Source organism: Brachypodium distachyon, chromosome 1, assembly GCF_000005505.3.
Source record: "Brachypodium distachyon strain Bd21 chromosome 1, Brachypodium_distachyon_v3.0, whole genome shotgun sequence".
Taxonomy (NCBI): domain Eukaryota; kingdom Viridiplantae; phylum Streptophyta; class Magnoliopsida; order Poales; family Poaceae; genus Brachypodium; species Brachypodium distachyon.
Window position 1 is genome coordinate 21,377,663 of NC_016131.3, and position 127,198 is coordinate 21,504,860.

Genomic DNA, 127,198 nt, shown 5'->3' on the forward strand with positions numbered 1-127,198 from the left:
CATTAGTTGGGATCTCAAGTCAAATGACTCATACCTGCCATCATTTATTTCAATGGTTTGAATTTTGAAGGTGACGGCTATAGCCACAAATTTAGATTTTTACAGTAGCAAACATGTTTAACATTGTGCCGCAAATTTACGAGGCTCAGCCCTGCCCTCCATTTCCCCACGAAAAGCCATGGATGGCACGAAATCAAGATGGGAAAGCTTCTCCCTTGCAGTAGCCATGATTAATGCATATTAGAAATTTTCAATATGTACATTCCGTAAGTTTGCTATCTGTAAACACTTCACAATCCAGATGGAGGTTGCATAGCCTGGTACACTTTTTACTATCAAGCATGCGATCCCCACGCATAAGTCCATAATATGTAGATTATATGTTATAAATTTTATGGACGAACTTTGACTAACTATTATATCAATAATATGTAGATTATATGTTATAAATTTTACCGTTGGAAACGTTTGTGAAATACGAATCCAATTATATAATTTTGTAGCACATAACTCTTAAATCATTAGTTTAATTGTTGGTTAAAGTATAACCTCAAAATGTGTGCGTGTATTCTTTGTGAAAGGAAAATATTATATGATAGTATTGGCGCAACACGGCATATATTTACCATACCATGAAATTTCAATTGTCATCTACACATAGACTTACGGAAAGAAAGTTTCGGCAGTGGATAGTAGACTGAAGAGAGAAATGGTGCAAAATTTACTCACTCCGTTCCTAAATACTTGTCGTGATTTCAGTGTAAATTTGTACTAAAACCACGACAAGTATTTAGAAACGGAGGGAGTACCTTTTTTGTCTCTTTGCATGCATTTCATTTTGAGCCTCCATTTATATGAACTTTTTTTTTCCAGTGATCTCGTAACAACCGAGTAGTGCCAGGACACGTTTTTATAGCATTGCAGCAACCTATATCGAAAAGAGAGTGGTCTATCCTACATACGTCACCTATCCGATATATGCAGAAGACGCCAACAGACTCCAAAAATCTTCACGCCAAATCGCGTCACACGAGACTCTTTGATGCTTTGTCACGTCGTCCCCCCCGCGCGCATCAGTAACAACTGCTCCACCCTGATTATTATTTGAAGATCACACCACGGACAGACAGGACGCAGACTCGATCGAAGAACTCGAACAATAATTCCTCCGTAATTTACTGATAAAGCCACTGTCGTGCTCCGGAGTCCGAGCAATACAATAGTAATTTTACTGATAGTATAAAGCCAGTACTGTCTCGCCTTGTCAGTAACGATGATTTCCTCTTCTATGTTTGTTTTTGTTTTCTCAATTAGACCGTTTGCGCTTTGAATAAATTAAGTTGGGTTCGTTGTGGGGTGTGGGGAGAAGGGAAATCATGACCACGACGACATGCAGTCTCGTGTGGCCCGGTAATAATCAGAGCGCGCCGCGAGTAAACGCAACGTGCGGCATGTGCGCGCTCAACCAGGGTCCAAGCTACGGACGGGCCCTTGTCGACACACCCGACCGTCCTGACACCGCCACCTAAGCAAACCTTTTGTTTTTACAGGTCACTTTGCCTTTTTCTCCTGCTCGAAACAGCCACCACACACTTGGATATGCATTCTAGCTACTCCTTCTTTGGGATTGGATCGATGGCGCACGATTGCTGTGCCGACCATGGATTGTGACCCAGTATACGTGGAGCCATGAATATGAAAATTAAAATTACATGAGAAATGTAATTTTGAATTCCTTTTGTTCTGCGTGACCAAATGAAATCTTGCTTGTACCCTTTTTTCATATAAAAAATACTTCCTCCAACTTATATTACTTGTCTCAAATTTGCCCAAATATGATTGTATATATGTTGAAAAACGTCTACATACATGTAATATTTCAACAAGTAACTCCGGCGAGAGGCAGTAGTTGTTCTCACACTTGAGAACTTTTGATTTCTTTGCCCAAAAAAATCAGAGAAAAAGCCTAGATGTTTATCATGTCTCCCTCGTCGAATCATACCGTTCCCATATCTCTCGTGATTTGAATCTTTTGTAGTTAGATAAATAGTGTTTTCTTTAGATTTGTAGAATATTATCCTATCCAAATTTAGAAACACTAGAAATCTCGAATGATCTTTCGGTAGACATGGATTGCAGGAGATAATGGTACCACAAAACATCTCATTTTTTGTATTTTTTGATGGTCCTCGTACTATTGTTTTGGGATGGAAGGAGACCTGAGAGTATTGGATCTACACACTATTCACTGTGACTAAAAACACAGTAGTGCCAAAGTGCCAAACACAACCTAAGAATTCTTTTTACCGTATCATGTAAACCGCAGCATCCTTACTGAACCCCCTCGGTCAATTAATTAACATGGTAGTTAACTAATTTATCAAGGGCGGCTTACAGTCAACATCAAAGGTGCCCCCCGTTTAGTTGATTTTCTTCTTAAACTCGTAGACCTGCAACCTCCAAAAACGCGTAGATCGAACAAAACTTGGTCGGAGTAAAAGTTAATTAGTATCAGTCTCGTGAGGAGAAAAAATAAGGCATGGACGCAGACTGTCTATGCACTTGGAATAAACCATGCATCTTGTCCAAGACTATTTTGTTATTGCACGTTTTCATTGTTTCTAAGAAAAAAGAAAACTTATCTAAGGTTCCATCTCCGATAGATCATCGACCTTCTTCTTGTCCACCGGTTCTGTCAACACAGCGTAAAAAGGCCTCATCTACTTGTGAGAGTTGAAACTTTTTCGTCCATAGGTTTGATAGGTCTTTGTTTGTTAAAGATTGGTGGCACCGGCGGCATGGAATAAGGTCAATCCGCCTCGGCCTCGTTCCAGTGAGGCTTCATACCGTCGGGAGATGTGTGGAAAATGGTGTGGTTCTCACTGAGGTGGCACTCGGCAAATGACGACATTTCGTTGCTCAGATGGTCTTCTGGACTCCAATTCCCCTTGAGTTCATCTGTCAGGATGGAACCGACTGAGAGTCAGCGTAGATTCCTATCGTCCCCTCGGGGTTAGGGTTTCTTGTCGTGCGTGATCTGATGTCATGTTCTTTAGATTGATTCGAGGATTCAAAGCGACGATTGCGCCAATGCACACAACTAATGAGTACGGAACAAGGAGCTTATTACATAAAAAGAAACAAACACCTATAAGCATACTCATTCTCGAGACTCGAACGCCACCCACTATGGGCAAAAATATATATGCTTACTCGCTCCAACTTGTTGCGGGTCATCAAAACCAGTTGATGACTCATTGGCTTGAGAATAATAGACCAAATACGAAGTCAATGAGTGCAAGAATATAAACTTGAATATAAGATGTTCTAACTTTCTGGCAGGTTAATTTTTTAAAGACTTGACAAAGATTATAGAAAATATATTAATGTTTGAATAAGTATATAATGAAAATATATACATGAAGCATTCAATAAAACTAATTCTGAGTTGTAGATGTTGATTGATTGTTCTATTAACTTGGTTAAACTTCGATGAATTTAACTCAAAACACAATACTAGCTAACAATATTTTTTCCTAGAGTCGACTCAAGTCGAAACTTCGTTTCTTGCGATATTGTACTTTGTCGGCCCTACGCGCACTATTGCTCTGTCCAGGCGCCAGGTCCTCCGGCCTTCGCTGCTCAAATCAATATCACCATTGGCCGACTCCGCGCTAGGTTCATCACCAGATGGTTCCAGCCCTCGTCGCGCTTGCTCGGTTCAGATTATATGGCTTTGGGTCACTGACAGGCGAAGTCTCCCGTGGTGTACAACATGTACCATTGGCCGAGAAAGTATCGGATGAAAACCAACTTACAGTGAAAACATGCAAACCGGGATCTCAGCCGTTGGATCAAAGATGTGTGGCCCAAAATGAGCATTTGCAACTTTCCATTTAGACCCTTAGGTTTGTTTCTTCGAATCAACCCGCACTCACCCTCCTATCAGGATATGACCTTGTTTTTCCACACCCTTGAGTTTTGTTAAAATCCACATGCGGTCCAGATATCCTATGGAGGATGGTGTAGCGCGGGTTGATTCGAAACAAAGTTAAGGGCCTAATTGGAAAGTTGCAAATGCTCATTTTAGACCACACATCTTTGATCCAAAGGTTGAGATTCCGGTTTACATGTTTTCACTGTAAGTTGGTTTTCATGTGATACTTTCTCGTTTCTCCCATTCGTCATAAATTCATAATCCTTGCGGCGGCTGCATTAGGCGGCGAAACCTTCCCTGATTCCTCCGCCACCTCCATCGCCCTCGTCCCATGAGCAGCAGCAGTGTCCACCAGTGGCGGGTCTACGTAGTCTCGGAAATGAAAAAGTTTCAGGTGCCTATATGTAAAACAGCTCGTAAGCATTTTTTAAGTCCAAATCAAACAACCCAATTTTAAAGTGTACCAACTCTCCGTTTCTTCCCCTTTTCCTTTCCTCCGTACTAACTTTTTTTTGTTTTTTTTTTCTAATTGAGAAATCAATTCGTGCCTGTGTGTATTAGTCGCTCTCACGATTGGGGGCACGCTAATCGCGGTGGCCACCACCTCCAATCCACTCCCGCGGTCGCCGCGCCGAGCTGTTCTTGCTCTGTCCCCCTGCTGCTCCAAGATTTGTTCTTTAGACGCCGTGGGTTCTCGTGCAGCTCCTGTGCGCTGGGACGGCGGCAAGCTCGGGGCTGGGGTTCAGAGCTCAGGATCTCCCTCGGTACGTGTCTCCGCCCTGGTTCTTGCTCATGCTTCCATCCTTTTGTGGATTGGTTGATCCTGCGCTTATGAAAGATTAGGAACTATCCCGAGTTTGGGGATTCTCTTTTTGCTTGGAGATTAAGACTTTGATCTGATGGTAATAATCGTGCTTTATCTTTGGATCTGACAGTGGTGCAACTACTTGTTGTAAGCTGTGGGAGTTATTCCTCTCAAGCGCTCTACTTCTGCATTCCTGATTTTATCAATCTGTTTGCGTGTATGTTCGTTCGTGAATCGTGCTTATGTTCTTGGAATCAGTAATTTCTGGTACTGATGTTTTTACAGAATTATTTCAGGTGGAGTTTAGTGTTTACTACTGTTCTGATCTATGGATTCCTTGTCTAAATCGGTGGGAACGATCTTGTGTCCTGTAGTTTTCTCTTCTTTTTCCCTGGGTGCGCCGCGTTGGCCACGTTGCTTTCGGATGGCCCTTTCTTTTGTCTTCTTTTACCGAATTTGCTTGTATCCTTATCTCCTCGGATTATTGCTTCCGGAGTCACCAAAGGGACCGGCCATCTACCTTGTCTTCCAGTTATTGCTTTTCTTGGACTTGGTTGGGAGTACAGAGAGGTCAACTTTGTGTCAAAGGCAATTGCTGCTGCTGCTGCTGCTTCTTTTTTCCTTTCAGCTATGTTTGAGTCGTTGGGTTGCTTCTAGATCCAGTTTTGGCTTTTCAGTTTGATTTACTTACTTGAATAAATTGTGAGTTTTTAGATTCATGGGTGGATTCGTATTTAATCCAGTATAAATGTTTCTTGATTGTTTTGCTTGATTTTTGACAGAGGTTGTCTTCTTGGGTTTTGCTTGCAGGTTCAGGTTTTGGTTGGTTTCATCTGGTCGGCTACTGGATTGCAAAATAGAACTGGAAGGAAGAATTTGAGTACAAATGGGGCAGTGTTGCAGCAGAGCTACGTCCCCTGATTCTGGTCGAGGAGTCAATGGTTATGGCTATTCCCACCAGCCAAAACAAGCGCAAACACCTCCTAGTTACAACCATGCTCATCCACCACCACAAGCCGAGGTAAGGTACACACCGCCAGCGATGAACCCTCCGGTAGTCCCACCTGTGGTTGCCCCCTCAAAGCCCACACCAGACACGATTCTTGGGAAGCAGTACGAGGATGTGAGATCCGTCTACTCCCTTGGTAAGGAACTTGGCCGTGGACAGTTTGGGGTGACTTACCTTTGCACTGAGATTGCCACTGGCAGGCAGTATGCTTGCAAGTCCATATCCAAGCGCAAGCTCGTGAGTAAGGCCGACAAGGAGGATATTCGCAGGGAGATCCAGATCATGCAGCACCTATCTGGACAACCGAACATAGTCGAGTTCTGCGGAGCATATGAGGACAAGAGCAGTGTGCATGTTGTCATGGAGCTCTGTGCAGGTGGGGAGCTGTTTGATCGGATTATTGCTAAGGGGCACTACTCAGAACGAGCAGCTGCTACAATCTGCAGAGGGGTTGTGAATGTTGTCAATGTTTGCCATTTCATGGGAGTGATGCACCGTGATCTGAAGCCAGAGAACTTCTTGCTTGCGACCAAGGATGAGAATGCAGTGCTCAAGGCCACTGATTTTGGCCTCTCAGTCTTCATTGAAGAAGGTAAACAAATAATATGTAAGCTGCATATATGCTTGCAGATAGAATTTTTCTGTTGAACACTCTAATAGTAACTGGACATATAACTGTGAAGTCCATAGGGCATAGACTGGTTGTAACTTGTATTGCTGCTGGATGCCTGGACTACCTATATAGGGTTGGAATTTCCTGGGTGGTCTAATTTTGGCCTTTTGGGTTTGCAAAGTTTCGACGGGAATGAGATTGTAACCACCGTCCATTGTGGTAGACTTGTGTACCTCATGGAATTCTCAGGAAGTCCTCCATAGTTTCTGAGATTAAGACTGATATACTATTGATTTGTTATTGACCTTGTAGTGTAATTCTGCAAATAGAATGTTCAGTTAAAGTAAATTTCCTCACTTCTATAGTAGTGCTTCTACGCTCTCCCAAAACTAAGGTGTACAAATTTGAAGTGGTATAGTTAGTATTGGAGTAGCAGGTACTTCTCAGTTCAAAATCAGACCCTCAACATGCTTTAAACTTCAGGGTTTCACTCTTTGGAGTGTGAAGCACTTCCTAAGACTAATCACCGGTCATGAGATAGTAGTGTGGTTAGTGACTCATCATGTCGTCTCCTATACTGAGTAAAACATGCTTCCTTGGTCTCTTTTATGACTTCATATCTCGTCGATTTATCATGTGATTCTGAGAACATAACCACAAGCCTTCTTTCATTTGGTAAGTCGTTTTTTTATATTCTTTAATCAATCAAAGAGAACTCAATGTGGCAAACTATTTAATCTTCATGGTCATATTTAAACACCTTAGTTTTCCAACATTTCTGCGGTTACTGTATACTGTTTGAACTACAGTTATCGTATCCAAAATGGACTTTTCTTCATGTGTACTAAGTGCCTTTCAAATACATCAGGAAAAATGTATAGAGACATCGTTGGAAGTGCTTATTATGTTGCTCCTGAAGTCCTTAAACGAAATTATGGTAAAGAGATAGATGTTTGGAGTGCAGGTGTTATTCTGTACATTCTTCTCAGTGGTGTTCCTCCATTCTGGGCTGGTAAGTTTGCCTCTAAAATTCCCATGTACTTCCACCTTTTATGCTCAGGTATACAATTGTGCAGCAACATGTTATTCATCTTCTGTTTTGATTTGCAGAAACTGAGAAGGGAATATTTGATGCTATTCTTCAAGGGGACATTGATTTCGAAAGTCAGCCATGGCCATCAATTTCTGAGAGCGCTAAAGACCTTGTTAGAAAGATGTTGGCACAGGATCCAAAGAAAAGAATTAATTCAGCACAAGTTCTTCGTAAGCTTGATGACAGTACATTAACCTTCAGATTTTTAGTTCATTTCGCCAAAATGTAATGATTTGTGTATGCTTGATCAGAACATCCATGGCTCAGAGAAGGAGAAGCATCAGATAAACCTATCGACAGTGCTGTTCTTTCTAGGATGAAACAATTCAGAGCTATGAATAAGCTGAAAAAGATGGCTCTGAAGGTTATTATCTTCATACTCATAATTGGATGCCTTTTTTTCTTTCTTGAGTGCTTATAAGCAAATGTATATGCAGGTTATAGCTTCAAACCTTAACGAGGAAGAGATCAAGGGCTTGAAACAAATGTTCAGTAACATGGACACAGACAACAGTGGGACAATCACATACGAAGAACTCAAAGCAGGATTGGCCAAACTTGGATCAAAGCTATCAGAAGCTGAAGTAAAGCAGTTGATGGATGCCGTATGCACTGCTCCTGAACTACTGTCACAGTATGTTACATAACCATAATTTTCTTGACTTTGAATGTTCGCCTTCTTATCCATTTCAGGCTGATGTGGACGGCAGTGGATCAATTGACTATGTTGAGTTCATCACAGCCACAATGCATAGACACAAGCTCGAAAGAGATGAGCATTTGTTCAAAGCATTCCAGTATTTTGACAAAGACAGTAGTGGGTGAGTATTCTGAACAGTCATTTCATGAATATATTGATGCCACAAGTTATAGTATCATGTTATTCATCAAACCTTATGAGGAAGACATGATTATCACAGGCTCGCATTTTATTAATGCTTGCTTGTACTCCTACTGTAACTTGAACGAAATGGCAGTTGCACAATGCACCTTCCCATGAAACCCCATGGTAGATCTGACAGAGGATTGCGTTGATTTTTTTTTTCAGCTTCATTACAAGAGATGAACTGGAAACTGCTTTGATTGAGCATGAAATGGGAGACACGGATACCATAAAGGACATCATATCAGAAGTTGACACGGATAACGTAAGCACCCATGCATTATCAGTTTTTCTCTGGCTACAGCACATGTTTCTTGACGGTGTTCTTTTGGCGATTTACAGGATGGGAGGATTAACTATGACGAATTCTGCGCAATGATGAGAGGAGGAATACAGCAGCAGCCAGTAAGGCTCAAGTAGTCAGTCTGGTTCTTTGTAGAAACGATGTACCATTAGCAAACTGCTGTTGGTTCTTTTTTCCGTGGTACGTAGTTGGACGGATAACAAGTTTACTCTCCAAGTCTGCTTTTGTATTGCTGAGATGATGAATTGATGACTGTGTATATCTCATGGCTTTTGCTGGTGTATGATGTTCCCCTAGTGTTTTACTTCCTGTAAGTTTGTTTATGCAAAGTACATCTAATAAGAAGCATTTTTGCACCTGAATTTAGCCATGTTAGGTGTATGCCTGAATGAAAATTTGTTAGTTTTATTAAGGCGTGTAACAAACGTAATTACTCTCTCCGTCCCATAATATGAAGCACGCACGCATCCCTAAATTATCAATTTAGTTAACTAAATATAAATTAAATAATTATATAATTATATCATTAGAAAGTTCTTTTGATAACGGATCTAAGATCTAATGATGTACTTGTTTTGAAAAAATATATATATTTAATTAATTAAATTGATGATTTAGGAATAAGGGACTCATGTTATGGGCGCAAGTTGGGCACTTGTGATGCATTTTTTTGGCCTTCTAAAAAATAACTCGTATTATTGTAATCACATTATGGGAGCATGTATTACAATGTTCTACTTGATGGTCACTCCGACTGTTGGAATGAAAGATTTGCATATCTACGATGTGACCTGAAGCTTTACAAGGGTCGGCACATCGCCAAGAATGCCGTGTGGCGTGTGTGGAAAAGGAAGCGGGATGGATCCACTCTGAGCTTGCACGAGCTTCAGATTGTGCAGTGCAGGTGCAGCAGCCCCAAACCACGCAAACAGGACTTGTCGTGCAGCTCGCAGACCTGCGCTGGACCGCAGCGGCACTGACAACCTAGGATTATTTTCAGGAAAAAATACGTTCATCATATTAAAGGTTTATCTTTTAAACATTTTCGTACATACATTAACAAACAAAATATGGAGATTCCCCTCATGTCCAAAACATCATGTATTTACTAACAAAAGGACTAACGGAATATTGTGCATCTTATAAGGAAAGATATAAGAAAATCCAGTCAATGGTAACTGTGCTCTGGCTGCCGGAATGTGAATCGTCACAAATATCTCATCGGTACTAAGAGTAAAGCACCATTTCTTTCGAAGATTACAACATATGGTTTTATTCTCTGACGAACAGGAGTGAAGAAACTCAGTCTAAAACACGATGGAACAGATCCGTCATACAACATATCTTTTCTACCTTGAGAACAGTGTAATACATGATCCGTCCTTACAAGCTGCACAAAACATTTTCAGCTGTTTTTTTCTTTATCAGTTTGCTTGGCATCTGACATCAACTACAACATGTTGAATATGCGGCCCATACCATTTGACGCGTTCCACATGCTCCAGAGAGACTTTCCAAGATAGTCCTGAGGCACAAATGACATGTAAGGGTGAAAATTTAGTATTTGGAGAACTATAACAAATGCTTGGTACAGGTCAGAAGTAACACGATTTTACCATGAGTTGTGGCAGTATTACTGATGGACTCAACAACACTGTCCAACCAGCTCGCTTCATCTGAGTCGTTGACATTCCCATGTATATGCAGCATGCCTCCTTCAACCCTAGTAGAGGATGTAGCAACAAAACAGATTCAGTAAATTGACAAACCTGTGATTGTCTACCTACAAAACATGCTTATGTGGAAGATGTCAGGATGTAATTAACAGGGCATCCACACTCCCCAATATCTCACTATACCCAAAGTAGTACTGTCTCCTGCCAAAACAACACCAGCTCAGCCTTTTTTAGCTAAGAGAAGCTCAGCGTATGTTCTTTTACTTGCCACACGGAAATAACGGCGAAACTGGTAGCATATATGCTTTTTTCCCTTCTCTTTTGCTGCGGGGTCAGATAAGCACCTCTAAGCTGAGTTTTCTATAAGCAGGGTTAGCAAAAATATTTTACTTTTGTGCCCCGTCACCAGCAAGGTTCTTGTAACCTGAGCATCAAGTAGTGTACAGAATTCTACAAGGATTATGGCAAGAACACTTTTGAATAGCTTTTTATGGCTCTGAAATGTTAATCTCAGTTGGTCCCTCTGGAATACAGCAAACCAAATAGCGGCATAGAAAAGGCTAGGCAAACCTCAGTAGGCTTCAACATTTGAAACTTGTTCTGTCAAAACGCAAGAAGCTCTGAAGCTATGGAATGGTGCTATGGCAGTGGCAAGGAGGGATTACCTTAAAGCCTTAACAGCAGTGGCCCAGCTACATTCACTGGAGGGTATCAGCCCAAGACAAACACGATCAGCAACCCCCTAATTCAAGTCAAGGGAGCAAAACGGTAAGAAGCCATCCTAGTATATATAGTTAGCTCAAGTGCTCAACAGGTGAAATATGCTCCCTGCCATACTTTTGGTGCTATCACACGGTTATCTCCTTCAAGTATAACACACCTATCTGCTACACGGTTGTCCCTGACATTCCGGTGAAGAGCCTCCAGAGCATGTGGATTCCATTCACATGCATAAACCAACTTGGCATTAGCCCTGTTAAAAGAAATAACAATTTTTTAGAAGGCATAAGAAAATCACATGGCATTAAGGATTTGACCAAGGGCTGTCACAGAAAATATACTTCACAAGAAATGGGAGCACAAAGTATCCAATTCCAGAAAACAAGTCCACAACCACTTCATCACTACAATCAAGCTGCCCCATGCGAAGCTTCTCGGAGCGATTACCAGAAGAAAACATGCATTTTGTTGCATCAAGTGAATACGAGATGCCATTTTCAAAGTGGGTTACCCAGCCATTATCACCCACGAGAAGTTCTAATGTGCTATCTCGTGTGCCATTTGGCATGATTTTCCCCTGCAAAAAAGTGAGACTAAATCAATTGCATCTTCAATACAAGGAACTGCTTTCAATCAGGTAAAATAACCACAAGTCCACAAGGATGTCATATATAAGCAGCATCTTACATCATACACATAATTCAGTGTGATATTATCTACAATATGGCATCTAGTTTCAGATTCCAACCATTTCCCTGCCACTTAGCATTAAGCGATCAGAAGTAACTTACTTGGCGTGCAAGACGTTGTGCCCCAAGCAACTTGGCAACTAGTTGCCAAAGTTCTTCTTTAATTGATTCCCATTGTGGGTCCTTAAAACAAGTCTTCGGAAGCACAGTGATATCACCCAGGGTTTCCCACCTAGATATCAAAATTAAAATTTAGACATCAAAGACATGTTTTTTATTTTTAAAAGTAGGTTTCCATACTGCTCACACTATTAGTTTCTAAAAATAATATGATACTCCCTCCATTTCACAAAGGTTGGGGTATTTTGTTTCGTTAAGACAAGGCTTTGACCAAGAATTACACTATTAATATGTAACATATATAATACAAAATCATGATTATTAGAAAGAACTTTTAAAGACGAATCTATTGATATAAATTTCATGTATGTAAAAACACATATTGATAGACTTATCATTGGTCAAAGCCTTGTCTTAACGAAACAAAATACGCCAACCTTTGTGAAATGGAGGGAGTATATGATAATAGTATCATTAACAGGTTATTGAGAACAGACCTAGTTGGCAGCTGCTGTAACAACTGAGAGGGCATTCCTTCTCTTTCCAGTAGAGAAGATACAAGTTCTCTCATGATGGTTTGAGGTGACTTAAAAGCTTTTCGGCCGAGTGCTAGTTCATCTTTCAAAAGGGAACCATGGCATGATGACAATATTTCCAAAGCTTTATGAAGAGAAGTGCTAGCATTTAAAACCTTCTTTTCAGGACATTCTGATACTCCTTCAGAGATACACGAGTCATCATCTAGCATCTTGGAATGATGATCAATGATTAGGGTGTGAAAGATTCTACTAACAGGAAAAAGAACATGGACATTATCCTGGCTGACTCGAACTTTTCTAGCAAGGTCCAACCAACCAAACTTTTTCAGAATGTCCTTTGCTAATTTGGCATACTTCTTTTCCATTTGGAGAACTAGAGGGTCTGAATCAGAAAAATCACTAGCGGCAGTATCAACCAGTGACTTCACATCATGACTAACAAAGGTGCCATTTTGCTCATGTTCTTGTAAATTTGTGGTAGATATTTGATCAAAACTTTCTATAACCATGTCATTTTTCTTGTAAACAAGTTCAAATACTGAATCCAGTAAATGAAGATCAATTTTTACTGGTTGACTAAATTTTGTTCCAAATGCATAGCAAGATGCACCACCACCAACGACAACAAGATCATCATCAGTGACAACAGCTGAGCTACGGACACAGAGGCATTGGCCTAGAGATGGAATAGAAACATGGAACCAAACTCTATGCTCTAAGCTTAGCAGAGCAACTTCTTGGTTGTTTTCTCTAATAGGGCAACCACCAAGTATCCCAAGATAGTGTTTGTAGATGAACATGCAATGTGAAAATCTAGGAGATGGTGTTCTTCCACTAGTGCTTTCTTTGTTCCACCTAAGCGTTGTTATATCAAAACTATAGAAGTCGTTTAGTGCCCGCTGACCATCATGACCCCCAAACATGTACAACTTTGAACCATAAGACACCAGAGAATGTGAATGCCGAGCACACGGCCATTCACTAGCTGCAGCAATCACATTCCACTGCATGTTTTCGGTGTCCAGTATATTCATACAAGAATACATGCCTTCATTACTGAGTCCACCAAACACATATATTTTCAAAGCTGCTGCAGCAGCAGCATGTCGGTGTCTGCATACGAAACAAATACTTCCATGAGTAATACCCTAATTTTTAGGTAACTATCGCTAGTATTTAAGTAATGATTAGGCAAGCCACATATAAACGGAAAAGAAACAGGATGATGATCATCCAGAATTGTACCTTGGACGGAAAATATTTCCAGTGCACTCTACTCTTGACCATCTATTCTCAGTGCTTTGGAAAACCCAGACATCTTCAAGAATTTCTGAAGGACCAGCCCTACCTCCAATAGCATAAATGTGATTGTCTATTACAGCAACTGTATGACCCATCCGTGGTGAAGGTGACTCTTTAACATTTATTTCCGTCAACAAGCCAGATTTCTGATCAAGCAGAAGGGAGTAATTTCTTCTTGCATGCCTCCCAGGTCCTCCAAAACCACCAAAAGTTACGACCCGCTGCTCTCCTCCAACATTTACAGCACAGGCAGATTGGCCCCACAAGAAGAGCTTCTCAATCGGTTCACCACTAATCTTCAAATCAGTAATAGAAAGATGGCAACATTTATTTCGTGATAACGCTGACAATTTCCCCTCATGCATTAATCTACAGTACACAACAGAAGGAACAAAAATGAGTGATATAGTGCCTGACCATGAGTCAGAAGTGTAGAAGACATATATCAGAATAACAACTACTCCCTCCTTCCATGTATGTCAGGCCTAATTTAGGATTCTCTGGTACAAGGCAAAGAAGACACATTTTGAAGAAGTTATTGATTTACGTTTTTGGCAATAGATTTGGAACCCAAGAGACTTGCAATTAATGCACATTTGGACTGCTAGGCATGCCTTTGTCACACTGATGCAGATTTGAAATCCAATAGACTTGCAGTTAAGCGATGCACGATATAAGAGAAAAAAACTGAAAAGTGGCCTTATAATTATGTAAAACCAAGATTTAGAATAAGGCCTTACATATGGAAGGAGGGTGTACATAGTATAAAGAAATAAATTGATGTACATTGGTCGATTTAGTACTTCTGGAATAGAGTACTTGTAATGCGGTGCAGGAAAACAATCATGGTTTAGTAACAATCTCTGACAAGTAAAATAACTGACTCGCTAATGAGCAAAAAACAATGGCAAAACCTTGGTACCTAGCAATGATTTTTTCTAAGCCAATAGTTACCAAAATAATATGTTTTAGCGTACGTCTATGAACCGACAGGCCCAGCATACACAACCAGCATCTACTTCTGGTAATAATCTTTTAAATAACAGAATGGTGTCAGGTCTCCATTGCATGATCAAACATGTCAAACAATATACAGCCACTATGGAAATAGTATAAAAATACCAACAAGATGGAGAAAAGGAGACATAAGAACATGCCGTTCAGCATTACCAAAACCATACTTGGCACCGTTGTCGCGTGGAGGGTCTCGATTTTCAAAATATGATCCTTCTATTGACTTCTCACAAATTTCGCCATCACCTTTCTCGCCAGCTTCACAACTGTAGTCGTTGCTTCTCTTTTCTGCAACTAACACTTCATTATGTGTCTGCACAGTCCTATTGTGTGACAACTTAACTTTGGAGCCCAAGCAACAACTATCTGTTTTGTTACAACCATCTAGCAACCCAGATATTCCTGGCAGACCCTGTCAGTTTGATAGGAATAATAAGATGTCAAAAAGAACAACCCCAGCTATGTAATAGCATGGGAAATTCTAACAATTACTCCTCCAAAAGTGAAAATGTATCTTTGGATAAAATACAGACAGCAGAACAACCAAAAAGCACAATTAGCTGTGCTGAACATTCATTCTAATTGCAAACACTTCAACTGCCATTAGCTCAATTAGTATGGTGCTGCTTTAAAACAGCTTTAGGCTGGCTGGGGAAATTAACTTCTTTGAGGAACGACTATACAGTCAAGATCTTTGTGTGCCTTTCGTTCTGCTAGTTTTGGGGTCTTTTGTAGCTGACAAGGAAAAAGATGACATTAGAGGGCCGTGTCGATTGCTACGCAGGAAGGGAAGATGGCGTCAGAACTCAGATGTGGAAAAAATCAAGCTCAAAAGCTGAGGAGCAATGCAGCCATTCGAAGGGCTGAATCACAACTTGCTGGAGTTTAGAATGGCGTAGAAATGGAGCATTCTCCCTGATTATGATATTTTCACTCCGTGCCCAGATTCTGTCAAGTACCAGCTTCTTTGTTTCCAGTCCTGGCTTAAGGCTTAGTTTGGCATTGCTGAACTGTGCTGTGCTGAACTTATTAATTACTACCTCTGTTTCATAATTCTTGTCTCAAATTTGCCCAAAAATGGATGTATCTATTCCTAAAAAGCGTCTAGATACATGTAATATTTCGACAAGAATTATGGAACGGAGGGAGTATTTTATAATCTGCTGATGAAAAATACACACGAAAGCAGGAAAAAGTAGGTTAGACAAACACGAAAATAGCCAAAAGCCGGTTGGATAAGCTGGATTATCATAAGGTGATAAGGTGAGGTTGTGGCACCATGCAAGTAAGAAATGCTCACGTGTAAACAATGCAAGCTAATTGAGTGCATCAACCTGGCCTAGGCTCTATTTGTTTGGGCTGTGGCTATGGGATGGTGGGAAAGCTGATGTGCTGAGCAAGCGGCTGCGATTAAGGTTGGTCGGTTGGCAACATTGCAGTGGAGTGACTATGAACCGACGGAATGTCTGAAGTGGCCCCAAGGTCGGGACCACTTTAATTTGAATGAACTGTTCCGGAGTCAGGGACGGCGGCTAGCAGCTCTTGAAGCACGGAGATTGGGGATGCCCTGGTCGCCGGCTTCGATTCAGGGATGGGATGGCCAAGTGATGGCATTGGCGACAACGAGGATGCCTGGTCAGGGTTGGTGAGGAAGGCGGTAGCACAACCTGGCGTGGTGGTAGCGCCCACAACTCTTGCTCAAGAGGGATTGGGAATCAGGTGGCCATTATAGGAGGTAACAAGAGGTAGGACAAGGGTACAGAGCTAATGGCATTTCTTCCGTAATTTCCATGACGTATCAGAGGTAGGATGCGCACTTTATCAGCTGTGGAAGCACCCCCTAGAGGTGCTTTGGTCAATAGAGAAGCTGCTTCGAACTGTGGTGTGGCGGCAAGCACTTTTACCTTGTTTGTTTCGGCTTCAGCTTTTTCTCATAAGAAGCTGTTGTAAAGGCCCAACCAAGCAGAGCTTTAGTAGTTGGTTAAATCATTCGTGCGACATGGTTAGCAGGGACTTTATAGCTGCATGCATGCATATAAGCGTGTTACTAGGGCAAGTTTTGAAGAGTAGATTGCATCAGTGTTGGCTTAGTGGAGCTATTTTTAGGAGGTGGCATAATTTTAGAATCATGATTGAGCCTGTTTCCCATAGTGTTCGAGAAACGGTTGTTGCCCGTAGTGATATGTTTAAATATGCGTGTACTCATTTTGTTTTGATGCACGAGATAACATACTAGGCAAGAAACCGCTACAGCTAGAAACTAGAAAGTGCCATCTGAGCACCAAACCTCCTGTGCAACTCTGCAAGTGACTAAGTGTGCTCTTTCTAGTGTGTCTTTGTGTTCTTGTTCTCAAGTTGAGTACATCACAGCTAATTAATTCAGCTTCCTTGAACATAAAAATAACATAAACTATCTGGAAAAAGAAAACTGAAAACCATTTAAGCTTCTTCCGCATTAATTGATATGCAGGAAATACATGTTCAGACTCCGTGTAATATGATGTGCATATTATGCACGATCAAACAAAAGAAGGAGCTACAATGCCAGAGAAGGCACAGGAAAGTGAGAATATCTGCTAGAATGCAAAATCAACCATACCTTTGACTGCAGAACATCTAGAAATCCATCCATTCGCTTCTTGTTTGACTCCATTTTACAGTTGGCAATTCTAACAAGGTACCGGATGTACTCGGGAGAAACTACAAGTCCATCAATCAAGCCAATAGGGACCTCCATGCGAATTGAGGATCTTATTGCTACCATAGCACGTCTTTGCAAGCTTGTGATACCTAAAAATGGCAAAAAAAAAGTGCAAGAGAATAGAACAGAATAAGTCGAGCACACCTCTTGAATCTTGAACTATACGTAATGTCCAAACAGGCTCACCTGATTCCCGGAATCCCGCGCCGACTGCCACGGCGACGAGCGCCGCGGCCGCCGCAGCATCCCTGCACTCCACCGCCACAATCATCGGCTCGAACCTGAGCACCAGCTCCTCCCCTCCACCCCTCTCCCCGACAGCCTTCCCACCGAAGAGCAACTCCACAACGGCATCCGGGTCGGCGGGGTCATGCGAGATGTACACCCACCCGCCGCCACGGGCCTTCTTCTTGGGCTTGGGTTCACCAGGGTGAGGCTGCGGCGAGGGCTGTGCGAGGACTGAGATGCGGCCGGAGCAGGAGGAGGTGGTGAAGAGATCCGCATGGGAGTTGATGGCGTCGAGAAGTGGGGCGATGGGGGCGTCTACCCCGCCTTTAGGGGACTTGTCCGGCGCCGGCGAGGAGAGCGCGGCCAGCGCCGCCGCTTTCCGGCGAGAGAAGTCCATGCGAATTAGGATGGTGTTGTTCGTGGAGGTTTTAGGGTTTGGGTCGGGCTTTTGCGAGGTTTAGGCCTTTAGGTTGCCGCGGAAGATGTTTTGTTCGGGAGGATTACTAGGTGAAGGGTAGGATGGTTGGTGAAGTATGGTTGAAAACCGTGCAAACTCTATAAATATCGTGTTTAGAAGTTTCAAAAAAATACCATATGGACTGTGATGTTCTACAAACTTGCAAAATTTCAAGTTCAAAATCAAAATTATTTGGGAAAAATTAAAAAGAGAAATTTATAATGAATAGTGTCAAACACTGAAAAACCACTATTCATGCAGAATTTGTCTTTTTCGCTGCTACCAAACGAAATTGAGTTTGGACTTGAAATTTTACAACTAAAACATCACTTTTCTAACATATGTGATTTTTTTGAGAAGGAAAAAACTTAAAAAAAACCATCATGGCGAAGTATCCGATGAAAACAACCTCTACAGTGCAAACTGTGAAAAATCCATCGAAAAAAGTTCCAAAAATTCTCAAAAAAATCACATATGTTAGAAAAGTGATGTTTTATATAGGTGTACAATTTCAAGCCCAAACTCAATTTCATTTGGTAGCAGCGAAAAAGACAAATTCTGCATGAATACTGGTTTTTCAGTGTTTGACACTGTTCATTGTAAATTTCTCTTTTTAATTTTTCCCAAATGCTTTTGATTTTGAACTTGAAATTTTGCAAGTTTGTAGAACATCACAGTCCCAACATATGGTATTTTTTTAGAATTTTTTTAAAACTTCTAAACGTGGTATTTATGGAGTTTGCACCGAATGAGGGTTTTCACCGGATACTTCGCCTTCTTCTTTTTGCTCTCCGGTCGACTAATCTTTTTCTTTCTTCTGTCTCCTTCCTCTCTCGTAAGGTATTTGATGTCTTAAGTACTATTTGACTATCCCTCTGGTGATATTGTGCGAAATTGTGTCTACTACGACGCTGTGAAATTTTGTCTCGATCCAACGGCGAAATCTCCGGCCAACTCGAAAACACCAAGTGTCGTTCGAATTCCTCGCGGCCGTGCGTCATAGCACAAATGTATGATTTGTTCGCATGTTTCCCCTTGATTCAAGCATTATTTCGATGATCCCATCGGTGGGATTGTGCAGAGTTTCGTCTACTACCACAATGTGAAATTTCATCGCGATCTAATGGTGGAATCTCCAGAAAACTTCAAAACACAGAGTGTTGTTTGGATTTCTCGCGACTCTGCGAGACAACACAAACGTCCTACTTGTTCACATGTTTTCCGCTGCCTCAAGAAAGGTTTCGTCGATCCCTCCAGTGATATTGTGCGGAATTTCGTCTACCACTATCATGTGAAATTTAGTCGCAATCCAACGGTGGAATCTTCGGAAAACTTCAAAACACCAAATGTTGTTTAGATTTCTCGCAGCCGTGTGGGACAGCACGAACATCGGACTTGTTCGCATGTTTCCCGCTGGCTCAAGAAACATTTCGTCGATCCCTTCGGTGTGATCGTGCGGAAATGTGTCTACTACAAGGTCGTGAATTTTTTTGCGATCCAATGGTGCAATCTCCGGCAAAATCAAAAACACCGAGTGTTGTTCGGAGCCAGGTGGAAAGAAGAGAAAAAAATATTATTTAATGTCCATCATGGCCTTTTTTTGGAAGAGGTACGAAATGATCTGGACCGTCCTTGTGTTTTTGTTAGAGGAGAGAGGTGTGTATTGAATCGCAGGTCTTACTTGGATTAGAAATTGGGCTGAATAATTCAATTGTCTTCTTGCCCCAGAAAAAATAAATCAATCGGCCTCTGAATAATGCAGACCTTTTTTTATGGACTGCATAATATGGACCTTGTTGCCCAGAGACAGAGAAAGAGGGAAGAACCCAGTCGCCGGAGAAAAAACACTTTTCTCAAGTTGAGAGGAACCACGGATCAACGTCATATGACACACACAATGAAGATCACTGCTAAAAAATGTACATTATAATAGATTGAAACAACAAATATACTCCCTTCATCCCATATTAAGTGCCGTAATATTACATGTATCTATAAGTATTTTAGTATATAGATACGTCCATATTTAGACAAATTTGAGTCACTTAATATGGGACGGAGGTAGTATTAGAATATATTGTAATGTACATTTTTGTAGTCACTAGTAGTGTTTTATTCTATGTTTGCAGTCATTAAGTGGCTTCTGCTAAAAAAATAGAAATGATGCTTCCTCTGTGCAAAAGGGCAGAAGTGATGGTTCAAAGTAGCCTTTAGCAGAAGCCACTTAATGACTACAAACATAGGCAGGCAGGCACATACATGTTGCATCCACTGAGTAGCTTCGTATTTTCTTTTCCCCTTGTTACTTTCTCTATGGTACATGACAGAGAACTTCTGTACAATGTTACCCAATCAAAAAATTTCTTACAGTATAATTGTCTCCTGCATATATCAATACTATCCTGATGCTAGCAGCTAACCCAACTTGCTCAGCACTTTATGCATCTCAAAGAACCTTGAGTAATCTCCCAAGTTCTATTATTTCACCAATGTGGCAAAGATGGAGACTGGATCCAGTGGCCAATTACGCAGAGCTGGGGTCCTGTCATCTTCAATGTTGATTAAGGGATGCAGTATTGCAGTGTTAAAACAAAGCATCACATCTAGTTTTCGAAGTAATGGGAAGGACAAAGACCACAAATCTTGATGTTAACCTCCAGGAGGGTTATCCATGAAGTCATCCTTCCTTTCCAACTTCATGGGTGCACCCAACAGATGCTTATTGTCTTAGCTTCTCCATCTCTTCCCGGTGATTTGGTCCATCTTTCTATGCAGCATCAGCAGCAGTTGCTTACCAATTGGATTAAGCCCTGCACACTCCCCTAAAGATGATTTATTCACTCGTTGGTGGCCTGACCATAGATCATTGTCCTGCTGCTAGGAAAAAGGACAATTTATGAAGGGAAAAACTGTCTCTCCTGCAAGGCAGACAGCTTACATGTAAGTAAACTTCATACATGTGTGACTAAACGACACATTTTTGTAATGTACCTTCCTATACTGAAAGCATAAATTAAGGACAAGCAATGTAACCCATATTTTAGCAGTAAATAACTACATAACACAAAGAAGCGTGAATATAGGGTGAGTTATTGACATGAGCACCATTTTTTTTTTGATAAATATCAAAGAACCATAACAACTGGGGTTTTAGGTTTTCGTGGACATGCACTAACACCACGGTGTGCAGCCCACATATACCTTTACATCTTACAAGGGATAAGAAAATGGATGTAGATAAAGGACATCATCATCATTCAACAGAAAATAAAGGAAATTGTTGAGCTATTGATCATCGTCAATAATCTCATGCTTGGAAGAAGTGATTAGTTACCTCAATTGTTAGTTCAGTGCCCTGAATCCGTGTTCGTCTCACATACTGTCAATTCTGGACAAACTAGGATGTCATTCCTATCACCTGGCAAGATATTGCGACTAATGTATATGCTCCTTTGCAAAGTCTTAGTTTGCATCAGATTTAGATTTCACAAGAATGGTTTCAACCAGTTCATCACAAAGTGCAATGGTTGACTCCAAATTATCCTCGTTAAAATCGAGATCTATATAAAAATTATATACATCTGGTTCAGCTGTCAAACCCTCCTTTCTCATCTCATCAAATAACCCTCTTGCCTCAACAAACTTCTTTTTTTTGTTCAGCAATCTTATAAGAGCACTATACGAGCTTGCAGTAAGTCTAAATCCCTTCTGTGTCATTTCGTTATGGAAATACAGTGCCTCTTTCATATTTCTTGCCTTGCAGTGCCCCTTGATCAATATATTGTATGTGTTCTCATTCGGTGCCACCTCCTGAGCATGCATACCCTTGTAAATCTCAGTGGTAGATTTCATGTTCTTGTCAATGCAGTACTGCTTCATAAGAGAATTATAAGTTACAACATTTGGCCGGATGTTCTTCTCCAGCATCCACTCTAGCAACCTTTTTCCTCCTTCTACCCTACCCGACATGCAAAAACCATTCATTAGAACATTGTAAGTCGCAATACTAGGCTTAATTCCTTTATCTAACATCTCCTGTAACAGACTGTGAGCCCTGTCAAACTCTCCTGACTTGCAGAGCGCATCTATAAGAGTTGTGTATGTGTAAACATCCGGTTTAAGGCCTGCTGCTTCCATTTCTGTCATGATCCTCATGGCCTGCTCCATATTGCCAAACTTGCAAAGGCCATTGATCAGGGAGTTGTATGTATAAACATTCAGCTCTAACCCCTTGTTGCACATCTCGTGCAATAGCTCATTAGCGGCCTGCACATCCCCCAGCTTGCAGAGTCCATCCGACAGAGCCGTGTATGTCACCACATTCGGTGTCACTCGTCTCTGCACCATTTCATTGTGAACCCGAAAGGCCTCCACCATGTTCCCTCTCTTACAGTATCCGTCAATGAGCACTGTATATGTGACCACATCAACATCCAACCGCTTGTCCACCATCTCCCCAAGTACTCTTTCTGCCTCTTTCAACTCCCCGGCCTGACAAAGCCCATTGATCAAGGCAGTATACGTCACCCCGTCAGCTGCCAATCCTCTCTTCTGCATCTCTTCGAACCACCTTCTCGCAGCTGCCAAATCACCCTTGCTACAAAATCCACTCATTATAGTTGTGAACACCACTGCGTCCAATGCCACCCCATGCATCACCATATCCTCTACCACCCTCAAAGCATCTGAAACCTGTCCTTCATCGCACAACAGTGCGATGACACTTGTATATGCTATCGTGTTTGATTCCAACCCCTTTACTGCCATTTCATCCAACAGCTTCACTGCATTCTCCATATCACCATGAACGCAGTAGCCATGGATCATAGTGCCATACGTGACAACATCCGGTGGCAACGACATTTCATCAAACAGTTGACGTGCATCCTTGAGCCGGCCTGCACTGCACAACACGTTGAGGAGTATATTGTGGGAGGAGGTGTTCTTGTCAGGGAGTTCTTGGAAGAACTCGATCGCTTCCTCAAGGGGAAGGCGGGAGAGCACAGCGTTACATGATTCCGGAGATGGGGATAGACCGTACTGGCGGATCCGCCGGAGTAGGGGGGCAGAGGGGAGACACAGGATAAGGAGGTCGAAGGAGACGGGGTCAGAGGAGAAGGCCTTGTACGTGAAGATGAATTGCTCGACGAAATGCCGGTGAGGGGAAGGGAAGCGAAGGGCGCGTACGAGGATAGCCCGCGCGGTGCTGCGGTCACGGACGGCGAGATGGGCAGCAATGGCGAAGCATTGGATGAGGTGGGGATGGGGGTGCGGTCTGGAGGGGAAGAGCAGGAGGAGCGGGACGAGGAGGCTGGTGAGGTTGGGGTGGGAGGCGAGCAGCGGGAGAGCGAGGAGGAGGTGGAGCGGACGGAGGAGGGCGGTGAAGGGGAGAGGAGGGAGGGAGCGTGGATTGGGTGAGGCGAGAAGCGCCGCGGCGAGGCGGCGCGCGAGGGCATCGTCGGACGGCGAGTCGGGTCGGGGCGGGAAGTAGTCCGGGAACGGTCGGGGCGCAGCGGTGGTAGCGAGGGCGCCGTATGAAACCTGCGGTGTGCGGCGGCGGCTGCGCCGGTGTGGAGGGGAGGTGGGGGTGGTGGCGCTATAAGGGCGGGAGGGGCCTACGTGCCGGCTGAGAGCTCGCGAGTGGGAGACCCGAGGTGAGCGCTGCGCTGCTACGGCGGCGGCACGGCGGAGGAGCATCCGGCGCGGGCGGATACGGGGGTAGCGGCGCCGCCCAGTAGGCGGCGGCGGGCAGGTAGGAGGAAGGCAGAGGAGGCAAGAGCTCTGCGCCTGTGCGGGTATGCCACTGCGAGCTAGACGAAGCTGCTATGAGCGACACGCCAGAAAAGCTGATCAGTCGTTGGATCGGAATCCTGTGGCTCCCGTTGGACTTGGATGTCAATTCATTTATCGCTCCGTTCTTTTTTTTTTAGGAAACGGTAGATCAATTATCTACTGCAAATATATTAGAATAGGATCGTAAATGTACAAACTGATAATGAAAAATTATCAAGGCCATCTATCTAAAGTTAGAAATCCAGTCAGCAGGAGTATTTCTTTCTTTTAGCGTTTCGTTCTCAAATGTGTTTTACTGTTACAATTTTTTAGCTGTACTGTTACATCTTCGATGAAAAGATAGTACACCCCTAATGATGGATATAACCAATTAATGATCTAACCATGCATTATTACCCCTCTACCTCATGATCTGATGGTAGTTTCATAGCTATAAAATCCTCTGATTCCCCACCGGTGCCATGTGTTGCTTCTGAGAGCAGACATAAACAATGAGATGAAATATTTGGTTGAATTGGAGAAGATGCCAACAGCGATGAGAGGAGTCGTGAATAGGGTGGTAGAATCGATGCAATAAGCGACTAGATAGGAAACAAGGGAATAGAAAAGACTTGTATTTTTTAAGAAAAGTGGATACATATTATGCTGGACAAAGAATTCCATTTTCACCATTCGACTAGATTAGAGACACCAGAGAAACATGACGAAATTCACCAACAACTAGTAAACTATTGTTAATGTATACGTCCATAAAATAGACCAGCCTATAAATCTCAAAATTTAAATTTTAACAATTATTTTGAACTAGCAAGTCAACTAATCTGAGATAAGCATGATCCCGCTTGTATCAAGTAATGAACCACACGATTGCTGCCAAGGGCCGACCTCTGCTTGGTGAACCTCTCTTCTATCCTATTTTCAGCTTTTCATTGCTTGTTTAATTCTTTTCTATATTATCTTTAGTTCTTCTCGGCTCACGAGCAAAAAGTGGCAAAATACGGCTAACATATAATTTTCTGTGTGTTGTTCTTTAGTTTTGAGTAAAGCCTATTTTCAATCCAGGAGCTTATACACAAATTTGAAATAAATCTCAACGTCTTAATCCCTGAAATCGGCACACTGTCCTAGTTATTAATCCCGTAGACCTCGGCCTTCAGGGTCCAAACCCCATTTGAGGGGACGGGATCGTTGACGTGGCACAAAAACCTCGAGATTTACTACCGAGTCCACGAAAAAGAAGCCTAGATGGAGGCGTTGCAAGAGGAGAAGCGCTGAATTAGGAGGCGAGATGTGCCCAACAGAAAGATGAAGAAGAAAAGTGCTTGCGTCATTGATCAATTCAATCAAGATATTAGTCATTCGAAGAGAGTGATTTCTTCTGATTTATTTCACGAGGGCTTGTATCAAAATCCACATGTTTAAAACTCTAAACTAAGCATGCAATTTAGTACGTTAAGACCAAACTTGGGATTGCTGATGCGGTAGATTTGTGTGATCCGAGCTGAAATTTTAAAGAGCGAATTTTTTTACGTTCGCTAATAAAAACCTAGCTAGCTATTAAAATGTTTGTTCAATTACATAATTAACATTCTAGTCGGATAGTTGGATCCATGTATTATTCTAGTTGATACTCGGATCCATGTATTACTCCCACAACTATTGGTATACGAACATTAGAACAAAAGACTGGATCGATCAAACAGCCTAAGCATTCTTCATTATTTGGTTTTGCGCCATGTTGAAGTGTACAAACGGATTGCCTAGCCCTTTCCATCAGATTGGTCTTTGAGTTGCGTTAACTAGCACATGAAGCTTGACATGATATCAGAGCTGAAGCCTGAAGGTCTCAAGTTCAAGTCAGCAAATTTATCTTAAAAATTCTTATTACCCCCTCCGTTCACGTATTAGCCTCTTGAGCGTACATCTGAGTTTACATATGTTGACTTGTCTTTCCCGTCACACGTGAGGGGTATAAGTGGATTGCCTAACCTTTTTCATTAGATCAGTCCTTTATTTGCGTTGGCTAGCGCACGAAGCTTGACACGGCACATCAACGATCATGTCCTCCCAAACGAGATTTGAATCCTGAAGATCGAGCTCAGACATGACTAAGTAAGACAAGGTGCTGTCTTGACTTTGTTTATAAGCTCAGGGTTTAAAATGAACTTTACTCTAACATGGCTAACTAGAACAAAGTGCTGATTTCAGAAACAAAGAAATAATATTCATTCTTGACTTTGTCTATAAGTTTATGGTTTAAAATGAACTTTACTCTTTAGTTTATAGGCTGTTAATGTTTTTTCCCCTGAACCTGCCATAGATGAAGGTCATATAGCTACTGCATTAATGGATTTCGTGTATTGGTGTGCATGTGCAAGTGCAACATGCACGGTACGGATAGAGGATGGACAAAGAATAAAATACACCACTAGTTCATGAACTCGGCAAAAATGAACACCTTAATCCATGAACTCGAAAAACGCACATTTAAACCACTAAACTGGGATTAATGTGTCACTTTAGTCTAGAAACAGTTCGGCAGAGCTTACACACGCCACGTCGGCTTTGGCCAAGTACGCGGTTTCTAAATCCCTCTTTCGCATGGTGTTTTTTTTTTGCAAAATCACCAGTCTGGCCACGGCGTTGCTGGTGCTGGAGCGGATGATCGACAGGGCGCGACAGCTCGACGAGGCCATGGCTTCGCTCGATTAGGGAGAGGCACGGCGGAGAGCTAGGCAAGGCGGTCGGGGGAGAGGCACGATTGCAAGGTAAATGATTGCTCGATTGGTGATTTTGGCCGCCTATTTGGAAATTTTAAGATGGATTTTAACCGGATGGGTGATTTTGCAAAAACCACCATGCGAAGAGAGGGATTAGAAGCTGCGGTCCTGGTCTTAGCCGACGTGGTGGCCACGTGGCAGATTTTAGCCTTGTCGAACCGTTTTTGGACTAAAGTGACGCAATAATCCTAATTTATGAATTCATGCATGCGTTTTGCGAGTTCATGAACTAAAATGTTCATTTTTGCCGAGTTCATGAACTAGTATTTTGCTCATGGACAAAATAACCACATGTACATTTTTTTTATAAAAAAGACGTGTATGGTTCCTAAATTTGATGCATACTCCTGCTCTTTTTCGTCAGCAAAAACTATTTGAGAAACTTTTCCCCCCTAGGAACCAATCCGTCAAAAAGCACATTTTTGTGGATCTTCAGAGTAAATATTCCTCTTCAGTCTTCACTCCCTCGGATCAGAACGGTCCAAATCGAGCAAGGTCTTGTCATCTTCTCCTGCATCGCCTACCTCAACCTGACGCCTACCCGTCCGTCCCTACTCTGCGACATGCCCAACGTCAACCTCAAGTCGCGCGCCGCTTTGGCGGCGGCCGCCGCGTGCCTCGCGGTCCTCGCGGCAGCGGCGCTGCTCCACCGCAGGCGCAGCCGATGTCACGCGCCCGCCACGTCTCGCCGCGTCGAGGGGCGGCGGCCCCGACACGCGCGCCGCGCCTGCGAGGAGGAGGAGAAGCCGCAGGCCCGGTTCAAGCGCGTGTTTGCGGATAACTCCTACTCTCCCTTCAAGCACCTGCGGCGTCAGGGCGCCGACCCTGTTGCTGACGGCCAACGCGGCGATGCCCAGCCGCAGCCGCTAGGTGCGCTGTCGCTCCTGATCCCGCTCCTTTTTTGGTCTTGCCATTGCGCTTGTTTGCTCGTCGATTGTGTAGAGCACCTGGTGTGTACAATTGCTTCGTTATGAATGTTCTGCGGGGAATTTCATCGAACATCTCTTTCCAATGTCGCACTGAACTTTCTGTTACTACTGCAATTTGGGGAAGTATGCGCTTCTAGTTATGGCTTGCAGAAGTGCAAACTTTAGGAGTGTTCTTACTGACTACGGAGTAGCAGTGAGTACGTTTGAACTCTGTTGGGGGGGTTGGGGGGGGGGGGGGGGTTCGAACTGCTTGTTCCGTTATCTTGATAATGGAACCGATTGTAAGGTCGTATGGAAAAAAAGAATAAGTGCAAACTTTGGGTGTCAGGTTGGGTAGTCTAATTCCTTCGCACTGGAACCCCGTCCAGCTGCTGTATAAATGCAGCACAATGCTGGTCTACCTCATGCTTCCATTTTACCAGAAGTAGTTCTTAGTTAGTGAAGGTAGTGACCTCGTACCGTAGTATGGTATCAGACCACTGGGAATTATATTTTGCACTGCATATATTAGATTGCACAGCCTTAATCATTAGCCATAACATCGGAAACCATTTGAAACAGCTGATGACTCGCAAGTTTAGGAAATCCTTGCTAAGCAATTTACTTGATTTTTTTTGCTTTCTTATTTCCTCTTGAAGCTTAAGCTGTCATTCTGTTATTAACATGGAGATGGTGCAACTGCCAAGTTAAATGTCTGATTGCATAATCTTTTTAATAAGTGTTGAATGTTCACTTTAAGCTAATTGGTTGCACCTTTGGCCATAACATGAAATGATCTAACAATTTTAATAGTTCCTGAACATGCTTTTTTCCATTGTTACAGAATCATCACAAAAGATGCACCCATTTGGGGAGGAAATTACTTCCTTACTGGACAATCCAACCGGGTTTTCGACTTTTTGCAACTTCACACTAAGCAGCCAATGCCCAGAAATGAGCACCTCATACAATTGGGTCAACACAGTTGCTCAATTGGAGCATCTAGCTAAATTGTTGAGTGATGAAGAAGTTTTTGCTGTTGATACAGAGCAACATAGCCTTCGGTCCTTCCTAGGATATACTGCACTTGTGCAGGTAATTGTCAATAGATGCACTCTTGATGCTCTGCTGCTGTTTATCAAGGTTGTAACATATAAATTTCCTCTTGTAGATATCTACCCAGAAGGAAGATTATTTGATAGACACAATTGCGCTACATGATGCAATGGGCATTCTAAGACCAGTTTTTTCCAGTCCGTCCATCTGTAAGGTAGTGTATCTTTATATCTGATGATGTCTAGAAAACTATTTATTTTCGTTTCCAGCATTACAGTTGCTGAAAAGCGGTATTTAACTATCTAACTTGACATGCATTTCGGTAACAAACTGGACCTAGGAAGCTCTAGAACAGTGCAAGTCAGTGACTACACACCACTCGCCTACTGCGTGGCAGTTTTAGAACAGTGTATTTAGGACAGATATTACAGGGATAGACGGTGCATCCTAACAGAAACAAGGTATCCCATCCCGCATCACATTCTATGAGCCACTCTTAGCACTAAACTTGACTACACGCCACCTGCCTACTGTGTGGCAGTTTTAGAACACTGTATTTACAGCAGGTATTACAGGGATAGACTGTGCATCCCAACAGAAATAAGGTATCCCATCCTGCATCAAATTCTATGAGGCACTCTTAGCACTAAGCCTAGAATAAAATATAAAATATATCCACAGAATTTCTGCTTGATTCTTCTGATTATGAACCTGGCTATTTCCATAAAGAAGGCCACATCAATTCCTACGTATGATAGTTTACCGTACCTCACGATTCACATTGTCTAAGGGTTGAAGTTTGTCTTCTCTAGAGTCAATATGCAGGATAGTCCAAGGGCCTAAGCTCAAGTTTTAATCTGCTGTAGTTTATGCCCCCAGAAACAGAGCTACTTAGATAATTGTGTCTACCTGTATCAAGAAGCATTAGCACAAGGGCAGAGCAATCTGTAATAGAAAGATGCCATCAGATGGAATACCTTGAAGGGAAATAAGTTACACTGTCAGACTTAAAAGTTTCAGTCAGCACTAATGAAACATGGACGTGCACACTTGTAATTAGACTTTCATTTCAGTTGACACTTGTAAAAGATGAAGCATTGATGTGTATGCTTGTGCACAGATGGATGTCACAGGTCTAACAGTTTCACTCTACCCTCTCGAATGTCACAGGTCTAACAGTTTCAGTCTACCCTCTATGCTTGCCTCAACAGAAGATCCACACCGCTATTGTTTTTAAAAAGGCATAATCATTTATCTTCTTCCTTTGTTCTTCAGATCTTCCACGGAGCTGACAATGATGTTCTTTGGCTTCAGAGAGATTTTCATATTTATGTCGTGAATATTTTTGATACTGCCAAAGTAAGTGCCTATACAATGTATACTGGGAAGATTTATTATGATTCTGCAAACTTTTGCTTGCGCAGCCAAATAGCGTGCCTTGACATTTTTATACAAATGCTTTATTAGTTTGACCATACCAAACTTCTTAGGTATCACATTACATGTAAATATGTTGTACTTGCTCTAATGAAAAGAAAGAAAATCAATGGCAGCAAATGCTTGATCTAAACCATACCTATTCATTCTGTCTGCCACTAAGCATCATCGTCCGATATTGCGATCTTGGGTGGTTTCAGATATTTAACATATGAGCACTGACTGTACTTAATTGCTTCTGTTTCAATTATGAATTTGTGTTTTCAGTTTCAGTCGCAATATTAACTGACATGTTTGAATGCAACCTCACTTGCTTCCTTGTTATGCTATGTGTGTATGCAGATTCTTAACTGCTGCTTCAAATTAATTTAATTACTTAATTACTTAATTGCAACCTCACTTGCTTCCTTGTTATGCCTTTGTGTGTATGCAGATTCTTAATTGCCTCTTAAAATTTATTTAATTTCAGGCATGTGAGGTTCTATCAAAACCACAGAAATCATTAGCATATTTGCTCGAAATATATTGTGGAGTGACCACTGACAAGACAATGCAGGCAAGTAATCCTTCAAGTTTGGCTTAAACAGCTAGCTCGCTAAAGCTAGTCAAGTCTTCAGTGACAATTAACTTATGCATTGATTTGTTTACTAGCTGGTTAGCTCTCATGTGCATCCTCAACTTCTGCATGATTATCTCCTTTCAGTACTTGAAAAAATTAATGTAGTCTCGATGGTGCTTTCTATATTTTGAGCCAAACCGGAAGCTTGGTATTTTCTTGCGATGTAACGCTGTAAAAGAAAAGATCTACAAAAGTTGCAACTTAGGTTTCCTTAGCAATTCTTTTAGACTATTGAGGGTTTATCATAAGTGTCCAACAGCAAGCTATATGCTTCGCTGTAGTTTAAGCTCATAAGCATTTGAGTGTACTAATTAAATATTGAATTCTGCTTTATCCATAATTTTTCATGATACTGAATCTAGTGTAGCTGTATGTTCCAGTTCATCTATGTAATCATGTCCTCATGATATGTAGTCAGCTCTAACATCATCTCCTGATCAGTGATCACTGATCTTGACACCCTTCACAACCTGGCCCTCAGATGGATGTAATATCCTTAGTTCTTTTTTGTCATTACTTGCATCGATGAATGCATGCTTACCTATTCCTGTCTACCTTATTCAGTTAGAAGAAACCACAGTTTAATCAACCTCAGCCGAGCTTTCTTTAAAGCCAATATTTCAGAAGCTATTAATTAATTTGATTATGCATTCAATTTTGGTCTCGAGTATGTGATAGACAAAAGAAAATGATAAGCAAGTGCTTTCTGCGTAATAAAAAAAAAATTCAAGCATACATTAAAGCTCGCTGAAAACAAGTTACACACACCAGTTTCAAATATCATAATTGCTGCAATTTCTTTTCATTTTATTCTGATTTGATATTTCAGCGTGAAGATTGGAGAGTGCGCCCTCTGACACCGGAAATGGTTGAGTATGCTCGTTCTGATGCCCACTATCTGTTGAAAATTGCAAATTGTTTGGCATCAGAGCTCCATGCAAAAGCCTGTGGTATGATTCTAACTTCTAAGTGCTATGTAATCATCTCTCTTCCCATAATTTCTACTGCCCTTTTCTAGATTAACAGTTCTTGTATTGTTCAGCACACTCCAGCATCATTCAATATTGAATACAGCTGATATTTTATATCCCTGGACTATAGTAGTCATGATCCTTCTTATTGAACTATTTTCACATGAGCTAATTTGCATCAATATTGTTGGAGCTCACTCTTCAGTTGGATTAAGCCTTTTTCTTATTTTGTGCCAATGGAAGTTACTTCATGTAGCTCTGGTATGCTTATGGCTGATGCCTGATTGCGAGGTTCTGAAATTGGATTTCATCCCCGGAGGACGTGTGTAGTTTTAATTTCAAAAGGCTTCTACTGCTTGAGCTGTTCCTGGAGAACTATCTTGGAATAATCAAATAAAGTTACTTACCATCCGTTGTGTTCTCTAACTACAAAGATTTTCAAAATGGTGTTCTCTCAATGTTAACAGTACACATTCGAATGTGGCATTTCTATTCCAATATGTATATCTGTGAATTTCGTCATTATCTTTTAAAATGTATATCCTTATTTTAACTTTTCCCTGAGAGCACTTATGAATTATCCCATATATGCCAATAGGTACAACTCTATCTAGATGTGCAAAAAGTGGAGGCATATTTATATTTATTCTTTGTCAAGTATCTAAAGATTCTTTGGTGACATCAACAGGAACTTTGGCCTTGTAAGCAAAATTAAGTCTTTAATACATGCGTACACATTCTTGACCTGCAGTTAAGAACTGGAACTAACATTAACGGGATGAAGAAAATGCAATTCTGTGATCTTAAATATGTATTCGACTCATTCCTTATCTCTAATCTCTTGTTAAGAAATGGAACTAACATTAAGGGATCAGGAAAAAGGATATATGTTGTGAATGAATGGAATTAAGGGTCAACAGTATTATATTTCTCAACTGCCAAAGTGATGTTTTACGGTTTTACCTCACATCTTGTTGGCCTTTTAAACCAAATCACATAATATTATATTAGTATCCCCTGCTGCACATGTTAGTTTTTTATCATTTGTAATATCTATTGTGCTTCAGATTCGCCAGATGGTAAAACCAATTTTTTCCTGGAGGCTAGCCGTCGGTCAAACATGGTGTGCATGCAACTATATGCGAAGGAAATTGAATGTCCTCCAGGAGCTTCCTCTGCAGCATCTATTCTCTCACGTAATTTACAAACTCATGGACTTGACTCCAAGAAATCTAGTGAAGTGAAGGTGCTTGTTTTTTTATGCATCTGGATCAGCCTGCTTGCCAGTGATTTCAATAAGTTCTGAAGAAATTAATTTTATGCAGGATCTTGTTCGGAAATTTTGCGCATGGAGAGATTTAATGGTCAGCCAACATACCCTTATTTCCCTTGATTGTTTTTCACATTTCTGTTGGAGTATCCTCATTCGTTGTTGATCCTGTTAGCTGCAAGCGAGTGTTGGAGCTGTCGTAGGTTTTGGGACAAGGGCATACTGCCTTTGCTTTGCGTGTTGTCTTGGAGGCAACTTACCCAAGGCAATGGAAGCGTCTCAGTTTTTGCCCTTCTTTCGTACAAATGATTTCTTGAAGGACATACACTCTTTTCGTATAGAGGTAGTAGCATAAGAAAAACTTGAACCAAATCTTAAGGATGTGGAAACTGACTAACTAACTAACTAACTAACTAACTAACTTGGAAACAAACCATTGGCACTCTAGGAGAAAATAACCATGCTTGCGGCTTCCATAGCTGTGGCCCCACATGGCATCAGCCATATTAGAACACGTACATAGGTTATATGTGAAACACATTTCTGCATAATCACTGTTTCTTGAGTTTGTTTCGCACTCTTCCAAGGTATATTATCTTAATAGCACAGCATATATGCATTCTTGTATTTTGTGCCTTCTGGTCTGTTCTTTTTGATTTGTTCAAATGTCTTGGGGACCTCATTCCAGGCTCGCATGCATGATGAAAGCTTACGATATATCCTGTCAGATCAAGCTATAGCCTCCCTTGCTGTTAGTGTTCCCAAAGGTCCAATGGAGATGTGTACTGTCATAGCAGAGACCGAGCTGAGTTCTTCAACTACACATTCTTCCTTGTCATCACCATCCCCTATTGTTGTCGCTCACATTGAAGAACTTTGCTATCTCATTGAGGACACCACTGTCAGCATGGATGACTTATTTACAAGTTTGCTTGGGAAGTATAAAGAACCAAGTGGACTATGTCGACTATCAGTTTATAATTATAACCTTGTATCACAGCTAAGTTTGAAGCAAACAAATATGTTTGTCTTTGCTTCAAGCGGAGAAAAGTTGTTGACAGCACCACCTAATAAAAAGGCTTCCCGGGAATCATTCATAAAAAAGTTTTCATGTAAGTCCCCAGTTTATCACAATTGCAGGATCTATGCTAGTGATGGAAGACTACTTTGCTACTGTGACCGCAAAAAATTGGAATGGTCAGTCTCTTAGATGCTATACGTGCTTATAAATATGTAACCAACATCATAGTTTTTTTTTGTCCAACTGACTGATTCTTATTTCCCAGGTATATTCAACGGGATTTGGCAAAGTTGGTAGAAGATAATCCCCCAGGAATCATGCTTCTCTTCGAACCTAAGGGTCGTCCAGAGGATGAAGATAATGAATTTTATATCCAGAGCAAGAAAAATATTTGTGTTGGATGTGGAGAAAAGAGCCACTATATCAGATATAGAATAATACCATCTTGCTACAGGATGCATTTTCCGGAGCACCTAAAGAGCCACCGTTCACATGATATTGTGCTTCTATGTGTGGATTGCCATGAAATCGCTCATTCAGCAGCTGAGAAGTACAAGAGGCGACTAGCAGAAGAACTTGGGATACCCCTTTTCGTGCAGAGGATAGTGAACTCGGGTGATAGAAGTTTAATAACAGATGCATCAGTATCTGATGAAAAATCAAATGGATCGGGTGTGTCTCCTTTGCTGCTCAGGACTGCTGCAATGGCCCTTCTACGGCATGGAACCAATATGCCTTCGAAGAGATGTGAAGAGCTAATGCAGGTGCCAACATCCTTCTAGTATTCTTGGCTTCATCTATAGGCACCATCTGCAGTTTCCTGACATTGTCTTATGAAACACACCTTTTAATGCTATTCCCTCCGTCCCATATTAAGTGTCCCAACTTTGTCTAGATATGCATGTACGTACACACTAAAACGCGTCTAGACATATACACAAAGTTGCGACACTTAATATGGGACGGAGGGAGTAGTTGCCAATATTTTGTCCTGATGAAATAAATATTTGTCCTTAGCTTTAGATCTGTTTTACCAATACATTCATTTCGCTGCAGATTGTAAAGTCGTACTACGGTGGTAGGGATGTGACTCCTGAAGACTTGGAGATGGCATTACTTGTTGGTATGAGCCCCCATGAACGAAGGAGGCTTGAAAAGAAAAAGGGGTATCCTCATTCTTTTAGAGCTCAGACTCAAAACATTATTAGAAAGAGTAGCAACGGGACCATCTTAGAAGACAATGGACATGATTCAGAAAATAGCCATGCGCTTCCTCAGCAACTTCCAGAAGATGGAAATGAGAATAACGGAAATAATGGTGAACAAGATGCTGACGAGACTGAGTGTAATAGTCAGGCAGAAGATTTAACTGTTAGCCAAGGAAGCACAAGTATACTGGATGATTCCACTTCTGGGCCCAATACGGAGACAGTTAGAACAGATGCCGTGCAGCACTCAAGCAGCGCATTCGGTCGTGTGACTGTCCATCTCGATGAGGATCCAACCAGCAGTGACAATTCCAGCCAAGCTATTTCCAGGAATGCTGACAAGAAGATATCGCTGTTGGGACATGGGCATCACGGTAAACAAGTTGTGGAGCTTTTGCTGGCCAACGGTGGGGAGGAGGCTGTTCACCAGTTTTGCCAAAGGTGGAGGCATGTTTTTGTAGAAGCTGTTCACCCCCGTTATTTACCTTCTGGTTGGAATATAAATCACAGGTATATATCCTTTTGTTTTGCGTAATACCTGAAATTTCGTCTGCCTGGAATGACCCTAGATACCTGGTTAGCTGCATCATGACCTTGAAAGATGTCTCTCTGTGAATTGTGATTATCTTTTCCTCCAAATTTATCTTTCGAAAACTCAGATATTTACCGAGCATCTTCTATGCAGTGGACGAAGGGATTTCGGTGACTTCAGTGTCTACAAACCATCCAACCAAGAGCCTCAGCCTGCTGGCCTATAGGGGCAGCGGATCAGTACCTTCTTTTACAGAGTTGCTTCCATTTCATCAAGCCTGATATTTACCCGTTTCTTTCGGTATGTGACGCCTGGCTTGTTTCGAACACTGGAAGTTTACAAAAGATTTTTGTATCAGTTTGACAAGAAACATTTATATTCACTTTAGACGAAGTACCTGATATGTACTGTAGTATATTCCTTTTATTCTCTGTGTTGTTTTAAGAGTTTTGTTCGACAAGGCTAAAAAAAGAAGAGAAATGGAAACAGGCGAGGCAGGCAGGCAGGGCGCTCCACATGATCCTTGGCAATCTCGGTCAGTAGCCTCCACCACTCAGCCCGGCTTGAAAACCCCACCAGCTCACTTCTCCACCCAAACCCAATCCAAAATCTTTCCCTCCCTCCCGTCCGTTCCCCTCCGCCTCCGCCTCTGCCTCTGCGGCCGCCGGTGACGCGCCAGGCGCCAGCCAGCCATGTCGTGCTCCCACCTCTCCACCGCGTGGTCCTCCTCCGCGCTCGCCAGCTCCTCCACCCGCCGCCGCGGCGCAAGCAGCAGCAGCAGCAGCAGCCTCGTGGTGCGGTGCTCCCTCCGCGACCTCCGCAACCGCATCGAGTCCGTCCGCAACACGCAGAAGATCACGGAGGCGATGAAGCTGGTGGCCGCCGCCAAGGTCCGTCGCGCGCAGGAGGCCGTGGTCTCCTCCCGCCCCTTCTCCGAGGCCCTCGTGGAGGTGCTCTACAACATGAACCAGGAGATCCAGACGGAGGACATCGACCTACCCCTCACCCGCCAGCGCTCCGTCAAGCGCGTCGCCCTCGTCGTCCTCACCGGCGAGCGCGGCCTCTGCGGCGCCTTCAACAACAACGTGCTCAAGAAGGCCGAGTCCCGCATGGAGGAGCTCAGGCAGCTGGGCGTGGAGTACACCGTCATCAGCGTCGGCAAGAAGGGGAACGCCTACTTCCAGCGCCGCCCCTACATCCCCTCCGAGCGCTTCCTCGAGCTCGCCGGCATCCCCACAGTCAAGGACTCGCAGGCCATCTGCGACCTCGTCTACTCCCTCTTCGTCGCCGAGGAGGTCGACAAGGTGGAACTGCTCTACTCCAAGTTCGTCTCCCTCGTCCGCTCCGACCCCATCATCCAGACGCTGCTGCCCATGTCCCCCAAGGGCGAGATCTGCGACGTCAACGGCATCTGCGTCGACGCCACTGAGGACGAGCTCTTCAAGCTCACTACCAAGGAAGGCAAGCTCACCGTCGAGCGCGAGAAGATCAAGATCGAGACGCAGCCTTTCTCCCCCGTCGTCCAGTTCGAGCAGGACCCCGTCCAGATCCTCGACGCGCTCCTCCCGCTCTATCTCAACAGCCAGATCCTGCGTGCCCTCCAGGAGTCGCTTGCCAGCGAGCTCGCCGCCAGGATGAGCGCCATGAGCAGCGCCACGGACAACGCCATCGATCTCCGGAAAAATCTCTCCATTATCTACAACCGTCGGCGCCAGGCCAAGATCACTGGAGAGATCCTGGAGATCGTCGCCGGCGCGGACGCCCTCTCCGGCTGATTCCTCCTCCTAGCCTGAGCTGAGCCGCCGCTGTTATATATAATTCTTCTTTCACTCTTTTTCTCCTCTCTTCTCCTTCTGTTCTGTTGTTGGGTCTATCTGTAATCATTTGTCATAGCACAAAAAAGGATGTGTCTGATCTGTTCGATCGCCCGATACACAAGATTTGAGTTCAGAGGTGCCAAATGTATAATCCAGAGTATTTATCTATCTTCACTGTTAATCAGATGATCCTCGCCTGGTATTTATCTATCTTCAAACAAATCTACACTGAATTCTCAAGGGATCATACACAAGCCGCAGAGATCTACTTTGATAATTTTGTGTTCTGTCCCTGTAAACAGTCAACTAATTTACATAAATCTCTCCGGGGACCTGTTCGGTTCCAGGAGTCTGCGAGGTTTGGAGATTTGGCCACTCCTCGAAAGCACCAACATTATAATTTCTTCCAGCCATGTCGTCTTTGATTTTTGAGGAGTCTGGCAGTCAGCCGATCAGCTTATACGTCTTCTTGCTTATAGTTAGTTCAGTGCCATTTGCCAGTTTTTCTTTAGCTGAACAGGGGCCAAAACCCCTGGTTACATTAAACTGAAAGTTCGACACACAAAACGAAAGTATACTTTGGGAAATCCATTCAGCACCTCAGCTGGAAATCTAGGGCTCATTTTGTTTGAAGGATAAAAGATTAATACAGGATTTCAACTCTTGGGATCTTTCCTACGTGTAGGATTTGTTTTATAGGGATAGAGATGCTAGAATCTTAAGGATTGTGTCCAAATTGACCTAATTCTTAAGGATTCTAAACACCTTATTTAAAAATCCTAAGACTTGGAGTGTGCATGGCATTCCACTTCTCTACTTTTCCTATTCCTATTATTTCAAAATCATGTGAACCGAATAAGCCCTAAGTAATGAGCATTGGATACTGTGGTCATCAACAAAGCAAGATAACTGCACTACTGCAGGAAGAGTATATGTATTGCAGACCCTAGAGAATCTTGAAATCAACGTTGAACAAATAATATCTTCAAGAAAACTTTGCACATTATTCAATTTGCATGGTAGTCATAGCAACCCATTTCACTTATAGTGAAAATAGAGCAAAAAAGTGCCTTGCTTCCATCAGGTATTTTAGATTCTGGAAATAATTGTGGAGAGAATTCCATATTTGCTACTCAAAATTTGCCCATATGTCCAAGACTCGGAATTTTCTTGTTCCAAAATTACCACTGAAATTTTGTATGTGGCACAAATATGCCACTACCGTGAGTTGACCGCTAGTTTACCGTTAAATAAGAGATGAAAAGACAATTTTGGCTTTTCCAAAAAAAGACAATTTTGTCCCTAAGTAGTATGTTGATTTCCTTTAAAACAAAGTACTCAGTTTAGAGAACTTATATTTTCATATTTTGCCCCTAGGTGGTATTTCAATTTTTCATGCCAAAATCATCATTACTCATTTTTTACTGAAACTTACTTCGAAATAGTGTGTTACTGACATATTAAAAATCTGAAAATATAAGTTCTCTAATATGAGTACTTTGTTGTAAAGAAAATCAACATATTACCTAGGGATGAAATTGTCTTTTCATCTCTTATTGAACGGTCAACTAGTGGTAGTGGCATATTTGTACGCCATGCAAACTTTCAGTGGCAAATTTGAAACAAGAAAATTATGAGTGGCATTTGGGCATATGGGCAAAATTTGAGTAGCAAATATGGAATTATCTCATAATTGTGCTGCATACCAATTCCTATCTAAGTATTGAGAAATTAACAGACATTCCTATGAAATTACTTTTTTAGTCATTCTTTTTATATTGTGTGTAGTCCAGTAAATGGAGCAAACTCTTAGTATTATTGACTTTATTGCCATATTTGAAACAATAATGAACATGTACGTGGCTAGCATATATACTTTGTATCAAGCAGCACAAGTGACAAAAAAGAGAGGAAAAGATGTGGCATACATAGCAGTGATTACAAATGATTGAACACTTGTAACTGTGACAATGCATGAAAGATATTAACAGGGGGTGTACATGCAAGGAAGATATATAGTGTAAGTCAGTAGGTGCCAATATCTTATCGATGCATTAAGGTGAACATAGTCAACAGAACCAGCAAGAAAATATCCACAATTAAACGAGCATTGACAGTTTGAGAATGTGTGGTTAAGTTAAAGCAAACTTGAACCTAGAATCGCACCCAATCTGGCAATGTTGTTTATAGCACGCTGCTCCTTCCTCGGAAATTATAGCGCGCTCCTTTAGATGAGGTAACTACCAAAGCTACCTGGTCAACTTGAATCAATTATCCAATCAGAACACTATATTGTGGGCCTGTGTTCCAACATTAGGAGTAGTGTCAGTGTCCCCTCCAACAAGATAGATTGGCCTATTTAGTGCTCTTGACCTCTCTGATATCATTGTCCCATCTACATACTCGACAAATCCTGCATTCATCAGTGAAGTTGTAGAAATTTTATCAGTCAGAATTTCATAATATGTGGGATATAGGCAAACTGGAATTCCAACACTATTAAGCATCAAGTGCATAAACATTTTGCATGAGTACAGGGAAATGAGGAATGACTTCGGTTTATTCAATCATGAAATTCCACATGAAAAAGACGTACTTTAAAGGTCGAATGGTCTTTTGATAGGTATACGCAAATGCCACATCTCAAACGTCCTGCACAATACTAATAATCTTTAGTTGCAGTGGTGAAGAAATGAAGCAATCTCAGATTCCCTCTAATCACTCTTACTTTGCTAATATCCCATAGTAAGTGGTGGGTCAGCCCTAAACCAACGACTTCAATTCCTGCAAGACGAAAATAATAATGATGGTTACTCCAGTTTTTTTTGAAATGGCAGGAAACAAACTGATTCAAGCTATGAGAGAAATGTTCTAAAGTTAGTCATTCAGTCACAATGGAGTTAGGGTAGAAGCCAAAAACGGAGATCTGGCAACAATTTCATAGGAGGATTTTATTTATATTACAAGTATAAAACTGGCAAAAGAGAACGCTCCAGTTCACTGATTCTACAACTAAAACCCGGCTATTCACGTGTGTTAGCTTGTGTGCGAGATTTTCAGAGTGTTTTTTGTTTTTGTTGCTTATGTTTTTGGCACGATCTGAAAGCTCCCTCTGATCCTAAATTGTTGTCGAAGTATTACATGTATCTAGACGTTTTTTAAGAATAGATACATTCATATTTAGCCAAATTTGAGTCAAGAATTTAGAATCAAGAAGTACCAAGCTGTCAAGAACATCGGCTGCATGACCGGTAACTCGCCTACATAGTTCTGATATCATTTCTCTTATTTTAGTGATCTTGTTCCGAAGTCACACAGTAAGCTTACGTTTTATTTTTATGTTGAGAAGGTATGATTACTTGCTGATATATAACATATGGCTAAGAGCTGTAGGACTAAATCTGATCTCCTGACATCTTCCAGTAAGAAGTGTTATAGCTTATGAACATTGCCCATGATTTAACATTATACTCCCTCCGTCCAACAAAAGATGTCTCAAGTTTGTCAAAATTTGGATGTATTTAGACATAACTTAGTTTATAGATGCATTCAAATTTAGTTAAAATTGAGACATTTTTTGTTGGACGGAGGGAGTATTAAAAGGGTCACAATCAACATTAGTCATGGTTCTAAAAGAAACATAATGTGCTATAATGCAAACACGGCTGAGAGACATGGACTCTTATCGCAAATAACAGAACACGCATCACTGATTAATTGCACAGTGAAGCGAACCATAAATAGCAGCGCACTGATATATGGAGACAATACATCTAAAATATTTGAAATAAATTGGCCGCTGCGTGTTTTTTTTTTGAGAGAGAGCTAAATTGGCCGCTGCGTTGTTACCACGCATGAAGCAGAATAAGAAAGTAATCATTCTTGTTTAAGACGGTGCAAATAGCTGGGAGACCTTTTGATTTGCTGGCATTTTTTATATAACTGGGAACTTTTTGATCAAATCCCAATCCTTTAAAGGCAACTCTCCCCAGCCTTTCCAGCGAAACAAGCATTTGCTTGACATGCCAGCTTCCCCTCCCCAATCGCAAACACAAAACAAAGCGAAAGCAGAGCCCACTCACGCACACACGCGGAGAAGACGAGAAGAATGATGGCCATTTTCCTCCTGCTCCTGATGTGCTTCCTGGCCCCCGGGGCACTCTCCGTGCCGCCGCGCCCGCCGGTGCGGTGCGGCGGAAAGGGAGAGTCCGGCTGCGTTCTGTCGAACGCCTACGGCGCGTGGTCGAGCGACCGCGCCGACTGCCCCGTGTCGTCCGTGGCGTACCCGGCATCGGAGCGCGACGTGGTCGCGGCCGTGGCGCGCGCCAGCGCCGGTGGCATGCGCGTCAAGGCCGTCAGCGGCTTCGCGCACACCATCCCGAAGCTCGCGTGCCCTTCCGCCGGGCCCGGCGGGAACGGGAACGGCACCCTGCTGATAAGCACGGCGGGGTACGCGGGCGTGGAGGTGAACGCGGCGGCGCGGACGGCGACCGCGGACGCCGGCGCGCCGCTGCGGGCGGTGATCGACGCGGCGGAGGCGCGGGGGCTGAGCCTGCCGGCGTCGCCCTACTGGGAAGGGGTGAGCGTCGGCGGCGCGGTGAGCACGGGGTCCCACGGCAGCTCCTGGTGGGGCCGGGGTGGCGCCCTGCACGACCACGTGGTGGCGCTCAGCCTCGTCGTGCCCGCCGGTGCGGCCGACGGATGGGCCAAGGTCGTGGCGCTCCGCAGAGGCGACGCGCTCTTCCCCGCCGCGCTCGTCTCCCTCGGCCTGCTCGGGGTCATCTCCAAGGTTAGTAGCAGTTCTTTGCGAGCACTTTTACTACGACGTAGATGCTTGGGTTGGAACTTCAGAAGCAGGTTCAGTTTCTTGGGGTGTTCTTCACCGCTTCAGATTTGAAAGAAAGAATCGGTAGTACGAATCATTCTGATTTGAAAAAAAAAATCGGCAGTATTACTGACTGCTGAGAGGAAAGTTAGGGAGAAGAGAGAAACAAATCCTACGATATCCTGTGTTTCGAATTCCTACATTCCAAATAGGGCCGAACTATTTTCGGAGAAGCAGCTGTCGAGCGTGCATCACAGTTCACGCATGCATGGACTTATGATAGCCCTAAAATGTTTCCCATATTAGCGTGTCGACTGAATTGTCTCTCCTAAGATTCTAAAGTAAGTAGGAGTACGTAGTACTGCTTTCATTCAACGGATAATTTACTCTGGCATTCTATTCTGTCGTACCGACAGCGAGACCAAGTAATCTATTCGGTCGTACCGACAACAAGACCAATGAATCATCCTTTAGCCGAAAATACTGGTTTTGAAATGTAGTTCGAGTTTTTTCATATGGGTTGTGCTTTTCATATGACCATATATGTTGGTTCGAGTTCCGATGTCCATAGCTTTAAGCCTCTAAATGTTGAATACAATAAAAGGGGCAAGAAATAAAATCATATAGGAGTATATGACAGTTATGGGGTGACCGGGAAAGACAAGCGAATCCATGAAAACCTTCCCTCTCGAGCCACGTGGACTAGCTATGGCAAGTATCGTTCTTCTGAATTTAAAGGGTAAGAGATACGCGATTATGTTCCGACAATATATAAATGCATATCTCGCTGAGCTGACCACCAAGGTGAGCTTAGTTATTACAAGCTTCGCTCTTTATCAAGGGACAGTTTTAAAAGAGCACGAACACTTCAGGTTGTCACTTATTTTATTCGGTTTTGCTATTGAGAAGTCGTATGTTTTTAGTTACGAATCAATCGACGTTTTTTGCCATCGGATTTTAATCTAACGATAGCATGTGGGAGATGAGAGAGTGGAGATGACTCTTGCGACTAAGAAATTAGCTACACCCTATTTTATTATTGATACAAAAGATGTAAGTATAAACTCAAATAAGTTGTCATTTTACTCACAAAAATATAAGTGCCCACTTTAATTAATTTAAGAGAAATCTTCTATTCCTACAGAAATCGAAATGTTTTCATGAATTTACTGCATAATTTCTGTGAAAAATTCTGAGGCCCAAAAACAGAGGTGCATGGTCAGTGATTAGCAATTGAGCATGCTCCTCTAAAAAAAACAATTGAGCATGCCAACTACTCCCTCCTGTCCTAAATTTTTATTGCGGTTTTAATTTAAATTGGACTAGACACGACAAGAATTTAGGATCGAAAGGAGTACTAGCGCTGTATTCTTTTTTTTCTTTGCGGAATTTCACCGTCTTTATTGGTCACATAATGTCTGAAACATCACCAGATCCAGATCCTTCTCTATGTAGGATATTGTTATATACTCACTACAGTATAACTGTCGGCACCAAACTATTGAATGACAACAACACTCTTGTAATATGTCTGATAAGTGTTACGCCTACCTGATCCGAGTCCTAAAAATTGGCATGTGCGACGATGGCACGGCATGCTGCCAATCATCCATGCTCAGCTCTCATCCAAATATACTGCGCCAGGGACACAAATGTGACAAATACTCCCTCCCGCTCTCATCCAAATATACTGCGCCAGGGACACAAATGTGACAAATACTCCCTCCGTCCCATATTAAGTGAGTCTAAATAACGACGTATCAATATACTAAAATATGTCTAGATACATGTAATATTTCGGCACTTAATATGAGACGGAGGAAGTAGATGTGTCTGCAACGCAAACTTAAGTTGCAAGTTTACATGTAATTGTCGTTTCATGTCCAGTTCCCAAACTGACGGAAGAACACTGCAGGTGACACTGGCGCTAGAGCCGCGGTTCAAGAGAAGCATAACATACGACTACAGAGACGACTCCACCTTCCAGGACGACTTCGCGGACCACGCCGCGCGGCACGAGTTCGCCGACATCGCCTGGTACCCGTCCCAGCACCAGGCCGTGTACAGAGTCGACGGCCGCGCGCCGCCGAACGCCAGCGGCGACGGCGTGAACGACTTCATCGGCTTCCAGTCCACGCTCATCGCGGTCTCCGCAGGGATCAGAGCACTCGAGACCGCGCTGGAGCGGTCCAAGAGCGTGAAGGGGAAGTGCGCGATGGCCGCGGCAGAGATCGCCGCGAAGAAGCTCGTGGGCAACGGGCTGAGAAGCAGCAACGGCGCGCTCTTCACGGGCTACCCCGTGGTCGGGTTCCAGGGGAAGATGCAGACTTCGGGCTCCTGCGCGCACTCGCCGGCATCCAACCCGCTCGCGGCCTGCGCGTGGGATCCCAGGTTCAAGGGCCTCTTCTTCTACGAGAGCACGGCCATCTTCTCCCCGGAAGGGTTCAAGGCGTTCATCCTCGACGTCAAGCGGCTGCGGGACATGAACCCGGAGAACTTCTGCGGCGTGGACGTCTACAACGGGATGCTCATCCGGTTCGTGAAGAAGTCGGAGGCGTGGCTCGGGCAGCCGGAGGACTCAGTCGTGGTGGACTTCAACTACTACCGCGCGGCGGACCCGGCGGCGGCGCGGCTCAGCCAGGACGTGTGGGAGGAGGTGGAGCAGCTGGCGTTTGTGAAGCACGGGGCAAGGCCGCACTGGGCCAAGAACCGGATGGCGGCCTTCCTTGGCGTGCGGGCCAAGTACCCCGGATGGGCCAGGTTTTTCGAGGCCAAGCGGGAGCTGGACCCAAGGGGGCTTTTCGATAGCCCGTGGTCCGACGAGGTTATTGGCAAGAAGGAGCTCGGGAAGGGCGATGGGTGCGCCATGGACGGGCAATGCGTCTGCTCCGAGGACATGCATTGCAGCCCGGGACAAGGGTACTACTGCAGAACGGGGCTTGTGTATGCAGAGGCCAGGGTGTGTAGATACTCCGCTTCGCAGCTTGCATAAAACACTTCCTGTGCTGAATCGCTGATTCTTTGGTTCGAGAGTTCTGTGCAGATGATCTTACGAGGATCACAGTAGTACTGAGCAGACAGGTCCTTGTAGCCTAGTTTGTAAATTCTTCTTTAAAGCTGCATTTATTTATTTTGACATGAATAAAAATACAGATAAGAACAGGCAACAGAAATAAGTACTGTATATATTTTCTAGCCTATCATGTGATGCACTCATAGAAATAAACAAAGTGAATCTATTATATACTAAAAGCAATATGAGGTGTACCGAGTGGAGACTCCACGTTGATCCACATCATCAGAATTATTTTGATCATTAGATTTAAGATCTGAGGGTCGTGAAAAACGTTTGCCTTTCTTCTCACAGGCACGTACAAATTCAGATCTATTAGGTATGTCACGTTGGCCGCTAAAAAATAGGAAACCGAAGCCCACTCCAAACGCGTTCAAATTTAGATCTATAGGTAGTTCACGTTGGTTGCTAAAATGTAGGAAACCGAAGCCCACTCCAAACGTTGTTACGATGCATTAGGCTTTGGGCTTTTCTTATAAAAAAAGACATGTCACGTTTCACAGCACGGTTTTGCTAAAAGAACTTATCCATACCTACCACGTTGCCGGCGATGTTAACTATTTGCTGCTCTACATGAATCACTCTCCAGTCACCCATATCCAATACCTACAAAACCAAAACTATAGTACAAAAATAAATGAAATTGACTCTACTTAAGAAAACATGTTACTCCTACTAGAGGCAATATAAAGGGTACCAAGGGGAGGCTCCACGCATATCATCCACATCATTTGAAATATTTAGACCGTTAGATCTTATATCTCATGGTTAAGATTTATTAAGGTGGGTATATCTGATGGGATAAGGACAAAACATCAAAGTGGTTTGAGGCTCATATAAGCCAGTATGCTAACTAAGCCAAATATTTATTTCTATGTTGTCGAACACAACATCGAACTGCGTTAGATGATAATAAAATTTTCATTGTTTTTTCACGAGTCGCAAGAATAAGCTAAAGCCTTATTACCTGCAAAAGGAAAGGTTGGTGCCGATCGGTACTGTAAAATCCCGCATATCTGCATCGACATCATGGATTTGCGGTTCGGATACACAAAGCCTATACTAAAAGAAACATGAGGGGTACCAAGGGAAGGCTCCACGTTAATCCACATCATCTCAATTAATTTGACCATTCGATCTTATATATAATGGTTCAGATTTAATGAGAGGGTATGTTTGATGGGCTATTACTAAACATTAACGTGGTTTCAGGGCCAATTAGGCCCACAGTGACATTAGAGATAATTAGAGGTATATTTGTTGAGCTATAATAAACATTAAAATATTTTCAGGCCCTAGTAGGCCCAATTTATTGTAATTAGTGGTAATTAAGTTAAATTTGTTTTTTTGTTGCCAAACATAACATAGTCTCTTACACGACAACATTTCAACTTTACTTTCATTATTTTCCTTCATAGGTCATGAAAAAAATACATAATAATCTAAGTGTTTGTTTTTATGGTGCCAAATGTAACATAATCTGTTATCAACTTTATTTTTCGTTGTTTTTCTTCACGGGTCATGAAAATATTAGATAATAAACTAAAAGGAATATGAGGTGTAAGGAGGGGAGCCTCCACCTTGATTAAGAAAAAGAATCCCCCAAAAATAGATTAAGAAAAAAAATGAGGGAAACCAAGGAGAGACGCCACGTTGATCCACATCACTTCTGATCGTTGAATCTGAGAGTTCCTAACAAACCATATCTTAATATTCCTATCTTATCTCTTGGCTAACTAAATAGGATATCGTCACTTATTTGGATACCTAGGGCTGCCCCCTGTAGGGATATACGCCCATCACAAAAGGCTCAAATTTTCACAACATTATCAGCACTAGCACTTTACATCTTACAAAATCATACATCCCCAACTTAACATAGTCACTACTATAGTTCTACAGGATTGGCTGTCAAAACAAACATAAACCAGCAACATCTCACTGAAAATTTCATATGCCACTTTGACTATTACAGAAACATTGACATTGCTCCGAGTGATCTGATTGCTAAGAATAACATACTAATCTCTTTGCATCACATCAGTCAGCTAAAGTCAAGAAGGATACATGCGATCAAATGCTTATACAATAAACAATCCAGACGAAATAAAAGGCAGCCAGGCAGCACCAGAATATTGAAGCATCCATGATTCATCCATATACATATTTCTTTTTCCATTATTCAATTTCTTGATGGGATTTTGACTACACTAAAGTTTCTTTTTTTAAGTGAACTATTAGCTCGATTTTTATTTATCATCGAATATATGTGTGAAATTTTGGCATGCGATTGATTGAATTTCTCACCTCTAGAGGTGCAGCCGGTGCTCATGTTATTTGCCAAGAGAAAATACAATCAACATCTTAGAAAATTGTTGTTCAAGAGGAATTGAGCAAATCTTTGAGAAATATTACAAATTGGGTGCTTTTTAAACAGGCGTGCTCCCGTAAAAAATGGTGGAAATTGTTCTTCATTTGCTGTGCTAAGACTTTGCAATTTGCTAGGAGTCGTAGGGAGTACAGTGATACGGTGTACTAGTACTTGAAATTACAATAATAAGGAATGTGCAGTTGGTAACTCAGTCACTTCTAAATGAATTGAACTGACTAATTTTGAATCAGTAACTTCCAAATCACACCAACTTGCCCTCCTGTGACAGTTCCTTTTTTCCATCGGGTCAGCCATGGCAACTTGCAGTTAATAGCATTTCGCGTGCAGTTTTTTTTCGTTCAAAAAGAGGAACCAAGAGAAACTCGTATGAGGAGGAACTGCACCATGAACTCACACCAGAGGAGCACCGAGCAGCCTGACGACGATTCTTTCTCCTCTGCAATGTGCGATCTCAAGTCGTCCGTTACCAAGAACTGGAGATTTCTGATCCCTTCTTGCTTCAGTGGAGCGTCACCGTCAGCACTGCCGCTCTCGTCGCCGCCGCCGACCACCGTGCACCAAGTCTGGCCTGGGAGAAATGTAAGTATCGATGGTCCTTTTGTGACTGAATAAATGCCCCTTTTTTTACCAAGATTCAGTTGTGCATTTGGATTTCCTTGTTTTGACATGGAATGCAGGTTTTTTTCTTGGATGGCCGTGTGATCTGTGGACCTGACCCGCGAGGCCTCATCTTGTCGGCCATTTCAGTCCTTCTTGCAGAGTGGATCTTCTTGGCCTACGTCGTCGACCCGTCGTCGAAGCATCCAATCCTGATCGCTGTTTTCTCCATGGCACTAGCTGCAACCGTTAGCTGTTCTATCTTTCATGCACGGCATTTTCTACTTTGGTTCCGATTATTTTCAGGAAATAAGATCTACAATGGCATGTCTGGTCATAGGTGCTTGTCACTCTGCTCCTGACTGCAACAAGAGATCCTGGGATCATACCAAGAAACCAAACCTCAGCGTCACAAGAACCCGGCACGAGCAACCTCAGAAGAACCAGGAGCCAGCGCATCGTCGTTGACGGCGTCGAAATGAAGCAAAAGTACTGCAGGGTCTGCAAGATGTTCCGTGCTCCGAGGAGCTCGCACTGCGCCGTCTGCGATAACTGCGTCGACAAGTTCGATCACCACTGCCCCTGGATAGGCCAGTGCATAGGACTGGTAGGCATGATGAACATCATTTCAGTAGAAGTTCAGACTTCAGCGTTCTGAGAGACAAAAAACAGGAAGAAATTACCTGATATGTGTTGCTTTTTGCAGAGAAACTACAGGTTCTACCTGCTGTTGATAGCCCTGGCGCTGGCATTCTACACGTACACGCTTGCGTTCTCGGTGAGGAGAATCAGAGTGAAGCTGGACGCTCCTGCCGGTGCAGGTTTTTTCGTTTTGCTGAGAAGCTCACCGGAGATGCTTGCTCTTGCGGCGTTCAGCTCCATGGCTGTCTGCCTCCTTGCCTGCCTCTTAGCCTTTCATGCCTTCCTTGTGGCGATGAATCAGGTACACCATACAAGTGAAATTTCGTGTGGTTTTGAACGACCAAACTAAAGGAAAACGAATTGGCGTTCCACAAGAATTTTTACTTCCTTGGATTTTTGTTGGTGCAGACGAGCCATGAGAGGCACAAAGAGCGGTACCGAAGCTCCTCCAATCCTTATGACAGGGGTGCCGTTGGGAACATTAAGGAGTGCCTCTTTCAGAAATTGCCTCCTCCGAGAGTCAATTTCAGAGCCGTTGCCGAGTCTGGAACCAATTAGGCCTGTTTCTGTAAAAGTAGTGTTTTATTTTTAAAAATGGTACTCCCTCCGATCCATATTACTTGTCGAAATATTACATATATCTAGACGCTTTTTAAACATAGATACATTCATATTTAGCCAAATTTGAGACAAGTAATATAAATCGGAGGGAGTACTAACAAATTTACCAGTATACAAGGTGGGAGACAACACAATTTGTGTGAATAAAAATTTGTGGTTGAAGAAGTGTGATTTTCTGTGATCACGATGAGATCATTAGTATTTTTTTTTTCAGTGTCCAAAGACGTGTTTGGCATGGACAACCGTCTTTGTAACATTTTTACTTTACCTTTCCCTTTGACATCACCAATATGTTTGATCATTAGCTTTGGGTTGGTAAATCGCTTATCCTTACTGCGACTTGTGCAATTTCTTGGTCTATTTGAAACTGCAGAAATGATGTGGGTTTTACAATAGGAATAGTTTCTAAATTTCTATAGGTTTTGGGCATCTCATTGGCTCCATACCTGGTCCCACTGCTTCGAACAAAGACGAAGGGTATATGGATTTTGGGTGCAACCATTGTAGACTGTAGTATGGGAATTTTTGAACCAACTAATCTTCGAGACTTGTACGTTGAGCTTTCTTAATACGGGTTTGCTATTTAGAGGTCATTGTTATGCCGTTGAATCTTAACCGAATGACAACATGTTAGAGAGGAGTGGGTAGATTGAGATACATGACACTTAAATCTTAATTCAACGGTCCTTGTGCATCAACTGAGATTTAAGCCTTTTGCATAAAAATCTGACGATTGAGATATAGTCACACCTTTTTTAATAATATAACAGTTGTATGCAGAAGCCGATGGTTGCCCTTCTTTCTGAAGCAAAGAATTGATGATTGCAATAATAAACTGTAAAACTAATACATGATGCAAATTATTGACTGTGGAGTATTTTACAAGTTATATGAAAATAATACAACTTGATGCAAACAACATGGGCAGAACTAAAAAAGTGATAGGTTATTTTTCTTCTTCTTTCTTGCTTTCATTTTTTCGGACAAATTATTTCTCGCTTTTATTTTTCTTTCTTTCTTTCTTTCTTTTCCTTTCGGTTTTGTTTGAACTTGCACTCTGTGCGTCTTCTTTTTAATAAAAATAACATATCGCCCTTTGTGTTCAAGAAAAATAATAATGGTACAGAATGTCTATTGAAACTACTGTTTCAAAGATCTAAAATACACATAAAACAACACGATGATGAAGTTTTACCAAAATTCAAATTTAGTTTTTTAGTCTGGTCCAAACTTTAAAGATGAAAACAAAAAATATTCAGGTAGCCACCAAAAGTACAGGAATTAGGTCGAAATTTAATCCCCGGTAACGACACATCGAAAAGGCTCACGATCAAAGTCAAATTCTCCGTGCCCGCAACGAAAAAAAGTCAGATTCTCCGTACGTACCCGGTGTCAAAATTCCTGTAGAGACGACGTGCTCTGCTCAGACTATATCTCACATGCCGGTAATTTCGATACACCATGTTTTAAACCATGCCACCACACATGCCGTGTCAACGCTTTTCGTTACACGCACGCACGTATGCCAATCAATCCATTCCGATCCCCATCGTTATCGTGCATAGACGCCACGTGGGCCAGTCCACCGGTGGAACTCGCTGTATTGTGCCTCGACAAGCACAGTTCCTCAAATTTGTCTAAATATGAATGTATTTATATCCAAAGTGTGTAGATATGTAATACTCCTTCCGTTTCTAAATACTTGTCGTGTTTTTAGTACAATTTGCACTAAAACCATGACAAGTATTTAGAAACAGAGAAATATATTTATACCCAAAAAATGTGTAGACATGTAATACTCCCTTGGTTCCTATAAATACTTGCCGTGGTTCAGGGAGTAGTTGAGTGTCTCGACTTACCAACCACATTTGGGTGCACATATATGGCGCAGGAGAGATCGCTTGCTCCTCCATCGTATCCACCCCCTCTTCGGCGTGTATTTTATCCAGACATAGTACAACACTTTGCACTTTTTATGTTTTTAATAACATGGCCGTGACGCTGTCCCTCTCCCTCGTCGTCGGCGGGCTTATGAGCACCCTCGTTGCCGCCGTCTTCGGGGCAGCCGGGACAGTGCTCGGCGCCGTGGTCGGCCTCCTTTCAGGCTTCTTCTTCGACGAGGAGGACGGCCTGATGCAGGGGACGCTGCTGGGAGCGCTCGCCGGGGGTCTCGTCTCCGTGGAGCTCGCCGGTTCCCTCGTGAGGATATGGTGCGGCAGCGGCCATGGCTGCTCCGTGGACACGCGAGTTAAACGCAGCGTAAGCGCCGTTCTGGGAGTGATGGCTCTCGCCGATTCGCGCTCTGGCCGAGGAGACCGCGGCGGCGGCGACCGATTCCAGCTCGAGGAGAGCTCTCGGGCTGTTGTCGCGAGGAGGGTTGCCGTTGAGAGTTACATCATGGTGACGAAGCTGACCAAGGAAATCTGCCCCATATGCCTCCATGTCAGCACACCAGATCAGCTGCCTCTCCTCTACCTGCTTCTTCTTCTTCTTCTTCCATCCAAGGTGGAGTAGTAAATATATACAGTGCGATTAATGAACTGACTGGGAGCTGCATGTTCTTCTTGTACCAGGAGTTCCGAGCCGGGGAGAGCGCCAGGAGGCTCCCTGCTTGCTCCCACCTTTTCCATTCACAATGCATCGATAGATGGCTCCCGTGGAAGCCCCAGTGCCCGATGTGCCGGCGTGACGTCTACTAGCGAGCTACCTCTGCACATCGGAAGCGTTGGGAAATCAGAGTCAGAGGACCGGGCTTCTCGTTCGAATTCTTTGTTTTTTTCGAGGACAATTCTCATTTGAATTGTGGACATACTTCTGGTTACATTTCAGTTACAATGATCGAAGCAATTATTATACGAAAACTATGATTGAAGTTTGGACGTACATAAGTGTTTGGTTTGAATCCAAGTTTGTTCTACAATAATTTGACATGTCAAAAAATTGGCCATGATTTTGTCTGCCTATGAATTAGCCAACTAAGGGCGTGTTCGGAAGTCTCCCGCTCCAGCAAAACTCCTCAGATCCGGCTTCCGATTGTTGCTCCAGCGCCTGGGGTGGAGCAGAGAACGTTCGGCTGGCTCCTCAGTTCGTACCGGGCTTCTGCTCGCTGGAATCAACATGGGCCGGCTCAGGAGAGAATTGGCCCAGCCTGCTCGCTGCAATGGGCGCTGGAGCTCCTGCTGCACCCGGACGAGGAGAGAATTGAGAGCCCAGGCTGCTCGTTGGAAGGATCTCTAGCTGGAATAGCCAGGTTCCAGCTCACTGAAGGCAAAAATAGGTTCGATACACAGGTGTTTCTCGGTGGAATTGAAAGAAAATAATTCTGTAGGTGCATATAGAAGGTATTTACCAGAATTTAAACACATATATAGAAATCAACATATATTATGACGTCTCAAATGTTCCAAACGACAAAAGCATCACAGTTCGCAAGTTCCAAACGACAAAAGCATCACAGTTTGCATGTTCCAAACGACAAAATCATCAGTCACGGACAAATTCCAAACGACAAAAGCATCAGTCACGGACAAGTTCAAAAATTAATATATGTGTATGTATATATATATATATATGTATATATGTGTGTGTATATGTACATATATCTATCAATATACATACATACATACATACATACATATATATACATACATATATATATATATGTATACATACATACATATATATGTGTATATATATATATATATATCTTTTGACTTCCCGAGTGCAGAATATTATTCTGCACCCGGCCTGACCCCCGCCCGCGCCAGACCGAGCCCTCCAACTAATTTCTCTGCATGCAACATAAGAAAGTTACAACCGATTCAAGCGGGATAGAGTAATTATTTCTCTGCATGCACCGGACCAGCCGCTTGATGCATGCAACGCACTATCTTGATGCATGCAACGTAATATTACGTTCTAGCGACTTGATAAATGACCACCGACGTACAAACCGGATTCAACGTAAACTTATGTCGCCCGTCATCAGCTCGTGCGGCAGGCATGCAGGCCAGTATTGACGTAAAATTATGGCTCCCATCAAATTCTGCTCATCTAGCAACGTAGGAAAGTTACCAGAGGGGAACATGAGGACCGTGAGAGCTCGTGCTTGTTTAGTATCCTCCGTGCCAAAGCTTTTAGCCAATCATCGAAGCCAACAATACTAAATATTATACTGCACCAGCTATACATTAATTTCTGAACACACTACCATCACAACGTAGTTTTAAGTCTTTATCTGAAAAATCTTCAAGATAACACATCGCTGAATCAAGGGGTATCAAGAAACTTCTAAGGAACTTCCTCATAGAGGCATAACAATACACTAATTCCCAAAATCTGATTAACGACATGTTTCCTGGAGGGCCCCTTCAGCATCCTTCGAAAACGCTACAGAGTTGACAGATGTCTCAGATGTCCTATCTTCTTGTTTGAAGTCACTCCCCCGGCTTCCTTGTTTTCTGCAAATAAGATGGTAAAATTCATAGAGAGACCTAGCCTGTTGCGCAGCCTTTGAGTGAACTTTCACATGGAGCCACTTTGAGTGATAGGATTGCACATATTATGTCTTAGAAATTTTAGAAATTGTAAGTATAGGCCAGGGCTAATGATGCAAAACATGCTACTCAAAACAACTTTGAAATTATGGAAATACCTGAAGTTCTAGGAGTTGTAAGTCCTACATGATCTGGTCGAGTGGAGGCATGGAGCAATGTACACCATTTCATTTCAGTCATAAATAAACAACTTAAAAAGATCTCTATCTATAATAAATTACTATACTACATAAGTTTGCAAAAAAACCATTGCAGTGACTTACTATTTAAAAATACATGGTGGTAGCATTAAAGATATAGAGATATTAACCATGGGGCTTACAACTCGTGCAAGCTTGGTCATATCAAAAATGGGAAAAGTATGCACAAAGCATAAAGAGACTTGTTTTCTAATAAATATATGTGATCAAAGAATTAAGATTGCAAAGTAGACTGAAACTGAACTGCTAGAAACAAAGCAGATTGGTAGACTGCTATAAACAGAGAATTAGGATCATGAGTGGGAGACATACTTCAATGTAATAGTAGACCATAAACCTTTTTCTTGTTTTTGTTCAGTTGTAATTGAAATTGAAAACCTGCACTGAACTGAAGACAAAAACCTGTACTGAATTAAATAAACAGCATGCGGACACATGAACTTAACTGAAACACAATTGCACTGTACTCTAGTGCTGAACTGAACACACATCATGCAAGCACATAGGAACTGAAACTGAAACCCTGTACTGAACAGAAAATTTCTGAGTTTCGAGTTGCAAAAGATCAGCATTTCTCACAGAAGAAAGTAACAAAAAGTTGTATGAATGATGCAATTCTCATTGCCGCTGCAAGTCCCCTCACGTTGGAATTCTGCTAAAAAAATGCCACATAAGAATTAACAACTCCTTCGAACATCAAAGCATTACTGAAGCAACAGTAATCGATCAGGAATGGAGAGCTGAAGCTCTCCACATTCATACACATTGGTGCCATCCCGTAAATTTCTATCTGAAATCAGGTAAAGAGAATCTACTCTCAACACAATGAATTAGTTACGATGCACTAAGCACAACAGTGAGGCAAAAAAAAAATCATATGAATCAGGTTTCAACTCTGCAGCCACAAGATCGTTTAAACTGAACCCATGATACAAAGCAGGGGGTGAATTATCATATAGGGATTAACTCTGTGACCATCTGAATCATTAGGCATTCAAAGCTCACTTTTTATATTACATCGACTTAATAGCTATGTAACGCTTGTTTCATCACATAATGTATATGAGATAGGTCAATGAAGGATACCTTTTATTTTTCAGCTGGCTGCCAAATGAATGACAATCAACTACATCATTTCCTAACCTCTCTCTGACAGGCCTCTTTCTACTTGATCCTACACTTCATCATTATTACCAATATCAGAAATATCTTTCCTGTTGGAAACCTACAATCAACAAAAACAAGGGAGCAAAAATAAATAATTAATGAAGCATTCTGAAGACTCAAAAGGAAGAATAAAAATGCAAGCTATACAAGGCAATTGCATCCATCCACCTCGGTGAGAAGGGTGAGACAGACGTTGATGGAAAATTAGTCGATGCGCCACACTATCACACCCATCCAGCTCGGCAAGAAGGTCCAGCAATCGGTGGCTGGCACCAGTTTTGGTCGGGGTCAGCCTGGAAGACCTCACCCACCATTCAGCTCCTTGACAGAGTGCCCATGCATCAGTTCGGAGCTTTGATAAAGGCCACGCCGGCGTGGCCCAGGTTGACCTCGGTGAGCATGGTCTTGCCTGTGCCGACCAGGCCATGCTTCGGAGAACATCTATAGTTGTTAGTGGCATGCAGCCTCAAGTACCTCAATTATGCTCACGACACCTGCCTAAGCCGGCCTAGTGAGCAATATGCATCAATCCTGAAATCATTACAGTGAACATGAATTAATTGGGGGAAACAGAGACCCTAAACAATAGGATACAATTGACTATTCTTAATGCAAAAAAACCCTGATTCAACCTAGAATTCGAATTCATAACAGACCAAAGAAGTAAATATCGTGAGCAAAATTTGACGGCGAAAAACACTTCATAAGCACTAAGACAAACTTCCGTCGGGCACAAGTTTAATGCATCTACCATCCAAAAGTTCCTGAAAGATGAACTCCCGGCAGAACAACAATTCAAAGGATATGATCAGGCCAAATCTGCAGTATAATCTTTTCGTAAGCTCAAGCAAATGGCATCGAATTAAACACACTCTCTTCACATCAAACTGCAGTCACTTGTCCAATTTGCAAATACAACTTGTGTCTTCCATTTCATCGAACAATTAATGTGCAGCTCTACCGGTTGAGCTAAGTACAATAACGCCAAAGAGAAAGCAGAACAAGATATTAAAATCCTAGTGATGGGTTGACAAAGAATCCATTTACCTTTGGTAATTGCTAATGACTTCATGGCTGCTGGATGCCGTCGCAACATGCTTCTGTCCCGCCGGCCGCCGCGCCCAAGCCATGGCTTCGCGCCGGACTGCCGCATCGACGCTCCATTCTGACCCCGTTTGAGTCTCAGGCACCGCCCGACCGCCGTGGCCGACCGCGTCCGAGGCACCGACCGCCGCTCTGACGCCGGCTGTCGCGTCCCAGGCTCCGGCCCCCATCGATCCACGTTGTCCCTCTTCTCCCCCTATTTTCTGTTGCGCCTGGATCTGAATGCGGTGGAACAGAGGAACGAGAAAGGTGGAGGATTCACGGGCCATCAATGCACTCATGAAACTTCACGAGGAGGCAGGAACATGAGACCCTCGTCGCCGGCGAGAAGGCGGGATTGGGAAGCGGCGAGGTCCCGCTCGAGCTTGTCGAGCTGCTCCTCGCTCAGGCCCCAGTCGTCGTCGAAGCCGCCGCCCAAACCACCACCGCCGCCGGTGCAGCCTAGGCTCGAGCCGGCCAAACGCGTAGCCAGCCAGCCAGCTGCCTCGCCCCACGTCTGCTCTCGCGCGCCGCCGCTGAGTGCTCCTTCCCCAGCCGTCACCGCCGCCACCGCATAGGCATGCCACAATCCCAGCTGCAGCCTGCAGCCGCTCGCCAATCGCTGCCGGCCGCTATCCCAGTGCAGCCGCTCGCCAGCGACACCCCGACTTCACCGAACGAAGAAACCCCAAATGGCAGGCACGGTTTTTTGTTTTGACGGCAACCGCACGCACGATTCTGATTTGAGGAAGGTGGTCTCAGCTGGAGGGAGAAACCTTCTTCGTAACAAAGAAAAAAGGAAATTACGTCGACAGGGGAAGACCTGAGGGAAAGTTAGGTCGACCACGACGCGTTCGGGTCCGGCTGGGTCGACCGACGTATCTAATAGCATGCCCGAAGGATCACCGAACTACAGCAATGGCAGTAGCAAGCTCCCTAATCGCATCCATGTCATCACCGTTTGCCTCCAGAGCTGATGAATCGGAAGCACCTGGAGGAACAGCATACCTCTTATACCGTTTCAGAATTTCTGGCATATAATTTGGATCCTTGTCGCAGCGCTCAAAATGGATATCTTCTTTGTCATGGGCACGAACATAATTGTGCAATGTCATAGTCGCAGCAACAATCATCTTTTAGGTATCAACGGAGTACTTCGGCATCTTGAGAAGAATCTGCCATTTGTTCTTCAATACTCCAAAGGCTCTCTCAATGCAATTGCGCTTGGACGAGTGGATTTTATTGAACTTCTCCTTAGGAGTATTCGGCGCTAAACCTCTATGGAAGTTAGGAACATGGTACCTTTCTCCTTTGTATGGTGCAAGACAGCCCAATCTGTTTGGATAGCCAGCATCCACAAGGTAGTACTTGCCTAAAAAAACCCAAAAAGAATATTTCATTTTAGTTAGAAGATAAAATTACATTGCATTAACAACAAGTAGAAATGCTAACCCTTTGGAGGATGGGGAAATGTGGCCCTGTCCTTGTCGATTGCATGATAGAGCACACTTGTGTCGTGCATAGCACTGGGTTGTCCAATTGAAGCATAAGTGAAATGCATATCGAAGTCACATATTGCCATCACATTCCGAGGAACTGCTCCTGTTCTTCCTATGTACCTCATACACTTGCTGGTCCATAGGAATCATTGCCCTAATATGAGTCCCATCTATTGCAGTATTGCACCAATACAATTTTTAAGATGTGGGTACGCCCTTCTATCATTTCTAATCCTAAGATGCACATTGCGAAAATTTGGATCCTTTGGCTTTATGTGGTGTACTGACATGCTGACCACACAGTGTAATACCTCATGAAATTTGCGGTGGATAGTATCTGGTGAATGTTTGAAACGGTTTTGTGTCCTCCTATTTGATTCACATCCACCCAAGGTCCACAAGAACATAGCAAGAGACTCGTAGTTGCTAACAAAGGAGGAATGTGTGAGGCCATACCGTTCAACCAACAAGTCATGAAGATTAAAGAATACCCTTGCACTCATTCTCAGCATTGTATAGGTCTCTCCTAGTGTGTCAATAGTCTCTTGCAGCCATCAAAACCCACTCAAAATAGATGTCCTAGGTTCAGCCTTCAGCAACCAGCTTGCACAATATTTTCCAACTATGCTTGCTGCATTAGCTGACATGATAGACATTTGCCTCACATGTTGGAAAACAACCTGTTTCTTCATTCATAAGCATTAGCATCTTCACTGGCACTGTCAGATGACATCTGCACACACAAAATGAACAAGTCACATGTAGTTAGCATCATACAAGGTGAGTAATCTCCATATAGTTGTTGTACGTACCATAGATAAATATACTTATAAATAGTTAGCATCATACCAGGTGAGTAATCTCCAGATAGTTGCTGTACATACCATAAATAAATATACTTATAAATAGTTATCATAATACAAGGTGAGTAATCTCCAGATAGTTGTTGTACATACCATAGATAAATATACTTATAAATAGTTAGTATCATACCAGGTGAGTAATCTCCAGATAGTTGCTGTACATACCATAGATAAATATACTTATAAATAGTTATCATAATACAAGGTGAGTAATCTCCAGATAGTTGTTGTACATACCATAGATAAATATAATTATAAATAGTTAGCATCATCAGCTGTGAACAATCTCCAAGTAGACATTACAATCCATAGATAGAGATAAATATTATCCAAGTAGCCATTACAAGCCAGATTCCAAACAATGGTTCAACAAAGTGAACAAATAGCCTCGATAGCATGCTACATAAACAACCATTACACATAAATAAAATCGAACCATCTACTTCGGATACTTGTGGTCATACTTCCTGCGGAGCCAAGGTAAACGAGACCCAACACTCATGTGCATAAAAATCTCCCTTAGGTCTCTCTTAGCGAACAACTCGGTGGCAATATAGTGCTCATCACTACCTTCATTAGCGCCACATTCTATGACTGCATCCATGACAGTCTTCACAGAGCTAGCGTCATCGGCCCGTATGAAAGACTCAAAAGAGGATTGCAATTGCACAACAACGTCACCAATCCTTGTAATCTGCTCCTGCATCACCATTAATTGCAGTCTTGGGTTTCTTGCTCCCTTCATGAACAAATTTTCCAAGCCTCTTGACTGAGGTACTAGCTCCTGCATTACCTGGACTTCGTTGCATTTCGGTATCTTCATTATCAAGATCATGGATGTCATCAACATTCAAAGCATTTGCTAATGCTTCACTGGAAGGGGGTGGTACGCCCGACGTAGGATTCCAATGATCTGTACCATCACTAGTGATGTCTTCAAACATAATCTTCAAGTTCTCCTGCTTCTTGAACTTGCCACAACCAAGAATGTCCTGGTATACATTACAAATAGCACCCGTCAATAATCAACAAGTATATTGTTATAATTTGCTAGACAAATGCATGACAACTCACCTTTTTAGCCTTCTTCCACCACTCAGCATCTTGTCTCACAGTGTTCTTCTCTATGTCCCATCCCCATCCAGTCTGTATTTTTAGTCTCTTGAATATGCTGTAGTCACCTTTCAGTTTGTCCCATCTGTTTTTCAGTTGGGACTGCTTGTACTTCTTACCGGTTAGCATTTGAATTTACGAGCAACCTCCTCATATGTAGTGGGGGTCAAGTGAGTGTTTGGCCTATTTCCCAACCGCACTTGCTCGACAAACAACTCGGTGATAATCCTACTGTTATCCTCAGTTCATTCGACGGCCATTCTGAACAGAACTCTATAAAATCGGTGTCACTTTTATCTACCATATTTTCAACCAAAATTAAAATGCAATTTGACAGAGCAATTGTAGAACTGTTCTAAGCAAATACACACTGCAATTTCAGGTTACCAAATACAAACTGCAATTTTGAGATAGCCACACACAACAGCAACTAGACATTGCAAATAGGGTTCACGGATAGCAAATACACAGAGCAAAATCGGTTTTTCCAGACCTCACCTTGAGCTGCTACTGAAGCAAGACGACGTGCAGGGGCGGACGAGGGATGAGCTGCTACTGCAGTTTGCGACGGAGTGGTTCACGGAGGACTGGAGAGGGCCGGGTCGACGCAGCTTGCGGCGAAGCGGCTCCGGTCGTTGTCGGGGAGGGTTGAGGCAGGGGCGGAGGAGAACGGGGAGGAGTAGGAGGTCCGGCTCACCAGGAACTGGATTTGGCCTCCTCAATGTGGGGGTCCTCGTGCGGAGGAGAACGGGGAGGGGGAGGGGGAGGAGGAGGAGGAGGAGGAGGAGGAGGGGCGGTGGCGGGGAGGCTACCGGAGGCGTCCCATCCGGCGGCTAGGGCTCCCGCACTCCAGCATCGGGGACGAGTTGGGGGTTGGGTGCTGGGAAGAGAAAGGTATCGGGAAAGAGGAGGACGGGGAGAGAAAATAAAGGCACACGAACCGTTTTTGACTTGGCGGTGGCTCCGCATTTTTCAGTTCAGGTGCTCCGCGTTTTGTGAAGGGAATTGGGCTAGCTTTTTGGTTCAAGTTCCTTGGATTTTTTGTGTTCAGTCAACCCTCAGCCTTTCTTTATTATTTGTACCTTAAAATGGTTGCTTTTTTCAATGCATTACTGAATGCTGGTTTGATTATTCACTTTTGACAATCGCTAAAATGTATCAGTACAAATATTGTGTCTACATGAACAAATGTTGGGTCATGTAGACTTGTTGTTCTTTATTTTTATTATGATAGACATATAGAAAAATGAAATAAATAAGTTAAAAAAGGCGACAAAGAACGAAGATGCGCAACAAGTGGAGGTCAGAAGAGTGGCAAACGGCAGCGCGACCAACACAAAAGTGAAACGATGATGAGAGCGCCTCACTCAGCAATCGTTGGTATTAGGAGATGTGATGCACGCAATCACCTTTCAAGATGGTCATAACGACCATCGTGCTTCTGATCCGTGGCAGCGCAGTGCAGCTCACTGGCTAATGTCGACGGACCTTACCACCGGCAACGATGTTGACCAGACTACGACGGTTGCGGTTAAAGTTGAGGTCAATCAATTCAGGTGTTTATTATCCAAGTGAACATGTGGATTCAAATTTTATACTACAAGACACAGGCAAAGCTATGGCTATGCATTGAGTAACCAATTGTTATCTGACCTGCTTTAAACAGATGTGAAAGCAACATCCCTGACCATCGTGTGCGTGGGTCGTGGCAGCTCACGGGCATTTCCGCTAGTAAATGAAAAATGATGTTCTTCGTGCAAAAAACATATACAAGCAAGAGCTGGACCAAATGATAGAGGCATTGCTCATGAACTGAATAAAAAAGAACACATGAGGGACCATCAATAACTTGTACTTTTATATAGTTTTGTTTTCTTCAATTTCTGCATAAAAGTCCCCGCAAAAAAAATCTGCATAAAAGGTGCTCATTGTGTGGGAAACATGAAAGGTAAATCAGGAACTTGTAGAGAGCACAAGCTCATGTACGCCAGGTGATCCCATGAATGATACACATGACTCCAGGATTAGGACCTGAAGTAAATCATATAGACTCTACATCAAAGTGATACCATGCATCTTATTCTCAATTATTAGGACCGAAAGTGGATCACAGCAGGCGAAGCCATCCTCAACTCATTGGTAATCTCCAGCCTCAACAAATCCTTCTCCTCGCCAGTCCTCGGATATCTAGAAGGACAAACATTGATCTTGGGATCCAACACCCTGCAGCACGCACTCACCTTCCTGTCATGCAGGGATATCTCCCCCATGTTCACTGCAACTTCCATGGCGCGCCTAACGTATCGCACAAGGTATTCATCAGGTTGGAAGCCATGCATAGATGGTAAGCTTAGCCAGATTCTTGTGCCTGAAGTCACAAGAAGAAGGTTGCCACTCCACGTTTGCTTTCTCACAGTAACCATTTTTGTTTCGAAAATCCTCATCTGTCTCCATTTCGCACCAACGATACCACACCGTGATGCATAGCTCCCTTAGAGAGAGTGTAGCTTCAAGAATGAACATGGTCCAAGCGATATCACATCCTTCAGGAAGATTATCCAGATTCACAATATGTAGTTTGCCAAGCACAGGCCTAACCAGTTTGGGGCATTCTGGTAAAACCCAAATATGGCACAGAAGAAGCTAATTAATAACTGAGTGCAAGCTGCAAATAAATTTCCTCCTCAAGAGCTAGAAAAGACTCACTTAGGTTTTTTTATTTTTAAGTTGAATACTCACTTAAGTTTGTAGTAGTAGGAATGAGACATGATGATTAGAGTAAGTACCTTTTCAATTTTAAAATTCAGATGCATGCCTTTTATCACTACTACAAAACAGTGCATATGTGACGAGTCATCATTGACGGGCCTTTCGCACCTGTCACTGATGACAATCATCAGTAACGAGCCTATCATGCCCGTCACTGATGACCCCTCGTCAATGACGGGCGCACAACACCCGTCACTAATAATTCATCATCAGTGGCGGGCGTACTACGCCCATTACTGATGAACTCTCATTAGTGACGGGTACGGAAAGCCCGCCACTAATGGCCAAATATGAAAAATCACAAAAATCACAAAAACACACATCAGTGGCGGGTTTTACATCTATGCCCGTCACTGATGACCCCTGAAGACCTTTGAAGATTGAAAAAATCATAACTAATTCATAAAGTTAGTAACGACGGCCCCTACCGTTACTGATATTGTTTTTCGACCGTTACTGATAAGCCTTTCTGTAGTAGTGTATCGAGGGGACATTAGCAAGGAACTGACTTAACTGGATATTCTTAGTCGAACTAATACCACTACCACATAAGCGAATATCCCTGTCAGCCGAGAAGCGACAGGAAAATGCGTTTTCCTGACAGGAATATATCTCCTGTGTGTGAGCCGACAGGAATAGCCGACAGAGATAGCTCGACAGGGATATTCCAATATGCCTGTGTGCTAACCGACAAGAGATATATTCCTGTCGGCTACTCCCGTCAGTCACCGACAGGAATATAATCCGTCGTCAGGTCAAGGCTCGTCAGGCGAAGCAATTTTCCTGTCGGCTCACTGCTGTCGGGCAACGCACAGGAATATAAATTTATAGCCAAATCACAATTTGGCCTGTGCGGTGACCCCGACAGGAAAATGTGACAATAACAGACAGGAATAAACCTTCTATGGCATCAAGCACGACAGGAAAAGAGTGCAAAAACCGACAGAAAATAGTGCAGCCAGAGCCTCTTTAAGTCCAGAATACAGCCCACATGCAAATTCAGCCCAGATTTTCTTCAAAACATAATAACTGTGGCTACACATGGTTAATATTTTTCATTTCATCGAAGCAGCAGAATACACAAGCTCATGGCTAATATTTTTCGTGACATCCAAGCAGAACAGTACATAGGCCCTTCAGTACAGGAAATCAAAGGATCACAACCTAGATGTATTTAGAACTTAAAAGCAGAAAACTAATAAATCAACTGGAAGCTACAACTAGGCCATACTAAGTAGTCTTCATAACTTGCATGGGCTAGAAACCTTATCAGCGTTGTGGTAGTGATTCAGAAAAACAAACACTTGAGTTGCAACAAATCCCTGCCTTAGTCCCTATAAGTGGAGAATAAATGATGCAATAGAAACCAAGTTATACAAGACATTATTGTATAGAAGCTTGTTACCAAACAGATCTTACCGGATTACACTTCCTTTGCTGCCGAAATACATGAACATGTCCACTGCATTATTCATGGCTTTACTGCAAAAAACATGATCACATCAATTTGGCAAAATTAAAACAAGTTGTAGTTAATAGTGATTTTAGTCCCACAGCTCCAATAAAAACATAAGATTCAAAACAAAAAATGAATATACAAAAAAATAACGACACTAGACCCTAGCATGAACCTATTTGAAGCAAATTTTGGTGCTCACCTTTTCTTTGAAACTTTAGCTTCTCTCATAGCAGAAACACTTTGACTAGCAATCTGCAAAACATCATATATTTGCTAACAAACGACCTTATAAATGAAAGACAAAAACATGCATGCTGTTACTCAACAAAAAAAACATCAAAGAAATTTTCATTAATTTGTAAACAACAAATAGCAGGGGATAGTACATCTAACCTCATAAAGATGTTCACGGATAAAAGCAGCTATGGCAGGCTGCACATAAACCAGCATGCTTTCGTCAGTGCAAAATAAAGTAGCAAACTATATACGCCATGTATTTAGACCATAAGTACAGCGGAAAGAAATAACAGAAATGCTAATTAGAGGGCTCTCCTTTCAGCAGCGAGTACTCAGTATCACCAAAGTTCATTCATGTCTAGGCCCCGGCTATAACTAGGGCGGTACGTGCCTTAAATTCACTACGAGTCACTCACTGTGGGCTGACTAGACAGGGAACCACCCGTCTATCGGAGCATTTAATGCTTGCTTGTGTCATACTCCACGCCCTGACCAGCCCTGCACAAAAGGAGCCTGTCGGGCGGCCATGTGGTACCAATACTCTGCTTGCATTGAACGCCGGCCCTGTTGTAAGCGCCTGCGCCAAGGAACACCCTCCCCGGCAAGTGACCTTCCCGAGGGGCGCCCTGACGGGAACCTTCACGCTGCCATTCGGAGCAACCCCCGCAGCCCGGCTAGTCCTGCCGGGCTGGTGGCTTCCCGAGGTGCCATCCTTGCGGGGAGCAAGCGAGACGACCCACGCGTTGCGCAATGGTGGTACCCCGGGTGCCACTGGTGTGACAGTAGCCCCCGGGCGTGGGCCGGCAACGCCTGTCCCCGGGCGAAGTCATCCTTGGTCGGTTGCCGGGCTACGCCCTTAACCGACGCGTGGGTCCCGAGTCATTTTGGGTTCCCGTTCATGTGCTGCTCCAGGGGCTTCACCGTTACAGGCAGAGTGGTGGGGGCGAGATTTCCGCCCTAACCTCCCCTTAACTGCGGGTGGTTAAGGTCACGTCCCGCACTCCCCTTCTTTAAGCATAGTTATCCCCAGCACACCCGTAGGGTGCGGATGCGACCGTTGCTCAACGCTGGGGTGTTATAAAACCCCACCGCTATGCTGAGGGGCAATCACTTAGCCCCCAGTCCTTCTTCCTCATCCCGATTCCTCCTCGCGCTCCTGAATCCTGCTAATCGCCGCCCACATTCCTCATGGCGCCTATGGCCCCCAAGAGAGGGAAGGGTTCCAAAAGCTCTGCGGTCGACAAGGGCGAGAAAGCCCCCAAGAAGCCCTTGTCAGAGAAGGACCAGAAGAACCGGGAGATGAGAGCCACACGGGCCTTCTTTAAGCCCGGCTATAACGGTGAGGGGGTCGACAATATCCGGCACGCCGTCACCTCCTCGTTCAACGAGTACGGCGAGATGCTCATCTTCCTCGCCGGCGGCGACCACCAGGACAACGACTTCCGGGTGTTCGGCCGCTTCATCCTTGCTGGGTTCGTACCTCCGTACTCCCTCTTCATCCAGGCTCTCATGGCGGCGTACCAGCTGAAGGTTGCGCAGCTCCACCCCACTTCCCTCTTCCTTCTCGCCGTCTTCCAATTTCTCTGTGAGGGGTTTGTCGGGGTGATGCCATCAGTGGCGTTGTTCCGTCATTACTTCTACCTGCGCGTTGAGCAGTCGGGAGCGATGTCGTTGGGGGTCTCGTTCCGCGCCCGCGACAAGATGAAGTCGGAGTTCATTGTGCGGAGCGAGAAGAAGATCGAGAAGGAGTGGCGCGGGAGCTAGTGTTGGGTTCACGTGAATGAGCCCGACGAGTTCATTCATGCGCCCACTGAGCTGTCGGCGAGTAACGGCAACTGGCGGGACCACTACAGCCGAGACGCGGAACTCCTTCCCATCATCCAGGAGATCAAGGACCTACGGCTAGCGGGGCTCACCAATCTGGATGTGGTGCGCACCTACATTAGCCGGCGCATCGCGCCACTGCAGCTGCGGTCTCGTCCCGCGTGGATGTACACGGGGCTTGGCGACACCACTCGCCTGCAAAGCGTGGGTGTGACACCAGAGGTGATCCAGGAGTGGGTGAAGGGAATCACCGGCGAGGACGTTCCATTCACGGAGCTGCCCCCGGGGGCTCCATCCCTTCACGCTGGCGTCGCGGGCCTTCACGACATCATCGGCAGCTACCCACCCTGCAACGAGTGGGGGTTGATGTCCGATCCCCCGGTCCCAGCCCGAAGCCTCCGCCACCCGCAGCCCGCGGGAAGCAAGTGGCCGAGGAAAGCGAGGGGGGATCGGATTCCAGCTGGCCCGGTGACGAGTCCTCCGGCGACGAGGATGGCTGCGTCGCTGGAGCCTGGACGGTCCTCCCCGAGGCGGAGGGTGAGGACAAGGACGACGTGCCGCTGGTGCGGCGACCAAGAGCGCCAGCGCCAGCGGCCGCCTCTGCAACGACCGCAGGCTCCTCGGTGGCTTCTGGAGCAACTGGGGCGGCGGCAACTCCACGAGGGTCCGCGGTCCCGCCCAAGCGGGGAATCTTCACCGGCTACTCTCTAAAGCTCAACCCCCCAAGGTAAGCTGACGTCTTTCCTCCCCCTTTATTTACAAGTTTGTGCTTGTCTTGATTCCTTCGCTTCTTCATTGACGCTTTGCAGGGACAGCGCTCCGGCCGGAGCCGGCAAGAGGGGGAGAACCGACGCCGCGCTCGCCGCGCCTAGCAAGAAGCCGCGCACCCGGGCCAGTGTTAGTGCTAGCCAGGCCAACACGCGGGCCAGCGGCGCCGCCACTACGCCTGCCGCCGACCCGGTCCCAGATACGACGGTGGTGGCACCCACCGCCGCGACCGGAGTGGGGCTCGACGGCGCGTCCCCAGCCCCGCAGGCCGGAGGCGCGGACCCCGCAGCCGGTCAGCAGGAGGCGACTCCTGCCGGGGGCGTGGCCCCCCCACCAGACCCGCAACCCGCTGGCGCGGGTGTGGAGGAAGACGTGGCTGGGGAGCAGCAGGCGGCTCCCCTGCAAGGGGACGATGCTCCCCCTGTCAGACCATGGCAGCGGGGGTATCGTCCTCGTCCGCCGCTACTTCCAGCCCGGACGTCGGCATCCTTGCCGGGGCGACTTGGGACCCAATCACCTGGGACCCAAGTATCTACGATCAGGGGCACCAGTTCCTCGACGCCATCAAGGAGCAGCAACTGGCGTTCGTCACCTCGTTCAACAAGGTGAGGGAGCACCACGAGCTCGCGAAGGGTCAGCTGGGCGAAGTGCGGCGGGATGTGGAGAGGGAGCGGCAGGAGCTCTCCCGGCTGAGGTAGGAGACCCGCCTGGCTCGGCAGGCCTGGGACGAGGCCGCAACGCCGGTCGTCCCCGACGCAGAGCTCCACCGGCAGCTGGAGGCCCAACGCGCCGAGCACCAGCAAGTACTGGACTCGCTGGCCGCAGCGCGGGAGAAGGACAACAAGGAGCACGAGGAGGTGCTTGCAACAGCCCAAGCTCGCCTCAACGAGAAGAGCGAGCTGGTCAACAACTACTCCTCCCAGCTCCAGGCGTTGCGCACGAAGCTGGAGGAGCAGGCCAAGGCCACGGAGGACGTGGTAGCAGCGTTGGCACGGCGAGAGAAGGAGCTCAATTCCGCCAAGGAAAGGAGCACCCATCTCGAGTCCGAATTGGCCACCGCCCAGGGCGAACTCAACAAGATGGGCGAGGACAATGTGGGCAAGGCCAAGGAGATCGTGCGGGGCACGGAACTCCTCCGCAAGGCCAAGCATGCGGTGGTGCTGGCGCGTGGCAACCACGACAAGTTGGCGGAGCAGCGGCGGAGGGAGACCGAGAAGCTGCACGAGATCGCCCAGGCCGTACGCGAGCTGCTGCCGAGGTTCGAGCTGCAGGCCACGAAGGTGGATGGCACGGACGTTAGCACCCTGATCCTAATCTTCTTCGACGTGGTGGGGAAGCTCGGGGCGCTGGATGTGTGGATCTCCAAGTTCTGTGACGGGGAGATAGCGTCGTGCGCCAGGGAGATCGCCGAGACGATCCTCCCCCGGGTGCACTACCACCACCCCGACTTCCCCTTCGAGACGCTGTTGGACGCGTGGTCGGACAGTGAGGACGGCCCCTCCCACACCAGGGCAGTAGGCAGGTTCGTCGACGAAGTGGTGGAGCGGATGCAGAGGAAGCCGGAGCCGGAGCCCCCTGCGGAAGACCCCGGCAACCAGCCGTCATAGTCCCCTGCAAGCTTTTGTTTTTCCTTTTGTTTCTTGCAAGTGGCGCTTGGCGCCGTTGAACAATTATGGTTTTATTAGTCCATGTAATCATTTGCTACTTTTAGAAAGCTTGCTTTCTGGTTCTATTTGGCACTTGCTCCTGGAATTAACTCGTGGGGTGGATCTTCCTATCCTCGTGTGTTGCGCTTTGTGTTGCCGGGGACTTGCACACGCTACCCACTTAACCAGACCAGGGACCCGGGACGGACCAGACCAGAGATCCCCGTCTACCAGAGCATACATCTTGGCTTGCCAGGCTACGCGTTCCGCGGCAACGTCGTCTTCAGGGAGGGCTCCCTCCTTGAGGTAGCGGGCGATGTCCACTGCCCAAGGAGGGGTTTCCCTACTCATGCATGCCGCCACATCGGCAGCATGGACCTCCGCTGTTGCGGGCTTTCCTTCGGGTGCCGGGGGCGCTTTCCCGGCAGCCGGCTTGGGAGTGACTAAAGGCGCAATCTGCCTGTGCTAGAACACTCCCGCCTGGGCTTTCCGGCGCTCCACTGCCCACTTGGATAGTTCATCAGCCGAATCGCAAACCCTTGAACTTGCGCTTGATGTGCTCGAATCGCAAACCCTTGAACTTGCGTTCCAGCTTGCGGACTTCATCCATGTACGCTGCCATCTGCGGGCAGTCGTAGTCCTTGTTAACCTGGTTGATCACGAGTTGGAAATCCCCGCGAACAATCAGGGGCTTAATTTCGAGGGCAATGGCCGCCCGCAACCCGGCAAGCAACCCCTCGTACTCAGCCGTGTTGTTGGTGGAGTTGGAGAAGTCGAGTTGGATGGCGAATTTCAACTGGTCGCCCGTAGGTGACTCGATGACGACTCCGGCGCCAGCCCCCTGCGGGCTGAACGCGCCGTCGAAGTACATGATCCAGTGGCCTTCGTCCAATTTGCCGGGCAGGCTAGTCTCCGGCTCCTCTTCTTCTATGCCTGTTGAGGTCCATTCTGCAACGAAATCAGCCAGAGCGGCACTCTTGATACTCTTGGTGTTCGTGAAGTGTAGATCAAACTCCGACAACTCTATCCTCCACTCAGCCAATCTCCCGGTGGCTTCACGGTTGGTGACGGCCCGCTCGAGGTAGAATCCTGACACCACCGTGATGCGGTGCGCCTGGAAGTAATGGCGCAGCTTGCGTGAGTCTAGCAGAATCCCCAGCAAGAGCTTCTGCACTTGCGGGTACCGTACGCGGGCGTCGCGCAGCACCGTGCTAACGAAGTACACAGGGTGCTGCACGAGTCGCTTGCGTGGCGTCGACGCCGCCGGCTCGATGGCGGTTCCCGGGTCCGAGGCGGTTGCCGGGGCTGACTCAGCCCCTGGGAGATCTTCTTCTCTCTCGGTAACAAGCACCGAGCTGACCACTTGGTCAGTCGCCGCTAGGTAGAGCAGCAGCGGCTCGCCCGGCTTGGGGGCGACGAGGATTGGCGGCGACTTCAGGTACCGCTTCAGGTCCTGGAACGCCGCCTCAGCCTCGGGGGTCCAATCAATCGGGCCCTTCTTCTTCATTACCCTGAAGAAAGGTAAGGCGCGTTCGCCCAGCCTTGAAATGAAGAGCCCCAGCGCGGCTACACAACCGTTGAGGCGTTGGACGTCCTTCTTCCTGCGGGGAGCCTCCATCTTCTCGATAGTTTCTATCTTCTTTGGGTTGGCCTGAATCCCCCTGTCTGAAACTAACAAGCCTAGAAGCTGCCTCGAGTCTACACCAAAAATGCATTTCTCAGGGTTCAACTTGAGTTTGATCCTGCGGAGGTTATCAAACGTCTCCCGCAGGTCATCAATAAGCGAGTCCCCGCGCTTTGACTTGATGATGATATCATCCATGTAGGCCTCAACGTTTCGGCCTAGCTGGGTCCCAAACACTCGCGCAATGCATGTTGGAATGTTGAGCCCGCGTTCTTCAACCCGAAAGGCATGCACGTGTAGCAGTAGCAGCCAACCGGGGTGATGAACGTCGTTTTCTCCTCGTCCTCGACTGCCATCTTGATTTGATGGTAGCCGGAAAAAGAATCCAAAAAACACAACAAATCACAATCGGCAGTGGAATCTACTATTTGATCAATGCGGGGTACAGGAAAAGGGTCTTTGGGACATGCACGATTAAGATCAGTAAAGTGTACACACATGCGTAATTTATTTTCCCCCTTGGGTACTACAACTGGATTCGCTAACCAAGTGGGGTACAGTACTTCCCTGATAGCCCCCACAGCCTTCAGCTTGTCCACTTCTTACTTGATGAAATCCTTGCGCTCCTGTGCTTGCCGGCGGATCTTCTGCTTGACAGGGCAGGCATCTGGACACACCACAAGTCGATGCTCGATCACCTCTCTAGAGACTCCAGGAAGATCCGATGGTTCCCAAGCGAACACGTCAGCATTCTCCCGAAGGAAAGTGATGAGGGTGTCCTCCTATTTGGCATCGAGGTTCGCACCGATGGTGACAGTGCGCTCCTCGTTGCCGGCCTGGAGGGGCAGCTTCTTCACCTTGGCAGCCTCCTCCTTGAGCTTCTGGCCCTTGCCGGGGCGTGAGCTAGAGCTTGTGCTTCCCTCGGCAAGCTGCTGCGGGGTAACACGAGCCTTCTTCAATGCGGGGCAGTCACCAGGCAGCGAGCCTTCGTTTCCGGCGACGCCTTCGTCACCGGAATCGGCTACGGCGGCGGCCTTGACGACCTCGCCAACACACCAAGCCGCGTCCTTAAGATCGCACTTGATGGAGAGGACTCCGTACGTGGACGGCATCTTCATCATGCCATAGGCGCAATGGGTTGCCGCCATGAACTTGATCAGCGCTGGTCGACCAAGGATCCCGTTGTACGGCAACGGGGTGTGAGCCACATCGAACACAAGGTGCTTAGTCCTGAACGCTTCCCGGGACCCGAAGGTAACCAGCTGCGTGATGTGCCCCAGGGGGCGCACGATCCCGGGGTTTACTCCCCGGAACGGGTTGGTGGGCTTCATCTGCTCCAGTAGCAGCTGAAGCTTCTCCACCAACCTGGCGGACAAGAGGTTTAACCCCGCTCCGTTGTCCACCAGCATCTTGGTCACCGTCATGTTGTTCGATGATCGGTGAGACCATGATGGGAAGAACCCCTGACCCCAGCTGCCGGGTTGGGTGATCGTCAGAGTTGAAAGTGATCGGCACGTGCGACCACTTCAACGGCTGCTGTGCCTCCATGTCCGGCAACAGTGCACACACCTCCCGGGTGAGGCGCTTCTCCGCGCTATGGGATCAGAGAGCATAAGCTCCCCATGGATGCAGGCGACGCCGCCGGGCTCCTGGAAGCCAGGCTCGTCGCCCTCACTGTAGTCGGACCCGCGCTGCTCCTCAGCACGAGCCTTGTCTCGTCCCCGGGGAGGCTGCTCCTTGCCGGCGCGGGCTTGGGCTCGACCCCCCTGAGCTTCTTCTCTGCCGGCATCCCCGCCGGCAGGCTTCGCTCCAGCTCTGGGGTCATTCGGGCAGTCGCGGGAGAGATGCTCGATGTCCCCGCAGTTGAAGCAGGCGCCGGCTGCTCGACGCTCCTCGTGGCGCTGCTTGCCCCTCTGTTTGATGCCCTGCAGGATGCGGCAATCCTGCGCGTCATGGGTGGCGTTGGCGTGGATGGGGCAGCGGGGCGCGTCGCCCGGCTTGCCACCAGACCCGCCGGCGGACGAGGCCTTTTTCGCAGGCCTCGAGGTAGCCCCCGGTTCGGTGGCAAGGACTTGCTTCCCGCTGCGCTTTCGGGAGCTCTTCTTCTGCGAGCCCTTAGCGGGACTCGCGGCAGCCTTAGCTGCAAGTTCGGGCGCCAAACGCCCTTCCTCGGCCATGGCACACTTGTGCGCCAAGGCGTAGAGCTCTTGCGTCGTCCGGATCCGGTGCGTGCTCAGCTTCTCACGCATTTTGGAGTCGCGGACGTTGATGGCGATGGTGTTGATGATGGCGGCAGCCTCCGCCTCTGGAATGGAGTAGGAGAGACTGGAGAAGCGGTTGACGAAGCTCCGCAACGTCTCCCCTGGCTTCTGCACCATGGTGTGTAGCTCCGCCATGGTTCCCGGACGCTTTTAGCCGCCCTGGAACGCGCTCACAAACTACTCGCATAGGTCAGCCCAGGAGGCTATGGACCCGGCGGGCAGGTTGGGCACCTAGGTCCTCGCTGATCCTTTGAGGACCATCAGGAACCAGTTGGCCCTGACCTTGTCATCGGCGTCGATGGCATGCATCCCCAACGTGTAGGTCAAAAGGAAATCCTTGGGGTTCACGGTCCCGTCGTACGTTCCAAGCGCCGGTGCTCGGAACTTGCGGGGCCATGTCACCCGGCGCAGCTCGCAGGTGAACGCGGTGCAGCCGTCCTCGGCACCCATGGGAGCATCCTCCTGCTCCTCTAGGCGTTGGCGTTTTGCCTCACGCCGGCGCCGGGGCTCCAGGCGCTGGCGGAGGTCTTCTTGCGCGTTCAGGACGCCCCGCGCATCACCCTGCGTAACGGTCGGTGATGAATCCGAGGATCCCACGGGATTCTCGCCTCCTTGCCCTCCCTGCGGGGGAGGGTTTTCTCCTTGCCCCGAGATGTAGGGCGAGTCTCCGCGTCCCGGGTTCTGCCCTCGGCCTGAACCAGCAGGGGCGCCCTCGCCTTGCGGCTTCTGGGCGGCGAGCGCAAGGAGCACGTCCAGCTCCGCACTACACGCCTCATGCGCCGGCGTGCCTTGTGGTGGCTCGTAGCGCATCATGACACACGCGGCTATGATAGCCTCCGCCGGGGTTTGGGCGGGAGGTTGCCGATTCTCCGACCGGCTGCCCTCCGCCCTGTCCCCCGGTGCCCCCGGGTGAGTAGGGCGAGATCCCGTCGGCGTCGCACGCGACACGGTGTGCTCGTGGCGCAGCTGCCGTCGGGTGAGTGGAGCGGGGGCCCGTTGTGGCCGCTCACGCGACTGGCTCCGGCGCTGGGAGCTGCTGGCCCCCACAGCCGGTTGTCCGCCGATGGCCGAGGAGGCGAAGGTGGCAGCTGCGACTACTGCTGCACCCGGGAGGGCTCAGGGTTCTCCTGGCCCTGCAACGTGGGCTGCACGTCGTGTGATCGCGTGTGCGCCGCTTGGGCACCACGCGGGTCGATCCGAGAGTCGCTAGCCCGCTTGGGAGGCATAGCGATGGGTTCTGTCGTCGGAGGAGAAGAAGCTGATGTAGCTGCAGACGTCGGCGTCGGCGGTCATCGGCGAGCTCTCCGGACGCGCCCCCTACCTGGCGCACCAGATGTCGTAGCCCGGAGCTTAGACACCGGGGATGTGAGGCACCCTTTTTTGGTTCGGCAGTGGGCGTTGGGGATCGCCGGCGAGGCCAATGACGAGCGTACAATGCACAAGCCTGTTTACCCAGGTTCGGGCCACCCGGAGGTGTAAAACTTTACGTCCTGCTTCTGAGTTTGTATTAGCCAATGAACAGGTGTTTACAGGTTGCCGGGGGAGCCCCCGGGCATTCTCTTCCCTTTTCTGCTAAGTGGCTACTTGCTACTTCTGGGCTAAAGACTTTCACCCAAACTCCACTGGAGTGTAACCTAGAAAGAACCCCAACCCCCGACCGATGGCACTGGTCCTCCTGTTATACTCAAGGGGATACCACAGGTGCCTCGGTGCATGAGGGACAAGTGTCGAGCAAAGACCCTAGCCAGCTTGCCCTTGCTGCCCTGGCATGCATGCATGGTGCAAAGTGCTGTAGCTAGGGCGGTACGTGCCTTAGATTCACTGCGAGCCACTCACTGTGGGCTGACTAGACAGGGAACCACCCTTCTGTCGGAGCATTTAATGCTTGCTTGTGCCATACTCCATGCCCTGACTAGCCCTGCACAAAAAGAGCCTCCCAGGCGGCCACGTGGTGCCAATACTCTGCTTGCATTGGGCACCGGCCCTGTTGTAAGCGCCTGCGCCAGGGAACACCCTCCCCGGCAAGTGACCTACCCGGGGGGCGCCCTGACGGGAACCTTCGCGCTGCCATCCGGGGCAACCCCCGCAGCCCGGCTAGTCCTGCCGGACTGATGGCTTCCCGGGCATCTCCCACCGCGCTGCCCGGGGTGCCGTCCTTACGGGGAGCAAGCGAGATGACCCACGCGTTGCGCAATGGTGGTACCCCGGGTGCCACTGGTGCGACAATTCAAGTTTCAATAAAGTTTAACTGAAAAAAAAATAAGGTGCTTGTGTTACATTTCTTCCAATTAAACATCAATTTGCATTTAAAATTTAAGTCTTTATAACATTATATGCAAGAAGAAGAGATGTATGTACTTCAAAATCTGCACAATAAGCCAAAGGGAAGTCAGGCGCTTGCCTCAGATACAGTCAATATTTCACAAGAAAACTTTGAAACAATGATCACAAGTCCACAACAGTGGTATCAAGGATCCATCCATACATTGCTCAGATACACGGTTACATGGCTTATATCCCATATAGACTTATACGACCATTATTACTACCAGAAGAAACAATATACGGCAAGGATAAGAGCAACATCAGTTATGTTGCAACATGCTGTACATCAGAATGCTATTCAATAGACTTACATATACAGTATACTATGTGAATGTACCTTCACTACTACAGAAAACCCCATCCGTGATCCCCCTCCAGTGGTGGTTAAAACGGACCAAAAAACACACCACCACTGGAGGCCTCTCGAGGCATCCAGGAGCTCCACCAGTGGCCGTGATTATCACCGCCACTGGTGCCCCACCACCAGTGGCGGTGAATATTTTCCCGAAACAAGTCACCGCCACTGGTGCTCCATCACCAGTGGCGGTGTTTGTCACCGCCACTGGAAATGGCCATGGAAACCCTAACAACCAGTGACGGCTGTAAAAAAGAACAACCACTGCTAGACCACCCGATACATGATGATACTACTCAGTCTCAGTGACCGTCCCTGAACCCCTTAAGCACCGCCCAATCATTCGTTTAGTACTCAACCGGAATGGGGAACGCACTGAGCACTGAGTAGTAACCACCGGTAAGTGGGGTGGCGGAATCCTTTTTATACTGGTCGAAACTCATGTAAACTAGCGAGGTGGGACTAAAGCGGAGAAACTGGTGGGAGAGCACCAGTGGCGGGCCTCCTTTAACCCGCTACTATTGACCCTTCAGTGGCGGTTCATTTTTTCGCCGGCCACTGGAAATCACCAGTGGCGGTTTAGCCATACACCCGCCACTAGTGCCCTTCCTATATATAACTAATGTGCGAGGCCGCAGCTGGTCGAGCTCGCGCGTCTGTTTGGACCAGCTGCGGCTCTCTCCTCACTCGCGCCGGCGAAGCCTTGCCAAAATTGATGGCGGCGGCCGGCAGGTAGCTCTCCCCCCCTTCTCCTCCCTCTTCCTCTCCCTTCTTCCTCCTCCTATTCTTCTCCAATTTGGCAAAATCGCCACCAATGGCGCCGTGGCCGCCGGCGGGAAATTCGGCCCCGATTTCTCTGTAGCGGCTCCCCCGGTCTGCCCCCGCTCTATCCATGGCTCCCCCGCAGCATAGCTTTGCCCTCCCCCCTGGATTGCCCTCTCTATGGCTTTAATTTGCTTCCATGAGCGCTCTCTCTCTAGCTCTCTCTCTCTCTGCAGCTCTCTCTCTCTCTAGCTCTCTCTCTGGAGTCCATGGCCGCTGCTGCTTATGGGGGAGCTTAGCCCCTGGGGGTTAGCCCTAGGGTTAAGGTTAACCTCGGGACCGGTGTACGTGCATGTTCAAGCATATTAAATGTGTGTTGACACCAGCCTTCGTGCCGTGTATTTCTTATGTGATGTGATACCGGCCGTCATGCCGATGTGGGTGGGGGTAATTTGTTTTTGATGCAGGCATCGAATTTCGAAGTGCAAAATGCTATTTTTTTTAGCAAAGGTCATGCCGAAATTTTCCATTTTTGTCGATCAAGCTGATTCGTTTTTTTTTTTTTAATTGTGTTGTAGCTTGATGGGCCGTGCTTGGATGTATGAGGACAGGTTACGTGTTGAGTGGATAGAGCGGCTGAAGGCTTTTGTTGATGCCGGCATGGAAGATATGCATAGGAAAGGGGGTGATAAGATGTGTTGTCCCTGTGTGAGATGTCGGAACAGCAAGCTGTACGAACTAGAGGATGTCGAGATGCACTTGCTCATGCGGGGATTTGTGTCTGGTTATTCAAGGTGGACTTCTCACGGGGAGGATGGTATTAAAGTCGATGACGGCATTGAGATGGAAAACATGGAGTCTGATGACCAGCCTGGTGAAGAAGCATACCGTGGCGAGGATCCAGTACAGGATGTTTCAACAGGTAGGATGGTTGAAATGCTGGACGATCAGCATCTGCAGAATCAGTTGGATGACCCAAGGATGAGAAGGTGTCCCGTAAGTTCGAGAAGCTGAGGGAGAATGCCGAGACACCGTTATATGAAAATGCCGGCGTGGATAACAATGTGCTAGAAGTAACGCTCAAGATTTTGCGTATAAAGGCAAAATACAACATCGTGGACTCGGGATTCACGGAGATTCTGAGTTACCTACGTACGGTACTTCCTCCGGGCAACAAGTTGCCTAAGAGCATGTACGAGGCGAAGAAAGTTACATGCCTCTTCGGGTTAGAGGTCATCAGATACCATGCTTGTCTGCTGGACTGCATCATATATAAGGGCGACTTGTTGTGTGATCCAGGGGTTTCAAAATTCATATCCCGGGGTTCATATCCGCTGGACTTCTTTGGAGTGACAAGCCAAGAACATGCTTGTATTCATATCCCGGGTTTTCAAAATTCAGTCTGATATAACTATCCTCTTGTCTTATAGAATCTGCAGAACCCCTTGTGTGATCCAGCAATCTCAGCCTAGGAAAGAAAATACAGTTCAAGCACAAATGTATTCAATTTCGATCTAGCGTCAATGGCGGCATACCTGGCCGTCGGGGGTGCTGCATGCAGCGGTGACCATGTCGTTGAGGTCCCTCCAGTCGACGACTTGCCGGTCGGCGATGCTCCAGATCTGGACCTTGCAGTCCAGCGAGCCGCGGATGAAGTATCCGTCGTCCGCTGGGTTGAACTGGATGTTGGTTACGTAGTCCGCTGTGGACAAACACCTTCAGGCATGCCTAGCTCTCTAATCCCACAGCCTCATCGTCTTGCAAATCGAAGCCGGCCGCCGCCATGCCGACACAAGTCCGCTGTCGCCAAGCCCACACGCTGCCACCGCAGATCTGAGGCTGGGAGGAGGGTGGCTCGAGGAAGGGAGGTCGACGGCGCAGTGACCTATAGGGGGCACGGGCGGCTGGTGGCGAGATCGCGCAGAGAGAGAGCGGGAGAGGGGAGGCAGCCCGACGAGGGAGGAAAGGAGAGGCGGGGGTGGCGCGATGCGGAGGAGAGTGGAGGCGGGGGCGGCGGGATGGCGGAGGAGAGGGGAGGTGGGGGTGGGGGCGGCGCGAGAGCGAAGGAGTCTGCAGGGTAGCTAGGGTTGTACGTCTTTTAACGGGCCCGGGCCTATGTTGAGAGGCCGGTTAGGTAAATTATTCCTGTGCGTCTTTTGGTGTGTATACCAAGCGGAAAATGTATTAAAATGCAAAATGACACATTAAACTTTTTTCTATAGAACTATTAAAAAATTATCTTATTTATGTGATTAAATCAAAGCAATGCTTGCTCGTAGATTGACCCTTAATTTTTGGAATAATATTTTTTGTACTTGTTTCATATACTACCTCAATTAAATAGTTTCAAAACATCAAAAACACAATATTTTGTCCAACTAGTAGTATCAAATAAAAATTATATTTTGTACATTCCCAACCTTTTACATGATTCGTATGTTACACTACATGGCCAAATAATATTATATCCAACAAACGAAAATGTGCTGAGAGTAATTGAATAGAAGATGTTACACCTAAGTTTGATTTACTTGAACCATTCAAGGCAAGGTATGGTCATATCGCACATGTAATGTTGATAATTTGATTTCAAGCTTGTTAGTGCGTAACATGAGTACTTGCTTAGCCTCACCTAATTTTGAGCTCATTTGGTAAGTCAAAAACTCAAAATGTTCAAAAACATTTCCATTTCTTATTCCTGTCGGTGGATAACCCACAGGAAAATACATATTCCCGTCGGTCAAATAAAAATCCCGAGAGGAATAGACTTTTTTCCTGTCAGCCCAATGAAAAACACGACAGGAGTAGCTTATTTTCCTGTCGGTGTAGATTCGCCCGACAGGAATATTTGCTTATTCATGTGTGTGGGCTTCTAAACCGTCAGGAATATACATTTTCATGTGTGCTTCTATTTGGCCGACAGGAATATTTTTTTTTCTCCTGTGTGGTTCTAGCCGGCCGACAGGAATATACCTCTATTCTTGTCGGCCGGCTGCGGACCCGACAGGAATAGAAGTCCCCCAACAGGGATATATCGGTTTGTGGTAGTGTACCCATTTCTTCAAGACTTATCTTTGAAAGTTGTGGGACATAACCAAAAGTCAGGTGATCATGGTAAGACCAACCAACAAATATCACACTTTGGAGTTTTGGTAAACATTTGAGATGGACTGCCCCAAATTTCCCGTGCTGGAAGAGGAGCTCAACAAGTTGAGAATGTTCTACTTGCAGCACCGAACGGACCCCTGCGTCACAGAAGGAGAGACGCAGAGATTTCAACCGCTTGCAAGTGCTGAGGATGTTGGGGATGTACAGCTCACCAAACCTCATATTGCGCAGTCGCAGACGCGTGAGGCTAGCAAATGCAGGTGGAGAATCACCAAGACAAGTATTAAACAGCTTCGCATAACATAGGAGATCTTCATGTGTACATTTTGAAGAAGACTTCTCTGTGATGAGAACAAACTCAGCATCGTCAACCTTCTGGATTGCCATGGTGCGAGCCAAAGCTTTGCTGATGGAGAAACATTCAGCAGGCCTCACGTAGAATCTGACGCTCAGCTTGTGGATGGGGATTTCTGAATTCCTTGCGCTAAGGATCTTCTCTGGGACGCCAGCTACAGCATTGTTGTACCAAACAACAGGACGAAAAGTTTGGCCATGGGAGTAATGGAAGCAAATATCTATGTCAAGCCGCGAGAGCATGGTCGGGAGCTGCAGCATTCGCTTTGAGAGGATGCAGGTTCTTAGGGCATCTATAGTGTCCACCCTTTCCAGGATGTTGAGTAGAATGTCATCAGGCAGCTCGCTAAGTCTATCTCCCCTAACTCCTCTAGAAGTGGCTTTCTGCACCCCATTTTTTTAGGGGCAAAGATTAATAGGCTAAAAGCCTATTGCCATGAAATATATTAATAATAAAAAAGAGTAATATGTACAAAATAAATGAAGAAAAATCATCTAAAGGAAGCTATCCAGGCTTCGAAGCCTCCGAGCCTTTTTCTTTTAGCTCTATGCCAGACAAGTATAAGCTCTCCAGCAAAAAAAATTCTACAGCGATATAAGCTAGGCTGAATTTGTTGGAGTTATAGTCATTTCGATTCTTCCGGATACTCCATGCAGCAAGGATCTGAATTTCCATATGGAAAGACACTTTAAGAATGTCTTTGAGGTGAGAGACATTATCATGTATGTCATCTTTACTATGAACCGTGGATTCAAATATTTCCAGCAAGCAGCAGCAAATGGACATTTGAAGAAGAGGTGGTCTCTCGTCTCAATCTCTCTGTTTCCACACATGACGCAGGTGTAAGAGGAAGATGAAATTGCCTTCTTTGAAGCATAGCTCTGGTGTTGAGTCTATCAATCAATAGCAGCCAAAAGAAAATTTTGTGTTTGAGCTGGCAGCATGATGCCTATATCTAGTGGAAGCTGGCAGAGATTTTAGTGTGTTCAATTTGAGCCTCGTAGGCCTTGGCCGGAATGAAAGAATTCTTGCTCCAGATGTATGCCCATTTATCATTATTAGCAGAAAATTGGCCAGTTCTGTATAGTGGCATTTAGCTGAATAAATTGCTCATGTGCAGTACTCCCTCCTTCTCATTTTACATGTCGTTTTAGGTTTATTATTTTTCCCAGTTTAAGTGTCGTGTTAGCAGTAATCAGAGTGTTGGCCAAAAAACTGTTCGGCTTTCCAAAGAAAAAACACCGCATGCAGCATTGGGTGGGGAGGGAGCAAGAAGATTGAATGGGAATTGTTGCATGCACGAGAGTTGATTGGTTCGATTTATAGTGAGTTAATCATGGCATGCATGGCTTAGTGTGCATCCAGCGTGCACACGTGCAGTTACTGCATGCATTCAATCGATTTACTGCTAAGGTGCATATTTTCCAAAGCATTAAACAGCACCTTGGTATTTGAGATTTAGCTAAAACGACAAATAAAATGGGAAGGAGGGAGCAGTAGACAGTGGCAGATGGAATTGGCAGGTGATATCTTCAGTTCTGGTCATTTCATAAGCAGTGGAGTTGGGATTTGTAGCAAATGAAAAGAGGTGAGGCCACTGCTGGTGTAAGCAGATATTGTTCCAATTGTCCTTCCAGGAGAGAACTGATTTGCCACTTTTTGTGGTGGCAGGCCATCTTGGTAATAAAGATCCCATATTAGGCAAACCCATGGTGTATCATGTTTATTGAAGAATTTATGTAAGTTTTTCATCAGAAAGGCATTCTTCTGGAAATTTAAGTTGAGAATGCCAAGGCCTCCTTCAGATTTTGGGCGACAGACAATTTTCCAAGCTGCAAGTGGTGGATTTTTCTTAGTTAGATCTTGACCTCTCCAAAGGCAGTGTCTTCTAAGTTTGTGAATCTGCTCGATGACACCTTTTGGGACAAGGAAGGTACTCATGTAGTAAGATGGAAGCACAGAGAGTACTGAGTTAACCAACTGGAGTTTACCACCATATGTAAGCATGCTAGAGAAGCATGTGAGTCGGGATTCAATTCGCTTGATAAGAGACATATAGTCCTGGATAGTGGGTCTACTGATACCAAGTGGGAGGCCCAAATACTTGAAGGGAAGAGTGTCAATCCTACATCCAAAGATCTCTAATAAAAGCTGGGAGAAGGTAGGGTCCATAGGGATCAAGTTTGATTTGTGGAAATTGATGAGCATATTCTTGAGCAGCATAATTTGGTGAATGTCTGATCTCATGAAGATGAGTGTGTCATCAGCGTGTCGCATTTATTTACCGCGAGAAAATAAGCACGGTACCATGGGCACAGCGGCAAGAACAAAAGAGCACGAGCAACAAAAACACTTACATTGCGACTTCTGCGGCTCCCCTCTTGTTCTTCTATCTCCGAGCATCCCCAATTGACTGATCGATGAGCTCAAAACTTCCTCCTCCACAGGCGGCTGCCCTTCTTGTGTAATTTATGGAGGAGGGCGGCGCGCTAAACAAAGCAGACAATTAGTCCGATCTCTGATTTCAATCCTGATTACAAAAATCCCAGGACACGACTGAATAAAAGGGATCCTTCCCGATTCCAGCTTGGGATCTGAACCCAAACCGAAATCAATCTCCTTTCTAACAAGATTACACAAGCAATTCCACTGCTCTCGTGAGCCCTATTATGTGCGAAACGCAATAGGACAAGCCTCAGGACGGAGGTGCTGCTGACAGCAAGCACGCGTGGAGGGGAGTATTGCGGCGCCTGCCGCAAGGGAACGGAGTTAGGGAGGGGAGTGGTTGTCGCCGGCGGCCATAGAAGTAGTGCTCGGCTGAAGCGACCTCTCCCGTACAGGATTTGATCTCTGTACTTTTAGTGCTAGTTCCTGAATCGACTCACTAACACACGCAGTTCAAAATGTAATATAGAGAAACAAAGTTCAAGTAATTTTATTACAACATCATCATCTAGAACTTTATAGTACTTACAACTTTGCATCACCTCTCGGGTTAGCATTTTTAAAAAAATAACATAGTTTATTCAACAGCGGAAAAGCGAGGAAAAACATTCAGCCAATTCGACGCCACAGAGAGCGCATGTTGGAATGCAGGCTCGTGACCCAACAACGTAACCTTACTTGTCGTCGGAATTCCCTGCAACAGTTTAAAGGTTGCATCCGCTAGGGTCAATACATTGAATGTATTGGCAAGTTCACCGGGGATTATAACAGATCATAACAAATATATGCAATTATTGGCTATGTGGAGATCAGGCATTTTGGCATAAAAGCAATGAACATAACATTTTTATCCTACTACAATTGAATTTTACAGTATAATAAATCTATTAGACATCGGGTAGACACACCGATGCTCCTATTTAAATCTAAGGACATTGAGTAGACACATCAATGCTCCTAATCCAAGTTTAAACCATTCGTTTTATTTAGAAATTTGAATGAGCGAGACCTTACTTAGTTTCCATATCCAACTGCTGATAATTCGTCCATAACCGGGACACGGCTAAGTACTTAGTTTTAACACTCTCAAGAGGTTGTACACATTCCCCACAAGAAACCGACGGGTTAATCCCTTGCTGTCCTCAGGGTAGAGTAGCAACGGCGTCGATTACGAGATTTTCAGAAGTAATTCCCTAGACCACGAGAGAATCACGCTCCACCTACACTGCTACATCATGACAATTCTTTGGGTTTAGGTTCATACAACATACTCTATTCTCGTCAGAGCCCATATAGCATTTGGTTGTACTGGAAGCATTTAAATAGGAATCCAATTCAGCCTCTGGTTACCCCGGGTGGCATTCCACATTTGCAACACGGGCGCTCCCCGAATCCACGGGAGAGACGACCATGGACGCTCCGGAGAGACGACTCAGCGGGCCCCATAGATATGGACCTGACGTCGCGTACATCCAAAGTACTCAAAGCCGCCCACCCGGGATGGTTCATTAGGGGTTGATTTTAACCATACTTCCAAAAATAACAATTTTAGTCTAACATTACCTCCAGAACGAAAGTGGTTCCCTCCCTCGTATAATTACATAGCACGGCTAAGCGTAAAGTAATACGATGGCTATTGGTGGGGATTTGACAGCGGGGAAAAATCTACTCTACTAGGACAGCATAGCTAGCATAAATATAATAAAGTAATCCTAATGCAGTTTTACAAACAAATCTAATGCATATAGGAATAAAATAAGTGCGATGATAGGTGATTCATGATCAAGATGAACTTGCCTTGTCCAAAGTTGTTGTTGTTCTCACACTCGTCGCAAAGACAGGGTTCACACACCGTAAAATCTAACCACCAAGCGTATAACCGAAATGAACAATCATCACATACATACACGCAATCAATTGAAAAATGCCATGATGCTACACACATGACGCAGCCTAATTTTTGTTCATGTCACAAATAGTTTGTTTGGTGATTTTTAGTCTACGTGATGCAATGTTAAGATCAGGTTCATGAGGTGCAACTTAGAAACATGAAAAATAAGACGAATTAATCCATTTTAAGCCAGATTCTCATTCGTTGGTGTTGCATCATTTTTATAACGAACCATTTTTTCTACTGGTTCTACTGGTTAGAGTGTACCACTAAAAAATTTTAAGAGTGGATAAATCGTCCAAAATAATTATAAAACAATTTTTAGTTGATTACATTCAAAGTGAAGCATTCTGTCATTTGGTCCTGTTTCAGTTGTCAAAAACTGAAAACAAACTGTGCCAAAAGTTTCTACATGTCATGAGGATTCCGAAAAGATGCGGATCATCAAATTTGGCCAAACGGTTCAAAAGTTATAAGCGTTTGAAGTTCCAAGGGTTTTTCTGCAATTTTACCATTTAATTCAATCCGGGAATAAAAATTACATTTTTGTTTTTCTATTACATCGCAACGTGTCGCGCTGTGATTCGCTGGTACCGGTTCGATTTAAAAGGGTCTAATCTCGGCCGTTGGCCGAGATCCAACGGCCATGGATCGTCGGGCTCACCTCCGCTGAGGCCTAGGGTTCCGGCGAGCGGGTCCAGCGGCGGCGCGGTTCGGGCGGGGCGGCGGACGGCGCTCCGGTGGTCTCCGGTCGTCGGTGAGGAGGGGGGCGAGGGCGGCGCGGCGTGACGAAGACGGTGACGCGCTCGGTTTGGCGAGATGAGGCCGGTGTAGGCCGGTGTCGACACCTAGGACGACTAGCGGCGGCGTGGTTTGGGGCTCCGGCGAGGACTGGCGGCGGCTTCCGGCTGCTACAGGACACCAAATGAGGAAACGGCTCGCGTCAAAAGATGCGCGAGGATGAGAGGGTTAAGAAATTGAAGAGCTCGGGCTTCATGGCTCACCGGGGTGGCGGCCGTGTCTCCAAAACGGCGGCGGCGGCAGAAAACTTCGGCGAGGAATTCACCGGCGTGGTCGCGAGTGGAGTGAGGGGGGTGTGGGGGAAAAGAGAGAGTGTGGGGTGCTCTTTATAGTGACGTGGGAGGGGTGGTAAATGGGGCACTCTAAATCGCGTATTGAAGAGAGGTGTAAAGACGGCGCGCGCTGGATTCGCGGCCGGAGCTTGAAGACAACCTGACAGGTGGGTCCCATCTATCAGTGTCTGCGGGCGCGCGTGGGCGGCGCGGCTGGGCTGATTCGCGGGCCACGCTGGGCCGGGTCGACGCGCGGGGTGCTGGCGGGGCCGGTTCGGTCGGGCCAGCCTGGTTTCCTCTTCTTCTTTTTGTTCTTTTTCTTTTCTCTTTTTCTTTTTCTGTTTTTTCCTTCTATCTTTTGATTTTGAACTCCAAATGACTCCAAATAAATTCCAGAAAATTCGTAAAATCATATCCCTCAATGCTAAAGCATCTGGGACTTGATTCCTTCTAAAAGCAAATTATTAAAAATAATTTTGCTTAAAATAGTTGCCCCTAGTGCAATATTATTTAGAACTAAATAGTTTTTCAACTCCAAAACAATTTCCAGAAAATATGGGGTAGCTTATCTAGATGCAATAAACCCCTTTAATATTGACCAAACCTCATGGGTTGAGAAATTCCAAAAAGTTAACAAAGATGGTAAAAAGGGAAAAGCTTGATGAAAAAGGATTTTAAATTTTGAACTCTTGGTTTTAAATGCCCAAAGTGCATAAATGGTGTGATGCTTATGAGTGCAAATGCGTAATGCAAAGTTTGGAAAAAATTGGGATGTTACATCGGCTATGTGTTTCCAGCAGCACGCTCCTGCGGCACAGGCCTGCCTCCGAGGCTCAGGACCCAGCCGCTCGGCAAGCGACAGTACGGCGGCACGGGGTAACCGACCCACGCCAGGGCTTCGACCTCGTCTAGTTGTAGCCACCGACACGACCATGGGTTCCCGTCAGCGCCATCCATCTCGGTAGGTGGTTTGTTTGAGGGTGAGAGAAGGGTGAGAACGGCGAGGGAGAAGGACGAGAGAAGAGCGAGAGCGGCAAGGGCAAGAATGGCAAGCTCGCCGGAGTCGACGTTGCTTTTTATAGGCGCGAAATGCTAATCGCCGGGCAGTGTTAACACGGCGAGAAACGGGTGTTGGGAATGCACGGGGACACGCCGCGTGGCATCCGACGAGACGGGGCAGCGGTTCGACCCGGCGACCACCATTAACTCTCCTGGGAAGCCGAGGAGAGGTCGGTGAGGGCGATAAAATGCCGTTGACATGACGGGCCCACCGCAATAATGTGTGCCACCGGCGCTCCCGCTCGCCTCCCCATGGGTTGAGTTCGCCCTGGGGGCGCCGACTATTTTATAGGGACGAGCCGGCACAATTTTGAGATTGGGGAGGCTGAGAGGCCTTTGGGGGCGCAGCTGGTGATGCTCTTAATTATTAGATGGGTAATGCAGCAGCCGTTCGTGGATGTGTGCTGTTGGCTGATCTGATATCTCAGCGTTGAATAAATTGTAACGAAACCCATGTTTAATGGCTCGTGTAACAGAAATAACCACAAACCCGAAGGATTTGAACTGATGCTCGCGAGTCCAAGACAAATAAGTAACAAAAAAAAACTATATCACAGGTTTCACCGAGTGAATGATTTGACCCACGTGCATGCTCACGTGCCTGGATTATGGATCAAGTTTTCCCATCCATCGGCTTGAGCCGACAGAGGGGTTAAGCCGAACGAGGTCAGCATCTCACTCGATGGCGACATGTTTTGCAGTTTTCAGGAGTGCTGGATCAAGATCTGTCATTTGGTTGATTACTTGCTATCATGCGTGCGTGGGTATATATATCTGATACCACCTGATGCCGACGCGATTATGGCGATTTTTCGTGTCGTACCAGTGGTCCACGGGGTCTCACTGATACGAGACGCGTGGGTCACCAGTGACGAAGCCCCGTCAGGAAAGCCTCCCAGGAAGCGATGAGTCCGGGAAGACTGCCTCAAGGAGACGGTTCTTGCTGAAGGTGAAGCTAAGGGCCAGTATATAAGAAGCCCCCGGGAACCCTGGTCCCAGGAAGCTGAAGAAACGTCTCCCGGCAACAAGCCGGGTGCGCTAGCCGGAAAGGGGTACCCAGCAACCCACGCTCAGGCATGCAGGCGGGGTCTGCAGAACAGTGAAGACATGACAAGACGGCGGGCGCAGTGCATTTAATTCACCGACAGGAGTCTTATCGGCAGGCCTAGTTTTGCTCAGCAAAGCTAGGGAGACTACTCTACGAAGCATTATTTCTACCATGTACAGTCGACCGGGCGCTGCATGGCGTCCAGCGTGGATCAGCGGGAGTATTTTTCATGTGGCTGTGACACGCGTCTGGGAGACGTATCGTGCTACATGCACTGGCACCTGTGTTATCCCCTTGTCTATAGAAGGAGGACCGATGTCACCGGTCAAAGGGTTCCGATCAGTCTTAGTTTGAGCACTAGTTAGAGCCATCACCAAGTAGCTCCCCAGGAACTCCCGGAACACCTTGTAAGTGACATATGCAATCTTGAATACAACAAAAAGCAGGACGTACGGTGTTACACGTTCGGGTGGCCCGAACCTGGGTAAATTCACGTGTCCACACTTCGTGTCTATCGTCACGCCGGCGATCGCCGGAGCGATCGCCTCGCCCTCCACCGAACTAAAAAGGGGGTGCTCGACATCCCCGGTGCAGGAGACCCGTGCTCCGACATCTGGCGCGCCAGGTAGAGTGGCGTGTAGAAAGCTTCGGGTGACCGCCGGCGTCATCGTCTTCAACACTGGCTTCTTCATCTACGACATCCTCAACGACTAGCTCGCTATGCCGCCCAAGAGGGCAGATGAGCCCCGGGTCGACTTGCACGACACCCTCACCATGCGCACTCGATCCCACGACGCCGCGCGCGCGTCGCAAGAACAAGGGGACCAGGGGTCCGATCCACGGCAGCAGCAGCAGTCGCAGCTGCCACCTCCGCCTCCTCGGCCGTCAGCGGACAACCGGCTGAGGGGGCCTGCGGCGCCTAGCGCCGGAGGCAGCCGCGCGAGCAACCACAACGTCGCGTGCGCCAGCCAGCGAGTCCACTCGCGGGCTGACGACGTGCAGCGACAGCTACTCCACGACCACAGCGCGTCGCGTGCGACACCAACGGAGTCTCGCCACACACATCCGAGTGCACCGGGTGACAGGGCGGAGGGGAGCCGGACGGACAATCGGCAGCCTCCCGCCCAGACCCCGGTGAAAGCTATCATTGCCGCGCGTGTCATGGTGCGCTACGATCCACCGCAAGGCACGCCGGCGCATGACGCATGGAGTGAGGAGCTGGATGCACTCCTCGCGCTCGCTGCCCAACAGCCGCATGGTGAGGGCGGCCCGGCTGGTTCAGGCCGGGGACAAAACCCGGAACGCGGAGACGCGCCCCGCGTCTCAGGGCACGGAGAGCACCCTCCCCCGTCGGGAGGGCATGCAGGCGAGGATCCCGAGGGATACTCGGACTCGTCGCCGACCGTCACGCCAGGTGACGCGCGAGGCGTCTTGAACGCCCACCAGCAGGACGACCTCCACCAGCGCTTGCAGCGCCGGCGCCGGCGTGAGGCAAAACGCCGGCGCCAAGAGGAGCAGGAAGATGCTCCCATGGGCGCCGATGAAGGCTGCGCCGCGTTCACTCACGAGCTGCGCCGGGTGACATGGCCCCGCAAGTACCGAGCGCCGACGCTCAGGACGTACGACAGGACTGTGAACCCCAAGGACTTTCTCCTGACCTACACGTTGGGCATGCACGCTATCGGTGCCGACGACAAGGTCAGGGCCAACTGGTTCCCGATGGTCCTCAAAGGATCAGCGAGGACTTGGTTGCTCTACCTGCCCGCCGGGTCCATAGCCTCCCGGGCTGAACTGTGCGAGCAGTTCGTGAACGCGTTCCAGGGAGGCTACAAGCGCCCGGGAACCATGGCGGAACTGCACACGGTAGTGCAGAAACCGGAGGAGACGTTGCGGGACTTCACCAACAGGTTCTCCAACCTCTCCTACTCCATCCCTGAGGCGGAAGCGGCCGCCATCATCAACACGTACGCCATCAAGGTCCGCGATCCGAAAATGCGTGAGAAGCTGAACACACACCGGGTCCGGACCACATGGGATCTCTACGCTCTCGCGCACAAGTGCGCGATGGCCGAGGAAGGGCGCTTGGCGCCCGAGCTTGCCGCCAAAGCGGCGGCACACCCACCCGAGGGGTCTGGGAAGAAGGGCTCCCGGAAACGCGGCGGGAAGCAAGTGCTTGCCGCGGAGCCGGGGGCTCCCCAGAGGCCCACCAAGAAGGCAGCGTCGGCAAGAGCAACGGGTAGCAAGCCGGCGGTGGCAGCGCGCTGCCCCATCCACACCAACGCCACCCATGACGCACAGGACTACCACACTCTCCAGACCATCAAGGAGAAGCGCGAGCAGCGCCATGAGGAGCGCCGCGCTGCCGAGGCTTGCTTCAACTGCGGGGACATCGGGCACCTCTCCCGGGACTGCCTGAACAACCCCCGCAGCGGAGCAGGCCGGGGCACAGCCGGCGGCGAAAAAGGAGAACCCGCGGGGGGTCGCGGTCAAGCCCGCGGCGGCAAGGACGGGCCTCCCCTGGGACGCGACAAGCCTCGCGCCAAACAGCGTGTGGATGACTGCAGCGACGACGCAGACGAGCCAGGCTTTCAGGAGCCCCACGACGTCGCCTGCATTCACGGGGGAGCATATGTTCTCACGTCTCACGCTGCCGTGAAGCAGCTTACACGTGAGGTCTGCGCCCTCTCCCCAGCGTGGAGGCGCAGCAGCCGTTGATACGGGACCAGTGGCCCATGGGGTCCCACTGATACGGGACGGGTGGGTCGCCAGTGACAAAGCCCCATCAGGAAGGACTTCCGGGAAGCGACGAGCCCGGGAAGCTTGCCTCGAGGAGACGACCCCTTGTGAAGCCAAAGCTAAGCGCCAATACAAAATGCCCCCGGGAACCCCGGTCCCGGGAAGCCGAAAGAACGCCTCCGGCAACTAGCGGGTGCGCTAGCCGGGAAGGTGCACCCCAGCAACCTGCGCTCGGGCATGCAGGTGGGACCCGCAGAACAGTGAAGACAAGACAAGACGGCGGGCACAGTGCATTTAATGCACCGACAGGAGTCTTATCGGCACGCCTAGGATTGCTGAGCAAGGCTAGGGTGACTACCGTACGCACCATTTTTCTACCGTGTACAGTGGAATGGGCGCTGCATGGCATCCAGCACGGATGAGTAAAATTGTATTTCGTGTGGCTGTAACACGCCTCTAGGAAACATGTCATCCTGCATGCATAGGCACCTATGGTATCCCCTTGTCTATAAAAGGAGGACCAATGCCACCGGTCAAAGGGTTCAGCTTGGTTGGAACCTGAGTGAGTAGAACGCAGCACAACGTTCACCTAAGTAGCCAACCCGAGAACTTCCTGGGTGATCTGTACGCACTCAAACTTGTGAATACAACTCAGAGCAGGACGTAGGGTATTACACCTCCGGGTGGCCCGAACCTGGGTAAAACTCTCGTATCTACACTTCGTGTCTATCGCCACGCCGGCGATCGCCGGAGCGATCACCTCACCCTCCACCAAACCAAAAAGGGGGTGCTAGGCATCCCCGATGCCGGAGATCGTGCTCCGACATCTGGCGCGCCAGGTAGGGGGGCGTGCAGAGAGCTTCTAGTGACCGCCGGCGTCATCGTTGTCAACACCAGCTTCTTCACCTACGACATCTTCAACGACTAGCTCGCCAGCCGCCCAAGAAGGCAGACGAGCCCTGGGTCGACTTGCGTGACACTCTCGCCATGCGCACTCAGTCCCATAACGCTGCGCGCGCATCACAAGCACAAGGGGATCAGGGGTCCCTCCACGGCAGCAACAGCAGTCGCAGCTGCCACCTCCACCTCCTCGGCCGTTGGTAGACAACCAGCCGAGGGGGCCTACGGCTCCCAGCACCGGAGCCAGCCGCGCGATCGGCCACAATGCCGCACACGCCGGCCAGCGAGTCTACTAGCGGGCCGAAGACGTGCAGCGGCAGCTGCGGCATGAGCACAGCGCATCACGTGCGACGCGGACGGAGTCTCGCCCCACTCGCCCGAGGGCACCGGGTGACAGGGCGGAGGGCAGCCGGTCGGAGAATCGGCAGCCTCCCGCCCAGACCCCGGCGGAAGCCATCATAGCCGCACGTGTCATGGTGCGCTACGAGCCACCGCAAGGCACGCCGGCGCATGAAGCATGGAGCGCGGAGCTAGACACGCTCCTTGCACTCGCCGCCCAGCAGCCGCAAGGCGAGGGCGCCCCGGCTAGTTTAGGCCGGGGGCAGAACCCGGGACGCGGAGACACGCCCCGCGTCTCGGGGCAAGGAGAACACCCTCCCCTGCTGGGAGGGCAAGGAGGCGAGGATACCGTGGGGTCCTTGGATTCGTCACCGACCGTTACACGGGATGATGTGCGAGGTGTCCTGAACACCCGCCAACAGGAAGACCTCCGCCAACGCTTGAAGTTGGGGCGCGGAGAGCTTGGGAGGAGGCAATGGCAGGGGCAAGAGGCAATGGAGGGTGCCCGCCACCAGCCTTGGGTATTTATCGGGGCTGGTGGGCTGCAACGGACACCCCCACGATCGGTAGTAAAGTGCTCTAAAGAATCGGAGATTAAGAGGGGGGTGCGCGACGTGGCCTTAACTCTCTGGCGATTAAGGGGGATAAGGCACGAAATGGTGCGCCCGACCGTTCCGCTCGGAGGAGGGGAACTCTAAATGTGGTCCGCAAGGCCGGGTGCCAGGGGACTCCCCCTGAGACCCACACGTCGGATAGGGCGTAGCCCGACAACCGACCGAGGATAGCAATTGCTGGGAGCTTCAAGGCTGCCGGCCCACGCCCGGGGGCTGCTGTCGTACCAGTGGCCCACGGGGTCGCACTGATACGGGACGCGTGGGTCACCAGTGACGAAGCCCTGTTAGGAAGGCCTCCCGGGAAGCGATGAGTCCGGGAAGCCAGCCTCAAGGAGACGGTCCTTGGAAGGTGAAGCTAAGGGCCAGAATATAAGAATCCCCCGGGAACTAGCCGGGTGCGCTAGCCGGGAAGGGGCACCTCAGCAACCCACGCTCGGGCATGCAGGCGGGGCCGCAGAACAGTGAAGACAAGACAAGACGGCGGGCGCAGTGCATTTAATGCACCGACAGGAGTGTTATTAGCAGGCCTAGGCTTGCTCAGCAAGGCTAGGGCGACTACTATACGAAGCATTTTTTTTCTACCGTATACATTGGACCGGGCGCTGCATGGCGTCCAGCGTGGATCAGCGGGAGTATTTTTCATGTGGCTGTGACACGCGTCTGGGAGACGTGTCGTGCTGCATGAAGAATCATAAGGGGGAATCAACAGGATCCTATCTAGATTAAAGGAGAGACCCTTCAATTCACACACGAAAGCTAACGCTCAACAAACACGAGTGCTCTCGGTACATACACAACCATACATGAATGTCTACAACTCTAAAATCTGAACTCCCTTTCAAGGAGAAGGATGGGAAATACTTATACTAGGAACATCCCTCCTAGTTAGGTGTGAAAGCAACCCAAAATAAGGTTAAAACATGTGGCTCTGCCTTAAGAAAGAGGAGACTTGTGGAGCCTCGTGCAACAATTAATTCCTGGACACCTTGCATTAGAACTCTCATATCTTTTGACATAGGACTTCAAATCATGCTCCGTTTGTTGTGCCTGCTGACTTCAAGTACTAGTTATTATTGCTTTCTACACATGTTGGACCCTTCCAGACTGGTGTGGAAAGATGTGGAAATTTGGAGTACAAAAACTGAAGTGGTATCTCTCCAATGTAGACAATTGTTGTATCATTTTTGCTTTTCCGGCAATGTGACATTGGCAAGAACATGGTCTGTGACATTATTTTTCTTGAGCATTCGTTGGGCTGTATCACCCCTCCCCCCCCCCCCAACAAAAAAAGAAATCTCTCTCTTATCCCTAAAATTGTTTTCAAGGAACCAATTTTAGGGAACAGCCTAGCTTGTGGGAGAAATGGAGGTTGAGTGATCAAGAAATACCACCAAAGAAATAGACATTCGTTGAATTGGATGATGATGATGCGCTAAGGTGAGGACGAAACAAGGGGAAGCCCTATGGATGGAAGAATGAGAAGGCTAATAAGCAAGCTGAGACTGCACTCTTGAGGGATAAAATTGATGACATAGTGACGTGTAATTTAGGAGGGGTGGCTTCCAAATAATTGGAAGCAAAGTTAATTGGTCATGGCTGAGAAAGCAAGAACACAAACTGTTAAGGTGGCAAGCAAACCGGGAAGTTGAGGATCGCAAGACGGCCATTTAAGGAGAGGAGAATCCTTCTAGAGGAGAGCAAGGTGACAACAGAGATGCTTGTTGAGGAGAACGTGATGATAATGGATCTGAGAGGAATGAACCAATCGGCAAGAGGGTGGTGTGAGTTAAAAAAGAGCTGAGATCTTACAACAAAGATGGCAAGCGAGAGGATTGCATTTGTATCACTGCTCCCATCATCTGCTCACATCCATCAGGGATTAGCGTGTGCCTCTCTGAAAAAGCATACAAGCCCGGGTGAATTTGACGGTACAGCTGCCTGTACCTGCCTCGCTGTCTTGCTAGGCTTCCTGCAGACAGGGACGGCAATGGCAGTGCAGTCTGGCAGGCAGCATCAAGGCAGGCGCGAATCTGTGTCCTCCTCGAGCAGCCACCCGCCCAATCGAGGCCCTCCAGCTCCCCCGTCCTGTCACCTTATCCGTCCATCCGTCTACAGCGCTTTGCTTATCCATCTGCATCCCGCTTCTTCTGAAAAAAGAATCTGCATCCCGCTTGCTTTCGTAAATCGAGTTGCTGCTGCTGCTGAGCAGCAGCAGTAATGTGCTGGCTCGCTGGTTGGCTGGTGTTGATTGACGTGTTTCAAAATGGAGCATTTCCATCTCCTTTTGTAATCTACTACTCCATGCAGGCCGAACATATCGTACCACCATGACCTGTGCGTTTGGGTGTGCCTTCATTTGGGCACCTTTCTATTTCTATTTTGAAGAATGGGATCTAGTAGTTCTAGCAACGCATGTGCAGCTCTGGACCCCATCGTGTGTCTGTGAGAAGCTGTTCTTAGTGGTTCCTATTTTTTCTCATTTTCCTAACAAAATGCTACTCTCAAATGGTTCCCGATTTTTCTCATTTTTTCCAACAAAATGCCACTCTCAAATACAAAAGGCAGAATGAGGCTCTTCACTCCAGCTCTCCTGCGGACTCTTTGTTTTCTTCCTCGTTGGAACTTGATGAGAAAGCAGCGGTTTGGCAATCTGTCTTGTGAATGGTGTGTGTCTCAGCTGTGATACCTGCAATGGTCTTAGTTTCTCATCTCTTGGTGGACGTCTTGTCTGTGGCTAAAAGATGAGTTTAATCCTTGTGCATGTTTTGTCTCCCGATGCTTTTCAGCCAAGGTTTGAAACAAAATTGAGATGGGAGAGACAAAGTTGAAGAGTCTTTGTCACAGTTCTTTGTTGTCTGTATTTCTTTTTGATCTATTGTGTATACCATTTTTACTTTATCACTAGTAACTAGTAGCTGGATTGTTTTTCAACAAAAAACAACTGTACTTCTCCAATTTAACATCAAACTGGTCCTGAAAGAAAACAGTGGTACTAGCGTACCTACATAGGCACTTGAGTGCAACAAAGCATTTACGCCACAGTGAAGGTGAAACCACCTGTGGGTCTGTTGGTCGGTGCGCAGCCAGTGCATTCTTGTCTCGGTGCGCCTTGCGAGTGACAAATATAGGTACGTGCGCCCAGGCCGTGCCAAGTGCCAACTCCATAGAGATGAGCAGCAACAAATGCAGCTAGCTAGCTAGAACACCAACAAAGAGCTTCGAGCTAGGCTTGGGAATGGCGGGACGTGGTGAAGAGGAGTTCGACGAGGGAGAAGTCTGGGACGTGCTGCAAGATCATCACCAGAGCAGCAAAGAGGCTGCCCCTCTCCCAGACTTCTACACCCCTCCGAGGAGCAGCAGATCAAGAAGCGGCAAGAACAAGGGCGTCAAAGACGGCGACGAAGAGCTAGGCACCAGAGGCGCCGCAAGGGGAAAGGGGAAGAAGCCCTCGTCGTCTACGGCGCCGGTGGCCATTCCGGGCTGGTCCTCATCTAGGCGAACCGGCTGCCCGGGTCCTGACCGGGGGGAAGAAGAGGAGGAGGAGGAGGAAGGAGGGGAGATGTTGCCTCCGCACGAGTGGCTGGCGAAGAAGATGGAGAGGATGAGCGCGGCGGCGGCGTCGCCGGAGATGGCCAGGGGGAGGAGCAAAGGGAGGGAGATGAGGAAGTTTAGGGACGCAGTGCTGCCCAAGACCGCCTTCTCCGAGCAGTAAGAGCTGCTAGATCAAGGCATCCAAGCAATGACGATCGATGCCAATGTAATGCATGCATATGGCTGTGCGCCTGTGCATGCATGCTCAAGTTAATCTACTTTTAAGTAAGTGGTTAACTTAGTACTGAGATTTAGTGCGCGCGCGTGATGTGAGTGTGACCTGAATGCGTTCTATATATCTCTATGTAATGCTTTTGTATTTTACTTTCTTTAGAACTTAACGCATATATGTTAAGCTGTACTTTTCAGGACCAGAGGTAACATTAGTTGCATGAGATCATGATAACATATTGTGCTCTATGTTTTGTCGTCCCATCTAAATAACGTAGTAAGCATAAGAAAATACATTGTTCTCACCACATCAGTACACTCCACCACTACCCTTTACAGAATCTCTAGCCCATCCTGTAAATTACGACCCGAAAAACACGTATCGGTAAATTGAATCCATGTTTTTAGGTACCGATTTTGCCCAGGCAAACAGATACTGCAAACATAATCCGTAATACTGAATATTCGCACCTGGCCTATCTGTTGCCTCAGCTAGCCCACCTCGTGTTGTCTTCCTCCTCGGGCACAACACCAGCACATAAGAACACTATGTACATGTCTCATTGAATCACCCTCCAATTCGTGAATTCTCAAATTGAAACCTGAGACTTAATCTCCCTCGATCCACGAACCGATTCAGGGGTACAATTTGGAGTTTCCCCACCTTAACGAAATTTGCTAGAGATGATCGGGATGAAGAAGGGAGTAGGGGCTCAGAATGAAGAAGGGGCAGCAGTTGCGGCTCGAGAAGGTGCCTAGCTGTGGGGGCGACGACCGCAGCAGCCATTGGAGGCGCCCGCGGGAGAGAAACGGGAAGGGGAGATAGACGGCAGAGGGGGGGGGGGGGCGGGAGTAGAAGAGAAACGAGAGGGAGAGAGAGGCTCAGGAGGAAGAAGGGTCCCCGCCGACAGCAAGAGGAAAAGCGGTTAGGCGGTGGTGTACGAGCAGGGAACGGAAAGTGCGGGCTGAAATTTTAGCCCGTGTGCCAGCCCTTTTGTAAGGAGATATAGGGTACTAAAATAGTCCATGTGGGAGGGTGGAGATGTAGCGCGCTAGGAGGGTTATTCTTTTGCGGATTTCGCAAATATGCGGGTTCTGTTTGGGTAGTTTTTTTCGTTTGAAACCGTATACTTTCTTCTTGACGAAACAAACATCAGCTGGTTATTTATTGCCAAAAAACGGTCAAAACAATTTCGACCATGGAAAAAGTGGCCCCGTTTATAAGGAAACCAAGCCGAAAAACCCAACACAAGAAACACATAAAAGAAAAGAAAAGGTTGGGTTAAGACGAACTAGTTAGAAAGCAGGATTACAACCTAGGGAACATCATCTGATCCGGAAATGAGAGCATCGAAGCCCAATGCCGCTAGCTATTATTTTTTGGATCAAAAGGATATACAACCGTCTCTTTATAGATGCAGAAGAATTTTCATCGAAGAGATGAATTTGGTTTTTCATAGAGCTAAAAGAAAATCCCATATGGGCCTAAAGACTGGCTAGATAGATTTTTGTAATCTCTTTTCTTTTTTAGCCCTTGATAACCACTTTGGTTATCCCATGTACAGTTTGTTTCTTTTTGCTTAATATATTGACAGTTGATCTACTGTTTTTTCCTAGAAAAAAGAAGGATATACAGGATCTGCTGGAGATGCTCTGCACTTGCGTGAACGTGTTCTCGATAATTCACTGAGATCTACGGATTCAATTCTAGCATGTCAGCATGTTGGAGGACACACAACCGAGTGTGTTCGTTTGGCATACGTGCTTAGTGGTGTATGAGCATTGTCATCTTCTTTGAATTTTTTTGTGAAAAGAAGATGGCTTCAAGTGCGGCGATATGCTGGAACGTGCCAGCGAATATTCGAGAGCTTAAAGAAAAAGAAAAAAGAAAGTAAGGATCCTACCCTCACAAATTGGGCCGGGTCGAATATGGATGTGGCCTCGTTGTTCGTCGATGGGCCAAGTTCTTTTGGACTTTCCCCCAAGGCCGTCCGTCCGTTGATCTCCCGGAGCTGGATGTCACGTCCCCCGACGCGTTCGGCTGTGTAAACAGCATCGAAATCCGTCGTAAGTCCGGATTCTGCATGACGAAATTTGGCACAAATTCGAAACCAGTACGCTAAAATTCCTCGTGTAAACCGGATCGGGATGACCGTGCAGTTAACAGAGATGTTTACGCAATACAACTAGAACCCGAGGGGTCCGGCAATAAACTCCCCACGGGGGAAAGCCCATCTTAAATAGCCGCGACACGCCACCCACCACCAAACCCTACCCCCCCGTGACAGCGTGACTTCCTTCCGGTTGCTTCCGCGCAGCGACTTCCAATCCAATCGACCCCCGATTCCGATCAACCCGATCGACCTCGTCCCCCCCGGCTGCGCCCTTCGATCGGTGAGGCCCTCGATCTTTTGCCCCCAAAACGGTCTGGTTCCTTCGATCGGTGAGCCTGTTTGGTTCCGGAGAATTTGAGAATTTGGGGGTTCTTATTTTCGATCGATCGCAGGTTGGAGATGGCCAAGACTTCGTTCAAGCTCGAGCACCCCATGGGTTTGCTTCTTCTCCCTTGCTTATCTCCCTGTTAATTTCTTGCCTTGCAATTTAGGATTTAGTTTGTGGTCTGATCGACGGTCTGGGTGGATTGCAAGGTTGTTTGTTCTACGGAAACTTGCAAATTAGTAATAATAAATTGTGTTACTTTTTTTTCGTTCCGACCATATTGCCGGATTCCACTATGGCGAGATAACGGAATACAGATGTTAACAAATTGTATGATACGATGATCCGAGTATATGCAGTGTGACTGAAGATTGCTTCCGTGTTCAGACGATAGTTTGTTAGGCCTGTGTTGCTGTATTGCTGAGGCCAGATGCTTCATACTTAGATGATTGTGTGTGTATTTGAGATTCGTATTGCATTGTAGTTGTAAACTTGGAATTACTAAAGAGGAATCTAAAGATTAGTATGATTTTGTCAGTTAATATTTATCACTTGCTTGAAAAGATTGGAATCTGTAGGAACTAGTAACTTGGTTACAATTTTTTTTAATGAAAACCTTAGTTACCTTAATTCAGAAGTGTTGTTCTGAGGGCTAGCACACAATTTTTTATTATCTTTGTGTGTGTTGGATTGAACTGTGTTCTTGTTAATCTGTTTTGCAAAGAAGAATCATGGTCTTGTTTGATATTTAGTTCATTAGTTATCGGGATTACAACTAAATTTTGATGAACTGTAGTCCTGTTATGTAAATTTTGTATTTCTTGTGTTCTATAGTATTAGTATATAATGTTCTTACTTCAATATTTTATACTGTTCTTGAATCTTAATCTTAATTCATGTTGATGTTTGTTTACAGTTAGAGCAGAAATATGTTATACAAAATTGCTCCCTTGGTTGTTTCCTTTTGTGTAAAGATGCTTTGTTTTATCAGATTTTCACTAAGATTTTGGAGCTCCTCTGTTTTGATAGTTAAGAGCAATCCTTTTGAGCGTATGGTTTGTGATGTACTCCCTCCGTCCCAAATTAACTCACACGGATATTATTGTTGTGTTTCAGGCCTGCGCATGATGTATTAGTTGATTGGTACCTAAAAAATATTTTGGGTTTTTTTTGTCTTTCGAGTATCTCTAGGATTTAGAATAATAAAGCTTATGCATTCTGTCACATTGCTTGTCATCTTATGAGATTTCAATTGCAATCAAACATTCCAGAGAGGAGGCAGGCTGAATCTGCTAGGATCCGAGAGAAGTACCCAGACAGAATTCCTGTAATATATCTTTGGGCTTCTTTTTTCCTATGTGAAGATCGTCAGTGCACCATTAATTAAGTTTTGTGATAAATTCTTTCAGGTGATCGTTGAGAAGGCGGATAAGTCTGATGTTCCAGAGATTGACAAGAAGAAGTAAGTTGCCTCTTCATCACTTGTATATTCTGATGATGTACTTCTGCCTTAACTTTCACACTTTCAACTGATATAGAGGTGCATTCTTATTTGTGCCCTGATTTTTTTTTCTAAGAATTATCTTCCATTTCTTCATGTTTGGAAGTCTGTCGTGCTCATATGCTTATCTTTGTTTTCTTTTGTAGGTATCTTGTACCAGCCGACCTAACTGTTGGTCAGTTTGTCTACGTGGTGCGGAAGAGGATTAAGCTGAGCCCAGAAAAGGCCATCTTTGTGTTTGTGAACAGCACCTTGCCACCAACTGGTAATATTTTAAAACACATTAATGATTTGTTTTTGTCTTATCCTCTTATATGATCAATGCTCCTTTTGGCAGCATCTTTGATGTCTGCGATCTATGAAGAGAACAAGGATGAAGACGGCTTTCTTTACATGACTTACAGTGGCGAGAACACATTTGGCTTGTTGGCCTAAAGCATCTGCCCCAGCCACTGTAAATAAATGGATGATCAAGTGGTCATCGTCTACCCCTGTGTACATACTTCGTCTCTAGTATGCTGGTGGTGTGCTGTCATGCGTCCTTAAGTATTTCATATTCGATCGTCTGAAATTCGGAACGGCCTGTAAAGCTATATACAATTCACTTCCAGGTCGAAGATTTATCTATCCCACTTCTGCATTCGGTCTCCTTGCTCTGATTGGTTTTACTCATGTTCGTTTGTGGAAGTTTAATTGCAGTCTTGTGTTGTCAACAGAAGATTCCCACTATCTATTGTGAGTGATGAATGATAAAATTATCTGTCGGTTATTATCTGTTTGTTCCTGCATAGTGCAGGCGTGCAGCTGAACGTGTCCTCGGTGACATTCGTTTTGCTTCACGAATTCTCTGTTCAATTATTGCTGTAGCATGAAAACGGCACACGCTAACTTGTTACACATAGCTAGTGGTGAATGGAATGGAGTGTGTTTTCTGAAACCCTTTCATGATGGCGCTTTCTGGTGAGCACGCTTGGTGTTGTTCATGATCCCTAGTTCGATCTAGTGCAGTTATGCGTGATGAATGCCGCTAGACGTAATGATACATTGATGTGCGCCCAACATCCCATCTCGTTTGCTTTGCAGTTCAACTGAGATTTGACAGAGAATAATGAAAGGGAACTCAGTCGTCCCTCACAGCTGATATTGCCGGACCTTGGACAGGGCAGAGCTATCAGTACAAAGATGTCGCGAACTTGCAACTGAAACAATCTCATCAGTAATTAACATTCCGGTTCTTCATACTCCTCATTAGTACAAAGGAGTACTCTAGCTCAGCTAGAAGATTTGGAAGAAGCACTGGATCATCCATCCTGGACCAGTAGTATGAGCCAATGAATCAACCCATTATTCATCTGCCACGACCAGCTGGTAGATGGGGACGTAGATATGGATAATTGCAGGGGACCTTGGCCCTGGGTACGGGCCACGCTAGCTCTCATCTCTTTCAAGTACAGTAGTCCCTGATTCGGTGATCTCTTGCGCCGTGTTGTACATTTATTTACTCTCCCCCTGTTACCGACTGGTCATGAGAGCAATATATGCAACCACCTGCACCGCGCCAGACAAGAGCGGCCCCTGGGCTCGTGCGGACGCTTTCCTTCTCCACGGCCGATGCCCCGATCTGTCTTTCCCTGGTTGGTTCCTACTTCCTACCACCGTGCCAGCGTCGTCCTAGTACTCTTGTCTTGTGCAGCCCACTTGCAGTTACCCATATCTCAGCGTATTTACTGCTAGTACTAGAGTTGCATTCGCAAGACGCCGGGGAGCGAAGATCTGACAATTGGTAGTAGTCCAGTAGCAGCTCAATTGGGGTATCTTCTGATAAATTCGACTCTCCTTTTGCAACATTTGTTGAAAATGAACTAATCTTAAGACTTCAAGACTCTCCCCCCATCATATGTCGGCTACGGCGAACATCTTTGGTGTCGATACCCATGGCGCCGATCATTGGCATGGTACAAGGCAGCACGGCACATGAATGATGGATGGAACACGGCCGGCCGGCATCGGCATGGCGTGGTCCAAAGCGCACGCAACAGTGTCCCCGTCACAGGTGACTCCCCCTTTTCCTTCTCTGATCCGACGCGTGGGGCCCGGCGACAACCGCAACAGCCAGCGACGACCCCACCCCATGCATGGTTCGCACCGCATCTCAAAAAAGCCCAAAGCAGCCAGGTCTGGGTGGGCTCTGGGGGGATTCCAAGGCAAAGAGAAAAGCAAAATCAAAGCCCCAAGAAGAGCAGAGCTGATACTGAATACGGATCCAACCGTCCCCCATCCCAATTAAAGGAGATCCCAATACTGTACTGCGAGCTCGAAAAGTACTCCTACATGATATCAAATCAGAATCGCAACTGAGTACGGCGAATGCTACCCATGGACCGTCTAAGTTGGAGAGATCTCATATTCTCGTCGAAGAAGAAGAAGAAGAAGAAGATGCAAAAGAGCAGAAAGGAAAAGGCAGCGGGCAAAGTAAAAGGAGAACTTCACGGGGTTTTGCATGGTGCACCGGCCATGGTTCATGTGTAGGCTGGCCCCCTATGCCTTTCTCTTTTTTTGTTGGTTTTCAAGACTGTCTTGTTGGTGAGAAGTGTAAATACGGAGTGCATGCGACGAGGTTTAGGCTCATGTTTATTCTCTGACGAAAGGTTTTGTTGAGCCATAAAAACCTGTCCCTGTGATGATCTCCGGAGTTCCTCACGCAAATCTGCAAAATAGGGCTTAGAAAGTAAAAGCCGTAAACAAGCAGTGCTGACTGAATCGAGAGAAAAAAAAAATAGGGCAGCGCTGAGCAGTGGGGAAACCCGGCCCAGCCCGGACCCACTCCATAAAGCTCGATTTGTCGTACTGCTCGACCCACATCACCCTGTTGCCTCGAGATTAGAAGCGTACTGTACTGCTTAAGACACTTAATAATTGTGTCTTAGCACTTCGCTATTTACTCTACTTGTATATCAACAACCTCTTGCTTCTTTTATGTTTTGGGTGATGTCACGGATCCGTTGTGCTAATTGACAGATTGTTGCGCGCTCCAATTTATGTCAGCAACTCACCATGCTCGAGGTCATGCTTCAAGCGGAAACCGGATTTGAGTACGGTTTACTTCAGATGTGAACAAAATTGGCTGCGGATAAAACTGTCTTGTCTTAGGTATTCCACGTCAATTAGAAAAGACAACAAAACATGTTGCACAATAGGTTATCTCTTAGTGTTTTATTTTAGAATTAATATTTAGATAAATAAAATTAACTAAATAAATGTTAAGAAAAGGTGAAATCTAGTACAATGGTAAATTTGTCTTATTTTTGCCTTATCATTCTTGTGAAGAGATCATCTCTTAATTAAGAGAAGTCTTGTGTCTTTTCTTCATTTCTCTCTCTTCCACGTCAGATTTAATCCTATGTGGCATCGCTAAGAGAAGACTGACGTCACCCCATTGTACACGCCCTAAGCATCTTGTAATGGAGTATTCCTTATGAGCCGAATTAGTTAGGATAATTATCGAGCAAGATCATTTTTTAATGCAATGGTAGCAGGAGATTTGTGACATCTAGACTATAATCCGATCCATTTTTTTTCCGTTAGTTATAATATGGTACAGCCATTATTAAAAAAATCAGATTATCGCTACAAATGGTATAGGATAATCTGATTTTTTTTAATAACATCTGATTTTTCAAATAAAATAAATCACCCTTTTAAATATAGTTGTCCAAATTATGAAGTTATAATGTATGGATATCTCTTCGCAAAAAAATAATAATGTATGGATATCTTCTCTAAGTCGGATGGGATGGGTTTCTACCAGACTACCAATGTTTATTATGGAATTTAGAATCTTCATGTGTGCCTATCATGTTTAATCTTTAATTGAACTTAGAATCTTCATGTGTGCCTATCATGTTTAATTTTTAATACCTGGTCATTGAGTATTGATGTTTTAGTCTTGAAACATACTAGTTTATATATCGATTTATTGTTTCCATTCCTGCATTTTTGTTGACTGGTTCTAGGTATTTATTACTCACTTCTTCCATATTTTTTTTTGAGCCTCAACAAGGATACAAGCTGCACATTGACTAGTTGTTGTCAAGGTATATTGCTGATGTGGCTCTTTTCTTCTCGTTATCTCATATCTCTACATTTTTGCTCCGATGTCGCTTAGTATCATACCATGACCAGATGTGATATATTTTTGTGGTGTCATTAGGAGTTTTCTACATTGTATCGTCTAAACAAATTCGACCTTGACATAAATCTCTCTAACAATTTATTTATGTTTCTACATTGTAATCAAATTCCATTTTGTGCAAATACACTTTTCCAATCACATGTGATTTTATTTGTAACACCAATTGTACCATTTCAACCCTTCAAATTAACGAGGCCTTAAGCAACTCATGAGATATCATAGATCGTGGGAATCTATGTGAATCTGCAAGATTTTATCTTGAGATGCTTCACAGGAATTTTGCAAGAGAGACAAGGTCCACAAGGTTGATCCCATAATCTTAGAGCCCGCAGGAATGGTGATGAGGGATAGTAGAGAAAACCAAAATAAATTAAAGTAAAAGTAGAAGTCAGATCTCTCAAGGCTTCTACACACTTCTACTATACTCTAAGTAACTTGTATTTTAGTCATAGGTGTTGTGTTAGTTTCTAGAGTGTTCTACTATCGAGGGATTTTTAGGATCGTTCAGGCTATATTTAGTCTATTTTGGCTTTTACTGTCTACTTTTTTCAGAGAGATGGTTAAGGACCTCAAAAGATAGAGGAGAGCGCCAGGCGCAGATTTCCGAAATACTTCTACGGGGAATGCTCATTGAATGAGCATTCTCCATATTATGCCTTGAAGAGGACTCGAACCTCCACGTTCTTCAGCACGAGATTTTGAGTCTCGCGTGTCTACCATTTCACCATCAAGGCATCTTGAAAGTGAATCGTATTCCATGAAAAAAGTAATTTCCTTTTTGAATGGCAGTTCCAAAAAAACGTACTTCAATGTCAAAAAAGCGTATTCGCAAAAATATTTGGAAAAATAAGACTTATTTTTCCATAGTACAATCTTATTGTTTAGCAAAATCAAGATCATTTTCCAGCGGTAACGAGATTCCAAAACCAAAGGTTTTTTTTGGGAAACAAACAAACAAATAATCTGGTTCTGAAATAATCTGAATTGACCTATCAAAAAACAATTCCAATTATTTAATATGAATAATTTGGATTAATTAATGAATGTACTTTTATGTGTCGAATTCCTCGGTACAATATTCTTAGAACAAACCCGTCCATGCATTTGTATGGTCTGGAGAAGCTTACTTGTCTTATAGTTTAGCTGCTTTATCTGTCTTTGGTTTTATCGCTTGTTGTTTTCTCTGGTTCAATAATACGGCTTATCCGAGTGAGTTTTATGGACCCACCGGCCCAGAAGCTTCTCAAGCTCAAGCATTTACTTTTCTAGTTAGAGACCAGCGTCTTGGAGCTAATGTGGGATCTGCTCAAGGACCCACAGGTTTAGGTAAATATCTAATGTGTTCTCCAACGGGAGAGGTTATCTTTGGAGGGGAAACTATGCGTTTTTGGGACCTCCGTGCTCCACGGTTAGAACCTCTAAGGGGGCCCAACGGTTTGGACTTGAGTAGGTTGAAAAAAGACATACAACCTTGGCAAGAACGACGCTGTAACTAGGATATTTTCCTAGCTTTGAGTAGTGTTCCTTAGAACCTTCTAGTTATAAGTAGAGCTAAACAGTGCAGGCTCACGAGGCCTATAAATAGATGTACACACCTCTATCTTGGGGCAGACTATGTACCACTACCTATCAATAAAGAGCACTTTATGGTCTTTGTCTTGAATTAGATCTTGTGTGTTAAGAGTTTGGATTAAACTCTTGGCAGTTCCCCGTCCCTAGAGCGATATCTAGCGCAGCAGGTTGAAGTGGTCCTTCAACAATTGTGTTGTTTATATTGTTGCAGCAAGGTGGAGTTGTTCCTCCACAACCTTGTGTGCATCAAATGGGACCTAGTGTTCATCTTCATCCGAAGAAATTTTATTGGAAACTTTAAGTAGGTCGGTTTAGGATAATCCTTGGATCAAGAAATTGGTAAAGTCGCCAATGAACAGTGGGACAATACTAAAGTATCTAATATCTAATTAAAGTAGTAGAAATTCTACGGTGGAGATTACGTCAAAGTTATCATAGGGTCAATATTTCATCTTGCATATATCCGAATTTACAAAAATAAAAAAATCCTAATGCAATCTGATCACAATACAACCTTCGGTACGTAGGAAATCTGATCTATGGAGGTATATGGAAAGCAAATAGAAACCAATCCAACCTGCTCACGTATACGGAGACTATGAAATTAAGATTCGGACTCCATACTTCATACATAATATGTGTTGTATCCGACTAGGCACACTGCGCATGCCAACACGTAGGAGTATTAGAGAAGGACATTGTCAACCACGCGTCGTCAGATTGACCTACACGTTGGACACATCGGTGTTTTGAAGAAGCGACGTGATGAGGTTTGTATACACAGTGGCACAACAAGATGGCAATGGGCCCCGAAACCCGTATCCCTGCGGTTTTTTACCCAATTAGAGGACGAGTTTGGATCAAATCTAAACCCCGCGGGTTTGTTCATGGCTCAAAAGTGAAACCCGGTACGGCACTCCCCGAACGGCCGAACCCGATATCCTATGGGTTTCACACAAAAAAATGATATAGCTCACATATGTGGCCCAGTTTAGCGCAGCCTAGAAAGAAGCTTTTGTATATAACATGTTTGTAACCTTAATTCACTGTCCCAAATCCCTAGCTCCCATTTTATCAACATCCCGAGCCGCCCACTCCCTCCGCGCCTACTCTCTCTCGCTCAGTCGCTTTCTCCATGGCGCGGCGCTCTCACTCCTTCCGCGCCATGTCGTCATTATATTGTTTTACTATCATTGTGCTGTTAAAACACGATGTTTTGTGTCGTTATGCTGCTATTTTTCCTGGATGAGTTGTGTATTCTTACGGGTTCGGGTTCCCCGTCGTACGGGGCCGAAAAACCCAATGGGGACGGGACAGGAAAAAATGAAACCCGTTAGCGGGGATGGGTTTGGGGACGAGGCTGCGATCAGGTTTCGTACCCGTTGCCATCCGGAGTAGCACAAATGCATAGCCGAACCATCACTAATGTGCATAGAGAAGGGAGCAGATTTATAATAGCGGTGGTTCATTGCTTCAAATGTTAAATTGCGCAAAGTGCAATCTAACTACGAGCTTTTGTATAGTTTGAATATGCATTAAACATTACACAACCATCTAAAAGCTACTAATTGGCATAATAAAAAATGTAAAAAAAATCTAGCCACACATATGTCATACATCAACTACGAGAGAAAGAAAGGATTTTTTTTTAAAACGATGCAAACTTATCATATGTTTGAGACCTTAAGACTCGCGCAAAAAAGGCAAGCAAGAACCAACTACTCCAACTGCCGGTGACGTTCTATAATGTCACAAACACAGCTCATATGAGATGTTCAGTAAATGATTTGATGCCGCAAGGGAATAGATTTAAAGAAAACGACATAGAAATTAAAGAAAACAATGTGGCGTAGATGCTACGTGTATCGGATGAAAAAACATGGGTAGCAAGCACATTCGGCTTCCACACATCCGCATATGCACTGTCAACAGATACATGCCTGCGTCAACATCTGTTGGCTGGCAGCAAAAACCTCGCAACGAAAACGCCGGCCGAAAGCCAATCTACCATCGGCGCACCCAAATCCACGACAAGGATAGCAAACCAAACACCTATAGTCGAACATCTCTAGCTATCGGCCGCCAGAAGCAACAACGCACCAGAAGTGACATGATGAAATAAGGGATATTTGTGTCAAACGTAAAAAATCGGAAGAGTCATACTCCCTCCGTCCCACAATAAGTGACTTTCTATAACATGTATCTAGACGCTTTTTAAACATAAATACATCCATATTTGAGCAAATTTGAGTCACTTAATATTGTATGGAGGGAGTACATGACAATGGATAATGGGCCCAATAGAAGCAAATTGGGTTGATAAAAATCAATACTTACTGCATCGTCCATACAAAAAATAATGAAGGATAACAAAATCTAAACATCTATAATCGATGCCTAAAATGAAGCTTTTCAAATGTTTAAAATTCCTCCATACAAAAAGAAATCAAAATAACAAAATCTAAACATCTATAATTTATTTAAAAAAAAATCCAAATACAATACATTGCATACAAAATGAATATATTAGCAAAACAAAATATCATCTTATATACAAGTCTAGCCGCGCAACCCGCTAGTTATTAGCAAAGGACATGAGCCCGGCTCAGGCCCGGTCCATCTCAGCACATCCTCCGCCTGGCTCTCGTGCCCTGTTTCTTCCCCAGCGGTTCCCCACCCAACGGTTCCAACCTCGGCTATTCTCCACTCCACTCGATCCCCACGCACGCACTCTCTCTGAGGAAACCATTGCTGCTCTCCCCTCCCCGTCCCCAGAGCTGAGGAGGAGAACCCGAGAAGAAACCGCGAGAATCCCAAGGACCCCCACCCCGAACAAGAGCAGGAGCAGGCAATGTCAGTCGAGGACCCCTCCTCCGCGCCTATCCCCCCCGCCGGGGCGGGGGCTGGGGCGGCGCGGCCCAAGCGCACGTCGTCTGCGCCGATCCGTCCCTCCGACTACGCGCACAGCCCGGCGCACCACTGCGTCGCGCTTCGGGACGCCGCGGGGCTGTCCGCCATCCTCTCCGGCCTCCCGCCGCTCGCCCACCCGTCCCGCATCCTCTCCGCCGCCGACGCCTCCCGCGAGGCCCGCCTGGCGGCGTCCGTCTCCGCGGCGCTCGACCGCCGCGACGTGCCCGGCGGGGACACGGCGCTCCACCTCGCCGTGCGGCTCAGGCTCCCCTCCCACGCGTCCGCGCTCGCCGCCGCGGGGGCCGACCCCACGCTCCAGAACCACGCCGGCTGGACGCCGCTCCAGGAGGCGCTCTGCCTCGGCTGCAAGGACATCGCGCCGTCCCTCCTCCGCGCCCACCGCCTCGCGGCCTGGGCCAAGCTCCGCCGCCGGGCGCCCGCGCTGTCCGCCGCGCTGCGCCGGGTCCAGGACTTCTACCTCGAGGTGGACTTCCACTTCGAGAGCTCCGTCGTGCCGCTCCTCTCGCGCGCCGCGCCGTCCGACACCTACCGCATATGGAAGCGCGGCGCCGACCTGCGCGCCGACACAACCCTCGCCGGCTTCGACGGCCTCCGCATCCGCCGCGCTGACCACTCCTTCCTCTTCTTCGGCGAGGAGGCCGAAGCCGGAGGCCGCCGCCTCCCGCCGGGCTCGCTCCTCGTGCTCCACCGCGGCAAGCGCGAGGTGCACGACGCGTTCGCTGCGGCCGCGGCCGCCGGCGATGAGGATGCGGCCACCTCTGACGCAGCCGCCTACCGTCCGGGGCTCAACATCACCTCCGCGAGGCTTGTTCCGAGAACCACGTGGTTGCGGAAGGAGAAGACGGAGAGCGTCGGGGAGTGGAAGGCGCGGGTGTTCGACGTCCACAACGTCGTCTTCTCCTTCCGGACCCTCAAGGCAGCCAACGCAGGTCGCAAGGATTTCACCTTCGAGCTCGCCGGAGACGACGAAGGGGAAGAGTTCTTGCCGCTAGAGATCCGGGATGACGACGAGGACGGGGATTTCTTGGTCGCCGACATCCCCCCGGCCCCGCCACGGCGCAGCTGCTACGTGCCCGGCCGGCGCAGCGTGGCAGGGCCGCCCTCGCACATGGGGACGCCGCAGAGGCGGAGGAACAGCGTGGACATGCCTCGACGGCTACCGACCTGCGCGTCGGTGGGCCGCGGCGAGGATGGCCTGTTCGGGCGCCACGCGACGACGGGGGGAGCCAAGTGGAAGGAGGAAGAGACGGTGAAGACGCTCCGGCCAACCGTCTGGCTCACCGAGGACTTCCCGCTGAGCGTCGACGAGTTCTTGCCGCTTCTGGACATCCTGGCAACCCGTGTGCGCGCGGTCCGCCGCCTCCGTGAGCTGCTCACCACGAAGTTCCCGACGGGGACATTTCCAGTGAAGGTAAAGTTCTTGCGCTGTGTATCTTCTGAAGCAACTTTCTCATTTTCATTGGTTCTGCGAATTTCCTTCAGTAGCGTTGATTGTGCCAATTTGGCAAGATTTCAGTATTCTTTTGTGCTGTAATTGAACAAGGGGGGACACAATGCCTTGCGCAAACGAGTGCACATAAACTGGCAAACCATGGATAAATGTAATTGACGAATCATCTGCTATTTACTCCATCTATACGTGGAAATTCTTGTCTTTGAGTTTCTGAGATTTTGGGTTAGGCGATGGCAAATTTGCGGTTCCTTATTACATGCCACAATTGGGACTATCTAGCTGTTTATAGCATCAAGAACAGTAAGTAAGGGTAGCATTCCTTGTCAGTGTTTATTGCATATGTGTGAGCCCGACGTGTGTACATGTGATACTCTTTTGGGCAACAAAGTAAGTGAGTCTACTCATCTCACATGCTCATCTGCATAGTGCATTGCCATGGAAGGAGGCAACCTCCAGGTTTAATCAATGCTGGGGAGTTGCTGTAGTTTGTAGATGAGCAGTGAATGGTGCGTAATAACTATCTTGCCGTGGCATAAACAGCTTTAGAGTTTAGAGGCAATAAGCAAGAATAGAACTTGGAACATTTCAATCTTGCTTCATGATTCACTTGCTTGGGATATCCTTTTGCTTCATCATTCATTTTGCTTCTGAAGAATTTACCGATTAATGCAGTTACGAACTAAATGTGATGCCTTTGAATTCGGGAAACTGATAATTCTAATGTTCATGCTTGGTTGTGATTCGTTTCTATGCGTGAATCCAGCTAATTCAGGACTCTGTTTGTTCATGCAGGTGGCAATCCCTGTTGTTCCGACCGTGAGGGTAGTTATCACTTTCACCAAGTTCGTCCCCCTGGTCGAGCCAGAGGAATTTTTCACACCGATGTCGAGCCCCAGCCTCTTGGCGAGCCCAGGTCCTGGATCCATCATGCCTAAGCCAGACACCCACAGGAGCTCCTATCTGAGGTGGGCCTCGAAGAATTCCAGAGCAAAGCCTGTCAATCTGTCGCAGGTTGCAGACAACACAGACCCCTTCACGATCCCGAGTGACTACACCTGGGTGAACCTGGGCTCCTCCAAGAGCCAAGACAAGAAATCATCCAAGAGTGGCAAGAAGGGCAAGAGCAGAGAGACCTAGCTAGCTCTGTTCGATTTAGTGGCCTCGATTTACTGCGAGCTAATAATAGGCCAGAGCCCAGAACCTGTAAGTACCAAGCATCTGGGACAAAGCCCTGCCCCGCTGATACCTAGCGTTAGCCTGCATTTGCGTCGAAGAAAGACCGTGATTAGCTGCTGTCTGAAATAGCTGGTGTGGAACCAGGTCTGCTGATATTTCTTCCTCCTTATGTTGCCATTTGTTCAACTGACTGTTCTTAAGCAAATGTTGTTGTAAAACTGGGCAGTGCCAACTGCAGAATTTGCTGCTGGTCCTAGCCACCCAACAAGCGTCTGTGCTATATGGATATTCCTTTGGTTCTTTCATATATCTTGTGCTTGTGCATACTTGTGAACATCTTTTTCAGTACACATCGATCCGTGCTTCATGTCGGTCTCTTTTGGTGTATGCCCCAAGACCCAAGTACAGAGTGTGAGATTTAGTCATGGGATGCATTTCGCGTGGATCGATGAATTCGATGGATCCTTTTCTTGTGGAGGCTGCTACCGCCTCTGCAAAATATGTTTACAAATTCCTTGTGAGCGTGTCGTGTGTCCGCGCTTTGTAGGACAGAATCATTGACCTACATGCAGGCTTTACCCCAGCATGTTTGTGGCATTGGCTGGCACAGACGTTCTTTCCCCGCCGGTGAGCAAGACTAGGCAGCATGAGAATTCCTCGTTTCTGAAAGTGTACAGGTCAAAACATCCTAAATATAAAATAAATTGGTAAAATGGATGTGAAATGTCAGTGCAATCCTTTCTTTAGATTATATTCTTGAAGATGAAGATGGCTGAACGTTGATCTAAAGGTTTACTCTAGAAAAATGACTGAGGTTTAAAGAGAAAACCCAAACTACTTTCTCACCCTTGAAAATTGCCATGTGATTTTGAGAATTCGGCACTGTAGCTTTTTTACAGGCTCTTCTACTCAGAGAACCAGGCATACATCTTTCACTCGAACCATATATCTAAATAATATTTAAAAAAACTCGGATTACATGGCAATAGATCACCAACCCTCTCTTATTGCATCATTTGGAGACGCGCACATTCTTACAGCTACACAATAGAACCACTGATGTCCTACAATTCAACAGCCACATGCAAAGGATCACAATTCAAAGCTTAGTCACTTAACATTTGGAGTGAAGCAGGTAAGGATCAGAATTCACAAACATTACAATTTTTCCAAGGCTCCAAGCTAGCTGTGGTACAACAAACCTCTCTTTGTCCTAAACAAATTAAATACATGTAAGCTAGCCCTGCTCATTGGTTTATTTATATTTGGACCAAATGCCAGAGTTTGTAGTGCAGTGAATCTTGAACCAGTTATTAACATTTTTCATTCAGCGAGCCATTTGAACTGAATGGACCATGGAACTCAATTCCTGGCACAGAACAAGAAAGAAGCAGTTTCATTGAGAAAGAGAAATAAAGGTGGCTGCTCTAGTCTAACAATCTATTCAATGCTGAACCATTTACAACAAACATACAATGTGACGTGGGAATTAACATACGGCTGACCACGTGCCCTAACTACCAAAGATATGTCCTAAATTCTGGTGCAAAAATTTCCACAGTAGGAATGCTATCGTGTGGTCAGAAGAACGCTCAAGATATTGGATCATGGGCGTGCTATCAACATACAAGTCATCGCAGCATTTGGAAATGCTGGATCCACCGACTCCAGTACCGAGTAAAATAGCCCGATCGATATGATTTGACTCCAAGCAGTGTTCATCCATCCGTATTCTGATATCTTACACACTTAGGATGCACATATCCACATAATGGATGTCCCATTTCTGCTTTTGCCCAATCTTGCGGCCAGGCTCCACATGTATTTACATGCTTCATGTTTCGGAATCTTGACATCCAGTCTTGTAGTCACATGTGTGTGCTTTTTCATTATCCACTCCCATCAGCTTATAACTGCAAAGCAAGGTCTGGCTGTTGCGCTTCCAAATTGATTCCAGAAGTCTGTCGTGCTGGTGGTGAACCTGGAGAGGGAAACCCAATGTTCAAGTCTGGGCGGAGCACATCCTTGTTTGTCTTCTGTTGCATGTGGGGAACCAGCCCTTGCCATTGTGGCTGGCCCTGTGATCTTGAGAAATCTGTCTGGACTAACTGGGGAAATATTACCAAGCCCTTATTTTGAACTGGACTTTCTCTAGCAACCTGAACAGGCTGTCTAAAGAATTGAGGAACAGCACTTGTTTTTGGTTCATCAGAAGGACGGACATTCGCAAATGGCATCTTCCAGCCAGAATTACTGTCGTGGAAATTTGGACTCACGATGGTTGGTTTGCTCTCTGATGAAGCACCAAATGAGATCCAAGATTGAGCTACTGGAGCAGACGGGACGCTCTGATTCTCCCTAACAGCTGTTGGAAATGCCGAGAAAATGTTCCGAGGGACATCAAACCCTCGGTTCGGTGCATTTACTTGGCCAGGTATTGCAGTTGATCCCATAGATTTTGCATGGCCATTGATATTCTTCTGCCCGCTCGCATTCAAGGCAAAGCCGCTAGCATTTACTGGTTGATTTTTAGTGATGAATCCAGTGTTGCTCATCGGTCTGCTTGGCTCAGAAGTTCCAAACTTCCCATCACCAGGTCTTCCATGGTACACCCATGTAGCTTCATTTTTGGGCTGTGCTGCAGCTGGTTCTTGTGACTGGAAGAAGGGTTTAGGCTGCCCATTACAATTGTTTGGGGAAAGCATATCATGCACCCCTGAAGAAGCACCTTTTGGACAATCGAGCCTCTGCTGTGCCATTTCAAGTGGGCGGGAGCTTTTAGACAAGTTGCTTTGTTTCATGTGCTGAATTCTGACATCTTCTGGTGGTTGGAAAAAGGGTCTAGGCTGGCCAACCATTTTGTTCATGGCAGGCGCATCAAGCACACTAGGAGAAGCTCCTTTTGAACATTCAGACCTCTGTGGTTGCACTTCAGGAGCACGGGTGCTGGACGAGGACCTGCCTTTCCTCACTTGTTCACTAGCAGTTCTTTTCGTCTTCGCAACATTTCTAGATACTCTATGATTCTCGTGCAGTGATAATGCATCGTTGTTCCTGTGTTGGGGCTCAGTAGTAACACCAAATAATCTTGGCTTCAATTCTGGACTCTCAAGTGAACCAGACACTCCAACTACGTTATTGACAGTGGTTATCCGGTTAAGTAAACTCAAACTCATATCCTTTGGATTAGTACTTTCTGTTGGTCTGAGTCTTCCATTATCTCTAGGCAGTGAAGCATTCCTTTGCATATTCACATCAGAGCTAATCGAACTTCTTAATTGATCCTGCACGACAAGAATTGGTGGTAATGGTGCCTCATATTCTCCAACCCAACCACGTCCAAACTTCACTTCAGCGGGTAATGTCTGCTGAATGCGCTCAGAAGCAATCCTCCAGCCTCGGGCACCAAGTGAACCAGCAAAACGAGCCAGACTTCTTGCATACGAGTGCTCAGCATGAAGTCCAACCTGCAAGGATGCATGTAACCATATGAACTGAATAGCAAAGCGACTAATCCAAGAAGCATAGAGGGATTAGGATTAGATTTAATCAGATGTGCTAACATACACTTATGAGCTCTCTTGGCTCTGCACAGAGGACATCAAAAATTGGGTCAGAATCCGATGAAGGCTGTTCTTCAGATGCATGGTAAGTTTTCCGTCTCGTCTCATCTACCACAAATGACTTGTGACTGGGCTTTGCTGAATAATCTCTGGCTGAAAAGTTATGGAAAGAATAAAATTTGTCATTGAAGTTTGACTGAGTTGGGTTGATATGAGCACGTATTTTTATAGTATGAAATGAAGTTCCTCAACATGAATTGAATCTTCAAGATATGCATCTCGACAAACTTAATAAGTTGTACTGGTGATACTTAAGCATTTTCAGTACCAAACTACAAATTTTCACGACCGGAATAACTCAAGTAATCATAACATTTCTTTGTTTGATGATTGATCCATTATAGTGACTTAAAAATGATCACAGCACTTCTGGATGACTAATTCTCTTTCCACAGGTTATATTTGCTAATTGATCCATTCTAGTGACTTACTCAGTTCTATGCTGAAAACTGTAAGGCATGACCTCCTAATTATATAATAGTAGCTATGTATTTAACAGATGGATCAACTTCAGTAGAAGAACTGTTTTGGTGAACAAGAAAATTGATACCTGATGTATCGTCAGTCTTCTCAGATCTGACTTCATCCGCTGGAGAACTGGTATCTTTGTCGGAAAACCCATCGGCTACAGTACAATCTGGGGGCTCAGCACCATTAGCCTGCGGCATGCTTAGGCCATTAGAGCCATCTCCTGCAGAAGCAACAGTTGCAGGAGAGACATTTGGACACAAAGCGTCTTGGCTATTCATGCAAACTAGCTTCTTAACAGTCTCTTCGCAGCTTGAGTAACCTAGATCCTCTCGCCCATCCCTGCAAATAGGTTGCCCAGCCAACTCTTTTTCACGGGGGTGGCCTATGCCATCTCTATATCTGCAACTCGACTCCCTAAATTGCTTTTCTGGGGATAAGCCTGCATCTTCTCTGTTTGTGCAAATGGGATTCTCGGATGACTCTTTGTGGAATGAGCAATCTGATTCTTTTCCATTTGTGTGCGCTGGCTTCTTAACGTGTGTTTTTGGGGATAACAAGCCATCTTTTGAACGCCGGGAAGTGGGTTTCTTGACTAGCTGTTTGTGGAAAGAGGAACTTTGACCATTTTCTGAACTTCTTGAAATGGCTTTCCTAACTTGCACTTGATGGATTGAGGAGCTTTGATCATCCTCTGAATTTCTTGAAATGGCTCTCCTAACTTGTGCTTGGTGGAACGAAGAGTTTCGAGCATCGTCAGGATTTCTGGAAATGGGTCTCTTAACTTGCTCTCTGTTGAATGGAGAACTTAAATCATTCTCCGAATTTCTGAAAATCGGTTTCTTAACTCGCTCTTTGTGGAAAGAGGAACTTAAATTGTCTTCTGAATTCCTAGAGATGGGCTTCTTAACTTGATCTTTGAAGCTTATATCAACTACTGAATCTTTTGAATAGGGTCTTTTAATTTGCTCTTTCCGTGTCAGGAAGTCCAGATCATCTTCCGAATACATCAAGACAGGCTTCTTGATGGGTTCTCTGTTGCAAGAATTTGGTTTAACTTTCTGTTCGCCCTTTATTTGGTTTTCTGTAGGTATGCCCTCATCTCTCAGTTCCTGAAACTTCTTTCTTGCCAGCTCTTGTATCGAATGGGCCTGCAAGAATAAGCATAGCAACAAACGCTGACTGAATTGATAAATGATGGTATTGTAGGTACATCATTTTTGGAAAGGCTGTCCACATACCTGTCTGAAGTAAATTGTATCAGGTGCGTTGTACAGCATTGCATTGCTGCAAATTAAGAAGACATCATCCTGCAATTTAAAGATGAATGTCACCAACTGTTCCAGCATTATTATTGATTTAGCATACACTACAGGCACACAGTTATTGGGACAAACATACAAAAACTTAAAACCTATGTTAATGCATATTGTGTTAGAGAAATTGTTATCTTCTGCTTAGGGTAGGAAAATATTATCACTATTGTAACCATTGCATTAGATGTTACTCCCTCCGTTCCATAATTCTTGTCGAAATATTACATGTATCTAGACGCTTTTTAGGAATAGATACATCCATTTTTGTGTAAATTTGAGACAAGAATTATGGAACGGAGGTAGTATTTGCAAACCAAAAAAATACTGCATGCAAACGTTATGGTATGACTTTACCGCAGGCCTGCAATAGAACAGTTATAACAGGCAGTGGTCATTTTCCATGCGTCCAGAAATTACAAGTGGACAGGAATTTAATTACAAACATGTGATAATGGATAACTCGCACTATGTTGCTGCATTTGTCGGGCTGCACTAAAAGGTTGACACTCAAGGTAAGGACAACATATGAAAGTTTGTTTCTAGTGTTGGGCAGAGCCTTGTGCGTGAAATTCACTCCCAGACAAATATAGTATGAACTGAAACAACGCACCCTCCCCAACTATAACGTCCATTTACGCAACGCACCAACCAATGGCAGCACTCCATTTGATGCTAGTGCTTTATTACACTTGGCTACACGTATGACATAAGCTTGAAGTCTGACCTCGAATTGCTCGAATGAGCGGTATGCATTCCTGGCAAGCTTCCTCTTGACGGTGCCGAAGTCCATTGGGTGCTCAATCACATCATGGTAGTCCGGCAACTGCATCAATCAAAACAACCAAGGCATCATCAACACTCGATAACACCACAAACAGATTAGCATCTCCAGCAAGCATGACGCACGAACAAACGCCCTCACCTCGTCCAGATCCACCGGCTCAGCAAACACTCCGTAAGTGTCCTTCCTGCAGAATCAAACAGTAGCAGAAGAAATCCAGCTCATTAAATCTTGAAACCAAATCCCATTTCGCGTAAGCTTACAAGATGCAAAACACTCACTTCTGCAGCTTGTCGAGAATCATATCCACCGCCTTCCGGTCAGGCAGCGGCGTCGTCCTTGCCATCCCTAAATCCATCCAGCAAAGCAAAAAAAAGAAAATCAATTTCTTCACTTAAAATCAAGGCACTGAAAAGTCAAAATCCCATCACCGTGATGATGAAAACAGCAAACAGCGAAGAAATCGAACCTGGCACCGGGAGCCGCTTCGTCCGTGGCGCGCTCGCAGGGTCGGTCCTCCCAGAAACCTAAAAGAAGAGCAGATCTCGCGTTACAGCCAGCTGCAGAGTGAAGCAAAGGCAAAGCCGAAGACCAATCCGGCGGCGTATATTTCACCTCGCGATTGCGAGATCTGTCGTCTCGCGACTCGATCCGGCGCTTCTTGGGCGGCTTGACCTGCTCCTCGCCGCCGCTGCGGTCCCCAGCCGGCAGCTCATCCCCGTCCGATGAGTCCGAGTAGGGAGGGGGAGGTGGGACCCGGCGCTGCTGCTGCTCCGGGGGGAGCTGGGAGAGCTTGACGACGAGCTTGAGCTTGCGCCGACGTCGGTCTGAGGCGGAGGAGCCGGCCCCGCCAGCACCGCCGCCGCCGCGGCCACCGTCGGAGTCGGAGCTGGACGGCTCCGGCGACGGCGGCCTCCGCTGCTGGGGCCTCGGCGGAGACGGCGAGGGCGAGGAGGGGTAGGGGAAGAAGTCGTCGACGAGCGGGCGCGAAGATGCGGCGGCGGCGCGGCGCGGGCGCAGCGAGCGCCGCGGCGGCGGCGACGGCGAGCGGCCGCGCGGCACGAGGTGGGTCCCGCCTCCTCCTCCCCTCCGGCGCGCGTGGTGGTGGTTCCTCTCCGGCGACGGCGACCGCGGCATGGCTTTGCTGCTGCCTGCTGCTGCCTGCTTGCCTGGTGCCGTCCTCTTCTTGCCCACCTTTGGGGTTGGGTTTTGGTCTGCCTACGCTTTTTTTCTACGGCTGCTTTTGTTTGTTTAATTCCTATCGCTTGCGTCTGCCTGTGCCCTTCTCTCTCCTCTTTCTCCCTTTCTCTCTCTTCCACCACACACGGCCCCAGTCGCTCTCTCTCTATCCCTATCCTCTCTCTCTCCCCTAGCGACTTGCACCAACCACTACGGCCATTAGTCTAGCTTTTGCTGCTCTCCTTCTCTCTCCTCCGACGGGAAGACGAGTGCCGTGTAGGCTTGGTCCATGGAGAGCCCCGAATTATTGCCCCATTGAATGGGAGCCAATTGAACACACTGTGGTTAACAGTGCTACTCCGTACTCATTTAAGCACTTTGCATGGGCATTATCCTAAAGAATACTGTTTTTTTTATTAAAAATGTGAATTTGTATGTTACATGCTCTTTAATAAAATGAATTGTGTGCTAGACAGTGAGACTTTGTATATAAATCGTACTAATTGTTACTCCCTCTTTTAAACGACGTTTTAGAAATAACTCTAATACCAAGGAGACGGAATAGGGCTAATTCGTTGTTGGGAACGCCTTGTTCCGATAAAGCAAGCATCCAACCTACACGTTTGCTGGCTTCTCTGCATACGCGTGTCGCTGCTTTCATGCAAAAACCAACCCATTGCTGCATGCATTTTAATGCACACGGGAGACCGAGTAGTTCTTTCAATGTTGCATGAGTATGGCACTTTATCAGGGAAAAACTAAAAAAATAAAAGCATGTAAACTAGGATGGAGGGAGTAGTGATTTTTTAAAGAAAACCTGCACAAAGCTCAAACAAAAGTAAAACTACACAAATAAAATAAGTTCTCACAGCGTTCTTCCCTCGGTCCCGATAGTTCTAACGTCAAGAGGTGCGAGAGACAACTGAGATTTGTCCATCTGACGAGACTATTGGCTCTTGTCTCTGTTTAGATCCAGTAACTTGTCCAAGAGTATATTGCGGTGGCTGGAAGCGAGGAGTCAACTAGAAGATGCAATCGTAGGAGGTATATCTGACTCGTATATGTTTGGAATGTCTTTTTTTTCCTAAATCTATTCAATATTTAAAAAATATTATACTATGAACACATTTGTAGAAAATAGCGTAGCAGTTATACTTTTGAATTTTGTTTTTATATTATGAATTTTATCATTTCCTTATGACCAAATATATGTGTGAACAGAAACAACCTAATCCAACTATGCTATTCACCACCACGCAGCAAGAAGCAGCATTAAAACGAAAAGCACGTCTAAAATTCAAAATTCCCTAACCCCTCAGGCGCCAAAAGGGAAGAGATCTGAACGCGGTGTCATGGGTTTTGGTCCATAGGGCGCGGTCTACGGAGGCTCGAGGCCGCGTCGCTTTCACGCTCTCTCTCCTGCTTATTTTTTCCACCTTGCTTTCGATCTTTTCTGACAGCACGGCAATTTCTAGCCCTTTATATATTCTAAAATAAATCCATTCCCTTCTTTGCCGGGGTCCATTCCTGGCATTCACACATGCGCTGCTACGGCCACACGCTTTACTTCACACACACTGGGAATTTTTCTTTGTTTTCTTCTCATTTTTATGGTGCTTTTTTTTGTTGACTAACTGGTCCTAGATCCTGGACTTTGTCAATAGATCTTGCGTAAACACATCTTTATGATAGTTAAGCTATACAAATTTTAGGTTAGGACAGTGGTGAGTGGCCAAAAGAAGCACTAGTTTATTTTGCTTTTGACTGTTGTCGATCAACAAGTTTTACTAAAACCCTGTTTTTGGTATTGTTGTACTATGTAAGTAAACAGTAAACGTCATTTTATTTGCCAGGACATATAGAAATAGGAAAACCAAAGATATAAATATTCTCAAGTGTTAGGATTTCAGTATTGATAAGAAAAAGATGACACCCACCCATGGTCTATTGAAATATCTAAAAGAAACATTAAAAAAAATGTGCGGATAGGTCAATTGCATTTTGCAGCATGTGGTTAGCATAGCATTTGACTCCCACCGGGTTTGGCAACGCCCACTTTGAACCGGATCTAGAACATTAATGTTGCAATTTTCATTAGGTCTCTAAAATCCTAAAAGAACATATACATGTGTATTGCAGGATGTAGTATAGATGGAGTATTGGCTAACGAAATTATCATTTTGGCAAAATACACATGGCCACTTTTTCGTGAGCTCCTGATGGTCATATTTTTTAACCACAATCTACAAGCATATATTTGGCACCATTGTACGTGCTCTCTCTGATTCTAAATTGTTGTCGAAATATTATATGTATCTAAACGTTTTTTAAGAATTGATACATCCATATTTGGACAAATTTGAGTCAAAAATTTAGGAATCAGTTCGAAAAAAGTGTGTTTCATGTTAAACATGAGCGTTAGGTTAAAGAGTTTGCCAACTTAGTTTGAGCAAAATTTGGTCCAAGCTCAACGGGGCTGGTCAAGTTAGTATTTTAATCTGGCAGGCTTGCTTCAAGTAGGTACTCACTAGCTAAAGACAGAGGTGATCACAACAGCTTGACACAAGGTTTTGCCAAATTAAGCTACCTCAGGGCCCAGCCTCATACATTTCAAGCCTACGTACCCGAGGCCCCCAGCAGCATGCATGGGCTATCACAGATTTGTTTCGAGTTAGTAAAATTGGCACCCATATTGCCATCATGGTTCTCGGTACATGAAACAGAGAACCCTGGAAGATAAATTAACTAAAACGGGACATTAAGACGTGAACGCTGTTGTTGGTTTTTCATTCTAGAAGGTTGTAATTTCATCAACGGGACTAGATGCAATTTTTGGGATGTGAGGGTACAAGAAAACAATGTCTTGTAAGGGACCACTGAAAATTATTGTGTTTGCATAAAGCGCACAAAGTACGGGATAAATTATGGAGCAACAAATAAACCCCGAAACCATCCCTAAAACCATTTCTATATATATTCTTCTTGTGTTCAGATTAGGATTTAGGCATGTACACAAAGGGACAACATGCACGCACCAACCCATCATTTTTGAAAGAGAAATGGCAAAGATAGTCGTCGTTGCAGCCGCAGTCTTTGGTGAGAGTGGGGGGTTGTTGATGAAGTAAATTAAAAGCGCTAGTATCACGGCACAGGGTCATGCATGTGCGCCTTGGTTAGCTGATCTTGTCGTTCTTGGGTACGACAGGTGAACTACGAGTCATGAGATGCCTTCAAATGCCCTGTTTGCCGCGTGAAAGCAGAAGAAACATTTCCAGGAGAAAGATGGATTCTCAAACAAGTTATTATCAGATCAAACCAGTAGGAGGAGGAGTATACTAGTATTTGACATTGCGAGGTCATATATAGACCTTGCAGTAAATGTCTCTCGAGGCTTTGTCGTGACGGAGAGGATGATGCAGTGACTGCGTGCGAGTGAGATAGCCGACCAACATGGGGAACTGCGACGGGAATGACAGAATGGGTTGCAGGAGGTCGTCGGAACTGCAGTGCCGCCTTTTACAGAGATCGGCTTTGCTAACACGGAGTCTTGCTGCCATGCTAGAATAGAATAGACTGGAATGGCCTCCTATAAGCGATGGATATCGTATAATGTACTGTTCCCTCCGATGATAAATTGTCGTCGAAATATTAGATGTATCTAGATTTTTTTAAGAATAGATATATCCATATTGGAGTCAAGAATTTAGAATCAGAGGGAGTATTTGTTTTGCAAATCAATCATATACTCTCAGAAACATGCCCTCACAAATCATAAACTCTACAAGTCATGTGAAACAGTAATATACACCCACGGTCCTAATATTATTGGTCTAATATTATTGATGAGATGACAATTGATAAGTTTGTACTAAAATTACTAAACTGAATATTTAAGCCCATTTTTTGTCAAATGGATCACGAACATTTGACCGGCCTATGTGGTGCACTAACCGAATACACGTGAGCTAAACGGCCCGCTGAACATGGCTGATGCTATAAAATTAGAGTAAAAATGCACCATCGGTCCTAATATTATTGACGAGGTGCCAAGTTAGTTAAAAAATTACTAACTTCATATTTAAGTGACCACCGCCGCGATCCCACGGTCTCTAAGCTATGTTGCCTTGATCGTCTTACTCCGTCGAAGCTAGACCCACAAGCCACTCCTGCACTACTGCTTGTATCGTTGGGAATGTGAATGGCATTTGCATCGTTGCATGCGTGTGCCAGGCATGCCGCGCGCTGCCGCCATGGCCAACGGCCTCCTCGAGCCGTGACTCCTTACCTCCTCATTGAAGGAATCAGCCGGAGCTTCCGGTGATCCCAACTTCAGCACCTCATCCCCTCGCTCCGCATTGTCAGGGTGTACCTTAGACCTAGTTTCTTAATTTTGCCCCTAGTCCCAACCTTCCTCGTGTTGTGTAGCGTCCCACCGCCTAGCACTGGCCTCCATCGCTGCACGAGCTCATCACCGGCCCTCCTCCAGTTCACCGCCGAGCACCTCCAGCAACTGAGTAGCTCCACCTAAAACCTAGCAAGCCACCCCAACTCTCTGCTCCGCCCAGCTGCAACTCCAGTTACTCACCAGCGGTGTTCCGACAAGAACCGCACCGATGGGTGAGACAACACACTATCTCACGGTGTCAATTATGTCCAGTATGCCCCTTAGCCAACATGTATTCGGTCACATAGGTCGGTCAAACGCCCCTGTACGAGCTTAAGACTTCTCATGACCCACTTACCAAAAAATTAGGATTTAAATATGCAATTTAGTAATTTTAGGACTAATTTTGCACCTCGTCGATAATATTATGACCGCTGGTGCATTTTTCCTCGCGTCCCTTATGTCCATCGAGCCCTTTAGCTGAACGTGCATTCGGTCAACTGTCACGTAGACCGGTCAAACGTTCTTGAACGAGCTTAGTACCTGTCATGATCCACTTGACAAAAAATTAGGATCTAAATATGCAGTTACTAATTTTAAAACTAATTTCATACCTTATCAATAATATTAGAAACGGGGGTGCTGGCCGTGGAAATAGTGGTCTGGTAGGGGGAGGTCGATCCCTATCATGACATGTCAGCTGCGGGGTCCACCGTCGGTATACCACCTGTCAGGATCGCAATTGGTGGATGGCCATGGGCCCATGGCCTTGCCTCCAGTCCAGGCCGAGTCCCGACGTGCACAGCAGCAGAGGTCGACGTGCGACAAAAGCTTAGGTTCTCAGCAGTAAGGATTTCCCGTTGTGGACTGATAAAGAGATTTATCATAGGGAAAACGTACAAACCTATCTCACACGAAAAAGTTTGTGCAGTGTGTAACCAGTAATTCATGGGTGCTTATGCGTGGCCGACTTTACTAGTCAAAGTTCTAGCACGTAAAAGTATAAAGTTACAGTTTACTATGCAATTAAATATATGTGAAATGCTCGGTTTTAAGCAATCTATGGAAACCTGATTTGGAGTGCCCTGACTGCAAATATATTGGTAGGATACCCTTATTGGACACATTAGCGTGGAATATACTCCTATGTGAAATGCTCGGGTTTTAGCAATCTATGTAAACCCTGATTTCGAGTACCCTTGTGTAGAGGTAGTCATTTTACCATTAATGGGTATGTTTCCTTATAACTACTCCAAGGAAACCCAATCCAGCGAGTTCATAAACCCACAGGTCAAACCATGTCTAGACTAGACGAAGTCCCTATATGGAGTACCATGCTAAACATGCCCATCGAGACCTAACAATCGTTGACATCAGGACGGGACAGAGCCTGAAAACCGTCCGCCATTGGTACTCAGTTACTCACTACTCAGGTGATCGTGAAGTTCCATCATTCAGTCATCTCATCTCAGCCACCTACGTGGATAGTTTAGTCAGCAATCGACCAGGCCCACATTGCATGTGAGTGTGTTTTTATAGACCAGTAAAGTCTATTCTAAACCTTGACCTTGTACTGTTGGTCTAAATCAAACTCTAACATCAAATTGGCATCCTAACCTTGTTAATCCGACTGAATTTAACTTTTGACTGTTTGGCTTGCCGGGAAAAGAAGAATCCTGACCTGACCGGTATTATTGACACCTTTTACTTACACCACTGACAACATTGTCCCACGAGTCATATTCATCTTCCTCGAGCTCATTTTCATGTCCATCTCTGATTTCTCTCAGCATCCTTATAAATGGATCTCACGGGAAGGGGAAAACTAGGGGAAGAAGCAGTAGTTCACCCGCAAACCAAACATGGACGGCTGGACGCAGCCGCGGCGGAGGAGCTCGGAGAAAGGCCGGCGGCAACGGCTTGTGGTGGCACGCGACGGAGACAGAGGCGGGCCAGGGGAGCTATGGGGCGTGGGAGGCCTAGGCGACGACGTCTTCGTGCTCGCGGCGGCGCCGCGGTTCTCGCAGGCGAGGTGGCTGGGCCGGGGAGCGATCAGAGGCACAGGCGACGGCGAGCTCGCAGCGGCCGTCGAAAAGCTCGACGTGGAGGAGCTACAACGCACGGAGCTCCAAGGATACGACGGTGGGGGCTACGCGGCGTCAAGGCGGAGCTCCCGACGCGGCGGCGGCGCTCGGGAAGCGTTAGAGCGGGCGGCGACTCTCAGGCGGCGCTTCCGCCGGAGCTCGGGAAGAAGGACCGCGAGGGCGGTGCGGGCACGTCCGTCTTCCAGGGACAGGCCCGTCGCGGTCGCGGAGGCGGTGCTGGATCAGCAGACGGCGTGCGTGGAGCCTAGCTGGCGGCTGGAGCGGCAGGGGAGCTCGGGTGAGCCAACGGAAGAACACCCAGTGCAATCCAGCTGAATCAACACGCCGTCCAGATGTGAGACGTCCAGTAGCAATGGAAGTTGTTGAATCGCTGCTGCCGGTCGTATGGTTGAGCAAGGATTTGATTAAGTTGATTGCCGATCAAAAGATGAAGAAACATGTGGCCGTAGAAGTTGGACCAAGTGAGATCAAGGTTAGAAATCCCGGATACTAGCGCCACGTCAACAATCCCGTGCCGCCAAACAATGTCTCGGTGTCGAAAGGTTGGGATCGACCTGGATTGAAAAGACGAGGGTGCCAACTTGAGGGATTAAAAAGTTAGGGTTCATTTTCTACAAGCTCTACAAAGTGAAGGTTTAAAATAGATTTTACTCTTTATATATTTGGTCATTTCTACTGTCTGGTTCCATTTCAACGCTACTTCCACTTTTGGCCTCTTAGGTCGGTCGGTGCTAATAAAATTGACTCCAGGTCGTACGTGTAGTTTGGTGTCACTCTATACTAACCTTTCTCTTAAAGTTATGCAAGTCCTAACTCGGTTTTAAGTAGGTTAGACCCGAAATGTACAACGGCCAAGTTCATTGTAACCGAGCTACGGGACAATAAAAAAAATGAAGTGTCGAAAAGTACATCTTCAGCGCCTTCAAGTTTGGCCTTAACTCCAGGAGCCAGATTCTGAAATATCGTGTAGAACCTTAGTCACACGAAAGGTCATATTTGTGGAGATCACGCATTTTATGGACCTTCACCACCTGTATTGAAATTGACATTCTGCGCCAATGACATGCCACGATGCCAAGGCTGTAGTGGTGACGTGAAACAGATTGCCGTTTATGAATGATTAGTACGGAGCAGTACTATTACGAATCCAACACGTTGCAAATTGCAAGTACTGCTCTGCGTTCTTGCTCCTTCAGGGTCGAATCATGATACAGTAGTAAATAAAAACCGGTTTCCCCGTAGACGCGCAAGATCCACGCTCACAATCTTCCCCCACTTGCCGCTAGGACACACCCCATGGCCTGGCCGGCCATGTGCATGGCCTTGAAGATCCAGGCGCCTAGCAAGGGAGAAGGAGACACGTACCTGCCAAGGCAAGCGCAAGATCTCGTGGACATAAATTAACCATCGCCCGTTCGTGCGATGCGTGCAGGCCTGGAAGGGGGTTGGACTGAATTGCTTTCTTCTGTGGCTGCCTGTCCCGGCGGGGCCCCGGCCGTGGCCCCTGGATATATAATGGCCGTCACCTCTCTTTTCCTTCAGACTCACGCTAACAAACTAGGATTAGAGGACCGCGTGCATTCGATCAAGCTACATGGATCCCTGACTTAAAGTCAGTGACGGTCTCACATGTCAGTGGCCGTAAAGTCAGTCAGGTGATCCCTTTTAAATCAATCATGTTATGCTTTAATAGTCCCCTTTATTGGCCGGGAGCAGTGTAATTACTTCACTGACTGACAGCGTTATATTCTAAGCAGTACCGTCTCCCTCTTTACTCTTTTGCGATTAAGAAGCGCCGGCCTGATCAGACACGCAGTCCGCGACGAGACCAAATACGCGAGGGATCTCAGCTCAATCCACCTCTCGCGGTCATTGGATGCTAACTTGCTTTCTCTTGGAATGGATCCTGATACGCAGTCTTATCGATTGTGTTGGTAGCCTGAATGACTGCAGAGTAATCTCCTACTAGTCCAGCAGAACCTATATGGTGCATATCCATTTTTTATAAAAATCTAGTAGGTTAAATGTAGGAATGCGTGTAGTATGCGTGTAGTTTGTTTCGTTAAAGGTTATTTGCAAACAAATTACATGTGATTAACTCCCTCCCATCCCAACAATATATTACTCCCTCTGTTCAACAAAAGATGTCTCAAGTTTGTCAAAATTTGGATGTATCTAGACATGACTTGCTGTATAAATGCATTCAAATTTCGTCAAAGTTGAGACATCTTTTGTTGGACGGAGAAAATAGTATATGCTTTTTGGCCAAGAGGCATTTTATAATATTCGACGCAGAACCATGTTGTTTCCTTGAAGTATTTTTGTATTGCATTATTCCATAGCTCGCGGGGCAATGTATACATCTATATATATATGATAAAAAAACATATCTGACTCCTCGAAAAAAACATATCTGCAACGACATATGTTTTGTGTTAGTTAAATACATTTTTGTGTTTATAATTAGAGTTTTAAAATGATGGCTTCGCACAACAAGTAGAAAAAGATTTATATCAAAGAAACCACTTTTTCCTTTTCCCCGAAAAGAAACGAAAACCCCCTTTGGCTCCTGAGCTCTAGGGAGC

At 46.2% G+C, this 127,198-nt stretch overlaps 12 protein-coding genes, 1 long non-coding RNA gene and 1 pseudogene across 18 annotated transcripts; 9 read left to right on the forward strand and 5 right to left on the reverse strand.

Moving 5' to 3' along the window:
• The first annotated feature begins 4,440 nt into the window (after positions 1-4,440).
• LOC100824051 (calcium-dependent protein kinase 19) lies at positions 4,441-8,953 on the forward strand. 2 transcript variants are annotated; one of them, XM_024456613.1, is made up of 8 exons: positions 5,629-6,343; positions 7,233-7,376; positions 7,475-7,627; positions 7,709-7,821; positions 7,895-8,062; positions 8,151-8,278; positions 8,506-8,605; positions 8,683-8,953. In XM_024456613.1, the coding sequence occupies exons 1-8, from the start codon at positions 5,629-5,631 to the stop codon at positions 8,758-8,760; spliced, it is 1,599 nt and encodes a 532-aa protein (XP_024312381.1). In that variant the 3' UTR covers positions 8,761-8,953. The 2 variants fall into 2 exon arrangements, with proteins under 2 accessions (XP_024312382.1, XP_024312381.1); XM_024456614.1 differs by lacking the exons at positions 8,506-8,605; positions 8,683-8,953 and adding an exon at positions 4,441-4,701 and having other exon boundaries at positions 5,553-6,343; positions 8,151-8,282.
• Positions 8,954-9,814: 861 nt separating this feature from the next.
• On the reverse strand, positions 9,815-18,105 carry LOC100836909 (tRNA wybutosine-synthesizing protein 2/3/4). 3 transcript variants are annotated; one of them, XM_010239467.3, is made up of 11 exons: positions 17,592-18,104; positions 17,304-17,494; positions 14,872-15,116; positions 13,634-14,059; positions 12,347-13,501; positions 11,832-11,961; positions 11,382-11,617; positions 11,158-11,293; positions 10,986-11,062; positions 10,261-10,367; positions 9,815-10,169 (listed from the first exon to the last, which is right to left on the reverse strand). In XM_010239467.3, exons 1-11 carry the CDS (start codon positions 18,028-18,030, stop codon positions 10,069-10,071), a joined length of 3,243 nt encoding a protein of 1,080 aa, XP_010237769.1. In that variant the 5' UTR covers positions 18,031-18,104; the 3' UTR covers positions 9,815-10,068. The 3 variants fall into 3 exon arrangements, with proteins under 3 accessions (XP_010237769.1, XP_010237764.1, XP_024312380.1); XM_010239462.3 differs by having other exon boundaries at positions 14,848-15,116; XM_024456612.1 differs by lacking the exon at positions 9,815-10,169 and having other exon boundaries at positions 11,201-11,293; positions 14,848-15,116; positions 17,592-18,105.
• A 2,179-nt stretch (positions 18,106-20,284) lies between these two features.
• On the reverse strand, positions 20,285-23,882 carry LOC100837213 (pentatricopeptide repeat-containing protein At1g05670, mitochondrial). The gene is made up of 2 exons (XM_010239473.3): positions 21,425-23,882; positions 20,285-21,008 (listed from the first exon to the last, which is right to left on the reverse strand). Exon 1 carries the CDS (start codon positions 23,785-23,787, stop codon positions 21,553-21,555), a length of 2,235 nt encoding a protein of 744 aa, XP_010237775.1. The 5' UTR covers positions 23,788-23,882; the 3' UTR covers positions 20,285-21,008; positions 21,425-21,552.
• A 3,285-nt stretch (positions 23,883-27,167) lies between these two features.
• LOC100837522 (protein RRP6-like 3) lies at positions 27,168-36,317 on the forward strand. Of its 3 annotated transcripts, none has more exons than XR_732343.3 (13): positions 27,168-27,533; positions 28,416-28,666; positions 28,743-28,841; positions 29,903-29,986; positions 30,534-30,620; positions 31,513-31,633; positions 32,722-32,900; positions 32,980-33,018; positions 33,613-34,121; positions 34,211-34,709; positions 35,002-35,663; positions 35,839-35,985; positions 36,175-36,317. XR_732343.3 is itself a non-coding variant. In XM_010239480.2 (12 exons), the coding sequence occupies exons 1-12, from the start codon at positions 27,227-27,229 to the stop codon at positions 35,909-35,911; spliced, it is 2,910 nt and encodes a 969-aa protein (XP_010237782.1). In that variant the 5' UTR covers positions 27,168-27,226; the 3' UTR covers positions 35,912-36,111. The 3 variants fall into 3 exon arrangements, 1 of the variants encoding a protein (XP_010237782.1); XR_001405303.2 differs by having other exon boundaries at positions 36,131-36,264; XM_010239480.2 differs by lacking the exon at positions 36,175-36,317 and having other exon boundaries at positions 35,839-36,111.
• Positions 36,286-37,686, forward strand: LOC100824663 (ATP synthase subunit gamma, chloroplastic). Its single transcript, XM_003562982.4, has one exon. The coding sequence runs from the start codon at positions 36,378-36,380 to the stop codon at positions 37,458-37,460; it is 1,083 nt and encodes a 360-aa protein (XP_003563030.1). The 5' UTR covers positions 36,286-36,377; the 3' UTR covers positions 37,461-37,686.
• Positions 37,687-41,539: 3,853 nt separating this feature from the next.
• Positions 41,540-45,530, forward strand: LOC100824967 (L-gulonolactone oxidase 3). The gene is made up of 2 exons (XM_003562983.4): positions 41,540-42,291; positions 44,243-45,530. Exons 1-2 carry the CDS (start codon positions 41,611-41,613, stop codon positions 45,317-45,319), a joined length of 1,758 nt encoding a protein of 585 aa, XP_003563031.1. The 5' UTR covers positions 41,540-41,610; the 3' UTR covers positions 45,320-45,530.
• A 2,646-nt stretch (positions 45,531-48,176) lies between these two features.
• On the forward strand, positions 48,177-49,589 carry LOC104582060 (probable protein S-acyltransferase 7). Its single transcript, XM_010231353.2, has 5 exons — positions 48,177-48,371; positions 48,470-48,637; positions 48,730-48,996; positions 49,096-49,332; positions 49,440-49,589. The coding sequence occupies exons 1-5, from the start codon at positions 48,177-48,179 to the stop codon at positions 49,587-49,589; spliced, it is 1,017 nt and encodes a 338-aa protein (XP_010229655.2).
• A 1,900-nt stretch (positions 49,590-51,489) lies between these two features.
• LOC100838133 (NEP1-interacting protein 2) lies at positions 51,490-52,592 on the forward strand. The gene is made up of 2 exons (XM_003560110.3): positions 51,490-52,094; positions 52,226-52,592. The coding sequence occupies exons 1-2, from the start codon at positions 51,642-51,644 to the stop codon at positions 52,349-52,351; spliced, it is 579 nt and encodes a 192-aa protein (XP_003560158.1). The 5' UTR covers positions 51,490-51,641; the 3' UTR covers positions 52,352-52,592.
• A 1,203-nt stretch (positions 52,593-53,795) lies between these two features.
• On the reverse strand, positions 53,796-57,491 carry LOC104584574. The gene is made up of 3 exons (XR_732354.3): positions 56,623-57,491; positions 55,744-56,106; positions 53,796-55,633 (listed from the first exon to the last, which is right to left on the reverse strand). It is a non-coding gene; the product is annotated as an uncharacterized LOC104584574 (long non-coding RNA).
• Positions 57,492-58,845: 1,354 nt separating this feature from the next.
• Positions 58,846-80,459, reverse strand: LOC100838741 (annotated as a pseudogene).
• A 14,389-nt stretch (positions 80,460-94,848) lies between these two features.
• LOC100839045 lies at positions 94,849-95,742 on the forward strand. The gene has a single exon (XM_003560111.4). It carries the CDS (start codon positions 94,967-94,969, stop codon positions 95,441-95,443), a length of 477 nt encoding a protein of 158 aa, XP_003560159.1. The 5' UTR covers positions 94,849-94,966; the 3' UTR covers positions 95,444-95,742.
• A 1,984-nt stretch (positions 95,743-97,726) lies between these two features.
• On the forward strand, positions 97,727-100,105 carry LOC100825271 (autophagy-related protein 8A). Its single transcript, XM_003562984.4, has 6 exons — positions 97,727-97,887; positions 98,000-98,043; positions 99,204-99,259; positions 99,342-99,394; positions 99,580-99,698; positions 99,771-100,105. Exons 2-6 carry the CDS (start codon positions 98,007-98,009, stop codon positions 99,866-99,868), a joined length of 363 nt encoding a protein of 120 aa, XP_003563032.1. The 5' UTR covers positions 97,727-97,887; positions 98,000-98,006; the 3' UTR covers positions 99,869-100,105.
• Positions 100,106-107,798: 7,693 nt separating this feature from the next.
• On the forward strand, positions 107,799-111,081 carry LOC100826113 (ankyrin repeat domain-containing protein 13C). Its single transcript, XM_003562987.4, has 2 exons — positions 107,799-109,539; positions 110,374-111,081. The coding sequence occupies exons 1-2, from the start codon at positions 108,049-108,051 to the stop codon at positions 110,716-110,718; spliced, it is 1,836 nt and encodes a 611-aa protein (XP_003563035.1). The 5' UTR covers positions 107,799-108,048; the 3' UTR covers positions 110,719-111,081.
• An 821-nt stretch (positions 111,082-111,902) lies between these two features.
• LOC100826422 lies at positions 111,903-118,173 on the reverse strand. The gene is made up of 9 exons (XM_003562988.4): positions 117,561-118,173; positions 117,415-117,472; positions 117,227-117,293; positions 117,087-117,132; positions 116,889-116,987; positions 116,090-116,158; positions 114,931-115,999; positions 114,325-114,473; positions 111,903-114,224 (listed from the first exon to the last, which is right to left on the reverse strand). The coding sequence occupies exons 1-9, from the start codon at positions 118,080-118,082 to the stop codon at positions 112,665-112,667; spliced, it is 3,639 nt and encodes a 1,212-aa protein (XP_003563036.3). The 5' UTR covers positions 118,083-118,173; the 3' UTR covers positions 111,903-112,664.
• Positions 118,174-127,198: the final 9,025 nt, after the last annotated feature.

What these genes read in the sequence shown, in the direction of transcription:
- LOC100838133 (XM_003560110.3), top strand. Translation starts at nt 51,642, where the DNA reads ATGGCCGTGACGCTGTCCCTCTCCCTCGTCGTCGGCGGGCTTATGAGC. An exon ending in TCTGCCCCATATGCCTCCAT is followed by an intron (nt 52,095 to 52,225) that starts GTCAGCACACCA and finishes TTCTTGTACCAG; the next exon opens with GAGTTCCGAGCCGGGGAGAG.
- LOC100825271 (XM_003562984.4), top strand. Translation starts at nt 98,007, where the DNA reads ATGGCCAAGACTTCGTTCAAGCTCGAGCACCCCATGG. An exon ending in CCAGAGATTGACAAGAAGAA is followed by an intron (nt 99,395 to 99,579) that starts GTAAGTTGCCTC and finishes TTTCTTTTGTAG; the next exon opens with GTATCTTGTACCAGCCGACC. An exon ending in CAGCACCTTGCCACCAACTG is followed by an intron (nt 99,699 to 99,770) that starts GTAATATTTTAA and finishes TCCTTTTGGCAG; the next exon opens with CATCTTTGATGTCTGCGATC.
- LOC100839045 (XM_003560111.4), top strand. Translation starts at nt 94,967, where the DNA reads ATGGCGGGACGTGGTGAAGAGGAGTTCGACGAGGGAGAAGTCTGGGAC.
- LOC104582060 (XM_010231353.2), top strand. Translation starts at nt 48,177, where the DNA reads ATGAACTCACACCAGAGGAGCACCGAGCAGCCTGACGACGATTCTTTC. An exon ending in TAGGCCAGTGCATAGGACTG is followed by an intron (nt 48,997 to 49,095) that starts GTAGGCATGATG and finishes TGCTTTTTGCAG; the next exon opens with AGAAACTACAGGTTCTACCT. An exon ending in TCCTTGTGGCGATGAATCAG is followed by an intron (nt 49,333 to 49,439) that starts GTACACCATACA and finishes TTGTTGGTGCAG; the next exon opens with ACGAGCCATGAGAGGCACAA.
- LOC100826113 (XM_003562987.4), top strand. Translation starts at nt 108,049, where the DNA reads ATGTCAGTCGAGGACCCCTCCTCCGCGCCTATCCCCCCCGCCGGGGCG. An exon ending in CGGGGACATTTCCAGTGAAG is followed by an intron (nt 109,540 to 110,373) that starts GTAAAGTTCTTG and finishes TTGTTCATGCAG; the next exon opens with GTGGCAATCCCTGTTGTTCC.
- LOC100824663 (XM_003562982.4), top strand. Translation starts at nt 36,378, where the DNA reads ATGTCGTGCTCCCACCTCTCCACCGCGTGGTCCTCCTCCGCGCTCGCC.
- LOC100837213 (XM_010239473.3), bottom strand. Translation starts at nt 23,787, where the DNA reads ATGCTCCTCCGCCGTGCCGCCGCCGTAGCAGCGCAGCGCTCACCTCGG.
- LOC100837522 (XM_010239480.2), top strand. Translation starts at nt 27,227, where the DNA reads ATGCCCAACGTCAACCTCAAGTCGCGCGCCGCTTTGGCGGCGGCCGCC. An exon ending in GCGCATGGAGAGATTTAATG is followed by an intron (nt 33,019 to 33,612) that starts GTCAGCCAACAT and finishes ACCTCATTCCAG; the next exon opens with GCTCGCATGCATGATGAAAG. An exon ending in GGTTGGAATATAAATCACAG is followed by an intron (nt 35,664 to 35,838) that starts GTATATATCCTT and finishes TCTTCTATGCAG; the next exon opens with TGGACGAAGGGATTTCGGTG.
- LOC100836909 (XM_010239462.3), bottom strand. Translation starts at nt 18,030, where the DNA reads ATGGACTTCTCTCGCCGGAAAGCGGCGGCGCTGGCCGCGCTCTCCTCG. An exon ending in GGTTTTGGTAATGCTGAACG is followed by an intron (nt 14,060 to 14,847) that starts GCATGTTCTTAT and finishes TGTGTACTGTAG; the next exon opens with ATTAATGCATGAGGGGAAAT. An exon ending in GGAAATATTTTCCGTCCAAG is followed by an intron (nt 13,502 to 13,633) that starts GTACAATTCTGG and finishes TTTCGTATGCAG; the next exon opens with ACACCGACATGCTGCTGCTG.
- LOC100826422 (XM_003562988.4), bottom strand. Translation starts at nt 118,082, where the DNA reads ATGCCGCGGTCGCCGTCGCCGGAGAGGAACCACCACCACGCGCGCCGG. An exon ending in ACAGATCTCGCAATCGCGAG is followed by an intron (nt 117,473 to 117,560) that starts GTGAAATATACG and finishes CTCTTCTTTTAG; the next exon opens with GTTTCTGGGAGGACCGACCC. An exon ending in GAAGACTGACGATACATCAG is followed by an intron (nt 114,474 to 114,930) that starts GTATCAATTTTC and finishes ATAACTTTTCAG; the next exon opens with CCAGAGATTATTCAGCAAAG.
- LOC100824051 (XM_024456613.1), top strand. Translation starts at nt 5,629, where the DNA reads ATGGGGCAGTGTTGCAGCAGAGCTACGTCCCCTGATTCTGGTCGAGGA. An exon ending in TAATTCAGCACAAGTTCTTC is followed by an intron (nt 7,628 to 7,708) that starts GTAAGCTTGATG and finishes ATGCTTGATCAG; the next exon opens with AACATCCATGGCTCAGAGAA. An exon ending in TAAAGCAGTTGATGGATGCC is followed by an intron (nt 8,063 to 8,150) that starts GTATGCACTGCT and finishes TATCCATTTCAG; the next exon opens with GCTGATGTGGACGGCAGTGG.
- LOC100824967 (XM_003562983.4), top strand. Translation starts at nt 41,611, where the DNA reads ATGATGGCCATTTTCCTCCTGCTCCTGATGTGCTTCCTGGCCCCCGGG. An exon ending in TGCTCGGGGTCATCTCCAAG is followed by an intron (nt 42,292 to 44,242) that starts GTTAGTAGCAGT and finishes AGAACACTGCAG; the next exon opens with GTGACACTGGCGCTAGAGCC.